Here is a 127,034-nt window from a genome sequence, read left to right as displayed (position 1 = left end):
GAGCTCCTGTATATATTGAGATTTAAATGGTTTTTTAGAGTGAAGTACATCGAAAAAATCAAGAGAAAACTGCAAGACTCAATAGAAGACAAAACAAGGAACAAACCAAAAAAGACAGGCTTTTGAAAAATTAACTATTTTTCATAAAATTGTACAGTTATCTTAGCTAGCTGAATTGCTAGCAGAACTGTTTACTTGTTGCTAAGCAGTTGCTAGGGACTCTCCTGGAAGAAGCTAGCTAGCTTACAAAGAATAACAACAAAAAATATCTAGTTAACAGAAGAAAGGAAGACAAAATAAGGACAAAAGAAGGACAGAAGAAAAAGGAAAAGAAAGAGGACAACAAAGTGAAACAGTCAGCACTTCTATTGCAACTTCGTATTTCGTCGTCCTAACGTAGTCTACACTGCTATCTGCCCAGCAGCTAGCCAGCTAGCAAACGTCCACCGTCTACCGAATAGCAGCACTGTAGAAACTATTACACTCAACTGAACGACTTGATTAGTGTAGTGTTAGATAGCTACATAGTTGTCTTTGCTGTCTTCGTATCCAAGATAATTGTGTAGTTTAGAGCGTGTAGTCTTAGAGTGATTATCTTAATTTACCGAGGTTAGCTAGCCAGCTATTTGTCGTCCTTAACGTAGGAGACACTGCTAGCTAGCCAACAGCTAGCCAACGTCTACTGAATAGAACTTCCGCACTCAACAACCCGGTCGCATTCCGCTTCGCTCCACAGGTAGTATCACATTTTTCATTTAATTTCATTACAGCACAACGATTTGATTTATTTGTTCGTAGCTAGCTACATAGCCGTCTGTGTATCAAAGATAATTGTGTAGTCTAGAGCGATTTTCTAGGTTAGCTAGCCAGCTATTGTCGTTCTTTTAACGCAACGTAACGTAATCAACACTGCTAGCTAGCCAGCTAGCCCCCGAATAGCAGCACTGTAGAAACTATTACACTCAACGGAACAACTTGATTAGTGTAGTGTCAATAACGCAGCCACTGCCAGCTAGCCTACAAAGTCAACAACGCAGCCACTGCCAGCTAGCCTACTTCAGCAGTATTGTATCATTTTAATCATTTTAGTCAATAAGATTCTTGCTACGTAAGCTTAACTTTCTGAACATTCGAGACGTGTAGTCCACTTGTCATTCCAATCTCCTTGCATTAGCGTAGCCTCTTCTGTAGCCTGTCAACTATGTGTCTGTCTATCCCTGTTCTCTCCTCTCTGCACAGACCATACAAACGCTCCACACCGCGTGGCCGCTGCCACCCTAATCTGGTGGTCCCAGCGCGCACGACCCACGTGGAGTTCCAGGTCTCCGGTAGCCTCTGGAACTGCCGATCTGCAGCCAACAAGGCAGAGTTCATCTCAGCCTATGCCTCCCTCCAGTCCCTCGACTTCTTGGCACTAACGGAAACATGGATCTCCTGATTCTGCCTCCTCAACCCTCCTCTCCTCCCTTTCTGCATCCTTTGACTCTCTATGTCCCCTATCTTTCAGGCCGGCTCGGTCCTCCCCTCCCGCTCCGTGGCTTGATGACTCATTGCGAGCTCACAGATCAGGGCTCCGGGCAGCCGAGCGGAAATGGAGGAAAACTCGCCTCCCTGCGGACCTGGCATCCTTTCACTCCCTCCTCTCTACATTTTCCTCCTCTGTCTCTGCTGCTAAAGCCACTTTCTACCACTCTAAATTCCAAGCATCTGCCTCTAACCCTAGGAAGCTCTTTGCCACCTTCTCCTCCCTCCTGAATCCTCCTCCCCCCTCCTCCCTCTCTGCAGATGACTTCGTCAACCATTTTGAAAAGAAGGTCGACGACATCCGATCCTCGTTTGCTAAGTCAAACGACACCGCTGGTTCTGCTCACACTGCCCTACCCTGTGCTCTGACCTCTTTCTCCCCTCTCTCTCCAGATGAAATCTCGCGTCTTGTGACGGCCGGCCGCCCAACAACCTGCCCGCTCGACCCTATCCCCTCCTCTCTTCTCCAGACCATTTCCGGAGACCTTCTCCCTTACCTCACCTCGCTCATCAACTTATCCCTGACCGCTGGCTACGTCCCTTCCGTCTTCAAGAGAGCGAGAGTTGCACCCCTTCTGAAAAAACCTACACTCGATCCCTCCGATGTCAACAACTACAGACCAGTATCCCTTCTTTCTTTTCTCTCCAAAACTCTTGAACATGCCGTCCTTGGTCAGCTCTCCCGCTATCTCTCTCAGAATGACCTTCTTGATCCAAATCAGTCAGGTTTCAAGACTAGTCATTCAACTGAGACTGCTCTTCTCTGTATCACGGAGGCGCTCCGCACTGCTAAAGCTAACTCTCTCTCCTCTGCTCTCATCCTTCTAGACCTATCGGCTGCCTTCGATACTGTGAACCATCAGATCCTCCTCTCCACCCTCTCCGAGTTGGGCATCTCCGGCGCGGCCCATGCTTGGATTGCGTCCTACCTGACAGGTCGCTCCTACCAGGTGGCGTGGCGAGAATCTGTCTCCTCACCACGCGCTCTCACCACTGGTGTCCCCCAGGGCTCTGTTCTAGGCCCTCTCCTATTCTCGCTATACACCAAGTCACTTGGCTCTGTCATAACCTCACATGGTCTCTCCTATCATTGCTATGCAGACGACACACAATTAATCTTCTCCTTTCCCCCTTCTGATGACCAGGTGGCGAATCGCATCTCTGCATGTCTGGCAGACATATCAGTGTGGATGACGGATCACCACCTCAAGCTGAACTTCGGCAAGACGGAGCTGCTCTTCCTCCCGGGGAAGGACTGCCCGTTCCATGATCTCGCCATCACGGTTGACAACTCCATTGTGTCCTCCTCCCAGAGCGCTAAGAACCTTGGCGTGATCCTGGACAACACCCTGTCGTTCTCAACTAACATCAAGGCGGTGGCCCATTCCTGTAGGTTCATGCTCTACAACATCCGCAGAGTACGACCCTGCCTCACACAGGAAGCGGCGCAGGTCCTAATCCAGGCACTTGTCATCTCCCGTCTGGATTACTGCAACTCGCTGTTGGCTGGGCTCCCTGCCTGTGCCATTAAACCCCTACAACTCATCCAGAACGCCGCAGCCTGTCTAGTGTTCAACCTTCCCAAGTTCTCTCACGTCACCCCGCTCCTCCGCTCTCTCCACTGGCTTCCAGTTGAAGCTCGCATCCGCTACAAGACCATGGTGCTTGCCTACGGAGCTGTGAGGGGAACGGCACCTCAGTACCTCCAGGCTCTGTTCAGGCCCTACACCCAAATAAGGGCACTGCGTTCATCCAGCTCTGGCCTGCTCGCCTCCCTACCACTGAGGAAGTACAGTTCCCGCTCAGCCCAGTCAAAACTGTTCGCTGCTCTGGCTCCCCAATGGTGGAACAAACTCCCTCACGACGCCAGGACAGCGGAGTCAATCACCACCTTCCGGAGACACCTGAAACCCCACCTCTTTAAGGAATACCTAGGATAGGATAAAGTAATCCTTCTCACCCCCCCCCCTCCCCCACTTAAAATATTTAGATCCACTATTGTAAAGTGGTTGTTCCACTGGATGTCATAAGGTGAATGCACCAATTTGTAAGTCGCTCTGGATAAGAGCGTCTGCTAAATGACTTAAATGTAAAATGTAAATGTAGCTCCACTCCTACTCCCCAGGTGCTCTCATTTGTTGACTTCTGTAACCATAAAAGCCTTGGTTTCATGCATGTTAACATTAGAAGCCAACTCCCTAAGTTTGCTTTATTCACTGCTTTAGCACATTCTGCCAACCCGGATGTCTTAGCCCTGTCTGAATCCTGGCTTAGGAAAACCACAAAAAAACACTGAAATTTCCATCCCTAACTATAACATATTCTGCCAAGATAGAACTGCCAAAGGGGGCAGTATTGCAATCTACTGCAGAGATAGCCTGCAGAGTTCTGTCTTACTATCTGGGTCTGTACCAAAACAATTCAAGCTTCTACTTCTAAAAATGCACCTTTCCAGAGACAAGTCTCTCACCGTTGCCTCTAGCTATAGACCACCCTCTGCCCCCAGCTATGCTCTGGACAACATATGTGAATTAATTTCCCCCCATCTATATTCTGAGCTCGTGCTGCTAGGTGACCTAAACTGGGACATGCTTAACACCCCGGCCCTCCTACAATCTAAACTTGATGCCCTCAATCTCACACAAATTATCAAGGAACCTAACAGGTACAACCACAAATCCGTAAACACGGGCACCCTCGAAGATATCATCCTAACTAACTCACCCTCCAAATACACCTCTGCTGTTTTCAACCAAGATCTCAGCGATCACTGCCTCATTGCCTGCATCGGGAATGGGTCTGCAGTCAAACTCATCACTGTCAAACGCTCCCTAAAACACTTCAGCGAACAAGCCTTTCTAATTGACCTGGCTGGGGTATCCTGGAATGACATTGACCTCATCCCGTCAGTAGAGGATGCCTGGTTATTCTTTAAAAGTGCCTTCCTCACCATCTTAAATAAGCATGCTCCATTCAGAAAATTTAGAACCAGGAATAGATATAGCCCTTGGTTCACTCCAGACCTATTTGCCCTTGACCAGCACAAAAACATCCTGTGGCGTTCTGCATTTAGCATCGAATAGCCCACGTGATATGCAACTTTCAGGGAAGTTGCGAACCAATATACACAGGCAGATTGGAAAGCTTTTTCAAACACAAATTTGCATCCTGTAGTTCAAACTCAAAAAAGTTCTGGGACACTGTAGAGTCCATGTAGAATAAAATCACCTCCTCCCAGCTGCCCACTGCACTGAGGCTGAGGTAAACACTGTCACTACCGATACATTTCAATAAGCCTTTTTCTATGGTTGGCCATGCTTTCCACCTGGCTACCCCTACACCGGTCATCAGCCCTGCACTCCCCACAGCAACTCACCCAAACCTCCCCCACTTCACCTTCACCCAAATCCAGATAGCTGATGTTCTGAAAGAGCTGAAAAATCTGGACCTCTACAAATCAGCCAGGCTAGACAATCTGGACCCTCTCTTTCTAAAATGATCTGCCAAAATTGTTGCAACCCCTATTACTAGCCTGTTCAACCTCTCTTTCGTAAAGTCTGAGATTCCCATATATTAGAACGCTGCCGCGGTCATCCCCCTCTTCAAAGGGGGAGACACTCTAGACCCAAACTGCTACAAACCTATATCTATTCTACCCTGCCTTCCTAAGTTCTTTGAAAGTCAATTTAACAAACAGATTACCGACCATTTCGAATCTCACCGTACCTTCTCCGCTATGCAATCTTTCTTCAGAGCTGGTCATGGGTGCACCTCAGCCAAGGTCAAGGTCCTAAACGATATCATAACCGCCATCGATAAGAGACATTACTGTGCAGCTGTAATCATGGACCTGGATAAGGGTTGTGACTCTGTCAATCACAACATTCTTAATGGCAGACTGAACAGCCTTAGTTTCTCAAATGATTGCCTCGCTTGGTTCACCAATTACTTCTCCGATAGAGTTCAGTATGTCAAATCGGAGGGCCTGTTGTCCGGACTTTTGGCAGTCTCTATGGGGGTGCCACAGTGTTCAATTCTTGGACTGACTCTCTTCTCTGTATACATCAATGATGTCGCTCTCGCTGCTGGTGATTCTCTGATCCACCTCTACGCAGACGACACCATTCTGTATACCTCTGACACTGTGTTAACTAACCTCCAGATGAGCTTCAATGCCATACTACTCTCCTTCCGTGGCTTCCAACTGCTCTTAAATGCAAATAAAACTAAATGCATGCTCTTCAACCGTGTGCTGCCCGCACCTGCCCGCCCGTCCAGCATCACTACTCTGGACAGATCTGACTTAGAATATGTGGACAACTACAAATACCTAGGTGTCTGGTTAGACTGTAAACTCCTTCCAGACTCACATTAAACATCTCCAATCCAAAATTAAATCTATAATCGGCTTCCTATTTCACAACAAAGTGTAAGGGTTTTCTTCTGGTGAAAGAGAGGCGGACCAAAATGCAGCGTGGTGGTTATTCATGTTTTTAATAAAGACGACTATACATGAACAGACTAAACAAAACAAGAAAAGTGAAAACCTAAACAGTCCTATCTGGTGCAAACACAGAGACAGGAGCAATCACCCACAAAACCCAACACAAAACAGGCTACCTAAATATGATTCCCAATCAGAGACAATGACTAACACCTGCCTCTGATTGAGAACCATATCAGGCCAAACATAGAAATAGACAAACCAGACACACAACATAGAATGCCCACCCAGCTCATGTCCTGACCAACACTAAAACAAGGAAAACACATAGGAACGATGGTCAGAACGTGACACAAAGCATCCTTCACTCATGCTGCCAAACTGACCATCCTACCGATCCTCGACTTCGGCGATATCATTTACAAAATAGCCTCCAACAATCTACGCAACAAATCGGATGCAGTCTATCACAGTGCCATCCGTTTTGTCACCAAAGCCACATATACTAAACACCACTGCAACCTGTATGCTCTCGATGCCTGGCCCAAACTTCATACTCTTCGCCAAACCCACTGGCTCCAGGTCATCTACAAGTCTCTGCTAGGTAAAGCCCAGCCTTATCTCAGCTCACTGGTCACGATAGTAGCACCCACCTGTAGTACGCGCTCCAGCAGGTATATATCACTAGTCACCCCCAAAGCCAATTCTTCCTTTGGCCGCCTCTCCTTCCAGTTCTCTGCTGCCAATGACTGGAACGAAATGCAAAAATCTCAAGAGCTGGAGACGCTTACCTCCCTCACTAGCTTTAAGCATTAGCTGTCAGAGCAGCTCACAGATCACTGCACCTGTACATAGCTCATCTGTAAATAGCCCATCCAATCTACCTCATCCCCATACTGTATTTATTTATCTTGCTCCTTCGAACCCCAGTATATCTCCTTGCACATTCATCTTCTGCACACCCTACCATTCCAGTGTTTAATTGCTATATTGTAATTACTTCACCACCGTGGCCTATTTATTACCTTACCTCTCTTATCCTACCTCATTTGCACAGGCTCTATGTAGATTTTTCTACTGTATTATTGATGGTATGTTTGTTTATTGTGTGTGTAACTCTGTGTTGTTGTATGTGACGAACTGCTTTGCTTTATCTTGGCCAGGTCGCAGTTGCAAATGAGAACTTGTTCTCAACTAACCTACCTGGTTAAATAAAGGTGAAATAAATAAATAAAAAATAAAAAAACACTGCAGCGTTGCAGTGCTTGAAACACTTAAACCAATACGCCCGGCACTTACTACCATACTCCATTCAAAGGCACTTAAATATTGTCATGTCCATTCACCCTCTGAATGGCACACAAACACATTCCATCTCTCAATTGTCTCAAGGCTTCATCATCATCTACACTGATTGAGGTGGATTTAATAGGTGACATCAATAAGGGATTTCAGTCTATGTCATGGAAAGAGTGGGTGTTCCTAATGTTTGTACACTCAGTAATATGTTAGCTAGTATTGTGTGTGTGTGTGTACACATGTAGCCTAGATACAGTATATGCAGAAGTGAGTGTATATATATTTAGGGGATCTTGGAGACAGCGAAAATAGAGAGAGGAAGATAGAGAGAGCACTAGAGCCAGAGAGAGTGAGAGAGAGTGAGCTAGAGAGGAGAGAGAGCTAGAGAAAAGGGGAGAGAGCTAGAGACAGTTAGAACAAGAGATTGAGAGATTGAGAGAGCTAGACAGGAGTGAGAGCTAGAGAGAGAGAGCACTAGAGCCAGAGAACTAGAGAGAAGGAGAGAGAGCTAAAGAGAGATAGTGCTAGAGCCAGAGAACTAGAAAGAAGGAGAGAGACCTAAAGAGAGAGAGAGTGCTAGAGCTGGAGAAAGAGAGCTAAGGAGAGAGAGAGCATGTCAGATTTTAGTTTACCAAGTAGAAAGGAGAGGAGAGTTATTAATAACAGTTTGCAACCTGATCCTCTCCTCCATGTCATATGCTGGCTCATACAGTTTGTGCCTATTTAGATGCCAGGCAGACAGGGGCAGAAGGGTGGTAGGTACAGTATATGGGGAAGTTAAATGAAGGTTGGAATAACTTCTATTTTATTGGTGGTGTGTGAGAGAAAGAGAGCAAGAAAGAGAGAGAGAGAGAGAGAGAGAGAGAGAGAGAGAGAGAGAGAGAGAGAGAGAGAGAGAGAGAGAGAGAGTGAGTGAGTGTGTGTATATATTTGACGGTTGACAACCAAACCTGCATGTGCATGTGTGCATGAATGTTTGTGGTGTGTGTGTGTGTGTTTGTGCGTGTGTGTGTGTGTGTGTGTGTGTGGGGTGTGTGCTAGGACAATCCCCCTAGGCTATGACGACCGTAGTGTACCTCAGTGGAAAACAGCACCCTCCTCTGGCCATAGCAGTAATTGCACCGCACATGTTGAAACATCTCAATCACTATGATTATCAGTCAGTTGCTTTGCATATACAGGCAATTAATATCGTAATCTTAATGCATTCAGTGCATGTTAAAGGTGCAATATGCAGAAATCGCTCCGCCATTCCCCGGTTGCTAAAATTGAAATAATTCGCTTTATTTCAGTTTATGTGACAAAACAAGCAATGTACAGTGTAGAGAATCATTGTACCATCAAAACTGCTGTGAAATACACGACATGACCAAAATCATTTGGACACCTGCTATATGGAATTGGTCCCCCCTTTGCTGATATAACAGCCTCAACTCTTCTGGGAAGGCTTTCCACTAGATGTTGGAACATTGCTGCGGGGACATGCTTCCATTCAGCCACAAGAACATTAGTGAGGTCAGGCACTGATGTTGGGCGAATTAGGCCTGGCTCGCAGTCGGCGTTCCAATTCATCCCAAAGGTGTTCGATGGGGTTGAGGCATGGTCCTAGGGCTCAGGTCCTCTGAGAGAGAGAAAAAAAGAGAGAAAGAGAGAATTAGAGAGAGCATACATAAATTCAGACTGACCCTAGCCCCTCGACACATAAACTACTGCAGCATAAATACTGGAGGCTGAGACAGGAGGGGTCAGGAGACACTGTGGCCCCATATGATGATACCCCCAGACAGGGCCCCCACACCACTAGAGGGATATCTTCAACAACCAACTTACCATCCTGAGACAAGGCCGAGTATAGCCCACAAAGATCTCCGCCACGGCACAACCCAAGGGTGGGGCGCCAACCCAGACAGGAAGATCACGTCAGTGACTCAACCCCCTCAAGTGACGCGCTGGAGGGGACGTACTGGAGTAATATGATCACATTTTTTGGTTCTAGTCAGGATTCTAGCCGCCGTATTTAGCACCAACTGAAGTTTATTTAGTGCTTTATCCGGTAGCTGGAAAGTAGAGCATTGCAGTAGTAAATAAATATATAAATATATGCCATTTAGCAGACGCTTTTATCCAAAGCGACTTACAGTCATGTGTGCATACATTCTACGTATGGGTGGTCCCGGGGATCGAACCCACTACCCTGGCGTTACAAGCGCCATGCTCTACCAACTGAGCTACAGAAGGACAAAATGACATCCCCAAGAGGTAAAATATATAATGAAAAGAATAGTGGTCCTAAAACGGAACCTCGAGGAACACCAAAATGTACAGTTTATTTGTCAGAGGACAAACTATTCACAGAGACGAACAGATATCTTTCCGACAGATAAGATCTAAACCAGACCAGAACTTGTCCGTGTAGACCAATTTGAGTTTCCAATCTCTCCAAAAGAATGTGGTGATCGATGGTATCAAAAGCAGCACTAAGGTCTAGGGTCTGACACCAGTAAAAGGTAATTTACCACTTTCACAAGTGCAGTCTCAGTGCTATGATGGGGTCTAAAACCAGACTGAAGCGTTTCGTATACATAGTTTGTCTTCTGGAAGGCAGTGATTTGCTGCGCAACACCTTTTTTCTTTGTGAGGAATGTAAGATTCGATATAGGCCGATAGATTTTTATATTTTCTGGGTCAAGGTTTGGCTTTTTCGAAGCTTTATTACTGCCACTTTTAGTGAGTTTGGTACACATCCGGTGGATAGAGAGCCATTTATTATAGGAGGGCCAAGCACAGGAAGCAGCTCTTTCAGTAGTTTAGCTGGAATAGGGTCCAGTATGCAGCTTGAAGGTTTAGAGACCATGATTATTTTCATCATTGTGTCAAGAGATATAGTACTAAAACACTTGAGTGTCTCTCTTGATCCTAGGTCCTGGCAGAGTTGTGCAGGCTCAGGACAACTGAGCTTTGGAGGAATACACAGATTTAAAGAGGAGTCCATAATTTGCTTTCTAATGATCATGATCTTTTCCTCAAAGACGTTCATGAATTTATTACTGCTGAAGTGAAAGCCATCCTCTCTTGGGGAATGCTGCCGTTTAGTTAGCTTTGCGACAGTCTCAAAAATACATTTCGGATTGTTCTTATTTTCCTCAAATAAGTTGGAAAAATAGGATGAGCAACAGTGAGGGCTCTTCGAAACTACACAGTACTGTATTTTCAAGCTAGTCGGAAGACTTCCAGTTTGGTGTGGCGCCATTTCCCTTCCAATTTTCTGGAAGCTTGCTTCAGAGGTCGGGAATTTTCTGTATACCAGGGAGCTAGTTTCTTATGACAAATGTTTTTAGTTTTTAGGGGTGCAACTGCATCTAGGGTATTGCACAAGGTTAAATTGAGTTCCTCAGTTAGGTGTTTAACTCTTTTTTTGTCCTCTGATTTTGTAACGGCTTTCTAGGTGTGGTGAAGGAGAGTCGGACCAAACTGCAGCGTGTAGATTGCGATCCATGTTTAATGAAAAAACAAATGTAAAATACGAATAAACACAAAACACTACAAAACAATAAACGTAATGAAAACCGAAACAGCCTATACTTGTCAACTAAATACAGCGACAGGAACAAAGACACTAAGGACAATCACCCACAATACAACCAAAGAATATGGCTGCCTAAATATGGTTCCCAATCAGAGACAACGATAAACACCTGCCTCTGAGAACCACTTCAGACAGCCATAGACTTTCCTAGAACACCCCACTAAGCTACAACCCCACTAAGCTACACACCACATACAAAAACCCATGTCACACCCTGGCCTGACCAAATACATGAAGGAAAACACAAAATACTTCGACCAGGGCGTGACAGAACCACCCCCCTAAGGTGCGGACTCCCGAACGCACCTCAAAACAATAGGGAGGGTCCGGGTGGGCGTCTGTCCATGGTGGCGGCTCCGGCACGGGACGTGGACCCCACTCAGTCAATGTCTCAGTCCCTTCTCCTCGCGTCCCTGGATTGTCCACCCTCGCCGCCGACCATGGCCTAGTAGTCCTCACCCAGAACCCCACTGGACTGAGGAGCAGATCGGGACCGAAGGGCAGCTCGGGACTGAGGCAGCTCAGGACTGAGGGAAAGCTCGGGAGTGAGAGAAAGCTCGGGAGTGAGAGAAAGTTCGGGTGAGAGAAAGCTCGGGAGTGAGAGAAAGCTCGGGAGTGAGAGGAAAGCTCGGGAGTGAGAGGAAAGGAAAGCTTGGGAGTGAGAGGAAAGCTCGGGAGTGAGAGGAAAGCTCGGGAGTGAGAGGAAGCTCAGGAGTGAGAGGAAGCTCAGGCAGGTTGATGGATCTACCAGATCCTGGCTGGCTGGTGGTTCCGGCAGATCCTGGCTGACTGGCAGATCCTGGCCGACTGGCGGATCCTGGCTGACTAGCAGATCCGGCAGATCCTGGCTGACTGGCGGATCCTGGCTGACTGGCAGTTCTGGCGGATCATGGCCGACTGGCAGTTCTGGCGGATCCTGGCAGTTCTGGCGGATCCTGGCAGACTGGCGGATCCTGGCTGACTGGCGGATCCTGGCAGACTGGCAGTTCTGGCGGATCCTGGCTGACTGGCGGATCCTGGCTGACTGGCGGATCCTGGCTGACTGGCGGATCCTGGCCGACTGGCAGTTCTGGCGGATCCTGGCTGACTGGCGGATCCTGGCCGACTGGCAGTTCTGGTGGTGCTGGGCAGACTGGCGGCGCTGGGCAGACTGGCGGCGCTGGGCATACTGGCGGCGCTGGGCATACTGGCAGCGCTGGGCATACTGGCGGCGCTGGGCAGACTGGCGGCGCTGGGCATACTGGCGGCGCTGGGCAGACTGAAAGATCTAGCTACTCCATGCTGACTGTCGGCTCTGGCTGCTCCACGCTGACTGGCGGCTTCGGGCTGCTCCACGCTGACTGGTGGCTCTGGCTGCTCCATGTGGGCTGACAGCTCTGGCGGCTTCTTACAGACTGGCAGCTCTTTGCAGACTGACAGCTCTGGCTGCTCTATGCAGGCTGACAGCTCTGGATGCTCCATGTAGACTGGCAGCTCTGGCTGCTCTATGCAGGCTGACAGCTCCTTGCAGACTGACAAGTCCTTGCAGACTGGCAGCTCCTTGCAGACTGGCAGATCCTTGCAGACTGGCAGCTCCTTGCAGACTGGAAGCTCCTTGCAGACTGGAAGGTCCTTGCAGACTGGAAGCTCCTTGCAGACTGGTAGCTCCTTGCAGACTGACAGCTCCTTGCAGACTGACAGCTCTGGCTGCTTCATGCAGACTGGCAGCTCCTTGCAGACTGACAGCTCTGACTGCTCCATGCAGGCTGACAGCTCTGACTGCTCCGAACAGACAGGAGACTCCGGTAGCGCAGGAGAGGAGAAAGGCTCCGACAGCGCAGGAGACTCCGGCAGCAGCGCCGGACAGGCGGGAGACTCCTGTAACAGCGCCGGACAGTTGGGAGACTCCGGCAGCGCAGGAGAGGAGAAAGGCTCTGATAGCGCTGAACCGGCGGGAGGCTCCAGCAGCGCAGGAGAGGCGAGGCGCACTGTAGGCCTGATGCGTGGTGCTGGCACTGGTGGTACTGGGCCGAGGACACGCACAGGAAGCCTGGTGCCGGGAGCTGCTACCGGAGGGCTGGGGTGTGGAGGTGGTACTGGATAGACCGGACCGTGCAGGCGCACTGGAGCTCTTGAGCACCGAGCCTGCTCAACCTTACCTGGCTCGATGCCCACTCTAGCCCAGCCGATACGAGGAGTAGGGATATACCGCACCGGGCTATGCACCGCACTGGGGACACCGTGCACACCACTGCATAACAGGGTGCCTGCCCGGTCTCTCTAGCCCCCCCCCCCCAAGAAATGTTTGGGTCTGACTCTCGAGCTTCCATCCGCTCTGCCGTGCTAGCTCCTCATAATGCCGCCTCTCTGCTTTTGCTGCCTCCAGCTCGGCTTTGGGGCGACAATAATCTCCAGGCTGTTCCCAGGGTCCTTTCCAGTCTAGAATCTCCTCCCAAGTCCATTTCTCCAGGTAGTGCAGCCTCTCCCACTGCAGCTGCGCTGCTCCTGCTGATGCTGCCTCTGTTGCCTCTCCTGTGGCTCCTGCCTGTTGACACGCTGCTTGGTCCGTTTGTGGTGGGTGATTCTGTAACGGCTTTCTAGGTGTGGTGAAGGAGAGTCGGACCAAACTGCAGCATGTAGATTGCGATCCATGTTTAATGAAAAACAAACGTAAAATACAAATAAACACAAAACACTACAAAACAATAAACGTAATGAAAACCGAAACAGCCTATACTTGTCAACTAAATACAGCGACAGGAACAAAGACACTAAGGACAATCACCCATAATACAACCAAAGAATATGGCTGCCTAAATATGGTTCCCAATCAGAGACAACGATAAACACCTGCCTATGATTGAGAACCACTTCAGACAGCCATAGACTTTCCTAGAACCCCCCACTAAGCTACAACCCCACTAAGCTACACACCACATACAAAAACCCATGTCACACCCTGGCCTGACCAAATACATGAAGGAAAACACAAAATACTTCGACCAGGGCGTGACAGACGTCCTTGGGTAGGCAGAGGGAGTCTGGAAGGGCATCAAGGAATCTTTGGGTTGTCTGAGAATTTATAGCACAAATTTTGATGCTCCTTGGTTGGGGTCTGAGCAGATTATTTGTTGCAATTGCAAACATAATAAAATGGTGGTCCGATAGTACAGGATTATGAGGAAAAACATTAATATCCACAACATTTATTCCATGGGACAAAACTATGTCCAGAGTAGGTCCAGAGACATGTTGGACAAAACCCACTGAGTCGATGAAAGCCTTTAGGAGTTGGTCTGTGGACTTTTCCATGTGAATATTAAAATCACCAACAATTAGAATATTATCTGCTATGACTACAAGGTCTGATAGGAATTCAGGGAACTCAGTGAGGAACGCTGTATATGGGCCAGGAGGCCTGTAAACAGTAGCTATAACAAGTGATTGAGTAGGCTGCATAGATTTCATGACTAGAAGCCCAAAAGACGAAAATGTATTATTTTTTTTGTAAATTGAAATTTGCTATCATAAATGTTAGCAACACCTCCGCCTTTGCAGGATGCAAGGGGGATATGGTCACTAGTGTAACCAGGAGGTGAGGCCTCATTTAACACAGTATATTCATCAGGCTTAAGCCATGTTTCAGTCAGGCCAATCACATCAAGATTATGATCAGTGATTAGTTCATTGACTATAACTGCCTTTGAAGAGAGGGATCTAACATTAAGTAGCCCTATTTTAAGATGTGAGGTATCATGATCTCCTCCAATAATGTCAGGAAGGGAGGAGGTCTTTATCCTAGTGAGATTGCTAAAGCGAACACCGCCATGTTTAGTTTTGCCCAACCTAGGTCGAGGCACAGACACAGTCTCAATGGGGATAGCGGAGCTGACTACACTGACTGTGCTAGTGGCAGACTTCACTAAGCTGGCATTCAGGCTAATAGCCTGCTGCCTGGCTTGCACCCTATTTCATTGTGGAGCTAGAGGAGTTAGAGCCCTGTCTATGTTGGTAGATAAGATGAGAGCACCCCTCCAGCTAGGATGGAGTCCATCACTCCTCAGCAGGCCAGGCTTGGTCCTGTTTGTGGATGATTCCCAGAAAGAGGGCCAGTTGATCTACAAATTCTATCTTTCGGGAGGGGCAGAAAACAGTTTTCAACCAGTGATTAAGGTGTGAGACTGCTGTAGAGCTCATCACTCCCCCTAACTAGGAGGGGGCCAGAGACAATTACTCGATGCCGACACATCTTTCTAGCTGATTTACACGCTGAAGCTATGTTGCGCTTGGTGACCTCTGACTGTCATCCTAACATCGTTGGTGCCGACGTGGATAACAATATCTCTATACACTCTACTCTCGCCAGTTTTAGATTTAGGCAGCACCATCTTCAGATTAGCCTTAACATCGGTAGCCCTGCCCCCTGGTAAAACAGTGTATGATCGCTGGATGATTAGTTTTAAGTCTAATACTGGAGTCGCCAATGACTAGGGTTTTCAATTTATCAGAGCTTATGGTGGGAAGCTTCGGCGTCTCAGACCCGTAACGGGAGGAGTAGAGACACGAGAAGGCTTGGCCTCAGACTCGGGCTAGCTGCTTAATGGGGAAAACCGGTTGAAAGTTTCTGTCGGCTGAATGAGCGACACCGGTTAAGCTTTCCTACAGCATTTCCCTCCAGAAGCCATGCGGGGACCGTGCGAGGGGATTTATACTAACGTTACTATCTGTACTTACTGGTGGCACAGACACTGTTTCATTCTTTCCTACACTTAAATGTCCCTTGCCTAACGCTTGCGTCTGAAGCTGGGCTTGCAGCACAGCTGTCCTCGCCGCAAGGCGATCGTTCTCCTGTATATTATGAGTAGAGCGACTGCAATTAAAGGCATTGTGTTAATGTTACTACTTAGCTTTGGCTGTTGGAAGTCCTGACGAACCATGTCCAGATAAAGCGTCCGGAGTGAAAAAGTTGAATGAAAAAAAAATTGAGTGAGGGAAAAACTAAAAATATAAACGGTAGTTAAAAAGTAAAAAACGTAAAGTTGCCAGGTAGCAAAGTAAGGTTGGCAACAAAACGCACAGCAACAAGTCTGCAAGTTGTGACTGGAAATCCAAGGACCATTCTACTGACAATTTCTGTCTATGGAGATTGCTTGAATGTGTTAATTTGGTCAAGTCACCCAAAATGTTCAACAGTATGCAACTGCAGCCCACAATTCGTGGCGTTCCCTAGAGCATCCCATTAGTGGAGCAACACCGCTTGCTTGTTAGCGACACCATGTGCTAGCTTGCTAGTTAGCTAGCACATAGTGTCACCGCTGCCTGTTGTGTACCTGAGAAAACTGTGCCTGACAGGCGATACCAGGGACACTGGTAGGTGGGAGGCAGGGGCGACAGGTGGGAGGCAGGGGCGACACTGTGTGCTACCGACACAGTGTGCTAGCTTGCTAATTAGCTAATTAGCACACAGTGTCGCCCCATCCTGCTGTGCCCCGGGGTACTCCGTAGGGCTAGCTGTCTAAGCTAGCAGTTTCCTTCGCTCCCACCTAGTCTGGTTCTCCTAGTCTGTCAAATGGTAGGCTGCAGTGGTCATTGTAAATTGTGTTTGCTGTCAAACAAATGAAGACAGAGGAGATGGCACTGTTTACACAAATATGATAGTCATGTCACCAATCTTGGAGGTATACAAGGTAAATAAAGTGGATGATAAAATATAAGCGAAGCAATCAACCTATACTATATTAAAGTTATAATAACCTATGATTGTCATGTTTGTCATTTATTATCATGTCTTGTCCCTGTGCTCCCCATTCTATTCGTTTCCCTCTGCTGGTCTTATTAGGTCCTTTCCCTCTTTCTATCCCTCTCTCTCCCCCTCCCTCTCTCACTCTCTCGCTCTCTCTTCTCTCTATCGTTCCGTTCCTGCTCCCAGCTGTTCCTATTCCCCTAATCATCATTTAGTCTTCCCACACCTGTTCCCGATCCTTTCCCCTGATTGGAGTCCCTATTTATTCCTTTGTGTTCCGTTCCTGTCCCGTCGGTTCCTTGTTTAGTATTCACCATGCTGTGATTGCGTTTCGCCCTGTCCTGTCGTGTTTTTGCTGTGATTGTGTATCGCCCTGTCCTGTCGTGTTTTTGCCTTCATCAGATGCTGCGTGTGAGCAGGTGTCTCTGTCAACTACGGCCTGCGCCTACCCGAAGCGACCTGCAGTCTGTGGCCGCTTCTCCAGTTATTCCCCTCTACAGACTAGAGGATTTTTGTTATTCCCTGTTTGGACTTAAATAAACTCTGTTTCTGTTAAGTCGCTTTGGGTCCTCTTTCACCTGCATGACAGAAGGAACCGACCAAGGAATGGACCCAGCGACTTCAGACGCTCGTTACACTGCCGTCGAGATCCAAGGAGCCATGCTCGGCAGACACGAGCAGGAATTGTCTGCTGCTCGCCATGCCGTGGAGAACCTGGCCGCTCAGGTTTCCGACCTCTCTGGACAGTTCCAGAGTCTCGTCTCGTGCCACCTGTTACTTCCTGGCCTGCCGAGCCTCCAGAACCTAGGGTTAATAACCCACCTTGCTACTCCGGGCAGCCCACTGAGTGCCGCTCCTTTCTCACGCAGTGTGAGATTGTGTTCTCTCTCCAACCCAACACATACTCTAGAGAGAGAGCTCGGGTTGCTTACGTCATTTCACTCCTTACTGGCCGGGCTCGAGAATGGGGCACAGCTATCTGGGAGGCAAGGGCTGATTGCTCTAACAAGTTCCAGAACTTTAAAGAGGAGATGATTCGGGTTTTTGACCGTTCAGTTTTTGGTGGGGAGGCTTCTAGGGCCCTGGCTTCCTTATGCCAAGGTGAACGGTCCATAACGGATTATTCTATTGAGTTTCGCACTCTTGCTGCCTCTAGTGAGTGGAACGAGCCGGCGCTGCTCGCTCGTTTTCTGGAGGGACTCCACGCAGTGGTTAAGGATGAGATTCTCTCCCGGGAGGTTCCTTCAGATGTGGACTCTTTGATTGCTCTCGCCATCCGCATAGAACGACGGGTAGATCTTCGTCACCGGGCTCGTGGAAGAGAGCTCGCATCAACGGTGTTTCCCTGCTCCGCATCGCAACCATCTCCCTCCTCTGGCTTTGAGACTGAGCCCATGCAGCTGGGAGGGATTCGCATCTCGAATAAGGAGAGGGAACGGAGGATCACCAACCGCCTGTGCCTCTATTGCGGAGTTGCTGGACATTTTGTTAATTCATGTCCAGTAAAAGCCAGAGCTCATCTGTAAGCGGAGGGCTACAGGTGAGCGCTACTACTCAAGTCTCTCCATCAAAGTCCTGTACTACTTTGTCGGTCCACCTACGCTGGACCGGTTCGGGTGCTACATGTAGTGCCTTGATAGACTCTGGGGCTGAGGGTTGTTTCATGGACGAAGCATGGGTTCGGAAACATAACATTCCTTTCAGACCGTTAGACAAGCCTACGCCCATGTTTGCCTTAGATGGTAGTCATCTTCCCAGTATCAAATTTGAGACACTACCTTTAACTCTCACAGTATCTGGTAACCACAGTGAGACTATTTCTTTTTTGATTTTCCGTTCACCGTTTACACCTGTTGTTTTGGGTCATCCCTGGCTAGTATGTCATAATCCTTCTATTAATTGGTCTAGTAATTCTATCCTATCCTGGAACGTTTCTTGTCATGTGAAGTGTTTAATGTCTGCCATCCCTCCCGTTTCTTCTGTCCCTACTTCTCAGGAGGAACCTGGCGATTTGACAGGAGTGCCGGAGGAATATCATGATCTGCGCACGGTCTTCAGTCGGTCCCGAGCCAACTCCCTTCCTCCTCACCGGTCGTATGATTGTAGTATTGATCTCCTTCCAGGGACCACTCCTCCTCGAGGTAGACTATACTCTCTGTCGGCTCCCGAACGTAAGGCTCTCGAGGATTATTTGTCTGTGTCTCTTGACGCCGGTACCATAGTGCCTTCTTCCTCTCCGGCCGGGGCGGGGTTCTTTTTGTTAAGAAGAAGGACGGTACTCTGCGCCCCTGCGTGGATTATCGAGGGCTGAATGACATAACGGTTAAGAATCGTTATCCGCTTCCCCTTATGTCATCAGCCTTCGAGATTCTGCAGGGAGCCAGGTGCTTTACTAAGTTGGACCTTCGTAACGCTTACCATCTCGTGCGCATCAGAGAGGGGGACGAGTGGAAAACGGCGTTTAACACTCCGTTAGGGCATTTTGAGTACCGGGTTCTGCCGTTCGGTCTCGCCAATGCGCCAGCTGTTTTTCAGGCATTAGTTAATGATGTTCTGAGAGACATGCTGAACATCTTTGTTTTTGTCTATCTTGACGATATCCTGATTTTTTCTCCGTCACTCGAGATTCATGTTCAGCACGTTCGACGTGTTCTACAGCGCCTTTTAGAGAATTGTCTCTACGTAAAGGCTGAGAAGTGCTCTTTTCATGTCTCCTCCGTTACTTTTCTCGGTTCCGTTATTTCCGCTGAAGGCATTCAGATGGATTCCGCTAAGGTCCAAGCTGTCAGTGATTGGCCCGTTCCAAGGTCACGTGTCGAGTTGCAGCGCTTTTTAGGTTTCGCTAATTTCTATCGGCGTTTCATTCGTAATTTCGGTCAAGTTGCTGCCCCTCTCACAGCTCTTACTTCTGTCAAGACGTGTTTTAAGTGGTCCGGTTCCGCCCAGGGAGCTTTTGATCTTCTAAAAGAACGTTTTACGTCCGCTCCTATCCTCGTTACTCCTGACGTCACTAGACAATTCATTGTCGAGGTTGGCGCTTCAGAGGTAGGCGTGGGAGCCATTCTATCCCAGCGCTTCCAGTCTGACGATAAGGTTCATCCTTGCGCTTATTTTTCTCATCGCCTGTCGCCATCTGAGCGCAACTATGATGTGGGTAACCGTGAACTGCTCGCCATCCGCTTAGCCCTAGGCGAATGGCGACAGTGGTTGGAGGGGGCGACCGTTCCTTTTGTCGTTTGGACAGACCATAAGAACCTTGAGTACATCCGTTCTGCCAAACGACTTAATGCCCGTCAAGCTCGTTGGGCGTTGTTTTTCGCTCGTTTCGAGTTTGTGATTTCTTACCGTCCGGGTAGCAAGAACACCAAGCCTGATGCCTTATCCCGTCTGTTTAGTTCTTCTGTGGCTTCTACTGATCCCGAGGGATTCTTCCTTATGGGCGTGTTGTCGGGTTAACAGTCTGGGAATTGAAAGACAGGTTAAGCAAGCACTCACGCACACTGCGTCGCCGCGCTTGTCCTAGTAACCTCCTTTTCGTTCCTGTTTCCACTCGTCTGGCTGTTCTTCAGTGGGCTCACTCTGCCAAGTTAGCTGGTCATCCCGGTGTTGGAGGCACTCTTGCGTCTATTCGCCAGCGCTTTTGGTGGCCGACTCAGGAGCGTGACACGCGCCGTTTCGTGGCTGCTTGTTCGGACTGCGCGCAGACTAAGTCGGGTAACTCTCCTCCTGCCGGTCGTCTCAGACCGCTCCCCATTCCTTCTCGACCATGGTCTCACATCGCCTTAGACTTCATTACCGGTCTGCCTTTGTCTGCGGGGAAGACTGTGAGAGCCGCCAATAAACGCAGGATTAAGAGTCCAAGGTATTGTTGCGGCCAGAGAGTGTGGCTTTCCACTCGCAACCTTCCTCTTACGACAGCTTCTCGTAAGTTGACTCCGCGGTTCATTGGTCCGTTCCGTGTCTCCCAGGTCGTCAGTCCTGTCGCTGTGCGACTGCTTCTTCCGCGACATCTTCGTCGCGTCCATCCTGTCTTCCATGTCTCCTGTGTTAAGCCCTTTCTTCGCACCCCCGTTCGTCTTCCCTCCCCCCCCTCCCGTCCTTGTCGAGAGCGCACCTATTTACAAGGTACATAAGATCATGGACATGCGTTCTCGGGGACGGGGTCACCAATACCTTGTGGATTGGGAGGGTTACGGTCCTGAGGAGAGGAGTTGGGTTCCGTCTCGGGACGTGCTGGACCGTTCACTCATCGATGATTTCCTCCGTTGCCGCCAGGATTCCTCCTCGAGTGCGCCAGGAGGCGCTCGGTGAGTGGGGGGGGTACTGTCATGTTTGTCATTTATTATCATGTCTTGTCCCTGTGCTCCCCATTCTATTCGTTTCCCTCTGCTGGTCTTATTAGGTCCTTTCCCTCTTTCTATCCCTCTCTCTCCCCCTCCCTCTCTCACTCTCTCGCTCTCTCTTCTCTCTATCGTTCCGTTCCTGCTCCCAGCTGTTCCTATTCCCCTAATCATCATTTAGTCTTCCCACACCTGTTCCCGATCCTTTCCCCTGATTGGAGTCCCTATTTATTCCTTTGTGTTCCGTTCCTGTCCCGTCGGTTCCTTGTTTAGTATTCACCATGCTGTGATTGCGTTTCGCCCTGTCCTGTCGTGTTTTTGCTGTGATTGTGTATCGCCCTGTCCTGTCGTGTTTTTTGCCTTCATCAGATGCTGCGTGTGAGCAGGTGTCTCTGTCAACTACGGCCTGCGCCTACCCGAAGCGACCTGCAGTCTGTGGCCGCTTCTCCAGTTATTCCCCTCTACAGACTAGAGGATTTTTGTTATTCCCCTGTTTGGACTTAAATAAACTCTGTTTCTGTTAAGTCGCTTTTGGGGGTCCTCTTTCACCTGCATGACAATGATACCAAAACAATGCAAGGTGATCTAAAATAATTTTTCCTTAAATAAGTGAATACATGTACCCTGCTCTTCTAAATCAAGCCTTGTGAAATGCACAGTATGATACGCGTACTGTACATCCTGTCACCTCCTTAAGACCAGATGCATGGTGGGAACTGGGAATGTGACACTTCGACTTATAGTGCTAATGAGTGCTAGCGGTGGGAGGGAGGGAGGTGGGGTGAAAATGAGAGAAAAAGAGTGCGAGGCAGGAATACAGAGAGATAGACAAAGAGAGAGGCAGGGAGATTAAGAGGGAAGGAGAGATGGGGAGAAAGAGAACGGGAGAGAGAGAAAGAGGGCAAGGGTAAGAAACAGAAAATTAGGAAAAATCCTAAAATGTGTTTTATACAGACATTGCAGTTTTGAATCTATGAGGGAATCAAAAATGATTATGAAGAAAATATGAATCGTCTCTCTGGCTTGCTATGTATCTCAATAATTACACTCAGTAGAGACACTGAAACACTCGTAGCGACTGTGTATAGTGCACACAAACACATGCGTGCGCATGCTCTGCATTGTCACACACATAGACACAAAATAAGACACAACTTTCAGAAGAGTCCGTATTGATGTCTGCTTGAACCTCAGACCCATCAGATCATTTAACCCGCATACCCTCTGCTTATCACACCACAGCCCCTAATCAGACCTCAATAACTTGCTCTGAAAGCAAACAGGAACACAGAATATAACATACTAAACACGCAAGCGCACACAAACACGCACTCACAAATAAACAACCTGCTGGGACAGTAATGGCCTTAGTGCCTACTCCCCCGCTGTGGCTCGCCCACGGTCCGTATGCTAGCCTAAACGTTGCTAAGTAGTGTGTGTGTGTGTGTGTGTGTGTGTGTGTGTGTGTGTGTGTGTGTGTGTGTGTGTGTGTGTGTGTGTGTGTGTGTGTGTGTGTGTGTGTGTGTGTGTGTGTGTGTGTGTGTGTGTGTGTGTGTGTGTGTGTGTGTGTGTGTGTGTGTGTGTGTGTGTGTGTGTGTGTGTGTGTGTGTGTGTGTGTGTCTCATTCTCTTCTGCTGCGAGCTCACCAAATGGGTTTGGGAAACCTGTGCCAGCCTTTTGCACTGGTGTCCAGGCAACCAGAAAGGGCAGAAAAGTGTGGAAGACAGCCACAGACACACACACACACACACAGCCTGTAGAGCATTACGTTGTCATTCTACAGAGATTTTGAAAAGGGTATTGCGTGTGATGGAATACAGACGATTTTGACTGCCTTGTATTGCTATCAAAATTACTATCCTTGTAGAAGCCTTCTATTAGACCTGGGTTAATACTATCTGAAAGCAATTCAAATACTTTATCTGTGCTTGATTGAGCTTGCCTGGCTTAATGGACCAATAGTCCTCGAAGTAAGGATCCTGCTAATCTGGCACTCCAGGCAGACTAGACCAAACACTCAAAGTATTTGAAAGACTTCAAAAAGTATTTGAACCCAAGTCTGACACATATTTACATTATATTTCATATTTCAGGATGACAATAATATGACAGTGTTAGTCACTGTTTGCATTCTAAATGGCACCCTAGACTGCACTACGTTTGACCAGGGCCCATAGGGAATAGGTTGCCATTTGGAACAAAGCAATGGTAAAAATGGAAAGATTATTTGACAGTTGGGACTCGGGGATAACATGTTGCTTGGTAACTGCAGAACCTGACAGAATGAAAAAAATCAAGGCTCCAATTGAAAAGTTGGTGTTGATGATTGGTGGAGGTGTGTGTGTGTGTGCGTGTGTTTGTGTGAGTGTGTCGTTCTTGAATGAAATACATTTGCATCAGTCAATGTAACTATGTCACACACTAAAGACACACACACACACACACTAAAGAGCCGGATCTGAGGCAGAGGGTTCTTTAACCAAAGAGCAGTTCGGAGGTCTCTTTCTGTGGAAAATATCTTTGTCCAATCAGCCAGTCACTTCAGTTCCTCAAATGTCATTGCTTTCCTCTATTCTAGTCAACCTTGAATGAACTCAAAGCAGCTGTTTCACACTCAAAAGATACTGTAACATGCATTTGTATTGTCAGTTGTTTTGTATATTGTTACAAAGTCAATTAAAACAAATCACAAAGAAACAGAACATTAATTTAACTGGCTCTAGTTTTGCAACCCACCATTACGTTTTTTCTCTGCACCTCACTGAAACTGCAGCCATTTTGGATCTTCTCCCTCTGCCTGTGCCAAACTGAAACTGCAGCTATTTTGTATCTTCTCCCTCCACCAACACTAACACGGCAGCCTTTTTGGCATCTAAATTAATCTTCTTCTTCTTCGATGGAGTTTAACGGCGTTTGGCATCCAATGTTAATGGAGCATTACCGGGGGGAAAAAAAGAAAACGTTTCGGGATACAAAATTAAACACGTCAACTAAGAAAGCCCATCACACTTCAATCGCAATCCACTCCAAAATACATCCCTACTCAGGGGCCTGTGATGAGGGATACATTCACCGACACCGCCTCGGATGTGAAGTCCCGAAGACCCCCAAAAAAACGTTCAGCAGCATTTCACAATGATTCCAATTTTCTTAGACTTGTTCTCCGCTTGTGCTGTACAGCTTATGACCATTACAATAAATAATACAAAGTCCACCTTTTTAAACATGTAGCATTTCACTATCCCGCGCCAAATGCAACAGGTGTAGGTCACCTTACAGTGAAATGCTTATTACAAAACCTTAACTGACAATGCAGTTTTTCGAAAAATAAGTGTTATGTAAAAAATAGATAAGTTCATTTTTTACATATAATTGCAGAGCAGCAGTAAAATAACAGCAGCGAAGGCTTTACACAGGGGATAGTGGTGCGGAGTCAATGTGCGGGGGCACAGGGTTGTCGAGGTAATTGAGGCAATATGTACATGTAGGTAGAGTTAAAGTGACTATGCACAGATAATAAGCACCAACAACTCCATTAATGTCTTCAGTTATAGCCTTTGCCTTTATTTCTTGCGCCACCACAGAAATAAACCCCTCAATTAGGCACCCTGCTACGAAAATCCATGCAGGAAACATTCCACTCCGATATCGTTTTGTCTTAAAAAGCTTCTTCTGCTCCGCAGACACACACACAAAAATCCAAATAAGACCACTTCTTGTGACTCTCACCGACTCCACACTTTCCTTTGACACATTCCAGATTTTCTGGGAGACGTTAAACAGATTTCCTAAGTGGCATTGATCCAAAACCCTGACTCCGACTAAAAACGAGTCTAGGTGCTTCCCTATTTTCCAGCACAGCTTTACTTCTCTTGTTTCCCTTTTTCTTCACCACTGTAACCCACTCATCACTTTCTGTACAATTAGCTTCACCCGTCTCACTAGCAGTTCCAAACAAAACCTCAGTTTCTGCCTGAACCCCATCTAAATGAATGAGGTAAACCCATAGAGATGTAAAGAGAACTCACGTGCCCTAAAAGCCAGTTTTAGCATTGGCAGCTCCACTGAGGACTTTCACCATTTTGAAGTAGTCAACTGGGTGTGACTTCCTATGGGTTAAGGAAGGATCACACAACTCCATACGTGCAGGTGGCAGTAAATCACCAACCTTGGCTTTATACCTGTTCAAAAAACAGACTACAGGTGGCAGTATGCACCCTTTCAGTTTGTTTGCCAACTCATAGAAGTAGTAGAAGAAAATTGACTACCCCGGGGGAGGGGCCTCATTAATGAGCTGCTGTTAATGGATACTAGTTAGTGTCACACTCAGACCTTAGACCTGGGCTTGTCTCCCAAATGGCACCCTATTTCCTATAAAGTGAGAGAGAAAAGAATGTACCGAAGCCCTGCGAGCCCCAGGTCAAAAGTAGTACACTACATGGGGAATAGGGTTCCATTTGAGACAGCGAAGTTAGACCAGGGCCTGTATCCACAAAGCATTTCAGAAAAGGTCTTGGGAATGCTGATTTAATCTGTTTTAAGAAAACAAATCCCAGCTCAGAGTAAGTTTATCTCAGCAGGTAATCATGACAGTTTGAGGTACGGCAAAGGAAAGATATTGATGACGCTCATTGACATGAGGCAAGTTTCCATTGACCCAGGTTTAATCAGCAAAAGCAATGTCACAAAAAAAGTATTTGCGACATGTGTAATGGAAACCGCAGATATAGGATACATTTTCTAAAGATCGACAATATTTTTATCCATTCTTATTGCAACAAATTATGATGACAATGGTGTTTTTTGAATAAATGATGATTGACAAATAATTTTGAAGGTACGTGATGTCTCCGCCTAACTATAAAGCTCCACATTTCATTCTAAATGCCTGTCTTGCAAATTCAATATTTTTCAACGATAATTGTTTGGGTTTTTTTTACAGGAAAAAATGTTTCCTGACTTTCAAGAATGCTTGAATTGCTTCGCCTTTTCTAGTTGAATGGCAAGTTTCACCATCCAATTATTTCAGACCTTCAGGAGTGCAAGTTTCACCATGTCACGGACCCTTGGCGATATGTTGGCACATGAGAAGTATTAGAATATGGCAAATATTAGTCCATTATTGCATTCTATCCATGCTGGCTTTCGTGGGCCACCTGTGACATGGAACAGACAGGTGGGAGGGTATACAGGCTGTCGCCAATTTATTAATGGGCAGTTAGTCTGATTGGGTAATCGAAATACTAGGTTTTTGTGGATTTTTTAATTTTTTATAGGTGTGACATCATTATTTCCAGATGTTTTCATCGACACAAGATGGTTAAATGGAATTGTTGCATCTTTTTTTATGTGAACTTCCCTAAATGTCGACCAAGAAAAGTTCAGGGAAACATACAGTTGAAGTTTGAGGTTGACATACACTTAGGTTTTAGTCATTCAAACTCGTTTTTCAATCACTCCACAAATTTCTTCTTAACAAACTATAGTTTTGGCAAGTCGGTTAGGCACAGGTCATTTTTCCAACAATTGTTTACAGACAGATTATTTCACTTATAATTCAATGTATCACAATTCCAGTGGGTCAGAAGTTTACATAAACTAAGTTGGCTGTGCCTTTCAACAGCTTGGAAAATTCCAGAAAATGACGTCATGGCTTTAGAAGCTTCTGATAGGCTAATTGACATAATTTGAGTCAATTGGAGGTGTACCTATGGATGTACTTCAAGGCCTACCTTCAAACTCGGTGCCTCTTTGCTTGACATCATGAGAAAATCAAAGGAAATCAGCCAAGACTTCAGAAAAAAAAATTGTAGACCTCCACAAGTCTGGTTCGTCCTTGGGAGCAATTTCCAAATGCCTGAAGGTACCAATTTCATCTGTACAAACAATAGTACGCAAGTATAAACACCATGGGACCACGCATCTGTCATACCGCTCAGGAAGGAGACGCGTTCTGTCTCCTAGAGATGAACGTATTTTGGTACGAAATGTACAAATCAATCCCAGAACAGCAAAGGACCTTGTGAAGATCCTGGAGGAAACAGGTACAAAAGTATCTATATCCACAGTAAAATGAGTCCTATATAGACATAATCTTAAAGGCCATTCAGCAAGTAAGAAGCCACTGCTACAAACCACCATAAAAAAAGCCAGATTATGGTTTGCAACTGCACATGGGGACAAAGATCAAACTTTTTGAAGAAATGTCCTCTGCTCTGATGTGGTCTGATGAAACAAAAATAGAACTGAGGAAAAAAGGGGAGGCTTGTGTAGGGTTAAAGTTGATTTTGGGGGTCTTCTAAAGACCCCCACCATTGATTATGTTGTTATTCATTTGCTTACATGCCATTGTACTTATACTCACTGTATAGCTGAATATTGAGGCCTCTGTATGTGTCTAGCTCTCTGCCAAAACCCGCAGCCCCGTGTCTGTGAGAAAAGGTGAGAAGAGGGACTGAGGGTGATAGCGAGATACAGAAAGACAGCGTCTGTTTTTCTCTGAAACAAGGGGAGATTTACATACCGCTGAGACATGTTCTCAGAAAGCTTGTTTTAAGAATAACTTGTTCTTTTAGTTGCACATGCAGGGTTTGATATAGGATAAGGTGTGATCCCGGGGATATAAGATGCTGTCTTTGTTTTGTTCGGAGCAGAACTCAGGAGAGACAAATTGTATGTTGATCTTTTTTTTTTAAATATATATTTTTTTAAATTACACCCTTTTTCTCTCCAATTTCGTGGTATCCAATTGTTAGTAGTTACTATCTGGTCTCATAGCTACAACTCCGTCCTCCGAAACACAACCCAACCAAGCCGCACTGCTTCTTAACACAGCTCGCATCTAACTCGGAAGCCAGCCGCACCAATGTGTCGGAGGAAACAACGTGCACCTGGCAACTTGGTTAGCGTGCACTGCGCCCAGCCCGCCACAGGAGTCGCTAGTGTGCGATGAGACAAGGATATCCCTACCGGCCAAACCCTCCCTAACCCGGACGACGCTAGGCCAATTGTGCATCGCCCCATGGACCTCCCGGTCGTGGCTGGCTGCGATGTATGTTGATCTTTGACTTCTGTCTACGGCTGTATTCTAATTAAAATATCTTAATTTTATATATGCACATTTGAAGTATTCCTTTTTTGTTAAGTAAATAACGGTGCCCAGAAAAGTGGAGCCAACACTTGCAAGCCAAAGAGCACCGTCCCATCCGTGAAGCACAGGGGTGGCAGCATCATGTTGTTGCGGTACTTTGCTGCAAGAGGGACTGGTGCACTTCACAAAATAGATGGCATCATGAGGAAGGAAAAGTAGGTGGATATACTGAAGCAACATCTCAAGACATCATTCAGGAAGTGTCACGCCCTGAGCTTTTTATGTCTCTATTTTGGTTTGGTCAGGGTGTGATTTGGGTGGGCATTCTGTTCTTTTTTCTATGTTTTTGTATTTCTTTGTTTTGGCCGGGTATGGTTCTCAATCAGGGACAGCTGTCTATCATTGTCTTGGATTGGGAACCATACTGAGGTAGCTTTTTCCCACATGGGTTTTGTATGTAGTTGTTTTCTGTTTCGTGTTTTGCACCTGACAGGACTGTTTCGGTTTTGGTTATTCACCTTGTTATTTTTGTTTAGTGTTCAGTTTAAATCAAAAGTAATGAACACTTACCGCTTTGGTCCGATTCCTCTTCATCCAACGATGACACCCATTACAGGAAGTTAAATCTTGGTCGCAAATGGGTCTTCCAAATGGACAATGACCCCAAGCATACTTCCAAAGTTGTGGCAAAATGGCTTAAGGACAACAAAGTCTAGGTATTGGAGTGGCCGTCACAAAGCCCTGACCTAAATCCCATAGAAAATGTGTGGGCAGAACTGAAAAAGCGTGTGCGAGCAAGGAGGACCACAAACCTGACTCAGTTACATCAGCTCTGTCAGGAGGAGTGGGCCAAAATTCACTCCACTTAATGGGGAGAAGCTTGTGCACGGCTATCCGAAAGGTTTGACCCAAGTTAAACAATTTAAAGACAATGCTACCAAATACTAATTGAGTGTATGTAAACTTCTGACCCACTGGGAATGTGATGAAAGAAATAAAAGCTGAAATAAATCATTCTCTCTACTATTATTCTGACATTTCACATTCTTAAAATAAAGTGTTGATCCTAACTGACGGAACAGGGAATTCTTACTAGGATTAAATGTCAGGAATTGTGAAAAACTGAGTTTAAATGTATTTGGCAAGGGTGTATGTGTCACGCCCTGACCTTAGAGAGCCTTTTTATTTCTCTTTTTGGTTTGGTCAGGGTGTGATTTGGGGTGGGCATTCTATGTTTTGTTATCGTTGATTTTTGTATTTCTATGTTTTGGCCGGGTATGGTTCTCAATCAGCGACAGCTGTCTATCGTTGTCTCTGATTAGGAACCATACCTAGGTAGCCCGTTTTCCCTCCTTTCTTTGTGGGAAGTTAACTTTGTTTGATGGCACATAGCCTTAATCTTCACAATTTGTTTTGGTATTGTTTATTGTTTTGTTGGCGACATCTACCATTAAAAGTATGCACGCTCACGACACTGCACCTTGGTCCTCTTCTTTTAACGGCCGTGACAGAACTTCCCACCACCAAGGGACCAAGCAGCGTGGTAAGGAGGAGCAGTAGGTTCAGGACTCCTGGACATGGGAAGAGATTCTAGACGGGAAAGGACCCCGGAGGCAGGCTAGGGGACTATCGCCGTCCACGGGAGGAACTGTAAGCCGCTAAAGCTGAGAGGCGACGTTATGAGGGAACACGGCTGGTAAGGAAGCCCAAGAAATTGAGGGGGGCACACGGGAAGTGTGGAAGAGTCAGGTTGGAGACCTGGGCCAACTCCCCGTGCTTACCATGGCGGGCGTCATACTGGTCAGGCACAGTGTTATGCGGTGGAGCGCACGGTGTCTCCAGTACCCGTTCTTAGCCCGGTGCGCTACATCCCAGCTCCCCGCATCTGCCGGGCTAGGGTGAGCATCCAGCCAGGAAGGATTGTGCCAGCCCTGCTCTCCAGACCTCCAGTATGTCTCTACGGCCCAGGATATCCTGTGCCGGCTCTGTGCACTGTGTCTCCAGCGTGTCTGCACAGCCCAGTGCGTCCTGTGCCTGCGCCCCGCACGTACCGGGCCAAAGTCACCATCCAGCCAGGACGGGTTGTGCAGGCTCTTAGTTCGAGACCTCCAGTGCACCTCCACTGCCCAGTGTATCCGGTGCCTCGGCCAAGGACAAGGCCTCTGGTATGTCTCCCCAGCCTGGTGAGTCCTGTGTCTACTCCCAGAGCCAGGCCTCCTGTGTGTCTCTCCACTCCAGTGATGATCCATGGCACAAAGCCTCCAGTGATCCATGGCACAAAGCCTCCAGTGATGATCCATGGCAAGAAGCCTCCAGTGATGATCCTCCAGTGATGATCCATGGCACGAATCCTCCAGTGATGATCCATGGCACGAATCCTCCAGTGATGATCCATGGCACGAATCCTCCAGTGATGATCCATGGCACGAATCCTCCAGTGATGATCCATGGCAAGAAGCCTCAGTGATAATCCATGGCAAGAAGCCTCCAGTGGTGAGACATGGCACGAAGCCTCCAACGAGGGCCTCCAGTCCGGAGCCTCCAGTGACGCCCTCCAGTCCGGAGCCTCCAGCGACGGCCTCCAGTCCGGAGCCTCCAGAGACGGCCTCCAGTCCAGAGGGTTGGTAATGTCACGCACTGACCTTAGAGAGCCTTAAGCTTCACGGTTTGTTTTGGTATTGTTTATTGTTTTGTTGGTGACATCTACTATTAAAAGTATGTACGCTCAGCACGCTGCACCTTGGTCCTCTTCTTTTAATGGCTGTGACAATATTGTAAATTTCCGACTTCAACTGTAGCTATTGTTGCAAATGATGGGGAATAACCAATTGCAATAAGGGAGTGGTAAAAATGTACACAATTGTTACCCAGAGGAAAATGGAGTAGGGTCATTATTTTCCATTTCAGTCAGGGGGAGGGTTTACTATTTTTTTTTACTTAGTCCAGGGGAGGGTCATGTAATTTGTAATCGATTAACAAACCTAAAATTGGTCTAATTAATTGCATTGCTTTAATGTGGAAATATATACAAAGCATTCACACTGATATTGGGGCTAGGCCTACTGTAAATGTCATTATGGCTGAGCATGGACATGCCAAACATTGTCAATAAGCCAGATAAAATTCAGGCCTAAAAAGAGATCATTGAAAATCAATTTCTAAACCAAACAACAACTAGGCTATGTCTAAATACACTTACAGGCACCATAATTGCTCCCTATGGGCATATAATATTAAAACAACATAGACTATGCAGGGTTTTAAGACATCCAAACTTTTCACAATCGCTGGAATAATATCTAATATAAAGAGAAAGGGAGATTGTCCACTCACAGTTATACTGCTCCCAAAATGAATGTTTTATATACTGTACAGTGGGGCAAAAAAGTATTTAGTCAGCCACCAATTGTGCAAGTTCTCCCACTTAAAAAATGAGATGGGAGGGAGTTGATGTCCGTGTTGCCCAGCAACAGCCCCAAAACATCACTGCTCTAGAGGAGATCTGCATGGAGGAATGGGCCAAAATACCAGCAACAGTGTGTGAAAACCTTGCGAAGACTTAAAGAAAACGTTTGACCTCTGTCATTGCCAACAAAGGGTATATAGAAAAGTATTGAGATAAACTTTTGTTATTGACCAAATACTTATTTTCCACCATAATTTGAAAATAAATTCATAAAAAATCCGCCAATGTGATTTTCTGGATTTTTTTTCTCATTTTGTCTGTCATATTTGAAGTGTACCTATGATGAAAATTGCAGGCCTCTCTCATCTTTTTAAGTGGGAGAACTTGCACAATTGGTGGCTGACTAAATACTTTTTTGCCCCACTGTATATATCAGGTGACAATGCATATGCACCAAGGACGTTCTCACCATAAAACCAGGATAGAGTGAATCATTCTAAGTTTCGTTTGACTGAAATTCCATGAAAAACAAGCAATCTGTTCGTTTATTTCAACAACAACAGTAAATGTACGTAAAATTGTATAATATCATAAAATAGGCAAGAAAAGAAAAAAGACGACGGCTTTTTCACCTTTATTTAACCAGGTAGGCTAGTTGAGAACAAGTTCTCATTTGCAACTGCGACCTGGCCAAGATAAAGCATAGCAGTGTGAACAGACAACACAGAGTTGCACATGGAGTAAACAATTAACAAGTCAATAACACAGTAGAAAAAAATGGGCAGTCTATATACAATGTGTGCAAAAGGCATGAGGAGGTAGGCGAATAATACAATTTTGCAGATAACACTGGAGTGAAATGATCAGATGGTCATGTACAGGTAGAGATATTGGTGTGCAAAAGAGCAGAAAAGTAAATAAATAAAAAACAGTATAAAAACAGTATGGGAATGAGGTAGGTGAAAATGGGTGGGCTATTTACCAATAGACTATGTACAGCTGCAGCGATCGGTTAGCTGCTCGGATAGCTGATGTTTGAAGTTGGTGAGGGAGATAAAAGTCTCCAACTTCAGCGATTTTTGCAGTTCGTTCCAGTCACAGGCAGCAGAGTACTGGAACGAAAGGCGGCCAAATGAGGTGTTGGCTTTAGGGATGATCAGTGAGATACACCTGCTGGAGCGCGTGCTACGGATGGGTGTTGCCATCGTGACCAGTGAACTGAGATAAGGCGGAGCTTTACCTAGCATGGACTTGTAGATGACCTGGAGCCAGTGGGTCTGGCGACGAATATGTAGTGAGGGCCAGCCGACTAGAGCATACAAGTCGCAGTGGTGGGTGGTATAAGGTGCTTTAGTGACAAAATGGATGGCACTGTGATAGACTGCATCCAGTTTGCTGAGTAGAGTGTTGGAAGCCATTTTGTAGATGACATCGCCGAAGTCGAGGATCGGTAGGATAGTCAGTTTTACTAGGGTAAGCTTGGCGGCGTGAGTGAAGGAGGCTTTGTTGCGGAATAGAAAGCCGACTCTTGATTTGATTTTCGATTGGAGATGTTTGATGTGAGTCTGGAAGGAGAGTTTGCAGTTGAGGCTTGCTGTTGAACCAGCCTTCATTATAGTAGGCCGAGGATACGGGTAGCCTAAGGAGGGATTTGGGTTTTAAAAATGTGATACTGGAAACAAGCAATTGTTACAGGACAATAACTATTAAACACGAGGTTTACCGGTATTCACCCATGTTCTCATCTCTCGTTTCGTGATGGGCATGGACACGTGTAGTCTACATCACAGAGAGGGTTTTACACACCTCCAAAGCATGGCTAAAATAATATAGGCTAGCCTACAATAGATACAGTACCTTCGGAAAGTATTCCTGACTTAGTTACAGCCTTATTAAAAAAGGATTCAATTGGGTTTTTTCCTCATCAATCTACACACCAATCCTCAATCCCCATAATGTCAAAGTGGAATTATGTTTTTAGACATTTTTACAAATGAATGAAAAATGAAATGCTGAAATGTCTTGCGTCAATAAGTGTTCAACCCCGTCGTTATGGCAAGCCTCAATAAGTTCAGGAGTGAAATTGTGCTTACCAAGTCACATAATAAGTTGCATGGACTCACTGTGTGCAATAATGGTGTTTAACATGATTTTTGAATGACTACCTCGTCTCTGTACTCCACACACTGTAGATAAAAAGGGAATGTCAGCTCACCGTTTTCTGAATTGAGGGGGTGTGTGAGGATATTGTTGCTGTTGTTAAAGAAAATGGGTAAAAGCATAGGCCTACCACTTGTTAGGTGAATATTTTTATTTATTTTGATGGACCTGATTATATAAAGGGATCTATAGCGACGCTTTAGGCTGCAATGCTAGAAACAAGCTGTAAAATGCAGAGGAAAGACGTGACTCAATGGATATGGGATATATTTGGGTTGACACCATTAACATTCAAATGCTGCGCTACAACCTTCTATAGCCGAGGAGACAAAACAATGCACTTTGCTTGGGAAGTAATGTGTGATTCTGTCACTGTCAATTGACGTTGAATATACAACGTACTGACTCTAAATCAGTCAGGAGCAGGCTATACCCTGCCATTTCAGAAATTAATTGGGAAGCCTTTGTGACACACTACAGGCTGGCAGGAGCGCTCAGCTTTTAAACAACACATCAACACCAGCTCTTCAACAACATGCCTATATACACTTTGCATTTAGGCTGTATAAAATGAAATTGAAATAATAATGAAACAAAAACGTAATTATTAGGCTATACAGTCATTCTACAGTGCCTTAGAATTCAGTTTTAGAAACACGAGTTTGTCCAGTCTTCGGTTTGAAGATCATGTGGTGAGCTATGCATGCCTAGTTTGTTCATTTAGCCTAGGAGATGCGCTTATATTTCCATGCCCTAAACGCAAATCTATTTTCTAACAACAATATCATCGAATAAAATATAATACATTAGAAAAGGATCGTTTCCAGGAATTAAAAATAGTTACAAGTGCATATATGCCTACCTGATGTTATGCAGGTGCTGTGTTAAAAAAAAACAAATGTATTTTTCACTATTTCATTGATGATTAGATACTTCAGTTGTACTGGTTCGGTTGCACTACATGTTTTACCGTTGATAGACAACTTCAGCACTGTTCCAGACTATCCTCTATTTTAACAATAGCCAATATAGAAATCAACATGCACTCATTCGTTGTCATGCTCTGTTGTGGTATTTCAAGATTCTTATTAGGGCCTCCCGAGTGTTGCAGCGGGCTAAGACACTGCATTGCAGTGCTTGAGGCAGCACTACAGACCTGGGTTTGATTCCAGGCTGTCATAGCTGACCATGATCAGTGTTTCCTCCGACACATTGGTGCGACTGGCTTCCGGGTTACATTTACATTTACATTTAAGTCATTTAGCAGACGCTCTTATCCAGAGCGACTTACAAATTGGTGCATTCACCTTATGACATCCAGTGGGACAGTCACTTAACAATAGTGCATCTAAAACTTAGGGGGGGTGGGGTGAGAGGGATTACTTAACCTATCCTAGGTATTCCTTAAAGAGGTGGGGTTTCAGGTGTCTCCGTTAAGCGAGCAGTGTTTCAAGAAGCGGCTTGGCAGAGTTGTGTTTTGGAGGACGTATTGCTCTCGCCTCTCCCGAGTCTCTAGGAGAGTTGCAGCGCTGGGACAAGACTGTAACTACCAATTGGATATCAGGAAAAAGGGGTACAAGTTTTTTAAAAATCATAAAATAAAAACTATTCTGTTCTATCCCTGGACACTGGCTGCGGTGAACGCTTGTTGTAAGAGAAGAGGGAGGGGGAAGAGTAGACAGAAAAGAAAAACAATGAAAATGCAGAGTCATTCTGCCCCTCTCTTTCTCTCCTTTTAAACCCCCTGCCGCTTTCTCTGGCTGACACTGATCTGACAGCACTGAGTAGGACCTGGACAGTAGTGTGTGTGTGTGTGTGTGTGTGTGTGTGTGTGTGTGTGTGTGTGTGTGTGTGTGTGTGTGTGTGTGTGTGTGTGTGTGTGTGTGTGTGTGTGTGTGTGTGTGTGTGTGTGTGTGTGTGTGTGTGTGTGTGTGTGTGTGTGTGTGTGTGTGTGTGTGTGTGTGTGTGTGTGTGTCTTACTGAATAAGTACCTGGGCTGGTCTTCTTTAGTAACACACATCACCAGTACTCATTGTACATCAATAACAAGCATAAAGCAGTGAATGCTTAATATTGACATGACAAATGATGTAAAATTGCATTAAACGCACATTTATAAAAAATATATATATATCAGACCACAAATAAGATGATAGATTACAGCAGTGCTTTTATTATAATGGATATATTTTTACCTCTACCCTTGTCTGCGGTTATAATGGAATGTGAATCCACAACCTCTAGCTTTGTAAGCCTAATGCTTACAAAACAAAGAACAGTTACTAAAACTGCATGTCTAACGGCTCTGGTCTGTCCCTGGACTGAGGGTAAACAGTAGTCATGTTCTCTGCTATCCACTTTATGTTTCAACATAAACACTAGTTTTTTCCCCAAATGTTCAGATAAAAATATATTTTACTGAAAGGAGTGCAATCCATTTTCATTTCAGAGAGGTCCGAATTTCTCCAGGTATCCCTCATAGCTAATTAAATAATAAAAAGAAAAACATGTTTATTTATTAGCCTTTTTGTTATAAGTATTTAGGCATATCATGTGAAATAGTCCTCGTGAAATAATTGTCAAAGGCATAAGAGATACTGTTGGATGTAGGTCTAGATCAGTTATGGATCTAAGTGTAGGAGTCAGAGGTCGACCGATCAAGTTTTTTTCAACGCCGATACCGATTATTAGAGGACCAAACAAAAAAAGCCTATACCGATTAGTCGGCCAATTTTTAAAACATTTTACTTGTAATAATGACAATTACAACAATAGTGAATGAACACTTATTTTAACTTAATATAATACATCAATAAAATCAATTTAGCCTCAAATAAATAACATTCAAATGTTACCCATCCCTACTCCAAGTCTCAGAGCAAGTGATGTCACCAATTGAAACGCTATTAGCGCGCACCCCACTAACTAGCTAGCCATTTCACACCAGTTACACCAGCCTTACCTCGGGAGTTGATAGGCTTGAAGTCATAAACAGCTCAATGCTTGAAGCACAGGGAAGAGCTGCTGGCAAAATGCACGAAAGTGCTGTTTGAATGAATGCGTACGAGCCTGCTGCTGCCTACCATCGCTCAGTCAGACTGCTCTATCAAATATCAAGTCATAGACTTAACTATAACATAATAACACACAGAAATACGAGCCTTTGGTCATTAATATGGGCGAATCGGGAAACTATCATTTCGAAAACAAAACGTTTATTCTTTCAGTGAAATACGGAACCGTTCTGTATCTTATCTAAAGGGTGGCATCCCTAAGTCTAAATATTGCTGTTACATTGTACAACCTTCAATGTTATGTCATAATTATGTACAATTCTGGCAAATAAATTACGGTCTTTGTTAGGAATAAATGGACTTCACCCAGTTCGCAATGAGCCAGGCGGCCCAAACTGCTGCATATACCCTGACTGCTTGCGCGGAACGCAAGAGAAGTCACACAATTTCCCTAATTATAAGAAATTCATGTTAGCAGGCAATATTAAGTAAATATGCAGGTTTAAACATATATACTTGTGTATTTATTTTAAAGAAAGGCATTGATATTTATGGTTAGGTTTGGTGCAACGCCGTTGCGCGAAGTAGGCTGTGATTCGATGAGAAATTAACAGGCACTGCATCAATTATATGCAACGCAGGACACGCTAGATAAACTAGTAATATCATCAACCATGTGTAGTTAACTAGTGATTATGTGAAGATTGATTGTTTTTTATAAGTTTAATGCTAGCTAGCAACTTACCTTGGCTTCTTGCTGCCCTCGCGTAACAGGTAGTCAGCCTGCCACGCAGGCTCCTCGTCTCGTGGAGTGCAATGTAAGGCAGGTGGTTAGAGTGTTGTACTAGTAACCGGAAGGTTGCAAAAACGAATCCCCGAGCTGACAAGGTAAAAATCTGTAGTTCTGCCCCTGAACAAGGCAGTTGACCCACCGTTCCTAGGGCATCATTGAAAATAAGAATGTGTTCTTAACTGACTTGCCTCATTAAATAAAGGTGTAAAAAAAAAAAATGGCCAAATCGGTGTCCAAAAATTCAGATTTCCGATTGTTATGAAAACTTGAAATCGGCCCTAATTAATCGGCCATTCTGAATAATCGGTTGACCTCTAATACGAGTACAACATCTTTATTCTCCACACTTTAATACGACTAATGTTCTACTCTGAGACGCTTCGTGGATAAAGGCCCAGGCCTTATCGACTCTCACACAGCACTAGGGAGGACACAAATGGATGTGGATGGATGGCGGTAACTAAAGAACCACAGCTCAGACCTGCATGGGTTCCGCTCAGTTGGCTAAAACATTTTGCTACGTTTTGCAACGGCACGTTCTGAACAACACATTCTCCCTGAAACAGACAGACTGGATATATTCCACCTACTGGGGTTTACCAGGGTTTAAAGCAAAAAAGGTAAACTCAGAAAAGCTGAAGTACCTCAGAAGGCAATTCAGGAGCAGGGGGTTGCCATGCCTACCACCGGAACACACATCTCTAAGTACTAATTACATGTCAATATTAAGCATGCAGTCCTTACTTCCTTATGTTTGTTATCGATGTCCAATTAGTACTTAGTGATGTGTGTTATCTAAAAAAGAGCAGTCTAGGTACTTAGACAGTAACACACACACACACACAAACTACTGTCCAGGTCCTACTCAGTGCTGTCAGATCAGTGTCAGCCAGAGAAAGCGACAGGGGGTTTAAAAGGAGAGAAAGAGAGGGGCAGAATGACTCTGCATTTTCATTGTTTCTCTTTTCTGTCTACTCTTCCCCCTCCCCCTTCTCTTACAACAAGCGTTCCTTTCAGCGACATCACAGCCAGTGCCCAGGGATAGAACACACACAGAAGCACACACTCAGACACACAGTCTCTCTCTCTATCGTTCTCTGGCGATCAGATGACTAGAAGAAATTTGTTTAGGCTATATTGTACAGTAGCTTTCAGCATCCACAACAACAAAAATACTTTTGTATCTACAACAGCAATCTGTACATATGATTCATAATCTAGTTTACCCTAAAACCATTTAATCTTCCTCTCCGCTATCTCTCTTACATTTTCTTTTCTTTGTATCAAATATATTTATATATTTTTATTTTCTTTCTTTCTCAGCCAGCCTTGATGAGCATGGCCCCTCAGGGAGGGTTGCTTTAAAGAGGTCCTCTGTCTGTCTGTCTGTCTGTCTGTCTGTCTGTCTGTCTGTCTGTCTGTCTGTCTGTCTGTCTGTCTGTCTGTCTGTCTGTCTGTCTGTCTGTCTGTCTGTCTGTCTGTCTGTCTGTCTGTCTGTCTGTCTGTCTGTCTGTCTGTCTGTCTGTCTGTCTGTCTGTCTGTCTGTCTGTCTGTCTGTCTGTCTGTCTGTCTGTGTTTGTCTCTGAGAGCCTTTTTTGTTATTTTTCCTAAATCAAGCAGATCTTGTGATGGGAAACGAGAACTTCCCGATTAGACTCTATCCTGGGGGCGAACAACTACACACACACACACACACACACACACACACACACACACACACACACACACACACACACACACACACACACACACACACACACACACACACACACACACACACACACACACACACACACACGGACACCCATCGCACTATGCAAAAGAAATACATAAAAATACAAACACACAGACAAACACACACACCAAGGTTATAATGGTTTTGTGTTTTATATTAGTTTTTATTTCTATTAATTTTATGATTATTATGTGAAATTCAGTTTGGTCTTAGTTTGTTTTCTGACTTGATTTACTAGTTTTGATTCAGTTTAAGTTTGATGAAAAAATAATTGTTTCGTTTTTATATTATTTTTGTTTCAGTTTTAGTGTTAGGGACAGAAAGTACCCTATGCATGGGAGGCTAGGAGGCATGTATGTGTTGTAGGTTCTATTTCTTCCTGTTAGCTAGTGATAGCTAGCCATCTCAGAAATCCCTGACCTAGAGCAACAGCACTAGGTCTGGGGAGGATGTCAGATTCTCTTGGACATTTTCTGTTCTGGGGATGGTCCTCTTCAGACAGACAACTCTCCCAACAAAACACAAGTTTGGGTAGGTGGGGCCAAGCCTGAAAAATCAAACTCTTCCCGAAGCCTATAGCCAGTCCAGAGGAGAATGACTGCCCCCTCCATGAAGTTCAAGGCTGACCGGGGTACTGCAGGCTGTTGTATCCAGAAAGAAGGATCCCCCATTATAGTCAGTGGGAAAATGGCAATCGTTGTCTTCAATATTGTAAATAATAAACTAATCGAAGACAATCATGGTACCAATCATTTATTCTATTACACCAGATGTATGTCCTTGGGCCGATTATTTTAAAATCGCACACAGAAGAAGTTACAAGGATCATTTAGTTGCTACCGTTATGTCATGTCTTGAGAATCCCCCCCATGAGACGCCATTTTACCAAGCTAAAACCGACTTCCCGAGCTTCAAGTGAACCATTGAGTCTTCACGTAAGAATGAATAGTGTGACGTCATTGATGGCTTGGTCCATTCATATACTGTATGGTCAATGAGGCAGACATCTCCGAATGATTGGAAACCAAAGTTTTCGGGCAAAACCTTTTCCGTGGTTTTAGTGAAGGTAGATTATGCAAACTAGCCACTTGCGGAAATGCACCCATTAAAAATAACCATATCGCTAGCTAGCTACTACTTTATGTCTGGCAGGGATGTTCACACTAGGGCAACAGTCGGATAAGCGGTGACGTCACCGGACAAGGCAGTGACAGTCTTCCCTGTGCTGACTCCTCCTCTCTGTCCAGGTACTTGTAAGGATGTGTATGTTGGAATATAGGTACATTGTGGGAGGCAAACTGTCTGTCTAGAGCAGGGCTGCCCAACCCTCTTCCTGGAGATCTACTGTCCTGTAGCTTTTCAGTCTAACCCTAATTTAGCATATCTGATTAAGCTAGCTAAGATCTTGTTGAGCAGTTAATGAGTAGAATCAGGTGTGTTAAATTAGGGTTGTTCTGAAAACCCACAGGACAGTAGATCTCCAGGAAGAAGGTTGGGCAGCCCTGATCGAGAGTGACTTGATAGCTGGAGATAGTGATGCTAAATAAGGCAGGCCTATTTGAAACATCGCCATCTCCTGGCAGCATGTACTTGCCAGATTCAGAAACTTGAAAATTAAAACCCCATTACAAATAAAGCCCAAGATTTAAAATAGAAAAAACTAAAACTGAACATCATTCATGATGTTTTTTTATTTTATTTTATTTGTTTTGGAGTCAAAGATACTAGTTTCAGTACAATTTTTGTTTTTCAAACAGGTTTGTTAATTATTTTATTTCAGTTGACTAAATTGTTTTTTCAAGACTCGTTTTTGGAATAATGCCACATCCAATATTAATGTAATGGCGATATGTAATTATAAAGTAATGGATCTGCATCCCATCTTGTGGAGTCGATTTAATATGTAGTATTGTCATTTTTATTCATTCAATAATGATTATCAGTGCAATGCAGAGTAATCACCCACACACCACACACACACACACACACACACACACACACACACACACACACACACACACACACACACACACACACACACACACACACACACAAACACAAAGGAGTCCTCTCCTCATCTTGTATGGTATTGCCAAATACACACCCACAACAGGACTATTATTCCCTCAACTTGAGATATATCTTTACGATAAAACATTTGTACTTATTGCCAGTGGCGATTTTAGCATGTAAATCTTGGTGGGGCAAAAAAAAAGTGGGATTCATGCCAGCAAAGCCACTGCACAACACAACACTAAACAATACATTAATCGAACTATAACGGTGACAAACGGTGCCCACAAACTGTTAGGGCCAACAGCACCTTACCACTGCTACACCTGGCTTTCAGCGGAGCCTTTTCTGGCAGCGAAACAGTTCATTCAGCCTCATTTACTGCCTTTAAAAAAAACATAGCTGATATAGCTGACCTGCTTAAACAAATGTGGTTTCTACTGACAATTGAGATGTACAAACTATGGCATAAGGGGACAACAAGCGGATAAGAGGCAATCCGTAATTTCGATTAAGACATTAATGAGTGAGCGACAACGGACGTAGTCAATATACCTATTTGTTCAGCACTTTTGATATGTACAGTGACAGAATTCAAAACATGGGTCGTTCTTACAGTGTACTCCCTGTATAACAAGTCAGAATCGGAGGATAAATAAAGGGGGCTTATAAGCAGACAATGAAAGCTCTTACAATATTTGATGATTGCATTTCTCTAAAACTGGTTATAGGCCACATGTGCACCACCAAGTTAGAACAGTAGGCAAAATTAAGAGGTGAAAATAGACCAAATTATTAGGGTGAGGCACATTGAACGCCGTTTGGGTCTTTGCGTGTCAAAAACGATACACATCATATAACACTATTTGACGTGTTAAATAAGCTTTTAGTTTGACACGTCAAGTAACACAATTCTATTATAGAATGTTGTCTGTGCTGAATTTGCACATGCAAGCCAAGCACTACCATTACTACCAGTAGCACTGTCAAAGCTGTAAAAAAAAAAGTTGGCAAACAAGCAAACACTGTGCCACGAATGATGTGTTTACAATACCGCGTTGGTTAAAATAGACCAAATTATTAGGGTGAGACACATGGGCTACTAGCAGCTTACTACACAACATACACGTATTACTTTATTTTTAATTTTACCCCCTTTTTCTCCCCAATTTCGTGGTATCCAATTGTTAGTAGCTACTATCTTGTCTCATCGCCCGTTCGGGCTCGGGAGAGACGAAGGTCGAAAGTCATGCGTCATGCGTCCTCCGATACACAACCCAACCAAGCCGCACTGCTTCTTAACACAGCGCGCATCCAACCCGGAAGCAAGCTGCACCAATGTGTCAGAGGAAACACCGTGCACCTGGCAACCTTGGTTAGCGTGCACTGCGAACGGCCCACCACAGGAGTCACTGGTGCGCAATGAGACAAGGATATCCCTACCGGCCAAGCCCTCACCTAACCCGGATGACGCTTAGCCAATTGTGCGTCGCCCCACGGACCTCCCGGTCACAAAGGACCGCTGCGCCACCCGGGAGGCCTAGTATTACTTTCTTAGCTACAGTATACATATCTCCCTTGCATATTACATAATTTATGCAGCAGCATACAAGACATTTTTGGACTCACCTTGTGAAGGTGGAGCAGCGGTCCTTTGTGGGCAAATTTTGTCATCAAAGTCTGTCATTCTCTGGATGTATTGTGGAAACTCGAGAAAAAACACACGGCCACTACATTCAATATCAGGATAACATTAGTGGTTGCTTTGCAATGCTTGCAGTTAGCCACTGATTCCTTCCAAATGACTCATTGTTGAAGTTGAGATTTCCAACTTGTTGTGTAATCTTTATGTCCAATGACCGATGAGCATCGATATGTTTTATCTATAATTTTTCTTCATTATTACTCTTCATATAACAAGGATTAAAAAGGATTTGCCAGTAGATTGTCGACTTAATTCATGATGATGACTGCTAGCTAAGACTTTGAAAGTAAGATGTTGACATGATCAGTCCAGTCAAAGCTACTGTACATATAACGTGATTTGATGTAATTTTATCTGTGGCCAATGAAATTGAGCCTTCTTGGAAGAGCACTTGTAATATAACTCTATGGCAGGCCACAAAGTGCTGAAATGTTGGATGTCTACCCTTACTAAGGACTTCAAACTTGGCAATGACATACTGTCCCCATGATTGACAGAACACTGAGCCAATCACAGCACAATGCTCATATTTTCTGCTGGCTCGCCCCACCACCACAGAAGGCACTGAGCTAAGCTGAAATACCTGCATTTTGGAGCTGCCTTACTCAAGAAAACTTTGCTTGACATCATGGGAAAAATCAAAAGAAATCCGCCAAGACTTCAGAAAAACAATTGTAGACCTCCACAAGTCTGGTTCATCCTTGGGAGCAATTTCCAAACGCCCGAAGGTACCACGTTCATCTGTACAAACAATATTACGCAAGTATAAACACCATGTAACCACGCAGCCGTCATACCGCTCAGGATGTAGAAGCGTTCTGTCTCCTACTGATGAACGTACTTTGGTGTGAAAAGTACAAATCAATCCCAGAACAATAGCAAAGGATCTTGTGAAGATTCTGGAGGAAACAGGTACCAAAGTATCTATATCCACAGTAAAACAAGTCCTATATCGACATAACCTGAAAGGCCGCTCAGAAAGGAATAAGCCACTGCTCCAAAACCACCATAAAAAAACAGACTATGGTTTGCAACTGCACATGAGGACAAAGATTGTACTTTTTGGAGAAATGTCCTCTGGTCTGATGAAACAAAAATAGAACTGTTTGGCCATAATGTCCATCGTTATGTTTGGAGGAAAAAGGGGGAGGCTTGGAAGCTGAAGAACAACATCCCAACCGTGAAGCACGGGGTGGCAGTATCATGTTGTGGGAGTGCTTTGCTGCAGGAGGGACTGGTGCAATTCACAAAATAGATGGCTGCATGAGGAACGAAAATTATGTGGATATATTGAAGCAACATCTCAAGACATCAGTCAGGAAGTTAAAGCTTGGTCGCAAATGGGTCTTCCAAATGGACAATGTCCCCAAGCATACTTTCAAAGTTGTGGCAAAATGGCTTAAGGACAACAAAGTCAAGGTATTGGAGTACAAACCCCTGACCTCAATCCTATAGAAAATGTGTGGGCAGAACTGAAAAAGCGTGTGAGAGCAAGGAGGCCTACAAACCTGACTCAGTTACATCAGCTCTGTCAGGAGGAATGGGACAAAATTCACCCAACTTATTGTGGGAAGCTTGTGGAAGGCTATTCGAAACGTTTGACCCAAGTTAAACTATATAAAGGCAATGCTTCCAAATACTAATTGAGTGTATGTAAACTTCTGACCCACTGAGAATATGAAGAAAGAAAGAAAATCTGAAATAAATAATTATCTCTACTATTATTCTGACATTTCACATTCTTAAAATAAAATGGTGATCCTAACTGACCTAAGACAGGGAATTTTTACTCTGATTAAATGTCAGGAATTGTGAGGATATTAAATGTAGTTGGCTAAGGTGTATGTAAACTTCCGACTTCAACTGTACATCCACAGGTACATCTCCAATTGACTCAAATTATGTCAATTAGCCTATCAGAAGCTTCTAAAGCCATGACATCATTTTCTGGAATTTTCCAAGCTGTTTAAAGGCACAGTCAACTTAGTGTATGTAAACTTCTAAGAGAACCTGGCTTGAATGAACTGCTTAAACCCATGAATTTGCATTATAGGCGAATTAATTATCCTTCAATGACCATTTAATTTACCTGATTTATTGATCAATCATTATGATGATATTGTGTAAACTGTCACTTCTGCTTCCACTTTGTCCCCCCACAGTCTGAAATTGCATTTTTGTCCCCACCAGTTTTATCATAGGAATGTGATGCAAAACAAGCAAAGGTGTTCTTTAGGACCATGCAGACACCTCCGAGCGGTCGGGCAGGCTGTTTGGAGTGTTTATCCGACCGGATAAAAAATAAAATAAATAAGCAACAAGGCACGAGGGTGTGTGATAGAGTATATGTCCAATATACCAAGGCTAAAGGCTGTTCTTAGGCGTGACGCCTAAGAACAATAAGGTGCCTCATTGCTATTATAAACTGGTTACCAATGTAATTAGAGCAGTAAAAATAAATGTTTTGTTATACGATATACCACGGCCGTCAGCCAATCAGCGTTCAGGGATAGAACTATCCAGTTTATAATTCATATACATATGCACCCCCCCCCCCCACACACACACACACACACACTTCTTAAACCAAAGTTGCGCCCCTGTGGGCACTATTTTTTATCAGGGCTTCTGGTTTAAAGCGTAGTGCACTATATAGGGAACACCTCGAAACCATAAACACGGCCACGGCCGTGAGTGTGGCATGTCTGGGTTTAAAGTTACACTTATTTTAAATAAAAATAATAATAATAACATTTGCTATCCCTTCTCTCCGTCTCTCTTTACATCCAACCACAACATGTCAATTTAATATAGTAGGTTAACCTAATATAGTAGGCCCATCGTTGAATACACAACTGCATCAGAGTGGAGAGAAAATGATATAAAAATTGGGCTTGTTTTTACTGTGACAAGAAAACCTATTCCCTCAGTTTAGAGAATTCAATGTCATCTACCTCGCGCACCTGGCTAGAGAGATGCCAATGATTGTGATGCTCGCGATTCCGATGCCACACTGGATGTTACATCGGAGGAAACAAGAGAAAAAGAGTTGGAGGACAATAACGTGTCGGGGGGTGTGGCAGTGATGGAGAGCAGCGGGATCAGGACGGACGGACGGAAAAGGAGGTGGGATTTGCAAAACGGATAGCGCGGTGACATCATCTTGGAAAAATGTGTGTGCGCGAGTGTCTGCGAAACAACGGTATCAGACAGCGCGTGTGACCGGGGACGACAACCGAGAGAGAGAGAGAGAGAGAGAGAGAGAGAGAGAGAGAGAGAGAGAGAGAGAGAGAGAGAGAGAGAGAGAGAGAGAGAGAGAGAGAGAGAGAGAGAGAGAGAGAGAGAGAGAGAGAGAGAGAGAGAGAGAGTAAAGAAAAGGCGTTTCCATCAACGAACCGGCAAAACTGTGTATCCAGACAACCGGACGGACGGATAGAACTTGCCTGGAACAAAAACAAAGCACTTATCCACACTAGCCAATAGAATTTCGCCATAACAATTGCTTTTGTAATCGCTTTTATATGTTTATAAAATCAAATCCATCACTAGACGGCGTCCCAGAGCTGACAACGTCCTAAACCAACTAGCCTACATTCTGGATAGAGGAGCTGACTGAAGAAGCCGATTTTGCAGCGAGATTGTGCGTCAATCGAATACAAATCACGTTTTGATAACTGGTAGAGACGTGAACACTATCTCACCCACAGAACAGGGCATCTCTCTTCGCGGACTCATAGCCTACACAAAGCCCGGGGTAAGCCAACACATGTTTTTAATATCCTGGCTTCACTCACTATTTGTATGGGAGGTTATAAGGTTGGCGTGTTATTGTATTGCGAGTGTGTTTTTTCAGTTTTTGCTTTTTGAATTTGTCATTATTCAATGATATAATAATGGTTGTATGCTACTACTTGATTTATCATTATTTTGGCACCATCATCAGAGAATTCCGTTACATGATGAACCATGAACCCTACTTCCATAAACATGTATAGTTTTGTGTTTCAAAACACTTGATATGACTTTCGTTTGGTTGTTGGGTTGTCTTTTGTCTTGGATGATAACCCACTTCCCAACAAGTGAACGATGCCGGCAATGAATGATGGGACGTTGCTCAGGAAGAGAACCCGACTTGAATGAACTGCTTAACCCGTGAATTTGCATTATAGGCGAATGCCTTATCCTCCAAGGACCATTTCATTTACTCGATGTATTGATTCATCGTTATGATGATATTGTGTAAACTGTCACTCCTGCTTTCTCAATGTTGCCGTGTAGCCTAATCCCATTCGTTTCTTTTTTTTTCTTTTTTTACATTGACATCCCTAACCACTTTATCTGGAATGTTCTGTGGCGTTCAATATCGGAGAGTGGTTGAACAATAGCTTAATAATCAATGCTGTTAAACAACCTGTGACCTCGCTAATGTGTCGGTGTTTTTGTCGTGCCTCAATCATGACTGTGAATAATGGACATGAGGGAAATGTTGAGCACATATCATCCTTAATCCCGACCGCTGCGCCGAGCCCAGCATCACCATGCACGAATGTGTGCACGAGTGAGCAATTGGGGGAAAGCGAACTATAGACTTTGCTGAAAACTACTGTTAGGCTGTACTGTAATGAATCAGGCTGATGATTGAGACAACAATGGTGTTATTAGTGACAGTACTATAATGAAATAATAATAATAATAATGGTAATAATTAATATTGCCATTATTGTTGGTTCATTACTAATGCATTACTAATATATTGTCATCAAAATATTGTTTTTAGTCTATTCCCTTGTCATTTTTTGTCAGTGATTTGGTGTACAATAACCCTTGCACTACTAGGCTACAGAGCTGGAGCTGTATCAAGCGTCTCAGAGGAGGATCGGATCTAAAAATCAGTTTAGCCTTTTAAACAGTGTAAACTGTGTTAGGCACCGGGTGACAGCTGCCACTGCGTGCATTTCCTGTCATTGCCTTTTCTCTCACAAGTTACATTCCAAATATACCAAGGACCACTTCCACAAGTCTCCTGATCTGTGTGCAGTGCGCACACAATGGTTGTGTAAACAACCAAACCCATCAAAAAATATTGGTTGTATGTCAGTCGATGTATTAAACGCGTTGTACATCTGTTGTACAAACGGGAGTGTGTACTAGTCCAACAATAGTCAGAGGAGTTGGCTAAAAACACCGATTCGGGGCACCAGACTATATTTACATCGTTTCAAGTCATTCTGTAGGAAGATACAACGACTACAACTGTCACACTAAGAAAGCTACTCTGCTTTGCGCTATTAAAAAAAAGGACCCGTTGTTTTTGTGCTGGAGGTTTTGAAATAGTTTTGTCTTCCCGAAAAGCCCTTTGTGTTGACTCAGAGACTGGCGAAACACTCCACCGCATACATTCCCACAGACACAGACAGGACGTAGCCAAGGGGGAAGCACATTTCTGCTGTGCTGAACAGTTTTGTCCGCCGAGCAAAAAAAACAAAACAAAAATCGATATTGTCATGCAGGTGAAAGAGGACCCAAACGCGACTTAACAGAAACAGAGTTTATTAAAGTCCAAAACGGAATAACAGAAATCCTCTAGATTTGTAGAGGGGAAAACAACTGGAGAAGCGGCCACAGACTGCAGGTCGCAGGCAGGCCGTAGTCGACTGAGACACCTGCTCACACGCAGCATCTGATGAAGGCACAAAACACGACAGGACAGGGTGATACACAATCACGGCAAAAACACGACAGGACAGGGCGAAACGCAATCACAGCATGGTGAATACAATACAAGGAACCGACGGCACAGGAACGGATCACAAAGGAATAAATAGGGACTCTAATCAGGGGAAAGGATCGGGAACAGGTGTGGGAAGACTAAATGATGATTAGGGGAATAGGAACAGCTGGGAGCAGGAACGGAACGACAGAGAGAAGAGAGAGCGAGAGAGTGAGAGAGGGAGGGGGAGAGAGAGGGATAGAACCAAACAAGACCAGCAGAGGGAAACGAATAGCATGGGGAGCACAGGGACAAGACATGACAATAAATGACAAACATGACAGTACCCCCCACTCACCGATGGAGGAATCCTGGCGGCAACGGAGGAAATCATCGATGAGCGAACGGTCCAGCACGTCCCGAGACGGAACCCAACTCCTCTCCTCAGGACCGTAACGAAAAACGATAAAAAGGGAAACTAGGGTACTACTCTAAAAAAAAATGAGAACTAGGGACAGACTGAGACACAGCAAGGGCAGGGACAAGAACAGGAGAGATGCGATGGCAGGGAACAGACTGAGACCCAGCAAGACCAGGAGCAGAAGCAGAAAAAAAATTACCAGACTTCTTCTGCGCGCAGTCTGAACACGCAGCCACGAAACGGCGCGTGTCACGCTCCTGAGTCGGCCACCAAAAAGCGCTGGCGAATAGACGCAAGAGTGCCTCGAACACCGGGATGACCAGCTAACTTGGCAGAGTGAGCCCACTGAAGAACAGCCAGACGAGTGGAAACAGGAACGAAAAGGAGGTTACTAGGACAAGCGCGCGGCGACGCAGTGTGCGTGAGTGCTTGCTTAACCTGTCTTTCAATTCCCCAGACTGTCAACCCGACAACACGCCCATAAGGAAGAATCCCCTCGAGATCAGTAGAAGCCACAGAAGAACTAAACAGACGGGATAAGGCATCAGGCTTGGTGTTCTTGCTACCCGGACGGTAAGAAATCACAAACTCGAAACGAAAGCGAAAAACAACGCCCAACGAGCTTGACGGGCATTAAGTCGTTTGGCAGAACGGATGTACTCAAGGTTCTTATGGTCTGTCCAAACGACAAAAGGAACGGTCGCCCCCTCCAACCACTGTCGCCATTCGCCTAGGGCTAAGCGGATGGCGAGCAGTTCTTACCCACATCATAGTTGCGCTCAGATGGCGACAGGCGATGAAAAAATAAGCGCAAGGATGAACCTTATCGTCAGACTGGAAGCGCTGGGATAGAATGGCTCCCACGCCTACCTCTGAAGCGTCAACCTCGACAATAAATTGTCTAGTGACGTCAGGAGTAACGAGGATAGGAGCGGACGTAAAGTTCTTTTAGAAGATCAAAAGCTCCCTGGGCGGAACCGGACCACTTAAAACACGTCTTGACAGAAGTAAGAGCTGTGAGAGGGGCAGCAACTTGACCGAAATTACGAATGAAACGCCGATAGAAATTAGCGAAACCTAAAAGCGCTGCAACTCGACACGTGACCTTGGAACGGGCCAATCACTGACAGCTTGGACCTTAGCGGAATCCATCTGAATGCCTTCAGCGGAAATAACGGAACCGAGAAAAGTAACGGAGGAGACATGAAAAGAGCACTTCTCAGCCTTTACGTAGAGACAATTCTCTAAAAGGCGCTGTAGAACACGTCGAACGTGCTGAACATGAATCTCGAGTGACGGAGAAAAAAATCAGGATATCGTCAAGATAGACAAAAACAAAAATGTTCAGCATGTCTCTCAGAACATCATTAACTAATGCCTGAAAAACAGCTGGCGCATTGGCGAGACCGAACGGCAGAACCCGGTACTCAAAATGCCCTAACGGAGTGTTAAACGCCGTTTTCCACTCGTCCCCCTCTCTGATGCGCACGAGATGGTAAGCGTTACGAAGGTCCAACTTAGTAAAGCACCTGGCTCCCTGCAGAATCTCGAAGGCTGATGACATAAGGGAAGCGGATAACGATTCTTAACCGTTATGTCATTCAGCCCTCGATAATCCACGCAGGGCGCAGAGTACCGTCCTTCTTCTTAACAAAAGAACCCCGCCCCGGCCGGAGAAGAAGAAGGCACTATGGTACCGGCGTCAAGAGACACAGACAAATAATCCTCGAGAGCCTTACGTTCGGGAGCCGACAGAGAGTATAGTCTACCTCGAGGAGGCGTGGTCCCTGGAAGGAGATCAATACTACAATCATACGACCGGTGAGGAGGAAGGGAGTTGGCTCGGGACCGACTGAAGACCGTGCGCAGATCATGATATTCCTCCGGCACTCCTGTCAAATCGCCAGGTTCCTCCTGAGAAGTAGGGAGAGAAGAAACGGGAGGGATGGCAGACATTAAACACTTCACATGACAAGAAACGTTCCAGGATAGGATAGAATTACTAGACCAATTAATAGAAGGATTATGACATACTAGCCAGGGATGACCCAAAACAACAGGTGTAAACGGTGAACGGAAAATCAAAAAAGAAATAGTCTCACTGTGGTTACCAGATACTGTGAGAGTTAAAGGTAGTGTCTCAAATTTGATACTGGGAAGATGACTACCATCTAAGGCAAACATGGGCGTAGGCTTGTCTAACGGTCTGAAAGGAATGTTATGTTTCCGAACCCATGCTTCGTCCATGAAACAACCCTCAGCCCCAGAGTCAATCAAGGCACTGCATGTAGCACCCGAACCGGTCCAGCGTAGATGGACCGACATAGTAGTACAAGATCTAGATGAAGAGGACTGAGTAGTAGCGCTCACCAGTAGCCCTCCGCTTACTGATGGGCTCTGGCCTCTTACTGGACATGAATTAACAAAATGTCCAGCAACTCCGCAATAGAGGCACAGGCGGTTGGTGATCCTCCGTTCCCTCTCCTTATTCGAGATGCGAATCCCTCCCAGCTGCATGGGCTCAGTCTCAAAGCCAGAGGAGGGAGATGGTTGCGATGCGGAGCAGGGAAACACCGTTGATGCGAGCTCTCTTCCACGAGCCCGGTGACGAAGATCTACCCGTCGTTCTATGCGGATGGCGAGAGCAATCAAAGAGTCCACATCTGAAGGAACCTCCCGGGAGAGAATCTCATCCTTAACCACTGCGTGGAGTCCCTCCAGAAAACGAGCGAGCAGCGCCGGCTCGTTCCACTCACTAGAGGCAGCAAGAGTGCGAAACTCAATGGAATAATCCGTTATGGACCGTTCACCTTGGCATAAGGAAGCCAGGGCCCTAGAAGCCTCCCCACCAAAAACTGAACGGTCAAAAACCCGAATCATCTCCTCTTTAAAGTTCTGGAATTTGATAGAGCAATCAGCCCTTGCCTCCCAGATAGCTGTGCCCCATTCTCGAGCCCGGCCAGTAAGGAGTGAAATGACGTAAGCAACCCGAGCTCTCTCTCTAGAGTATGTGTTGGGTTGGAGAGAGAACACAATCTCACACTGCGTGAGAAAGGAGCGGCACTCAGTGGGCTGCCCGGAGTAGCAAGGTGGGTTATTAACCCTGGGTTCTGGAGGCTCGGCAGGCCAGGGAGTAACAGGTGGCACGAGACGTAGACTCTGGAACTGTCCAGAGAGGTCGGAAACCTGAGCGGCCAGGTTCTCCACGGCATGGCGAGCAGCAGACAATTCCTGCTCGTGTCTGCCGAGCATGGCTCCTTGGATCTCGACGGCAGTGTAACGAGCGTCTGAAGTCGCTGGGTCCATTCCGTGGTCGGTTCCTTCTGTCATGCAGGTGAAAGAGGACCCAAACGCGACTTAACAGAAACAGAGTTTATTAAAGTCCAAAACGGAATAACAGAAATCCTCTAGATTTGTAGAGGGAAAACAACTGGAGAAGCGGCCACAGACTGCAGGTCGCTTCGGGTAGGCGCAGGCCGTAGTCGACTGAGACACCTGCTCACACGCAGCATCTGATGAAGGCACAAAACACGACAGGACAGGGTGATACACAATCACGGCAAAAACACGACAGGACAGGGCGAAACGCAATCACAGCATGGTGAATACAATACAAGGAACCGACGGCACAGGAACGGATCACAAAGGAATAAATAGGGACTCTAATCAGGGAAAGGATCGGGAACAGGTGTGGGAAGACTAAATGATGATTAGGGAATAGGAACAGCTGGGAGCAGGAACGGAACGACAGAGAGAAGAGAGCGAGAGAGTGAGAGAGGGAGGGGGAGAGAGAGGGATAGAACCAAACAAGACCAGCAGAGGGAAACGAATAGCATGGGGAGCACAGGGACAAGACATGACAATAAATGACAAACATGACAGATATATCAAATGGGAGAGCCATTCCGCCCGGCAGAGAGAGAAAGACAGAGAGAGAGAGGGGGGGGGGGGGATCATTAAACCAAAAAGCAAGCTGTCTCAATGTCCTCTACCGCCCACGTCCAAGACACACGCTCCGCTGTTCTCTTGACTCCCTTTATCAGAGCAGAACTTTCTTTACTGTGACCGTTGAGCATTTTCTGACTGAGTCAATTGTGGAGCCAGGAATGTCTCGCTCTGTACCTGAAGCAAAGGAAACTATCACATGAAATGCTTTGTCATGTTACGATGTACGACATGTCATTTAAGCATGTTTCTGTGTTGAGGTCTGCAGTCTCAGCACGTACTTTGGAAACGACAGTAAGGGAGTCGGGATGTGCTTGTGAAAATCTCCAGAATATTTACACGTTCTTCTCACTCAGTTCCAGATGTAGAGGAAACTATGCCTTCGAGGGTGGGTGCTGTGTTGCATCATTGAGCTGTCGGTGGTGTGTTGTGTTGAAGTTGAACCCTGTAGGTAACTTTGGGAGTTTGGAATTGGAACGCCTCCCAAAAATCTTTCAAACCATGGTTCTGGAACATTATGTCACGAATGCACACACACACACACACACACACAAATGCACACACACACACACACACACGAATGCACACACACACACACAAATGCACACACACACGCACACACACACACACAAATCCCCCTCCTCTCTCTCTCTCGCTGTCTCTTTCACAAGGTCAACCATCCACTGTCTGGCAGTCCAGTGGTGTGGTGGAGAGGAGGGCTTAAGCCTCACCCAGCTCTAAGCTGGGTCGGCACAAAAACCTGATTAACCCATCCCAACAGTTGCTATGCTGCAGTGCTTCCATGCAGTCAGTGCCCTGGTAAAAAGTAGTGGACTATACAGTATAGGAAATAGGGTGCCATTTGGGACACAGCCCATATGTAGGCTACACTATTCCTGGTTCGTTATGGATTATGGAATCTTCCTGGAATCGCTTGTGCGCTCACACACACACACACACACACACACACACACACACACACACACACACACACACACACACACACACACACACACACACACACACACACACACACACACACACACACACACACACATCCAGCAGCCCCCCCTAATCCCCCCTCCTATATGTAATCCACTCTCTGCTTCCAAATGAAACGTCTCAATAGCCGTGATTTGATTTGATATGACTTGATTCGATTGGACTGCTGTGTTTGGAGAAGGATGATTGAGTGCACAGATGGAGATATTGTGTGTGTGTGTGTGTGTGTGTGTGTGTGTGTGTGTGTGTGTGTGTGTGTGTGTGTGTGTGTGTGTGTGTGTGTGTGTGTGTGTGTGTGTGTGTGTGTGTGTGTGTGTGTGTGTGTGTGTGTGTGTGTGTGTGTGTGTGTAGTGATATCATTGTGTGCCACAGAAAGAGGCACCTCTAACTCTTCATCTTTGTTTTTCTCTTTCTGTCTCACTCTTTACTGTAGATGCTAGCATGTCCGTCTGCCTGTCTCTCTGTTTGTCTGCCTCTCTTTCTGTCTGCCTGTCTCCCTCTCTCTCTCTCTCTCTCTCGCTCACCATCTCTGTCTATCTCTATCATGTTTGTCCGTCTGTCCTCCCTATTAATTTCTCATTCTACCCACTACATTTTTGGTAGATTCCTCATACAGATGTAAGATCTTCATTTGATCACTCTTTTGTTGCAGAGAATGTTCCTGCACAGCAGCAAACACAAACTTGTAGTGTATTCAAAGGTTAGAAAGGCTTTTAAAGTTTGTAATTTCCACTTTAAAATGTCAGACTTGATTTTCCATAATGCAAAATGTATCAACCCTTACAACATTTTCCATTAATTATAATCCACATAATAATTCACATTTCCTGTTGCTGCAGGATTATTGTCCTGCTGTAGAATACTGGCTCAAATTAAGATCCTACATCTGTACCTTCAGTCTGATCAGTCCAGCTGTGTATGCGTTGGTTTTCGCTGCCTCTCCTCCTGCCCGTATCTGTGGTGGGTATGGTGGCCTGTGTGTGTCATTCAGTACCAGCAGTCAATTGTTCTGTATCTTACGACACACATCCAATCAATCAGAATAAACCAAATTACAAGACAGTCAAAATAAAACAACATTACTTATTGGGAAGCACAAGCATAAAGCAAAATGCAGTGTTATCTGGCCCTAAATTGACAGTACACCGTGGCAAATTATTTGACCATGGTTACTAATCAAAACCTTAGAAAAACCTTGACAAGGTACAGTGAGCACAGCCTTACCATTGAGAAGGGTAGACACAGGAAAAACCTGGCTCCCTATAGAGGAAAGGCTATGCAACCACTGCACCACAGCAGAACCCGAGACAGAGCTGCATTCCCTGACAAAATGTCAAGAATATGAAACAATTAGAGTTTCACTTCCCCAAATTTGAAACTCTTATTCAAGGTTTCAAAGATCTCTCTGATGAGAATATATTTCCCATCCTGTTGGGGGAGGATGCAGAGAGCTGTGGGTTGGCCTCGCATGACATTGCTGCCTGACATAAAATGAGGGGCCGTGTCTGACAGACCGAACAACGTGCACATGTCCTTTATGCCATTGTTAAATTAATGGTTATTTTGACCCTTGATTATCGTTGTTACTGTTGTCCCATTAACAATATTGATTCTTATTTTAATTATGTTAATATTGTAAATCTCCAAAGTAAGCTTTGGCAATATGTACATTGTTACGTCATGCCAATTAAAGCAAATATAATTGAGTTGAAATTTAAAGAGAGAGAGATAAGGTCTGCATCTCCGGCTAGTGAGTCTGGTCTGTGTCTGTTGCTCTGCCTCTTCATCTGCTGTTGAGATGATCAAGTGGGATAGACAGGGTAGAGAGAGGGAGTGAGACAGTGCAACACAGAAACAGAGAGAGGGGGAGAGATAGAGAGAGCGAGTGTGAGAGAGAGCGAGAGAGAGAGAGAGAGAGAGAACGAGAGAGAGCGTGAGTTTGCCCATGCCAACCACTATGTAACCAAGGAGCCAGTGTGTGTGCTGTCAGATGGAAAGAAAGAGAGGTGGATGGATGGATGGATGGATGGATGGATGGATGGATGGATGGATGGATGGATGGATGGATGGATGGATGGAAGTGGGTGAATGTTACCATGGCACTGTGGATATCTCATTTACATTTACATTTAAGTCATTTAGCAGACGCTCTTATCCAGAGCGACTTACAAATTGGTGCATTCACCTTATGACATCCAGTGGAACAGCCACTTTACAATAGTGCATCTAAATATTTTAAGGGGGGGTGAGAAGGATTACTTTATCCTATCCTAAGTATTCCTTAAAGAGATGGGGTTTCAGGTGTCTCCGGAAGGTGGTGATTGACTCCGCTGTCCTGGCGTCGTGAGGGAGTTTGTTCCACCATTGGGGAGCCAGAGCAGCGAACAGTTTTGACTGGGCTGAGCGGGAACTGTACTTCCTCAGTGGTAGGGAGGCGAGCAGGCCAGAGGTGGATGAACGCAGTGCCCTTATTTGGGTGTAGGGCCTGATCAGAGCCTGGAGGTACTGAGGTGCCGTTCCCCTCACAGCTCCGTAGGCAAGCACCATGGTCTTGTAGCGGATGCGAGCTTCAACTGGAAGCCAGTGGAGAGAGCGGAGGAGTGGGGTGACGTGAGAGAATTTGGGAAGGTTGAACACTAGACGGGCTGCGGCGTTCTGGATGAGTTGTAGGGGTTTAATGGCACAGGCAGGGAGCCCAGCCAACAGCGAGTTGCAGTAATCCAGACGGGAGATGACAAGTGCCTGGATTAGGACCTGCGCCGCTTCCTGTGTGAGGCAGCGTCGTACTCTGCGGATGTTGTAGAGCATGAACCTACAGGAATGGGCCACCGCCTTGATGTTAGTTGAGAACGACAGGGTGTTGTCCAGGATCACGCCAAGGTTCTTAGCGCTCTGGGAGGAGGACACAATGGAGTTGTCAACCGTGATGGCGAGATCATGGAACGGGCAGTCCTTCCCCGGGAGGAAGAGCAGCTCCGTCTTGCCGAGGTTCAGCTTGAGGTGGTGATCCGTCATCCACACTGATATGTCTGCCAGACATGCAGAGATGCGATTCGCCACCTGGTCATCAGAAGGGGGAAAGGAGAAGATTAATTGTGTGTCGTCTGCATAGCAATGATAGGAGAGACCATGTGAGGTTATGACAGAGCCAAGTGACTTGGTGTATAGCGAGAATAGGAGAGGGCCTAGAACAGAGCCCTGGGGGACACCAGTGGTGAGAGCGCGTGGTGAGGAGACAGATTCTCGCCACGCCACCTGGTAGGAGCGACCTGTCAGGTAGGACGCAATCCAAGCGTGGGCCGCGCCGGAGATGCCCAACTCGGAGAGGGTAGAGAGGAGGATCTGATGGTTCACAGTATCGAAGGCAGCCGATAGGTCTAGAAGGATGAGAGCAGAGGAGAGAGAGTTAGCTTTAGCGGTGCGGAGCGCCTCCGTGATACAGAGAAGAGCAGTCTCAGTTGAATGACTAGTCTTGAAACCTGACTGATTTGGATCAAGAAGGTCATTCTGAGAGAGATAGCGGGAGAGCTGACCAAGGACGGCATGTTCAAGAGTTTTGGAGAGAAAAGAAAGAAGGGATACTGGTCTGTAGTTGTTAACATCGGAGGGATCGAGTGTAGGTTTTTTCAGAAGGGGTGCAACTCTCGCTCTCTTGAAGACGGAAGGGACGTAGCCAGCGGTCAGGGATAAGTTGATGAGCGAGGTGAGGTAAGGAGAAGGTCTCCGGAAATGGTCTGGAGAAGAGAGGAGGGGATAGGGTCGAGCGGGCAGGTTGTTGGGCGGCCGGCCGTCACAAGACGCGAGATTTCATCTGGAGAGAGAGGGGAGAAAGAGGTCAGAGCACAGGGTAGGGCAGTGTGAGCAGAACCAGCGGTGTCGTTTGACTTAGCAAACGAGGATCGGATGTCGTCGACCTTCTTTTCAAAATGGTTGACGAAGTCATCTGCAGAGAGGGAGGAGGGGGGGAGGGGGAGGAGGATTCAGGAGGGAGGAGAAGGTGGCAAAGAGCTTCCTAGGGTTAGAGGCAGATGCTTGGAATTTAGAGTGGTAGAAAGTGGCTTTAGCAGCAGAGACAGAGGAGGAAAATGTAGAGAGGAGGGAGTGAAAGGATGCCAGGTCCGCAGGGAGGCGAGTTTTCCTCCATTTCCGCTCGGCTGCCCGGAGCCCTGTTCTGTGAGCTCGCAATGAGTCATCGAGCCACGGAGCAGGAGGGGAGGACCGAGCCGGGCTGGAAGATAGGGGACATAGAGAGTCAAAGGATGCAGAAAGGGAGGAGAGGAGGGTTGAGGAGGCAGAATCAGGAGATTGGAGAAGGTTTGAGAAGGTTGGAGAAGGTTTGAGCAGAGGGAAGAGATGATAGTATGGAAGAGGAGAGAGTAGCGGGGGAGAGAGAGGTATCTCCAAACCTGGGTGCTGTTAAGAGATTTGTATTCCCCAAAAGAGCACACACACACACACACACACAAAAACAAAATCTCAAAGTCTTTTGTTTTCAATCCTTTCTATCCCTTGTCTTTCTCGCCGTTATTTTTGCTCAGAAAGACATGAATCTAGCCATCCATCCAGCCATTTGGGTCTTGGCCAGGCAGGGACGCTCCATCAGTTAAGGTTTGCACAGACACACAAGCTTCATATTTCATCAGTTTCCCTTCTATAAAGCTAAGGTGAAAAAAGACTTCCATTACTTTGTGGCTTGTTGTGAAGCTCAGTGCCAGATAACAATGTTAACTTGATTCCCCCAGATATAACACCATGAAAAGACAGGCAGAGACACGCTCGGTCGGTGTGTGTGTGCACGCATGCGTTCGTGCATGTGTCCATACGCACGTCCGTGTGTGTGTGTGTCAGTGTGTGCATGCATATGGGTGTGACCTTGTGCTGTGCTGTTGCTTATGTAATCCACATGAAGATACCTAATCAAACCAAATGTTATTGGTCGCATACACCTATTTTGCAGATGTTATTCCAGGTGTAGCGAAACGCTTATGTTCCTAGCTCCAACCGTGCAGTAATATCTAACGATACACAACTAGGTGCTGTTGCGGTCACGAGATCTCATCGACCGTTGATTGACAAGCAAATAACTGTCGGTCTCACGGTAATTGACCGTTAATTAGCATAAACACATTTAGCATCTCCTGGCTTCCACACATAGCCTACAAGACATGGATGCTGACCTTTGGAACATCTACATTTAAAAAAAAGATTAATAAAATCCATGTAATATAGCCTACACCTTCACAATAAATCCATCATTTATTAATGACAGGTCAAAAGATGCGTGATATGATATGTGTTGAGAAGTTGACAAAGAAATATTCCTAGAGCTATTCATGTACCTTTAGTTGTTCTACAAACGTTGCGCTGTATGTTTCGATTTTTAATACATTGTAAGGCTGCATGATGCGACTCTAATGATGATTTGAAAAAATTGCTTAACCTCTTAGGTCGACCCGACACGCAGGCGTCCCATCTAAACATCTGGAAATGCAAATGCGCTACGCTAAATGCTAATAGCACTTGTTAAAACTCAAACGTTCATTAAAACACACATGCAGGGTACTGAATTAAAGCTACACTCGTTGTGATTCCAGCCAACAAGTCAGATTTTTAAAATGCTTTTTGGCGAAAGCATGAGAAGCTATTATCTGATAGCATGCAACACCCCAAAAGACCCGCAGTGGACGTAAACAAAATAATTAGCAAAGTAGGCACTACACAAAACGCAGAAATAAAATATAAAACTTCATTACCTTTGACAATCTTCTTTGTTGGCACTCCTAGATGTCCCATAAACATCACTATTGGGGTTTTTTTTCGATTAAATCGGTCCATATATAGCCTAGATATCGATCTATGAAGACTGTGTGATCAAGGAAAAAAACTGTGTTTTATAACGCAACGTAATTTTTAAAAATTAAAAAAGTTGACGATAAACTTTCACAAAACACTTCGAAATACTTTTGTAATGCAACTTTAGGTATTAGTAAACGTAAATAATCTATCAAATTGATCACGAGGCGATGTATATTCTATAGCTCTACGTCTTGAAATAATGTCCGGATAAATCTCAACCAAAATATCCGGTCGGAGACCAGAAGAAATGGGCTGTCTCTTCTTCGTTTGACCAAGAAACAAAGCCTAGGCAGTTGACAAGACTGGTGACATCGTGTGGAAGCTGTAGGAATTGCAATCTCGGCTCCAGGTAATGTGGCTTCCATTCAACAATACATTCAAGTGGCGCATTGATATATTTTCCAATTTTCATAGATCAGATTTTCCTGCGCTTTTCGATGAAACGCACGTTCTGTTATAGTCACAGTTAACCAGTTTTAGAAACGTCTGATTGTTTTCTATCCACACATACTAATCATATGCATATACTATATTCCTGGCATGAGTAGCAGGGCGCTGAAATGTTGCGCGATTTTTAACAGAATGTTCGAAAAAGTAGGGGGTAGGATCAACAAGTTAAAAGGCATGAGCTCTGCTTTGTTTTTGTTTTTTTGCACAGGCTGTACACACTACATCAGTCACTCATTCACAATTTGACAAGCACTTGATAATGCCTAGAATTTCACGGCGGCATCCCCTTTGTGTGGCCGTAATGCATCCCCCCAAAAAATCCATGCCTTTTGCAGCCAGGGTCCGTTGTGCTGCGCGCTCCTTCGTGTGATTGGGTCTTTCTCACAGGCTACAAGTGAAGACAGACACATTGGGACGCAGCTGCGTGCACCCTTATCCAATTCCAAGGTACATATTAAAGATATTGTAAGAACTGTTCATCAGCCAACAAGATGAGAAGGCCAAACAAACAGCAAAAGCACTAGTCTATGTCAAGCTACTATCGCCCGTAGTACAAAGGTTGACCTATTCTATTCTGTGCAAGAAATTCAATATTCCAAACATAGTCTGGGACAATTGTGGGATGCGATAGATCCCAAATTAATTGAACCACTAACATCAAAACATTTTTTACGCAATGTGGCTGATGCAACAGATCAGAATATTTAGCTTAAAATGTTGATAAACTATTAAGCTATTTCTTCACATTATAAGCGCAGCAATGCGCACATGGTATAGTAGGTTATAAGAGCAAATGTTCCATTAAAGGAAAACACCAATATCAAAAGTGACTGCAAATGCAATTATACATGAAATGCTTTTATTATGAAGGTGCATTTCTATGGTGAAAATGATCTTCCCCAACTTGAGCCTCAGGCGCTGCTTATATATGCCAGTTAGGCTCTACACCCCTTGTAAAACCGGATTAATGTGCTTAATTTTAAGAAGTTATTTGCCAGTTTAGTTGCGATACAAATCTTATTAAAACATAGAGGACTATGGGCTACGCTACATGAGGTGTGCGAATATGATTTGAAAAAGTTGAAACAAGGCATTGTTTCTTATGCTGGGCATCGTTCACAAGTGGTAATATATAATTCACAAGTGACAGGCTAATATTGCCACCCATCAGACGATTCTTGGTTTAATCTTGCCTTTACATATACTAACTAATATATGTGTGAAATGTGTTTTGATTTAGAATGTACCTTTATCATGCACCTGTATCAAAACAGGGGCAGTGGAAAACATACATGTCATCTATGCACTTAAATAGCAAATGGAGGACGCTTTTCCCTGTGGTTTATTATCATGCCAGCCAGGTAGCTGTTGTAAATATAAGCAATGTGCTTAATATAGAGGCCATCACTCTGTTTTCTCGCCCAGTTGCATAGCCTATTGAAGTGTTGGGCAACATGAGCTCATGGGCTCTCGTGAAGTGTTTGATTAGATTTTCGAATACATTTGCATTGATGCCAGAGTGATTAGAGGGACAATAGATTGCTGAGTACCAGGCAGTTAGCAAGTTTGGTAGGCTACCAATGACCATCAGCAGCTCTGTAATTACCGTGACTAAACGGTCACGTGGAATTTAACTGCCTTCATGACTCGTGACCGCTGGTGTGACGTTAATATGGTCACCGCAACAGCCTTATACACAACAATACACACAAATCTAAAAAGTAATAAAATGGAATGAATAAAATATATATATATATATATAAATATGTGATGGGATTTATAGGCAATAAGTAGCATGGACTTGACTAGAGCACAGTATATACACATGAAGTGGGTAAAACAGTATGTAAACATTATTTAAAGTGACCAGTGTTCCATGACTATGTACATAGGGCAGCAGCCCTATGTAAGTTGCATGGTAGAGTAACCGGGTGGTAGCTGTCTTGTGACAGTGACTTAAGTTCAGGGCAGGGTACTGGGTGGGGGCCGTCTAGTGGAACCTGTAAAAGTTTGTGAGGGCCAAGCCAAATTTGTTCAGCCTCCTGAGGTTGAAGAGGCGCTGTTGCGCCTTCTTCACAACACTGTCTGTGTGGGTGGACCATTTCAGATTGTCAGTGATGTGTACGCCGAGGAACCTGCAGCATTTCACCGTCTCCACTGTGGCCCCGTCGATGTGGATGGGGTCGTGCTCCTTCAGCTGTCTCCTGAAGTCCACGATCAGCTCTTTTGTGTTGTTGACGTTTTGAGGGAGAGGTTACTTTCCTGGCATCACTCCGCCAGGGCCCTCACCTCCTCCCTGCAGGCTGTCTCGTCGTTGTTGGTAATCAGGCCTACCACTGTTGTGTCGTCTCCGTCCTTATCCTATAGGTACTGCATTTTCTGTGCAGGAACATTTGCAGCATCAAATGAGTGATCAATTTAAGATCCTACATCTGAGGCACTTTCTCAGACATGTTACATTGTGTTGACTGTGTGTTATGTCATGCGTTTGGACAAGTGTTTTTATTCTGTAAAGCCAGTTAATAATATTGGTTACTAAAACACATGTGCAGAAGGATTAGTGTATATACCACGAGCTCAGTCCCTGTCAGCTTATCAACAGCTGCCATTTGTCTGTTACACTGGAAATACACACACGCACACACACACGCGCGCGCACACGCACACACACACACAGAGAGAGAGAGAGACATACACACACACACAGTTTACTTCCCATTGAATGTGGGCCAAAGTCCTGATTATAGTCACCCTGCACAGCTCTGCTGTCTGAAAACAACCCAGCGACAGGATGGAAGGAAAATGGCCGACATTTTGTATTGGGGATTTATTTGGCTAATTAAATCAATCAGAGGGCGGACAGGACAGGAAAGGACAGCGGCTTTGACTTTGACATTGTATTATCTCCTGTTTGTTTTGACGAGAATAACAAAAGCCTCCTACTTTCAGTACCGTAGAGATGAAGACAGTGGGAAAAAGAGAGGGAAAGACACTGCAGTAAAAAAAGGGGGAGAAAAGGGGAAGCTGAAGAGTGATGGTGAGGGTTCAAGCACTTTGCGAGATGCCCAAACGGTTCCTGAACGAGGGCTGGGCCAGATGAGTGTGTGTGGGGAGGGGGAAGGCACCTGTTAGTGTCTTTATTTCAGGCTGTTTTCCGTTGATTCTGAGTCAGCCGTAACGTGTTGCGAAACAAGGGATAACGGGCTATTTGCTGCAAGACCTGATCCCAGTTCAGCAGACGTCAAGGTTTCAGGTGTCAGCTGGTGGTTATCTCATGACATCCTGTATGTTCTATACCCAACAAATCCAGGGTCGCTTTTGATTCTCGGCTCCTAATGGGTAACCTGATCCTATAGGTCTGTATGGTTAGGGGCAAGCGGGTGTGGTTCCTTGACAATCATTTATTTCTTAAAACGAGAGGCCGCCTGGATCTTCAATTGAAAGGCTCTTGCTCCCTTCGGTCTCAACGTAGAGTTTGATCTGAAGCCATTCTTGTGATTGTTGTGTTTTTGCTACCCAATGCAAATAATATTTTGTAGGCCTACATAGCCAAATTGTATCTATGATCGTATGTTATCAAATCAAATCAAATGTATTTATATAGCCCTTCGTACATCAGCTGATATCTCAAAGTGCTGTACAGAAACTCAGCCTAAAACCCCAAACAGCAAGCAATGCAGGTGTAGAAGCACGGTGGCTAGGAAAAACTCCCTAGAAAGGCCAAAACCTAGGAAGAAACCTAGAGAGGAACCAGGCTATGTGGGGTGGCCAGTCCTCTTCTGGCTTTGCCGGGTGGAGATTATAACAGAACATGGCCAAGATGTTAAAATGTTCATAAATGACCAGCATGGTCGAATAATAATAAGGCAGAACAGTTGAAACTGGAGCAGCAGCACGTCCAGGTGGACTGGGGACAGCAAGGAGTCATCATGTCAGGTAGTCCTGGGGCATGGTCCTAGGGCTCAGGTCCTCCTCCGAGAGAAAGAAAGAGAGAAGGAGAGAATTAGAGAACGCACACAGGACACCGAATAGGACAGGAGAAGTACTCCAGATATAACAAACTGACCCTAGCACCCCGACACATAAACTACTGCAGCATAAATACTGGAGGCTGAGACAGGAGGGGTCAGGAGACACAGTGGCCCCATCCGAGGACACCCCCAGACAGGGCCAAACAGGAAGGATATAACCCCACCCACTTTGCCAAAGCACAGTCCCCACACCACTGTTATCCATTCATGCTTTTTTATATCTTCTATTTATGTCTGTAAATCAACCAATGAAGTCAAGCCAGGATTGCAGACACCTGTGTGTGTGTGTGTGTGTGTGTGTGTGTGTGTGTGTGTGTGTGTGTGTGTGTGTGTGTGTGTGTGTGTGTGTGTGTGTGTGTGTGTGTGTGTGTGTGTGTGTGTGTGTGTGTGTGTGTGTGTGTGTGTGTGTGTCCTTTCAAACTATATAAACTAGTGACTAGTGTTTGTCGTTATACCTTAATGAAGACAGTTTGGCTGTTGACGCGTTGGTTATAAAATGATTGCGTCTGAGCTCCTAGAGTGTGCTGCTCTCCATTTGTTATGGGACAAGTCGGCCACTACAGCCAGGCGTGTTACACTGCTATACTTTTCTTTCAGAGGGGAAGGAGGGAAGAAAGGTGGGATAGGGGAAGGAGGGAGGGAAAGGAGTGCATCTTTTCAGAAGAGGAAGGAGGGAAGGAGGGAAAAGGAGGAGCACGTCTGAGTCATCTACAGTTACAGACATCCTCGGAAAAGAGAGGGAGAGACCAAACGAGAGTAGAGCAGGAGAGCAGGAGGCTTGGCTATATACCATATACCATATATTGGGGTATTTGGTTTTACAATAAAATAAAATATTTGTCGCTACTTTTTAAGTTTTTACCTGCAGAGAACTTGTGCAATACGTTAGGAATACATTATGAAGCTTACCGTAGTTCCCCAGAACAGTTGAGCCAGTCACATGTTTGTTTGTAAGTAGCACAATGGGAGAGCATTGGGAGAGCAATGGGAGAGCATTTGATATCTATCGGCAAGTCTCTGTTGTGCGGTGCACATAAGGTGATGAGGTTACACTTGTATGCAATTCACTACTAAATGTTTGCCATCAGATATCTTATAATTGCTTTCTGCCTGAAGTCACAGAGTTCTGGATGAGTTATCTGTACAGCTGCCATTTCTTCCCTCTGCTTCCTACTAAACATTTTTCTTCTTCTTCTCACATCGGCTCCGTGTACACATGGTGCTCTTCCTTCGGAAAAGCATGCATCACATCTTTGTTCATTTGCATAATTTATCTCATTCACTTTCGCTTGGCAATGTCCACGATCACCAACAATGGCATTCGTTAGCTACTAGCTATGCTTGTATAACTTTATGGGCTGGATTTTCCTGTCTTTGCAATTAGTTTGTTTATTTTCGCTGGTTAGAATTTAGGTAACGGTGATTTTGCTATTAGTTTGTGCTAAATTTGTTTGTGTTCTGGTAATAGAGGCCCAATGGGCTTTTCTTGAGGTTTTAGCGCCCTCTTGTGTGCTATGCCAGTAATACCGTAAATCCTGGGAAATGGAAAAGTACAGTGTGACGATATGACAATCTAGATACTGCCCAAGCCTAGAGAGGAGGAAGTTATCATTCAAGTCATGGCAGTCACTCTTACCCATTGGCTTAAAGGGGATAGTGTCACTCAGATCTGATGATGTCAATGTGGGGAAAGATAGGTGACCTCACCTTATCTTCCTTTCTTTGTGGTATATACACTGCTCAAAAAAATAAAGAACACTTAAACAACACAATGTAACTCCAAGTCAATCACACTTCTGTGAAATCAAACTGTCTACTTAGGAAGCAACACTGATTGACAATACATGTCACATGATGTTGTGCAAATGGAATAGACAACAGGTGGAAATTATAGGCATTTAGCAAGACACCCCCAATAAAGGAGTGGTTCTGCAGGTGGGACCACAGACATCTTCTCAGTTCCTATGCTTCCTGGCTGATGTTTTGGTCATTTTTGAATGCTGGCGGTGCTTTCACTCTAGTGGTAGCATGAGAAGGAGTCTACAACCCACACAACTGGCTCAGGTAGTGCAGCTCATCCAGGATGGCACATCAATGCAAGATGTGGCAAGAAGGTTTGCTGTGTCTGTCAGCGTAGTGTCCAGAGCATGGAGGCGCTACCAGGAGACAGGCCAGTACATCAGGAGACGTGGAGGAGGCCGTAGGAGGGCAACAACCCAGCAGCAGGACCGCTACCTCCGCCTTTGTGCAAGGAGGAGCAGGAGGAGCACGGCCAGAGCCCTGCAAAATGACCTCCAGCAGGCCACAAATCTGCATGTGTCTGCTCAAACGGTCAGAAACAGACTCCATGAGGGTGGTATGAGGGCCCGATGTCCACAGGTGGGGGTTGTGCTTACAGCCCAACACCGTGCAGGACATTTGGCATTTGCCAGAGAACACCAAGATTGGCAAATTCGCCACTGACGCCCTGTGCTCTTCACAGATGAAAGCAGGTTCACACTGAGCACATGTGACAGATGTGACAGTCTGGAGACGCCGTGGAGAACGTTCTGCTGCCTGCAACATCCTCCAGCAAGACCGGTTTGGCTGGGGGTCAGTCATGGTGTGGGGTGGCATTTCTTTGAGGGGCCGCACAGCCCTCCATGTGCTCGCCAGAGGTAGCCTGACTGCCATTAGGTACCGAGATGAGATCCTCAGACCCCTTGTGAGACCATATGCTGGTGTGGTTGGCCCTGGGTTCCTCCTAATGTAAGACAATGCTAAACCTTGTGTGGCTGGAGTGTGTCAGCAGTTCCTGCAAGAGGAAGGCATTGATGCTATGGACTGGCCCGCCCGTTCCCCAGAACTGAATCCAATTGAGCACATCTGGGACATCATGTCTCGCTCCATCCACCAACGCCACGTTGCACCACAGGAGTTGGCGGATGCTTTAGTCCAGGTCTGGAAGGAGTACCTCAGGAGACCATCCGCCACCTCATCAGGAGCATGCCCAGGCATTGTAGGGAGGTCATACAGGCACGTGGAGGCCACACACACTACTGAGCCTCATTTTGACTTGTTTTAAGGACATTACATCAAAGTTGGATCAGCCTGTAGTGTGGTTTTCCACTTTAATTTTGAGTGTGACTCCAAATCCAGACCTCCATGGGTTGATAAATTTGATTTCCATTGATCATTTTTGTGGGATTTTGTTGTCAGCACATTCAACTATGTAAAGAAAAAAGTATTTAATAAGAATACTTCATTCATTCAGATCTAGGATGTGTTATTTTAGTGTTCCCTTTATTTTTCTGAGCAGTGTATTTATACTATAATAGCTGTATTTGAGCCACTGACCACCCCTCCCATGCCCTTCTAGTTCATCTACATCTATATTGTAATAGCTCAAACCCACACTTAGCGTTTCAGTCTGTGTGTATATAAGCAGTATGTTGCGGAGATAAACAATCAATTAGAGAATGACTTCACTCCCAAGCAGCATCACTGTGTGATTCTACACTTTACAGCATGATTCACATGAGTGTGTGTGTGTGTGTGTGTGTGTGTGTGTGTGTGTGTGTGTGTGTGTGTGTGTGTGTGTGTGTGTGTGTGTGTGTGTGTGTGTGTGTGTGTGTGTGTGTGTGTGTGTGTGTGTGTGTGTGTGTGTGTGTGTACTTGCCTGTGTACACTTTGCTATTTTCCATTAGCGGAACCAGCAGCATTGAGGAGGAGGAGGAAGAAGCAATATGATTCAGAGAAAATTACACTCAGTCAATCATCCAATCCTCATCTTCCTGTGTGTGTGTGTGTGTGTGTGTGTGTGTGTGTGTGTGTGTGTGTGTGTGTGTGTGTGTGTGTGTGTGTGTGTGTGTGTGTGTGTGTGTGTGTGTGTGTGTGTGTGTGTGTGTGTGTGTGTGTGTGTGTGTGTGTGTGTGTGTGTGTGAACTGGATTCCTGGAGCAAGATTGGAGGACATAACCAGAGGCAATTTTGCCTATTAAGGGGCATTTGGTCTAGCGAAGATACAGCGTCCTATGGGGTGTGAATGTAACAGTAATGGCCATGTTGTACACTCTCTAAACCAACCAATGGAGAGAAGTAAAGGGATACTTCAGGATTTTGGCAATGAATCCCTTTATCTACTTCCCCAGAGTCAGGAGTCAGATGAACTTGTGGATAAAATGTTTGTCTCTGCATGCAGTTTGAAGGAAGTTGCTAACTAGCATTAGCGCAACTGCTAAGTAGCGTTAGCACAGTGACTCAAAGTCTATGGTAACTGCAAGCATTGGCTTGCAAAACTAACAATAACTTCCATCATACTGGATGCAGATAGATAAAAATGGCATCCTTGAGTTCGTCCGACTCCGGGGTAGTAGATAAAGGGCTTCAATAACAAAATCCTAAAGTATCCCTTTAATATGTTTTGGCATGGGATACATCTTTTTGACAAAATTGTAGCATGTTACAAACGGTACCTCATATGATGCAAGAGCTAGCACAACCATTCAACCTGGACAGGGTCAACACACACAAACACAGCAGTTTTCCAGTCTACGTGTTCTTCATTTTCTTCATTAAGCATTCGTGCTTAACTGTGTGAGCGGATTTGTGCACCTGTTTGCATATTGCAGTGTGTGTATTTGAATGTGTAGGAGGCTGCAATATTGGTTGTGTGTTAGGCTGTTGACAGCAGTGTGAATGTTATGCTGTTGATTTTCACCCTGTGAGAGGTTGTCAGCCAAGCTATAGCACTCTTTCTTCCTTTCTTCTCACTATCTCTCTCAATCTCTCTCTCTCTATCAATATAACTCTCTCTCAATATCTCTCTCTCTCTCTTTCTCAATCTCTCTCTCTCTCTCTCTCTCTCTCTCTCTCTCTCTCTCTCTCTCTCTCTCTCTCTCTCTCTCTCTCCTTCAATTCAATCTAAGGGCTTTATTGGCATGGGAAACATTATTAACATTGCCAAAGAAAGTGAGGTAGATGATAAACAAAAGTGAAATAAACAATACGAACATTGTTTGTAATGTTTACAAACACAGTAAACATTACAATAAAGAACATGAGCTGGAGACACACCCAGAACAATCCTTTTGTGTGGAGGAGCTGACGAACGGCGACTAAACTGTAAACAACATCAAATAAAGAGAGTCACACGCTCCATATATCAACTCCCAGTCACTTATTGGGTAAATCACCAACGTTTTCGGCATCACTGTGCCTCCCTCAGGGTAACGTCACGAATACTCGAAAGAGGTTATGTAGACACACGGTGCAATTAGTGCAACCAATGACAGTAGTGAGGGGTGTGTCAACATGATTAAGTTAGTTAAAATGAATTGAGTGAAACTGTAAAAAAAAAAAAAAGAGTTTACGGCATATTATAATATATTAGGCTATTGTTATCATGTGGAAACGTAAATTGATGTTGTACATAATATTAGCATCAACATACATTTTTGTTTAATTCAATTTCATATATTTAACTGTTTGTTACATGCCATCTTTTGGTTCAACCCTAATGCATAATACGCATTGTCAATAGGGTGACCATATTAGGTGTACGCCGATAAGCTGTAGAAAGAATATATACATTCATAAGACTTTTTAAAAAAGTTAATAAAACAGAGAATTGTACATAAAAAGGGCCTGTGATCAAAGTCAATATTCAGACCACTCTGGGGTCAATGTTTTTAGATCGGATCTCCAGTAAGCCTCCCTTTGGTAGTATTAGGATCTCGATGTTACCTCCTCTCCTTGGTAGAGCAACATGTTCAATGCCTGTGTATTTGAGGGAGGAGATGGGATGGTCAGTGTCAACATAGTGAGCTGCTACTGGATGGTCAATGTTCTTACACCTGATTGAGCTGCTGTGTTCAGCTATGCGTTGTTTTAATTGTCTTTTCGTTTCTCCTACGTAGGCTTTTCCACATGAACAGGTGATGAGATACATTACTCCCTTGGTTTTGCCTAAGATGACACCCCTAACAGGGATCTTTCCCGACCTGCACGTGGGTGTCTGAAGAAGGATGTTTTTATAGTGCTACTGCACTTTGCGCATGAGCCACATTTGTAGTTCCCATTTGGAAAGGGAAAGGAGGGATACCTAAGTCAATTGTACATCGGAATGCATTCAACTGAGACGTCTCTTCCGGATTTAACCCAATGGGTGTCAAGAGTGTCTGAGTGCAGAAGACGGTTGCGTTATTTTTCTTTGGTTGAGTTTTAAGTAATTCCTCTCTTGATTTTTCTTTAGATATTTACATCAGTGCAGCATCGAGAGTTTTGTAGCCTCTCATTTTTTAAAGCATTGCTGTCAAAATCTGTCTGGAGGACACAGATTCGTTTAACCTTGCATAACTGGCTGTATGGTAGTCCATTCTCGAGGGGAAGGGGATGCATACTATCCGCACATAGCAAGGTATTGCAATCTGTGGGCTTTGTGTATACGTCTGTGTGTAATGCATCACTCTCTTCGATCATCCATCATCCACCAAGTCCAGGTAGTTTATTTTTCTCTCATCAGTTTGCATGGTGAGTTTGAGTTATTCAGAGCTCTCGTTTAGTAGAGTTTGGAATTCATTTAGTTCCTGCTGACTTCCTTCCCAGAGCACAAAGACATAGTCTATGTATCTCTTCCATATGAGGATTTTAGAGAGTAGGGTGTGTGTCTCTGTTTTGTAAAGGATGGCTTCCTAAAATTGTCCCACATACAGGTTTGCATAGTTAGGGGGAAAGTAAACATTGCACCCACAAAAGTTCCAAAAGAATAAAGACATTGCAAATGTCATATTATGTGCAAATAGTTCAAGTACAAAAGGGAAAATAAATCAACATAAATATGGGTTGTATTTACAATGATGTTTGTTCTTCACTGGTTTCCCTTTTCTTGTGGCAACAGGTCACAAATCTTGCTGCTGATATGGGATTGTTTTCGAATTCTTTGTGGGTCTGTGTAATCTGAGGGAAATATGTGTCTCTAATATGGTCATACATTTGGCAGGAGGTTAGGAAGTACAGCTCAGTTTCCACCTCATTTTGTGGGCAGTGTGCACATAGCCTGTCTGCCTATGGTGGCCTTTCTCAATAGCAAGGCTATGCTCACTGAGTCTGTACATAGTCAAAGCTTTCCTTAAGTTTGGGTCAGTCACAGTGGTACGGTATTCTGCCACTGTGTACTCTCTGTTAAGGGCCAAATAGCATTCTAGTTTGCTCTGTTTTTTTGTTAATACTTTCCAATGTGTCAAGTAATTATCTTTTTGTTTTCTCATAATTTGGTTGAGTCTAATTGTGTTGCTGTCCTTGGGCTCTGTGGGGTGTGTTTGTGTTTGTGAACAGAGACCCAGGACCAGCTGTAGTTCATTCAATGTAATTGGAGAATCCAGTGGGTTCTGTTAGTCTTTAATAGTTGATTCTAAGATTTGTATTTGATCATGTATATGTTTTTTCTGTTTGTTCCACACATCTCCGTTTTGGATTAGAAAACTCTTTGTGCTGTTGATTGTTCAGTGTTTTCCAATTTTCCCTGAAGTGGTTAGGGTCAATGGATTCTTCAGTTATATCCAGCTGATTTCTGATGAGCTGTCCCTTCTTTTTCTGTTGTGTATTTCTGTTTTGTTTGAGTTGTTTAAGATTGATGAGGAAAAAAAAATAACAATTTAATCAATTTTAGGATACGGCTGTAAACGGTAAACAAAATGTGCAAAAACTGAACGAGTCTGAATACTTTCCGAATGCACTGTTTGTTTCCAATGCCAACAAAGTCCCTTTGAATTTAACTGAGAGGGTGTAGAGGGAGAAAGAGAGGGAGGAGAGGGAGAAAGAGAGGGAGAAAGAGAGGGAGGAGAGAGGGAGGAGAGGGAGGAGAGGGAGGAGAGAGAGAGGGAGGAGAGGAAGAGAGGGAGGAGAGAGGGAGGAGAGGGAGAAAGAGAGGGAGGAGAGGGAGAAAGAGAGGGAGGAGAGAGGGAGGAGAGGGAGAAAGAGAGGGAGAAAGAGAGGGAGGAGAGAGAGAGGGAGGAGAGGAAGAGAGGGAGGAGAGAGGGAGGAGAGGGAGAAAGAGAGGGAGGAGAGGGAGGAGAGGGAGAGAGAGGGAGAGAGAGGAGAGAGAGAGAGAGAGAGAGAGAGAGAGAGAGAGAGAGAGAGAGAGAGAGAGAGAGAGGGAGGAGAGGGGGAGGAGAGGGGAGAGAGGGAGGGAAGAGAGAGAGAGGGAGGAGAGGGGGAGGAGAGGAAGAGAGGGAGGAGAGAGGGAGGAGAGAGGGAGGAGAGGGGGAGGAGAGGAGAGGGAAACAGAAGAGGTGTTGGAAGAGCGGGAAGGTGATGAAAGGAATGAAAGAATGAACCTCCTTTAACACTTGTCAGAGGTTTGACGTCATCCAAGTGGCGGGTCTTACCTAAGACTAGTGTGTGTGTGTGTGTGTGTGTGTGTGTGTGTGTGTGTGTGTGTGTGTGTGTGTGTGTGTGTGTGTGTGTGTGTGTGTGTGTGTGTGTGTGTGTGTGTGTGTGTGTGTGTGTGTGTGTGTGTGTGTGTGTGTGTGTGTGTGTGTGTGTCCTGTCTAAGACTAAGCTGTGTACCCAGCCCTCAGTAAAGCGAGGAAGAATTGGATTGAAGTCTCCTATAAATTCAGACAAAGCTGAATCATTGTGCTCACATCCATTCACTCATAAACTCAAGTTACGCAGACCGACACACACATCACACACACAATTACACATGCACACCTGCACATGCTGATGAATACTAAGAAATACTCTTGTTGATGCTGAATGATCATTGACCTCCGCTCTGTTGACTTGATGACCTTTTAACCTTAACTCAATGTGGCTCCAGGAAATGAGTGTCTCTCGACATTTGAGAGCTGATTATGTATAGCATGTCACAAGGGCTCACTACTCTCTTTCATTAGGCCACACGCTAAATACCCAATATTCTCTGCTTCTCTGTTCTCTATTGTATCTATCTCTCTCTCTCTCTCTCTCTCTCTCTCTCTCTCTCTCTCTCTCTCTCTCTCTCTCTCTCTCTCTCTCTCTCTCTCTCTCTCTCTCTCTCTCTCTCTCTCTCTTTCTCTCTCTGTGTTCAAAAGCTTGGGGTCACTTAGAAATGTCCTTGTTTTTGAAAGAAAAGCAAATGTATTGTCCATTAAAATAACATAAAATTGATCAAAAAAACAGTGTAGACATTGTTAATGTTGTAAATGACTTTTGTAGCTGGAAACGGCTGATTTTTTATGTAATATCTACATAGCCGTACAGAGGCCAATTATCAGCAACCATCACTCCTGTGTTCCATTGGCACGATGTTTAGCTAATCCAAGTTTATCATTTTAAAAGGCTAATTGATCATTAGAAAACCCTTTTGCAATTATGTTAGCACAGCTGAAAACTGTTGTCCTGATTTAAAGAAGCAATAAAACTGTCCTTCTTTAGATGAATTGAGTATCTGGAGCATCAGCATCTGTGGGTTCGAATACAGGCTCAAAATGGCCAGAAATGGTATGAAACTCATCAGTCTATTCTTGTTCTGAGAAATGAAGGCTATTCCATGCGAGAAATTGCCAAGAAATATAAGATCTCGTACAACGCTGTGTAGTACTCCCTTCACAGAACAGTGCAAAATGTCTCTTACCAGAATAGAAAGAGGAGTGGGAGGCCCCAGTGCACAACTGAACAAGAGGACAAGTACATTAGAGTGTCTAGTTTGAGAACAGATGCCTCACGAGTCCTCAACTGGTAGCTTCATTAAATAGTACTCGCAAAACACCAGTCTCAATGTCAACAGTGAAGAGGCGACTCCGGGATGCTGTCCTTCTAGGCAGAGTTGCAAAGAAAAAGCCATATCTCAGACTGGCCAATAAAAATAAAAGATGAAGATGGACAATAGAACACAGACACTGAACAGAGGAACTCTGCCTAGAAGGCCAGCATCCCGGAGTCGCCTCTTCGCTGTTGACATTCAGACTGGTGTTTTGCGGGTTTAATGAAGCTGCCAGTGGAGGACTTGTGAGGAGTCTGTTTCTTAAACGAAACACTCTAAGTGCTTTTCTGCGCTTTTCTGTAACGGGAGTAGTACACAGCATTGTACGAGATCTTCAGTTTCTTGGCAATTTCTCGCATGGAAACGCCTTCATTTCTCAGAACAAGAATAGACTGACGAGTTTCAGAAGAAAGTTCTTTGTTTCTGGCCATTTTGAGCCTGTAATCGAACCCACAAATGCTGAGGCTCCAGATACTCAACTAATCTAAAGAAGGACAGTTTTATTGCTTCTTTAATCAGGACAACAGTTTTTAGCTGTGCTAACATAATTACAAAAGGGTTTTCTAATGACCATTTAGCCTTTTTAAATGATAAACTTGGATTAGCTAACACAATGTGCCATTGGAACACAGGGGTGATGGTTGCTGTAAATGGGCCTCTGTACGCCTATGTAGATATTCCATTACAAAATCAGTCATTTCCAGCTACAATAGTCATTTACAACATTAACAATGTCTACACTGTATTTCTGATCAATTTGATGTTATTTTAATGGACCAAAAAAATGCATTTCTTTCAAAAACAAGGACATTTCTAAGTGACCCCAAACTTTTGAACAGTAGTGTATATCTCTCTTACCCTCCGGGCATCTCTCCTCTTGTCTCCTTGAATTCCTGTGTTCATCTCCTACTCCCACACCCCATTAGGCGGCATCCCAAATGGCACCCTTTTCCCTACATATTGCACTACCTTTGACTCGATCTCTGGTCAAAAGTAGTGCACTATAAAGGGAATAGGGTGCCATTTGGTATGCAGCCTAGGAGCTACCAGACATAACCCCAGACTTGTCTGGTTTACTTGATTATAAAAGACCTATCAACATGTCTATCTGAGCAGGCTTAAGGGCAAGATGTCCTCAAAATGTCTGTGTCTGTGTGTCTGCCAGTGTGTGTGTCTTTCTTCTCTCTCTCTCTCTCAATCTCTCTCTCTCAATCTCTCTCTCTCAATCTCTCTCTCTCAATCTCCATCTCTCTCTCCATCTAGCTCTCATTAGCAGTAGTAGTCTAAGGTGTCACATTGTCACTTGGGTGGCTCTGGATCTAGCTGTGTCTATCCCTAATTAGTGCAGTAGTTGTCAGTTATTTTATTCTCTTGTTGATAGGAGAAAACGTTGCTGTTATGTGTTGACTCATAGTGGAGACAGAGGGTGAGAGGAGAAAATAAAGGAGGAAAGGAAGCGATAGAAGGAAAGACGGGAGTAAAGATATATTTTTTGACATTTGGTTCACAACAGGATGTCTTGAGAATGACGTCATAAACACATGATTCACACACACACTCACGCGGCAGTGAAAACTCACGAATGATTAAGTGGGGCAAACGCTTACACTTCTCTCTCTCCCACTCACACAGAGAGAGAGAGAGAGAGAGAGAGAGAGAGAGAGAGAGAGAGAGAGAGAGAGAGAGAGAGAGAGAGAGAGAGAGAGAGAGAGAGAGAGAGAGAGAGAGAGACACACACACACCCTTCCTTTTACCAACGCATTTATCCTTCCCCGTTTCTCTCTCCACTTCTACCTCTTTCTCTCTCGTTCTCTTCCACCTCCCTCTCTCTCTGTTAGTCTCTCTCCCTTTCCCTGCACCCAGAGGCAGAAGGATATTTTTATCTAGCGTAACGCAGAGCCACTAATAAGGAATTATAATTCCCGAAATACATTTGGATTAGATTTCATACTACAGCACGATAGTACTCCATTCCATGTATGTCAACCAACATTCACAGTCACTGACACATACACAGACATACTTCACATGAAGTTTATAATGATACAAATGCTAATCTTCCATCACACATATTCTGCCACATCATTACTGTAATATTATCTGGAATTTGTTGAGAGGGAAATGGTTTCGGGTTATCTTTGTGTGCATTTATTTCATTGTTTCTGTACGCCCTCTGAAAAAAAGGACAAAACTACACTTGAACCAAATATAAAAGCATCATGTAGGGTGTTGGTCCGATGTTTCATGAGCTGAAATAAAAGATCCCAGAAATGTTCCATGCGCACAAAAAAAAGCTTGTTTCTCTCAATTTTGTGCACAAATATGTTTTACATCCCTGTTACTGAGCATTTCTCCTTTGCAAAGATAATCCATCCACCTGACAGATGTGGCATATCAAGAAGATTATTAAACAGCATGATCATTACACAGGTGCACCTTGTGCTGGGGGCAATAAAAGGCCACTCTGAAATGTGCAGTTTTGTCACACAACACAATGCCACGGATGTCCTAAATGTTGAGGGAGCGTGCAATTGGCATACTGAATGCAAGAATGTCAACCAGCGCTGTTGCCAGAGAATTTAATGTTAATTTCTCTAACATAACATGCCTTCAATGTCGTTTTAGAGAATTTGGCAGTATGTCCAACCGGCCTCACAACCGCAGACTGGCCGGTCAACATTGTGAACAGAGTGCCTCGTGGTGGCGGTGGGATTATGGTGTGGGCTGGTATAAACTACGGACAACAAACACAATTGCATTTTATCAATGTCAATTTGAATGCACAAAAATACCGTGATGAGATCCTGATGCCCATTTTTTTAAGGTATCTTGTGACCAACAGATACATATCTGTATTTCCAGTCATGTGAAATCCATAGATTAGAGCATCATTTATTTATTTCAATTGACTGATTTCCTCATATGAACAGTAACTCAGTAAAGCAATGAAATTGTTGCATGTTGCGTCCATATTTTTGTTCAGTATAAATAAAAAGTTGGTCACAAAAAAGTTACATTTGTTGCAGTGAATTTTGGAATAGAAGTGATGTGCACAGTGTTTTGTTTTTTTCTTCCTCCAGACAGTGTATGCCTGATGCAATACATTGTCATCTAGGACAGATAAACAGAAAGGGGGTGGGGGGGTAGAGACAGGGAGAGAGGGGGGAGAGGGGGAGAGAGAGAGAGAGAGGGAAGAGGGGGAGAGAGAGAGACAGAGGCAAGAGGGGGAGAGCGAGACAGAGGCAAGAGGGGGAGAGAGAGACAGAGGCAATAGGGGGAGAGGGGAGACAGAGGCAAGAGGGGGAGAGAGAGACAGAGGCAAGAGGGGGAGAGAGAGACAGAGGCAAGAGGGGGAGAGAGAGACAGAGGCAAGAGGGGAGAGAGAGAGACAGAGGCAATAGGGGGATAGAGAGACAGAGGCAAGAGGGGGAGAGCGAGACAGAGGCAAGAGGGGGAGAGCGAGACAGAGGCAAGAGGGGGAGAGAGAGACAGAGGCAAGAGGGGGAGAGCGAGACAGAGGCAAGAGGGGGGAGAGCGAGACAGAGGCAATAGGGGGAGAGCGAGACAGAGGCAAGAGGGGGAGAGCGAGACAGAGGCAAGAGGGGGAGAGCGAGACAGAGGCAAGAGGGGGAGAGCGAGACAGAGGCAAGAGGGGGGAGAGAGACAGAGGCAAGAGGGGGAGAGAGAGACAGAGGCAATAGGGGGAGAGAGAGACAGAGGCAAGAGGGGGAGAGAGAGACAGAGGCAAGAGGGGGAGAGAGAGACAGAGGCAAGAGGGGGAGAGAGAGACAGAGGCAAGAGGGGGAGAGAGAGACAGAGGCAATAGGAGGGAGAGAGAGACAGAGGCAAGAGGGGGAGAGAGAGACAGAGGCAAGAGGGGGAGAGAGAGACAGAGGCAAGAGGGGGGAGAGAGAGACAGAGGCAAGAGGGGGAGAGAGAGACAGAGGCAAGAGGGGGAGAGAGAGACAGAGGCAAGAGGGGGAGAGAGAGACAGAGACATGGGGGAGAGAGAGACAAAGAGAGAGAGAGATAAGGGGGAGAAAGTGAGAGTGAGAGAGGAAGAGAGAGAAAGACCCCACAGAGCCCCAGGACAGCAACACAATTAGACCCAACCAAATCATGAGAAAACAATGATATAATTACTAGATAATTAGCCTATGTGTATTCAATAGGTGCTTTTGATTTGGCAGTGATGCTATAGCTCAATGCTAGTCCCTCACAATGCAAGTGAACGTCAGCATGATTCTTTGTTAGAAGGAGGCTATTGTGAATGCACTACACAAAACACAATCATTTAAACAAATTCCACCGTACAGTATATATGCTATGCCTTCAGTCTAAATGCTAGGAATTCATGCAGTTTATGACGCTAGCTAATACTAACCTGCACTTTTTGCTTCTAATTTGCAACTATTCATAATCCTCCTGATGCTACTCGTGTTAGCCGCTAATGCTACCGTAAACATTAGTGGCTTACAGCTAGTAAGCAGTTCTTAATGACTTCTAATTTGAGTGTTTACCAGGTGCGGAAGACTACTTATGTTGTTGTTTAGCCCTCCAAACACGGAATTATTTAGAGGATTAAAGAATGACTGAAGACCTGGCTATTCGTCTCCTTAAAATGTGTGTGTGTTTGTAATCCCTATATAAGGTACTACTATGGGTTCTGGTCAAAAGTAGTGCACTACATAGGGAATATGATGCAATTTGGGACACATGGAGCCTGTGTGTCTGTGGGTCATTCCGCCGAATCGGTGCCATTTGCATGTTGTAACTTTTCAAAATTAAACTTCATTATTTATATTTTTTTCAGCACTGTATCTAATAGCACACATGTTTAACTATTCTCAGTCCTGTTACCAAAACTCTTACAACTGTTTAAATATAAATTAAAAATCATGCCAACTAGTTCATTTGTTTTTCCCTCAATAAAGTGGTTATTTTAAAGGTAATAATTGGTTACATGTTCAAAAAATATATATCTGTAGCTAAAAAGTCAACATATGCAGGTGAAATATTTCTTTTTAAAACACAAAGCCATTTTTATTAAGGGAGACCCCCAACCTAAATTTGATCAAAAATCTATCATGTGATTTATCAAACAATTGTTTAAATGATGGACCAAACATAATTGAAAAATAAGTGGTTTATCTTTATTTTTTAAGTGAAAAACTATTAAATAACAGGTATGAACATTGGGTCACAGGAATGAGCACTGAGTAACAGGAATGAGCGCTGAGTAACAGCAATGAGCGCTGAGTAACAGGAATGAGCGCTGAGTAACAGGAATGAGCGCTGAGTAACAGGAATGAGTGCTGAGTAACAGGAATGAATGCTGAGTAACAGGAATGAGCGCTGAGTAACAGCAATGAGCACTGAGTAACAGGAATGAGCGCTGAGTAACAGGAATGAGCACTGAGTAACAGGAATGAGCGCTGAGTAACAAGAATGAGTGCTGAGTAACAGGAATGAGCGCTGAGTAACAGGAATGAGCACTGAGTAACAGGAATGAGCACTGAGTAACAGGAATGAGCTCTGAGTAACAGGAATGAATGCTGAGTAACAGGAATGAGTGCTGAGTAACAGGTATGTGCACTGAGTAACAGGAATGAGCACTGAGTAACAGGAATGAGCGCTGAGTAACAGGAATGAGTGCTGAGTAACAGGAATGAGCACTGAGTAACAGGAATGAGTGCTGAGTAACAGGAATGAGCACTGAGTAACAGGAATGAGTGCTGGTGTGTGTGAGAATAACTGGATGTCACAGAATTTCTTTAAATTAAACAAAGATAAAACAGAGGTCATTATATTTGGCAAAAAAAAGATCTTAGTCTAAATAGCAACATCAAAGCAGTAACAATTGTGTGTGTGTGAGTGCTTTCGCATGAGTGTGTGCGTGCTTTTGCATGAGTGTGTGTGAGTGCTTTCGCATGAGTGTGTGTGCGTTCTTTTGCATGAGTGTGTGCGCGTGCTTTTGCATGAGTGTGTGCGTGCTTTTGCATGAGTGTGTGTGTGAGTGCTTTCGCATGAGTGTGTGTGCGTGCTTTTGCATGAGTGTGTGTGAGTGCTTTTGCATGAGTGTGTGTGCATGTATTTGAGTGCGTGCTTGTGTGTGTGTGCGGGGTGGGGTGGGTGGTGGAGAGAGAGAGAGAGAGAGAGAGAGAGAGAGAGAGAGAGAGAGAGAGAGAAAGAGAGAGAAGGTGTGAGTATCTCTCCTCCCCCTGCAGCATGTGTGTCTTGGCTCCTGCCTCTGCACAGTATGGGTTCTCCATCTTCCTCTACAAAAGGCAAGACAGACAACAAATACAAAAAGCTGATCATCTCCACATTGACGACCAGTACCTAACATTAACCTGAAAATACTATTCTTCTGCATATAAAACACAACATTCACTTGCAAGCACGACATACAATTGCATTTCATATAGAATTGCAAAACAAAATGAATGAACAAAAACTTGCCTTTTCTTAGAAAGTCTCTAGTTTGGCACTAGAGCTAACTCTCATCCTGACCCGGAAGTGCTTGGCTCTGAATTATCAGCTCTGTCTGGTGAAAGCCGGGGGCTCTCTGGGGGTGTGGTGAAGTGCTTTAGGGCTACTTTCCTGGACTTGATCCTGTCGTAAGTCTCTCTCCACTTCCTGCCTGATGCCATGTCCTCCCAGTATTTCTGCTGTTCCTTTTTGAAGTATCTCTCTCTCCTCTCTGGGCACGGCATCGCGTCGAACGCGGGAGCGCCGCTGCTTCTCTGCAGCGCCTAGTCGGGTTGGCTCCCTGTAAGTTGTAAAACAGAAAGCACCTTCAGTAATTCCAACTGTAAAACTTCAAATCAAGAGAATAGTATTTATCAATGTATATACCAGACACACATTTCAAATGGCTATTTCATTCAAACCTCTCACTCCTGTTACTCGTATTCAGTCCTGTTACCCTTCATATTTAGCCTGAGTTTTCAGCATAGCATTAGCAAATGCATGAAATGTAGCCACGTGGCATCAATGCTAATAGCATGAGAACATTTAGCACCTTCAAGTGGTTTACCAAAACTATCTTTAAAAAAAAAATCTATGAAATAATTTAGGTTACAGGACTTCTCGGTCATACTTACAATATGCTAAAAACGAATACAGAAGCAGAGTGAGAGAACTTACTTTTGGTCTTCCCATGGCCTTCAGGAGACTCAAATGATGCTACTTCCTGTTGATCATGTGACTAGTGGAATTCCCACATTTTTAGAGGGGGGAATGTGTCAGGTTAACAGGACTGAGTGAAAACCTGGGGACAACGACTAAAATGTGTATTTTAACTAACTATCTTGTGAATTTCTGAAGGATTCTAATCAGTATATTTCATGGTTAAGTGTAGTGAGAGTGGGGGACGGGTTAAAATCCTATTTTATCAGTGTTCTGGGTAGTTTTTATTAAGGTTTTACATGATGCGTCTTCAAATTGCAATTAGGACAAAGTGCAGTACACTTATATAATGTATTATACAGATACTTTTCATGCATATTTATGCATGTAATGTCCTGGAGACCGGAAAAGGCCCCTGTATTGTCAGAGTGAACTGTTCACCCCTTGGCCGTTTTCCACTAACCTATTTACCCCATCCCTCCATCTCTCTGTCATTCTATCCCTCCCTCTCTCTTTCAATCTCAAATGTACGCTCCCCTTCTGCCCTCTGATACTGATATTTGGCAGTGTTCTCTCTCTCTCTCCCCCCCTCTCTGTCTCTCTTTCTCTCCCCCTGTCTATCACTCTTTCTATTTCTCGCTCCAGTTATCTCTCTCTTCTTCCTCTCTCTCTCTCTCTCTCTCTCTCTCTCTCTCTCTCTCTCTCTCTCTCTCTCGAACCCCATTCCCTTTACAGTAAGGCGATTGCCATTTATATTAAACCAGGCGGAGCCCGCAAAAGAGAAGTACACAAATAAAACACAGTACACATTCACAGACAAGCTCACTGATGAATACACACAGAACCAGTAGATTATTGGATACTTTCAGGCACACGTACACATATCAGTAAGACATTATACATATTCATACTTTAACATATACATTGCATTCAGAAAGTATTCAGACCACGTGACTTTTTCCACATTTTGTTAAGTTACAGCCTTATTGTTTTTCCTCATCATCTACACACATTACCCCATAATGACAAAGTAAAAACAGGTTTTTAACATTTTTTAGAAAATGTATTACAAATAAAAACCGGAAATATCACATTTACATAAGTTTTCAGACCCTTTACTCAGTACTTTGTTGAAGCACCTTTGGCAGCGATTACAGCCTTCGTGGGTATGAGGCTGCAAGCTCTTATGCACTGTGCATATGCATATACGTAAATACATGTAAATACAGTTTATTCATATTCAACACATACAAAAGACACACATGCCCACCGAGAGAGGTGAGGAGATAGATGAGAGAGAGGGAGAAAAAAATAGAGAGAGGTATGGAGAGAGAGGGGAGGGGTAGAGGAGAGAGGGAGTTAAAGAGAGAAAGGGAGAGAGAGGGAGAAAGAGGTAGAGAGAGGTTTGGCGAGAGGAGGGGTAGAGGAGAGAGGGCGAGAAAGAGAGAAAGGGAGGCATGTAGAGAGATAGAGACTGGTGAACTGAAAAGATGAGTTGCTTCTTAATACCGATGGTGAATCCAGCTGCTGTTTTTTCCCTCCGCTGCTCCCGACGACCGGCCAGGAAGTGTTGGTCACTCACAGCTGGGTTACCACGACAACCGTGCATGACACCGTAAGCCCAATGAAACCTTTGGAAAGGTAGTAAACATAAGGAAGGGAAGGTGGAGAGAGAGAGAGAAGTGGAGAGAGGGTGAGAGAGAAAGAGAGGGCGGAGGAAGAAGGGAAAGGTGGTGGGAGTTACAAAGAGGTTATAGGAGTAAGGAAAGGAAGGAGGTAGGGGGAGGGGGAGGGGACAGGCGGGCTAAAGGAAGGAAATGAGGAAGGAAAGAGAGGGATGACAAGGATCTCATTGTTGTACTCAGAGGGGGCTGGTGGGAGGAGCTATTGGAGGACGGGCTCATTGTAAAGACTGGAATGGGATGAATGGAATAGTATCAAACACATCACACATATGGAAACCACGTTTGACTCCGTTCCAAATAATCCATTGCAGCCAATACAATGAGCCTGTCCTCCTATAGCTCCTCTCACCAGCCTCCTCTTATTTGTTCTCTCATCCTCTTTCTCTCTCCCTCTTACTCCCTCCCATCTCTGTGTGTGCGTGTGTGAGGAGAAAGCTAGTTGGTCTGTTTGTTGGATTTCTCCCATGGTTTCTGTTTGACCTTTGATCCCTTGTCTTATACAACAGCTACCGCTCTGCTGTGCCAGCCGGCCGTAGGCATCAGTATGCCCGACGCACCCACACACCCACCCACCCACCCACCCACAGACACACACATACAGGGACACTTTGCTCAAAGTCTTACACATCCTGCTGTGGATACCCTGTATGGATTCAGAAATATACAGTACCAGTCAAAAGTTTGGACACACCTACTCATTCAAGGGTTTTTCATTATTTTTACTATTTTCTACATTGTAGAATAATAGTGAAGACATCAAAACTATGAAATAACAGATATGGAATCATGTAGTAACCAAAAAAGTGTTAAACAAATTAAAATCTATTTTAAATTTTTGATTCTTCGAAGTAGCCACCCTTTGCCTTGATGACAGCTTTGCACACTCTTTGCAGTCTCTCAACCAGCTTTAGGAGGTAGTCACCTGGAGTGCTTTTCCAACAGGTTTGAAGGAGTTCCCACATATGCTAAGCACTTGTTGGCTGCTTTTTCTTCACTCTGCGGTCCAACTCATCCCAAACCATCTCAATTGGATTGAGGGCGGATGATTGCTGAGGGCATGTCATCTGATGCAGCACTCCATCACTCTCCTTCTTGGTCAAATAGCCCTTACACAGCCTGGAGGTGTGTTGGGTCATTGTCTTGTTGAAAAACAAATGATAGTCCCACTAAGCGCAAACGAGATGGGATGGCATATCGCTGCAGAATGCTGTGGTAGCCATGCTGGTTAAGTGTGCCTTGAATTCTAAATATATCACCGACAGTGTCAACAGCAAAGCATCCCCACACATCACACCTCCTCCTCCATGCTTCACGGTGGAAATCACACATGCGGAGATCATCAGTTCACCTACTCTGGGTTTCACAAAGACACAGCGGTCTCAAATTTGGACTCATCAGACGAAAGGACCGATTTCCACCGATCTATTGTCCATTGCTCGTGTTTCTTGGTTCAAGCAAGTCTCTTCTTTTTATTGGTGTCCTTAAATGGTGGTTTCTTTGCAGCATTTCGATCATGAAGGCCTGATTCACGCAGTCTCCTCTGAACAGTTGATTTTGAGATGTGTCTGTTACTTATTTGGGCTGCAATCTGAGGTGCAGCTAATTGACGATTTCTGAGGCTGGTAACTCTAATGAACTTACCCTCTGCAGTAGAGGTAACTCTGGGTCTTCCTTTCCTGTGGCGGTCTTCATGAGAGCCAGTTTCATCATAGTGCTTGATGGTTTTTGCGACTGCACTTGAAGAAACTTTCAAAGTTCTTGACATTTTCCAGACTGACTGACTTTCATGTCTTAAAATAATGACAGACTGTCATTAGTCTTTGCTTATTTGACCTGTTCTTGCCATAATATGGACTTTTATGAAATAGGGTCATCTTCTGTATACCACCCCTACCTTGTCACAACACAACTGATTGGTTCAAATGCATTAAGTGTCACGCCTTGGTCATTGTATTTTGTGTTTTCGTTATATGTTTGGTCAGGCCAGGGTGTGACATGGGTTTATGTTGTTGTATTTTCGTATTGGGGTTTTTGTATTATTGGGATTGCGGCTGATTAGGGGTGTTGTATGGGCTTGGCTGCCTGAGGCGCTTCTCAATCAGAGTCAGGTGATTCTCGTTGTCTCTGATTGGGAACCGTATTTAGGTAGCCTGGTTTCGCTTTGTATTTTGTGGGTGATTGTTCCTGTCTCTGTGTAGTGTTCACCAGATAGGCTGTAATAGGTTTCTCGTTCCGTTTGTTGTTTTTGTATATGTTATAGTTATTTCATGTTACGCTCTTCATTCATTAAAGTCATGAGTAACAAACACGCTGCATTTCGGTCCGACTCTCTTTCGACAAACGAAGAACGCCGTTACATTAAGAAGGAAAGAAATTCCACAAATGACATTTTAACAAGGCGCACCTGATAATTGAAATGCATTCCAGGTGTCTACCTCATGAAGCTGGTTGAGAGAATGCCAAGAGTGTGCAAAGCTGTTCTCAAGGCAAAGGGTGGCTACTTTGAAGAATCTCAAATATAAATTAAATGTTGATTTGTTTATCACTTTTTTGGTTACTACATGATTACATATGTGGTATTATGTATTCACTATTATTCTACGATGTAGAAAATAGTACAAATTAAGTAAAACCCTTGAATGAGTAGGTGTGTCCACACTATTGACTGGTGCTGTAGATAGACCATGAATTGAGATTGGCGATTCAGAGATACTGTGCTGACTACTGGGTTGAAGTGTCTGTTAGTAATGAGGTCGATAATGTGTGTGTGCATTTGTGTTTATTTGTGTGTGTGTGTGTGTGTGTGTGTGTGTGTGTGTGTGTGTGTGTGTGTGTGTGTGTGTGTGTGTGTGTGTGTGTGTGTGTGTGTGTGTGTGTGTGTGTGTGTGTGTGTGTGTGTGTGTGTGTGTGTGTGTGTGTGTGACAGAAGGTTGGTGGCACCTTAATTGGGGAGGACGGGCTCACGGTAATGGCTGGAGCAGAATGGGTGGAATGGTATCAAATACAGTCCTGGCCAAAAGTTTTGAGAATGACACAAATTTTAATTTCCACAAAGTTTACTGCTTCAGTGTCTTTAGATATTTTTGTCAGGTGTTACTATGGAATACTGAAGTATAATTACAAGCATTTCATAAGTGTCAAAGGCTTTTATTGACAATTTCATGAGGTTGATGCAGTGGAGTCAATATTTGCAGTGTTGACCCTTCTTTTCAAGACCTCTGCAATCCGCCCTGGCATGCAGTCAATTAACTTCTGGCCAACATCCTGACTGAAGGAAGCCCATTCTTGCATAATCAATGCTTGGAGTTTGTCAGAATTTGTGGGTTTTTGTTTGTCCATCCACCTCTTGCGGATTGACCACAAGTTCTCAATGGGATTAAGGTCTGGAGAGTTTCCTGGATATGGAACCAAAATATCGATGTTTTGTTCCCCAAGCCACTTAGTTATCACTTTGGCCTTATGGCAAGGTGCTCCATCATGCTGGAAAAGGCATTGTTTGCCACCAAACTGTTCCTGGATTGTTGGGAGAAGTTGTTCTCAGAGGAAGTGTTGATAACATTCTTTATTCATGGCTGTGTTCTTAGGCAAAATTGTGAGTGAGCCCACTCCCTTGGATGAGAAGCAACCCCAGACATGAATGGTCTCAGGATGCTTTACTGTTGGCATTTACACAGAACTGATAGTAGCGCTCACCTTGTCTTCTCCCGACAAGCTTTTTTCCGGATTCCCCAAACAATCGGAAAGGGGATTCATCAGCGAAAATGACTTTATCCCAGTCCTCAGCAGTCCAATCCCTGTACCTTTTGCAGAATATCAGTCTGTCCCTGATGTTGTTCCTGTAGAGAAGTGGCTTCTTTGCTGCCCTTCTTGACACCAGGCCATCCTCCAAAAGTCTTCGCCTCACTGTGCGTGCAGATGCACTCACACCTGCCTGCTGCCATTCCTGAGAAAGCTCTGTACTGATGGTTCCCTGATCCCGCAGCTGAATCAACTTTAGGAGACGGTCCTGACGCTTGCTGGACTTTCTTGGGCGCCCTGAAGCCTTCTTCACAACAATTGAACCGCTCTCCTTGAAGTTCTTGTCACGGCTGGCTGAAGGACTGGACCAAGGTGTAGCATGATAAGTATACATTTGAACTTTATTTAAAAATGACGCCGACAAAACGAATAACACATTTTTTTCCCCACCAAACAGGTGGGTACCTAAGTATGGTTCTCATTCAGAGACAATGATAGACAGCTGTCCCTGATTGGCCATACCAGGCCAAGACATAGAAATACAAAACATAGAAAAAAGGACAGAGAATGCCCACCCTAGTCACACCCTGGCCTAACCAAAATAGAGATTAAAAAGCCTCTCTATGGCCAGGGCGTGACAGTTCTTGATGATCCGATAAATGGTTGATTTAGGTGCAATCTTACTGGCAGCAATATCCTTGCCTGTGAAGCCCTTTTGTGCAAAGCAATGATGACGGCACGTGTTTCCTTGCAGGTAACCATAGTTGACAGAGGAAGAACAATGATTCCAAGCACAACCCTCTTGAAGTTTCCAGTCTGTTATTTTAACTCAATCAGCATGACAGAGGGATCTCCAGCCTTGTCCTTGTCAACACTTACACGTGTTAACAAGAGAATCACTGACATGATGTCAGCTGGTCCTTTTGTGGCAGGGCTGAAATGCAGTGGAAATATTTTGAGGGGATTCAGTTAATTTACTGTACATGGCAAAGAGGGACTTTGCAATTAATTGCAATTCACCTGATCACTCTTCATAACATTCTGGAGTATATGCAAATTGCCATCACACAAACTGAGGCAGCAGACTTTGTTCAAATTAATATTTGTGTCATTCTCAAAACTTTTGGCCACGACTGTACATCAAACATGTGGTTTCCATGTGTTTGTTGCCATTCCATTTGGTCTGTTCCAGCCATTATTATAAGTCATCCTCCCCTCAGCAGCCTTTACTGGTGTGTGTGTGTGTGTTTCTCCACTGAGACAGTGGTGTGGAATGCAGCTGCAGTAGCTAATACCAGATGGATAGTTCTCCAGAAACTCACTCTTCAAAGAGCAGCAGTGGAGGCCTCCCAATTTATGTACCTCACCCACGCACACAGACACACACACAAATGGAGCACTGCATACAGACACACACGTTTTTCTCTTCTCCTTCGGGAGAATGGTAGAGAAGCGGTTGATTACAACTTTGTTGCAAAGTGTCTGCGTGTGTGTGTGTGTATGCGTGTACCCTCACTATCATTCTGTTCAGAGAGGAAAGGCACATTTAGATATTGTCAAGGCCCTATGGGAGGTTAGACTATCAGAAGGCCAGCTGTCTTTGTGTGCGTCTCAAGTGGCACCCCATTCCCTACATAGGGCACTACTTTTGATCCTGGTCAACAAAGGGAATAGGGTGCCATTTGGGACACATCCTTTGTGTTTCCTTTTGTTGTGTGTATGATACAAAGATCACATTACCAGACAATGTTATGAAGGGGAGAGGAAGGAAGAAAGAAGAAAGGGTCAAGGAAAGGAAACAGTGAAGAGGACAGAGATGGAGAAAGGGGGGAGAGGAGAAAAGGATACAAAGAAATATAGAGAGAGAAGAGATACCTAGACAGAAGTGGTAGAGAGAGAAAAAGCGGGAACAGCAGGAGGTAGAGAGAGAAAAACAATCGTTATGTGGTGGTTCATTTCCTTACTATCAAATGAGGAGAGACAAACGTATCACACAAGTCAGAGTTATACTTAAACTAAATCTTTATTCACTTATTAATAAGGGAGCAGGTCAATACAACACACACATATAAAGTGAATCGATTGAGTGCTCTAAGTTAATGATGGCTGGTCGACGAATCACACTCAGATGATTCGTTGAGAGCCCAGAGACAAAAGTACAAAGGTCTTTTATAGCCAACATACACCCCCTTCAGGCTACATGACAAACAACAGATGTATGGAATGGGTCCCAAGGTTAAGAATTGTATGAAGGATACTTATAATTCACAGTAGACACTATCTGCTGTAAAAACAGTTCTATTTGTGTAGAGACCAAGGTCTGGCCCTGGGGTCATCTCTCCCTGGTACCGTAGAGAACAGAAACATTATCTCATGCTCTGGAATGCGGTATCCCCAAAGACATTGTAAATCTTCCAAATGCCCATCCTCAGTAGAACACACATAGATGAGGGTTCTAACAACTCCTTATTATGTTGCATAAAACAACCATTTGATGCAATTACAGCATTATAACATAATCTTGTCATTTCTCCACCATAGTTACAATAACGATGTACTGTACATATTAAAAATAGGACAACTATTTATACACACACAGACACAGACACATACAAATATACATACTGTACACAGCCAATTCTTTCCCTTGAATGAGGAAATGGGCCAGTGGCCTACATTCCCGGGCACTTTGCTATGCTTCGTCTCTCTCCAGATAAGTGTTCACTCTCTCTGCTTTCAGCCACTCCCTTTCTCCTCAACTCCCTCTTCCTCTCTTCTACCCATGCCTATGTGCTGGCCAGTATTTACACTCAGGGGGCCAGTCTCTCTCTTTTCTTTATCTGTCTCTTCTCCCTTTTCCTTTTCTCCTCTCTCCCCACGCGCTCTCTCTCTCTCTCTCTCTCTCTCTCTCTCTCTCTCTCTCTCATCCCTCTCTTTTCTCCTCTCTCCCCACGCGCTCTCTGTCTCTCTCTCCGTGCGTCTCTCACTCCTCCCTCTCTCTCTCTCTCTCTCATCCCTCTCTTTTCTCCTCTCTCCCCACGCGCTCTCTGTCTCTCTCTCCGTGCGTCTCTCACTCCTCCCTCTCTCTCTCTCTCTCTCTCTCTCTCTCTCTCTCTCTCTCTCATCCCTCTCTTTTCTCCTCTCTCCCCACGCTCTCTCTGTCTCTCTCTCCGTGCGTCTCTCTCACTCCTTTCTCTCTCTCTCTCTCTCTCTCTCTCTCTCTCTCTCTCTCATCCCTCTCTTTTCTCCTCTCTCCCCACGCGCTCTCTGTCTCTCTCTCCGTGCGTCTCTCTCACTCCTTTCTCTCTCTCTCTCTCTCTCTCTCTCTCTCTCTCTCTCTCTCTCTCTCCCTCTCTTTTCTCTCTCTCCCCACGCGCTCTCTGTCTCTCTCTCCATCCCTCTCTTCTCCTTTCTCTCCCCCCACGCGCTCTCTGTCTCTCTCTCCGTGCGTCTCTCTCACTCCTCCCTTTCTCCTCTCTCCCCACACGCTCTCTGTCTCTCTCTCTCTCCGTGCGTCTCTCTCACTCCTCCCTCTCTCTCTCTCTCATCCCTCTCTTTTCTCCTCTCTCCCCACGCGCTCTCTGTCTCTCTCCGTGCGTCTCTCTCACTCCTCCCTCTCTCTCTCTTTGTCTCTTTCTCTCTCATCCCTCTCTTTTCTCCTCTCTCCCCACGCGCTCTCTGTCTCTCTCTCCGTGCGTCTCTCTCACTCCTCCCTCTCTCTCTCTGTCTCTTTCTCTCTCTCATCCCTCTCTTTTCTCCTCTCTCCCCATGCGCTCTCTGTCTCTCTCTCCGTGCGTCTCTCTCACTCCTCCCTCTCTCTCTCTCTCTCATCCCTCTCTTTTCTCCTCTCTCCCCACGCGCTCTCTGTCTCTCTCTCCGTGCGTCTCTCTCACTCCTCCTCCCTCTCTCTCTCTTTGTCTCTTTCTCTCTCTCATCCCTCTCTTTTCTCCACGCATGACCATCCTACTGCCGACAATCTTTTTACACTGATGCTAGCTGACAGCACACACACTGGCTCAGTGGTTACACAGCAGTTTGCATGGCCAAATACTCTCTCTCTCTCTCTCTCTCTCTCTCCCTAACGCCTTCTTTATCCCCCGAACACAGTCCTACTGTAGGGGAAATGGGTTTGGAGGGAAAGGGAACATATTGTTTTTAAAGACTGGTTGGATGGAGCTTTAAATCCTGTCGCTGAGCAGGAAGGCAGTTGAAAGGCAGGGATGGATGGGAGAGAGGGAGAGATGATCAGAGTAGGAGTGGAGGAAAGGAGGAGAGGAGTAGAGTAGAGGCGGTTGGAAGGCAGGGAGAATGTGAGGGAGGTAGAGAGTGTCAGAGGCTATAGATGTGGGAGAAATTCAAAAATCAAATAAAACGTGTGGAGAAAGAGAGGAAAGGAGGAGAGGAGAGGGGGATGGCGTGCTCTGAAGGGTGGTGTTTCACCTGTGGTGAGATCGCATCTTAATTTGGTGTGCGGGTGGGCGCATGCATGCATTCATATGGCAATGCTATGCTTAATTCAAATCAAATTGTATTTGTCACATGCTTCGTAAACAACAGGTGTAGACTTACAGTGAAATGCTTACTTACGGGCCCTTCCCAACAATATAGAGAAAACAAAGGAGAAATTATATAAAAATAATAACACAGGGAATAAATACACAATGAGTAACAATAATTTAGCTATATAATCGGGGTACCAGTACCGAGTCGATGTGCAAGGGTACGAAGTAATTGAGGTAGATATGTAAGTATAACGTGACTAGGCAACAAGATAGATAATCAACAGCAGCAGCGTATGAGATGAGTCAAAATAGTTCGTGCAAAAATGGTCAATGAAGATCGTTAAATAGTTAACCAATAGCTACCGGAATAACTATTTAGCAGCCTTATGACTTAGGGGTGTTCAGCGTCCTGTTGGTTCCAGACTTGGTGCATCGGTACCGCTTGCCGTGCGGTAGCAGAGAAAACAGTCTATGACTTGGGTGGCTGTAGTCTTTCACAATATTAGGGCCTCCCTCTGACACTGCCTGCTAAAGAAGTCCTGAATGACAGGGAATTCGGCCCCAGAGATGTACTGGGCCGCACGTACTACACTCTGTAGGGCCTTGCAGTCGGATGCCGAGCAGTTGCCATACTAAGCGGTGATGAAGCCAGATTCTCTCAATGGTGCAGCTGTAGAACTTTTTGAGGATCTGAGGGCCCATGCCAAACCTTTTTAAATCGTTTTTATTTTTATTATTTTTATTTTTATCATTTTTAAATCAACCTTTATTTAACTCTCAATGTCATCTGTGATCAGGCCAAGCACGTCATGTCGTCAGCAAACTTAATGATGATGTTGGCGTTGTGCGAGACCACGAAATTGTTAGTTAACAGGGAGTACAGGGGGGTACTAAGCACACACCCCTGAGGGACCCCCGTGTTGAGGGTCAGCATGGCAGATGTGTTGTTGCCTACCCTCACCACCTGGGGGTGGCCTGTCAGGATGTCCAGAATCCAGCTGCAGAGGGAGGTGTTCAGTCCCACGGTCCTGAGCTTAGTGATGAGCTTGGAGGGAGCTATGGTGTTGAACGCTAAGCTATAGTCAATAAACAGCATTCTCACATAGGTGTTTCTCTTGCCCAGGTGGCAGAGGGCTGTATGTAGTGCAATAGATATAGCATCATCTGTGGATCTGTTGGGGCAGTATGTGAATTGGAGCTGCTCCAGTGTGTCTAGGATGATGGTGTTGATGAGAGCCATGACCAGCCTTTCAAAGCATTTCAAGGCTACAGATAGTCATTTAGACAGGATACCTTGGTGTTCTTGGACACAGGGACTATGGTGTTCAGCTTGAAACATGTATGTATTACAGACTGGGTCAGGGAGAGGTTGAAAATGTCAGTGAAGACTCTTGCTAGCTGGTCAGCGCTTGCTCTGAGTACATGTCCTGGTAATCCGTCTGGCCCCGCGGCCGTGTGAATGTTAACCTGTTTAATGGTCTCACTCACATAGGCTATGGAGAGCGAGATCACACAGTCGTCCAGAACAGCTGGTACTCTCATGCATGTTTCAGTGTTGCTTGCCTCAAAGCCAGTATAGAAGGAATTTAGCTTGTGTGGTACAGTGGTTCCTCCTTTAAAAGTTGTGAGCTTAAACCACGGGACTTTGATGTACCCAGCGTCACGGCTTCATTGCTCCAGACCACCACAAGGGGGAGTTAGAGCCCTCACTATGCATTTGGGTCCCAAGGTTTTTATATGACCAATCATATCGAATGGTGTGACTTTCTTCAGCAATGATGGCTGACAAAACATTACGGGGGAAGCTAATGTAAGAAATTGTAGCATCATAACGAGTCAAGCAAAACATTTACAATTGAGAGGAATATGTTAGTTAATGTAGAGACAAACGATTGTGCATATCTTTTGTTATAAAGTTAATTTACGAAAATCGCTATTTAGCAAGGTTTTTCTTCAGTCATATCCAATACCAGGTGTATCAAACTCCATTATTTGAATGATGCTGTGTCTGCATGAATGTATTACAATTATACACTTCAACAGTGTTTACCACTCCTGCTCCTGGGACATCAATGACTACACATTGTAACTATTCAACAGACTAGAAGCATGATTTAAGTAAAGGCTGATTTGTAATTCATATATACAGATTAAAAAACAGTACAGCCTGCCAGTACGCCCACAAGCGTGCTGAATGACACGTGGAAGAGAGAGAGGAACGAGATGGGAGTAACAATCCAGGCTGTTTGCTCTGAGACCGGCATAATAATGTAATGAAACAAGCAGGGAGCAGGTTTCGAACCCTCAACATTCTAGCCCGAAGTCCAGCACGCTATCGACTGTGCCCAAATGTATTAATTGGGGTTGGGGACGATTGTGGCTAAAAACACTTTATCAATTGGAATCTTTAACGTGGAACGGGGGGGGGGGTATTATTATTAGTTTTTCACAAGCTAGCAGGATGGGCTATTAGCTGAACAATAGACGAGTCAACCTTTACTAAATCATTTTCTATTAAAACGAGCTAGGTGTGAACCCCCCTCCCCAACTTGAGCTAGGTGTGAACCCACCCTCTCCTCCCCAACTTGCAACAAATCATTTGTATCTATCTTTCCACATCTACCTACACACGTATCTACCTACACACTGTTAATGTTCTCAACAACAACAACAACAACAACAAAAAATATATATATACTGCATCTCGGTGCAAGAGGCTTTAGTACAGTCCCTTGTTCCAAGTCAGGCTGTATCACATCCGACTGTGAGCCATAGGGCGGCCCAGCGTCATCCGGGTTTGGCCAGGGTAGGCCTTCATTGTAAATAAGAATTTGTTCTTCCCTGCCTAGTTAAATAAAGGTTCAATTTAAAATAAAAAAAGGTGAACAGGGGCTGGTACTGAAAATATAGATAACTTGTTATGCAAGTGTTGCACACCAACAAACCTACACCAATTCATTTCAACAATATTCATTATATAATTATCTTCATTATAATTGGACTTTACAAACAACAAGAGGGCTTAATTGGAGTCTATTTCTTCGGAGTCTAGACCTATATAAAATAACTTAACTGAGTGAGGTAGGCCATGAGGCTTAAGCGCCTAATAGAAGTAGGTTTTTTGTTATTAGGCCTGCTTATAATTGCAACTGGTCCAAAATGTAGCATTCTACATAAAACAATAATTTAAAGGACAATATACTTTTTATAACCTGGCTACTGTTGGGAAAATCCCTCAACTTGAAATGTATTTGATGCTTAAGTACTCTGAAGTGTTACATTTATAACTCAAAACAGCAGTACAGTATTTCTTCATCAATATATTGTTATGGTCTTGTGTGAAGCTGGTGTAGAGAGTCAGGCGCAGGACAGCAGATAAGAGTAATCAACATACTTTACTCAAAAAGACAAATTTACAAAGTAACATCACGAGCCCACAAAGACGGACCGAATTACAATAAACAATCACTCACAAACACAACATGGAGAACAGAGGGTTAAATAATAAACAAGTCATTGGTTGAGTGAAGCCAGGTGTGTAAGACAAAGACAGAACAAATGGAAAATGAAAAGTGGATCGGCGGTGGCTAGAATGCCGGTGACGTCGAACGCCGCCCGAACGAGGAGAGGGACCGACTTTGGCGGACGTCGTGACGAACCTTTATGCTTTTGTTAATAAAATCATGAGAAAAAAGACATTCAAATGCGGATGTTTATATGAACTACATTTTAGCCGCACCTGCAGCCAGCGCCACGGCCACAGGTAAAACCTTGCTGAGATGATCAATGCATTTGTTGTATCGTTCATTTCTCTAGCCAAAACATCTTGATGGCCTTGACCAGTTCACCGGTGCTTGTCGTATTGGCAGAGTTACTGATGAATGTTTTCTGCTGATGCCAAAGAAGTTTGATCTGGTTTAAATCAGGAGACCGACATGTAGAGATGAAAAGAATATGTTTAGATATACTGTAGGCCTCTACCAAAGGTGTTGTAGGTCTTTTAGTTATTTATTTATCTTATTTAACCTTTATTTTACTACATAAGGGTCGACAAACTCCGCTGGCGTCTTGACCCAGTTTATGCCCTCATTTGCAATGTAAACCCGGGGCGGTTAGTGTGATAATGGGTCATTGTCTGCAATTGGAGACGAGAAACATACATTGAGCCTAACAACCAAAATTAGGTCAAATAATATAAATATACATGTAAAATGCCTAAACCTAGTGAAATATTGCTAAAATCCTACCGATATGTACCCAGAAACACCTCTCTGACATAGGGTCCAGCATATCTCTTGTTGATTACAAAGAAATCTCGACCCATGATACCTGAAAAAGGAGGCAAGAGTGAATTGTTGTGGAACACATAACAGTCCGTGAGGTGTAGGCTACAATATTTGATGTACCTTTTGCTTTGTAAATAGCCAAACGTACCATCAAAAATCAAATATGGGCCTGGTCCCTGGCGAGAAATTGCCACCCACACGTTGAGTTTGAGCTGATGCTTGGGACTCGGCTTCCTTGATCTTCCTTTTTTTTCTGTAGCAATTTGGAGCAAATTGCTCAACGGCCACGGTTGATTAGTCTGTGAAGATGACATTATCGAATGTCTCGCCAGCTTTGATCCATGCCCTGGCTTGCAGGACGCAAAGTTCTTTGTTTTGTCAGACAAATCATTGGGTCGAAACTACAGAACAGTACAAACAAAAGCGAACACACATGGTGGTCATAAGGTGAATGCACCAATTTGTAAGTCGCTCTGGATAAGAGCGTCTGCTAAATGACTTAAATGTAAATGTAAATGTAAAATGGTTAATGTTCTGATCATTAAAAAAAACAAAGGGTTAAATATATAAAACATTTCTTACCTTGCCTTTCCATAAGTCCACGCAAGTTTCTTCAACTGTCTTCTGACTGTCATTAGAGTGATGTTTCCTCCTTTCTTCACCCTGCCCAAAACCCTTAAACCAGTTACCATTCAAAAATGAGCTATTATTCTAAAAGAAATGACATTGCGACCAAAGAGACGAAATGGACATCGTTTTCATCAAGCCAGCTTCTTTCTATGGTGCTACCCGTTCCAGGGTTAGGACTGTAACCACCAGAGGACTTGAAAACCATACGTGGAGTTCAGTGGACAAAGGGCTGGACAACGGGCCACACCGAGAGAAAAAAAACTGGATGGTTGCCAAGAAAGCGGTTAGTTAAGCTAAATTCTTTAAATGTATACACAGCATTTGTGTGTTGGAGTCACTTTTAATTCTTAATTGATGTACCGTTTTGGTTTTCGGCGTAGGCCACTGTAATTGAAGAGGGCTCAGGGCGGTACCATTCTGCTCATCTGATGAAGGTGCTCATGGGTGAGATTCAAACTTTGAAGACCGAGATCGAGTCATTGAAGGCAAACCATCAGGAAGAGAAACATTCTCTGAGGGCAAAGATACGGGCGACAGCTGATGCATTGGTCCAGAGCCAGGCGGTTTTGGCGAAGAGTCACTACTCATTAGCGGAGAGTCAGGCGGCATTGGCGGAGAGTCAAGTGTAGAATGACGCATTGAAAAGGGCGAGGAACGAGATGACGCATTGAAAAGGGCGAGGAACGAGATGGAGTCCCAATCCATGCCAGGCACACCTGTGAGCTCTGGAACTCCACCGCCACCTGTTTTACTACAGTATGTATTGTAGACTGCACAGTAGCCTAATAAAACAAATAAACACATTTTGTTAATAAAATAATGATAAAAATACTCAAAATGCAGATGTTGATTTAGTTATGGATCCATAACGAATTACTATGGGAAGAAATATCACTGATTTACAGAAATATTGTAAAAAAGTTGTCTAATGAAGGCAAACAATTTAGAATCCTCCAATCCTGTAGCCTACTCCCAACGTCACGTTGTATAGCGCCATATTTTCCATTCCATCCTAACGGAAACCCAGAGGGTTTAGTTTTTCTCTGAATAGAGACACCATAATATTAATCAAATGAATTAAGCCAAATTTCTTAAAATCACTCCCAAATACTATGTTATTACAAAAAAGGTTTTAAATTCTCTGGTAATGCCAATACGGAATACTATCAAATGCTTCTCAAGGATGCCCTCTGGTGGTCAAACTAGTAATAACTTGAAGTAACCGGAAAAAAATAGCTGACAATTAAATGACGTGCCACAGAATGCTGCGGCAGCACGCAAGGTGTGCCGCAGTATGGCACGACCCTTTAACTCAGTGCGGATATTGCAATCCATGCCTTCTGGTTGGGATATGTACGTACGGTCACTGTGTGGACAACTTCATTGATGCACTTATTAATGATGCCAGTGACTGATGTGGTAAACTCCCCAATGTTATCCAATGAATCCCTGAACATTTCAGTCTGTGCTAGCGAAACAGTCCTGTAGCTTAGCATCACCTTCATCAGAAGCTTTCCAGGTGAAGCTGAGAGAATGCCAATAGTGTGCGAAGCTGTCCTCAAGGCAAAGGGTGGCTACTTTGAAGAATCTGAAATATAAATTAGATTTAGATTTTCTTAACACTTTATTGGTTACTACATGATTCCATGTGTTATTTCATAGTTTTGATGTATTCACTATTATCCTACAAGGTAGAAAATAGTAAAAATAAAGAAAAACCCTGGAATGAGTAGGTGTCCAAACTTTTGACAAGTACTGTATTTAGTGTAATACATAGGATAGAATGATATGTACAGCAATAGTTAAATAGGATAGGCCTTGACTAGAATACATTATATACATATAAAGTGGGTTTAAAGGTATGTAAACATTATTAAAATGACCAGTGTTACATGACTGTGTACAGTGCTTTCGGAAAGTATTCAGACCACATGATATTTTCCACAATTTGTTACGTTACATGCTTATTCTAAAATGGATTAACTTGTTTTTTTCCCCCTACCTCATCAATCTACACACAAACTGATATCAGTTATCAGTATTCAGACCCTTTACTAAGTACTTTGTTGAAGCACCTTTGGCAGCGATTACAGCCTCAAACCTTCTTGGGTATAACACTACCAGTATAACAAAACTGTTTGACATTAAAAAAAACACCGTAAACAAATAAATAATGTTTATTAATGATGAAATGATGAAAAATATGAATAACATTCCACCCATGAGGCCACTAGGTATTTTGACTGCATGAAAGAGCTACACTGTATTGTTGTAGAACAGAGAACAGACAGACTTAGACATTGAAATAATGCATCGCTGTTAGTTTCAGACAAAGTATTGTTACTTTTTAAATTCCAAGTTGGATGCAATGGCCCAATTGATTCCCAAGTCAACTCAAACCGCCGATGAATTTGAATTAGACACCGAGCTTAAGTTAGGAATTGCTCATGAATCAAGAATCATTCATCAGAAACCAACACCAAATATACAGTAGTGTAACCAAATCATAGTCTTATTTTCATTTAAGCTGACCACAAGTCCGGTGCATAGTAGTTTGGACGGAGTAGGTCTGTGTTTAGACGTTAGCCCAGCAGGGATCACCAGGGTGCATCAACACAGAACAGATATGTGCTGTGATACCGTGCAGAGAGGCTTGATGTCCCCTGTCATTTCCTGTGTCCTGTCATTGTTTTGGGGTGGGTGTTTGTTTATTTTTGTTTTGGGTAGCGTCACAAGATGGGACAGTTTACAGTCACCTACAAAATGATTGACACCCTTGATAAAGATCAGCGAACATGACTGTATAAAATAAATCATACAAATACTGAGCTATATTGTATGCTCAGACAATATAGAAAATAATATCATTTTATACAAATATAATTGGCCAGAGAAAGAGATTTTGTTTAACAAGTCATCATTTTGTATCTTAAAAAGATAGGTGTCAAAATGATTGGCACCTCTAAAGATTCTTATCGATAAAATCAAACAAAATCCAATCTGCATTAACGGTTAACTTTTTCACCTCAGCTTAAAGGGGCAATCAGCAGTTGCTACATCGATTTTTGGACGTATAAATTGATTATATGTACCCAATGATTCTTGAAGAATATAACTTATAAATTCCTCATGAGTTTAGTTCAACTGTCGTACCCCATCAGAACCCAAAATACAGCGCATTTGGAAAGTATTCAGCCCTGGACTTTTTCGACATTTTGTTACATTACAACCTTATTCTAAAATTGATTAAATACATGTTTTTCCTCATAAATCTACACACAATACCCGAATAATGGCAAAACTAAAACAGATTTTTAGTATTCAGACCCTTTGCTATTGAGCTCAGGTGCATCCTGTTTCCATTGATCATCCTTGAGCTGTTTCTACAACTTGATTGGAGTCCACCTGTGGTAAATTAAATTGATTGGACATGATTTGGAAAGGCACACACCTGTCTATATAAGGTCCGACAGTTGACAGTGCACGTCAGAGCAAAAACCAAGCCATGAGATTGAAGGAATTGTCCGTAGAGCTCCAAGACAAGATTGTGTCGAGGCACAGATCTGGGGAAGGGTACCAAAACATTTCTTCAGCATTGAAGGTCCCCAAGAACACAGTGGCCTCCATCATTCTTAAATGAAAGACATCTGGAACCACCAAGACTCTTCCTTGAGCTGGCCACCTGGCCAAACTGAGCAATCGAGGGAGAAGGGCCTTGGTCAGGGAGGCGACCAAGAACCTGATGATCACTCTGACAGAGCTCAAGTGTTCCTCTGTGGAGGTGGTAGAACCTTCCAGAAGACAACCATCTCTGCAGGACTCCATCAATTAGGTCTTCATGGTAGATTGGCCAGACGGAAGCCACTCCTCAGTAAAAGGCACCTGTAGTCCGCTTGGCAGCTCGCTTGGAGTTTGCCAAAAGGCAGCTAAAGGATTCTCAGACCACAAGGTCTGGTCTGATGAAACCAAGATTGAACTCTTTGGCCTGAATGCCAAGCGTCACGTCTGGAGGAAACCAGGCACCGCTCATCATCTGGCCAATTACCATCCCTACGGTGAAGCATGGTGGTGGCAGCATCATGCTGTGGGGATGGGAGAGTAGTCAGGATCAAAGTGAAGTTGAATGGAGCAAAGTACAGAGAGAATCTTGATTGAAACCTGCTCCAGAGTGCTTCATCTTCCAACAGGACAACGACCTTAAGCACACATCCTAGACAACGCAGGAGTGGCTTCAGAACAGGTCTCTGAATGTCCTTGTGGGGCCCAGCCAGAGCCCGGACTTGAACATCTCAGGAGAGACCTATATAAAAAGCTATGCAGCGACGATCCCAATCTAACCTGGCAGAGGATCTACAGAGAAGAATTGGAGAAAATCCCCAAATACAGGTGTGCCAAGCTTGTAGCGTCTTTACCCAAGAAGACAGAGTAAAGGATCTGAATACTTATGTAAATGTGATATTTCCGTTTTAAATTTTTTATAAATTTGCAAAAAATGTGTAGAAACATCTCAACATGATCAATAGAAATAGGATGCACCTCAGCTCAATTTCGAGTCTCATAGCAAAGGGTCTGTAAATAAAGTATTTCTGTTTTCTATATTTAATAAATGTGCCAAAATGTCAAAACTGTTTTTGCTTTGTCATTCTGGGATATTGTGTGTAGATTGTTGAGGGGGAAAAAAGGATTTAATCCATTTTAGAATAAGGCTGTAACGTAACAAAATGTGGAAAAAGTCAAGTGGTCTGAATACTTTCCAAATGCACTGTATAAGCTTGTTTTACTAAAATGTCTGTAAACAAAGTAAGTGTATAAAAAATATATATAAATATACATAGCCTGACATGGTTAAACCTACAATTGTAATATCCTGGATGGTCAGTCCTTGCACCCATAACTATGTAAAATGTATTTAAGAGTAGTTACATTTTTCCAGCCCCATCCCTCAGCTTTTTACTGAAACGTGTGGGGAAGGATGCTTAATTATTGTTTCTCTTGCTGATTGCCGCTTTAAGGAACTGTATTGTTGCCTTCCATGGCTTCCTGTTTCACTGGGATATAAAATGAGGTAATACGCATGTAAAAATCCATTTGTCATCCATCACCATTGTGAAAGGCAAGGAAACTAAAAGAGACAAATAGTTGTGGATTTTCATAAATCAGGCAATGGGTAAAAAAATATTTTTAAAAGTCAACAACAACAAAAATACCGCAATTAGGGCAGTAATTAAGATGTTTAAAACCACTTGCCTGGTAAAGGACGCATTTGTATCTTGTCCCACATATACTGAGGAAGATGGTTCGGGAGGCTAGTAAAAATTCAAGGGCCACAGTTGGAGAATAACAGAACTTGGTGGCATCTTGGGGTCACCAAGATTCCAAAACTACAATTAGACGCCACCCCCATGCCAATAGGCTCTTTGGAAGAGTTGCTAGGGGGGAAAAAGCCTGTTAAGCACAACAACAAATGTAAACACCTGGAGTTTGCGAAGCGGCATTGGCACTTGGATTGGAATCGGTGCTATGGTCAGATGAGACAAAAAAAATAGGGCTCTGTGGCCAAGCAAACCAGCGATGTGTTTTGCCATTTAAAGAACAATGCATATGCAGAAAAGGACCTCGTAACTACTATAACATATAGTGATGAATCATTGATGTTATGGGGCTGTTTTGCTTGCATTGGTCCTGGGGCACTTGTTAAGGTCAATGGCATCATGAACTTTACCCATTACCAGGACATTACCAGCCGAAAACCTGGTTGCCTCTGCTTGGAAGGCTGAAACTTGGCCTCAAGTGGATCTTCCAGCAAGACAATGACCCCAAGCACACATCAAAATCCACAAAGAAATGGTGATTTGACAACAAAAACATTTTGAAAATGGCCATGCCAGTCTTCGGACTTGAACCCATTGAAAACCTGTGGTTTGAATTGAAGAGGGCAGTCCGTATGTGTACACTGAAGGATATCAAGGATCTGGAAATATTCTGTATGGCGGAATGGTCTAAGATTCCTCCCAGTGTGTTCTCCAATCTCAAAAACATTATATACTGTCAAAAGTCTAAGTGCCATTATCCTAGCAAAGGGAGGTTGCACAAAGCATTGAAACCAGCGGTGCCAATCATTGTGACACCTATCATTTTGAGATTTAAAAAAAAGATTACTTGTTCCACAAAATTTGATTAGTATAACATAATAGAACTGTCCAGGTTTTTTGAGCATACAATATAGCTCAGAATTTATATTATCTATTTGAGACAGTATTTTTTACTCATCTTTATCAAGGGTGCCAATCATTTTTACGAGGTGACTCACTGTAGTCGAGAGGAAAAGTGGGGCTGGCATGGAGGGATTGAGTTTCGAAAAGTTACCGGAGAAGTGAGGTTTAATAGTGAGTGAGAGATTCAAGAGAACGACTGATAGAGAGACGACAAAGCAGGCATAGAGATCCTGAAAGTGAGAGGGGAGGAGGGAGGGAGGGAGCCATGTCATCATGCACTGTGAAACAAAATAGGGGCAAAATAGTGTAAGGGGGAGAGAGAGGCAGACAGAGAGCAACACATAACAGAGGAAGCAGGGGTAAAGAGAGCGTGAGAGAGAGAGGCAGATTAGACTAAAGGAGATAACACAGGTCGATTGAGAGGGAGAGATAGCGGTAGAGAGAGCGAGAGAGAGGATTTGAGGTATTTTATTCCCTTCCTAAATCCCTGTCACATTTGTGATTTTTGCAGCTCACTGTAACGTGGTTGTCATCGTTACGTGTAAAGATCGCATTTTAGCCTGGTCAAGCTTTGAAGCACATGGTTCAAAGGCCCCCCCACCCACCATACACACACACCATGGTTAAAGCAGAGATAGTTTAATGGATTTGGCCAGGGTTGTTTTGGTCACTAGATGCCCCCATTGTGCTTTTTGACCCTTTTGTTTTCCCTTGATCCAGTTATTATTTGCACCTGTGCCTCATTTCCCTTGATTGTATTTAAACCCTTAGTTTTCCTCAGTTCTTTGCTCTGTGTTTGAATGTCAGCACCCAGCCCCAGTGATGCTGTGAACATTTGTTGCTCCAGTTGGACTCTCTTGTGGTACTCTGTTTTTGTTCTTGTTTATTTATTTTTGATTAGCTTTTGAGGCATTTTTCTGCTGTACCTACCACCTTGTGGATTTACCTTTTTGACTTGGAGGATTACCTTCGTTCTCTTGGAATTACTTTTGACGTTGTGGATTTTTATTTTTGCCTGGACATTCCTTTTACTTTATTAAAACACCGTCTCATGTACTGCTGTGTCTGCCTCATCTTCTGGGTTCTGCCGACTATTCGTGGCTCAGTTTGCTAAGTGACTGTTTCTCACACCGGAGACCCGGGTTCGTAACCGGGTCCTGGCAGGTGCGGTTTAATTAAAAAAATATATTCGTCATGGAGCTGTTAAACAGTGAGCCTGTGTGTTAGTCTGTGTTGACATTAGTCACCATAGTCACATTGGCACCATGTTGTCACATTCAAAAACTCTACTCTTTCTCTGTCTCTCTATCCCGCTAGCCCTTTCTCTCTTTTTCCTTCTCTCGCACCAGGAGCTTCTGGAGTAGAGTGGAACTTTCCCTGGTCGCTAGGTAACAGTCTCCGGGCTGAAAGACAAAGCAGGGCCTGGTCTCCATGGCAACTTCAGCAGTGTGAAGAGTGAATGGAGTTTGGGTAGTGGTGGTAGTAGTAGTGGTGTGTGTGTGTGGGCAATAAAGGGGAGGTTGGTGATTATTCTTACAACAGTGTAGTGTCTGTGTCTGTGTCTGTGTGTATGGTGCCGCCTGTTTTGCCAGACAGTGACGGGCCCCCCACTCAGACACACACACACACACACACACACACACACACACAAATGAACCATACAGGTCCCTTAGTTCTATTTGACGAGCACAACCCTCACTCACCCAGCAATAGAGAATTAGGCATCCAAAGGTCGAGTAGCTATTGGAATAGAGTGATGGCGCTAGAGAGAGAGAGAGAAAGAAAGAAAGGGAAAGCGAGAGAGAGGGGGGAGGGGAGTCAGAGAGAAAGAGAACGGGGGACCGTGAGATGGAGAGAGAGAGAGGAGAATACTCAATCGCTCTCACTTTACCCCCTCTTGCATGGCTCACAGTGAGAAATATGGCTCAACAGGTGTGTGAGGCATGTTTTTACCCTTATAGTTTGGCCGCTGTATCCTTCAGCTCGATGACAATTGTATGTGTGCCTGTGTGTGTGCGTGTGTGTGTATGTGCATGCATGCGTGCGTGCTTGACAGCGTGTGTGTGCGTGCCTGCCTGTGTGTTTACACACATGTACAGTTGAAGTCGGAAGTTTACATACACTTAGGTTGTAGTCATTAAAAATTGTTTTCAACAACTCCACAAATTTCTTGTTAACAAACTATAGTTTTGGCAAGTCGGTTAGGACATCTACTTTGTGCATGACACAAGTAATTTTTCCAACAACTGTTTACAAACAGATTATTTCACTTATAATTCAATGTATCACAATTCCAGGGGATCAGAAGTTTACATACACTAAGTTGATTGTGCCTTTAAACAGCTTGGAAAATTCCAGAAAATGATGTCATGGCTTTAGAAGCTTCTGATAGGCTAATCATTTGAGTCAATTGGAGGTGTACCTGTGGATGTATTTCAAGGCCTACCTTCAAACTCAGTGCCTCTTTGCTTGACATGATGGGAAAATCAAAAGAAATCAGCCAAGACCTCAGAAAAAAAATTCTAGACCTCCACACGTCTGGTTCATCCTTGGGAGCAATTTCCAAACGCCTGAAGGTACCACACACAAACAATAGTACGCAAGTATAAACACCATGAGACCACGCAGCCGTCATACCGCTCAGGAAGGAGACGTGTTCTGTCTCCTAGAGGTGAACCACACTTTGGTGCGAAATGTGCAAATCAATCCCAGAACAACAGCAAAGGACCTTGTGAAGATGCTGGAGGAAACCAGTACAAAAGTATCTATATCCACAGTAAAACGAGTCCTATATCGACATAACCTTATAGGCCGCTCCGCAAGGAAGAAGCCACTGCTCCAAAACCGCCATAAAAAACCCAGACTGCGGTTTGCAACTGCACATGGGGACAAAGATCATACTTTTTGGAGAAATGTCCTCTGGTCTGATGAAACAAAAATAGAACTGTTCGGCCATAATGACCATTGTTATGTTTTGAGGAAAAAGGGGGATGCTTGCAAGCCGAAGAACACCATCCCAACCGTGAAGCACGGGGATGGCAGCATCATGTTGTGGGGGTGCTTTGCTGCAGGAGGGACTGGTGCACTTCACAAAATAGATGCCATCATGAGGAACGAGAATTATGTGGATATATTGAAGCAACATCTCAAGACATCAGTCAGGAAGTTAAAGCTTGGTCGCAAATGGTTCTGCCAAATGGACAATGACCCCAAGCATTCTTCCAAAGTTGTGGCAAAATGGCTTAAGGACAACAAAGTCAAGGTATTGGAGTGGCCGTCACAAAGCCCTGACCTCAATTCTATAGAAAATTTGTGGGCAGAACTGGAAAAAGTGTGTGCGAGCAAGGAGGCCTACAAACCTGACAGTTACACCAGCTCTGTCAGGAGGAATGGGCCAAAATTCACCCAATTTATTGTGGGAAGCTGGTGGAAGGCTACCTGAAACGTTTGACCAAAGTTAAACAATTTAAAGGCAATGCTACCAAATACTAATTGAGTGTATGTAAACATCTGACCCACTGAGAATGTGAATGAAATAAATAAAAGCTGAAATAAATCATTCTCTCTACTATTATTCTGACATTTCACATTCTTAAAATAAAGTGGTGATCCTAACTGACCTAAGACAGGGAATTGTTACTCGGATTAAATGTCAGGGATTGTGAAAAACTGACTTTAAATGTGTATGTAAACATCCGACTTCAACTGTATGTGTGAGAACAGTAGGTCTTGTTGGCGAGGTGGATAATAGCACAGTGGCATTGCTCTCTCGTCAAATGAACAGTCCATATGGTGTGCTCGGCTCTCGAGCAGCCAGAACTGGGTTCAAATACTATTTAGAATATTTTCCAAAACTCCAATAACTTTGCTCTTGCCTGCCTAGTGTCAGATGGGTGGGGATTACAGATGTGAGACTATTCTCTTGGTCCATGAAGCCAGTTAAGCTCAATGAAGCACATATAAAGTATTTGAAATGACTTTGAATACTGTTGGAACCCGCTTTGCTTGGGGCTAGGCCCAGATGGCTGCCAGGGGGTAGATTTAGGAGTTTACTCACGGGGGAGAGGGGCTGCCTGGGCTAGGCTGGCGTTCTTGTCCCCCCTCCTTACACTGGGATAGAGGGGTGGAGGGAGTGAGAGAGAGAGAGGGAGGTGGAGAGACAGAAGATACCAGCAGACGTTCTCTCCCACCTTCACCCTCCACACACTGGGATAGAGGGAGGGAGGGAGGGTGGGAGGGAGGGAGGGAGGGGTGGGGTGGGGGGAGAGAGACAGAGAGCAGCAGACAAAAGCATGTTTGTGTTCATGAGAATGTGAGGGGAGACAGTGGCCCTACTATGTGTGGAAGCAGTGTCAGCCTCGTCCTAGAGAACGAGGGGGGGGGGGGTTAAGAAAGAGGGAGAGGGAGGTAGGAGGCATGGAGAGAAAGAGAGATGGAGAGTAGAGACAGCGAGTGAGATGGGGAGAAAAAGAGAGAGATAAGGGGGAGAGAAATAGACTAGAAAGTAATAGAATAGATAATCTGTCTCGTGTTGTATTTCTGAACACACACAAAAGCAGGGCTGGTTTATTGTGTTGCAATAGAGAGACCCTTTAGGGCAGGGGTGTCAAAGTCAAATGGACGGAGGGCCAAATAAAAAATTTAGCTACAAGCCGAGGGCCGGACTGTTCGAATGTTCATTGAAAAATTTTTAAATGACGCATATAGTCTAGTGAACCTAATTGAACCTACTGAAAACCTAACAAATATATTCCAATATGATCAGATAAATAAAGCAATATTTTCTTATGGCTCTGTCAGTAATCTTTAATTTTCAACAGACACAAAAGACAAATTTCCTTTATATAAAAATCCCCATAACATGAACATTAAATGAAAGAAACCGGTATTCAAGGCACCATCAGTAGCCTATATTTTCTATTTTAGCAAAAGTGGGCTAAATTTACTTCAAAGAAAAAAACAATAATAGCAATTTTCTATCATCCACTCAACTGAAATATTTTAAAAATATAATTGGATTGAAATACAATAAAATAAAGTGCAAAAATCTATTAATCAAAAACAACACTTTGTTTAAGGAGAAGTAACATGCAGTGAAAACAAATATTAAACTTTAACTTTTAAACTTGAACTGAGTAAAAACTCTAAATATGTGATTGCACAGTAATGTTCACTTGTTTGAGGTTGAGGGTGATACTTGGTGGTGTCCCATCTTTTCCACAAGTTCATCAATGTTCGGGGTAAGGCTCTGAGCTGAGGAAATCCTCAGAATTGAGTGGAGGTGTTCAGCAGTAAGTCGACTTCTGTGTGATGTTTTGTTCAAGTTCATCAAAGAAAACAGTTGTTCACACAGGTATGTGCTGCCAAACATAGACAACGTTTGAGCAGCCTGGATGCGCAGCTGGGGCATTGTGTCGGGGAGGAAACGGGCGAACTCCGCAGCACCCACTGCCGCATATTTTGCCCTCAGTGCATCATTGCATTGGAGGTCAATCAACTCCATTTGGAGGTTTGGTGGTGAGCTTTCCACGTCAACAGCAAATGGGTTACCGAGCAGTTCCAACCTGCTTTTTGTGCTTCAAAGTCAGCAAATCAGCGTCGAAAGTCAGCGGCAAGCATACCTATTTTATCAGCCAACTGTGCGCTCGGGAACGCACTGGTAGAGAGCTTCTCTTTCATGGTCTGGCAGCTGGGAAAGTGGCTCAAATTTTCTTTCCGCATCTGCGTCTCCCACAGAGTCAGTTTGGTTTTAAATGCCTTCACTGTACTGTACATATCAGAGATGACCCGATCCCGACCCTGCAGCTGCAAGTTCATTGCATTCAGATGACTCGTAATGTCACACAGAAAAGCCATTTCACACAGAAACATTTCGTCTCGGAGTTGTGTTGTGTCTTTCCCTTTGCTGTCCAAGAACAGACAAATCTCCTCACGAAGCTCGAAACATCTTTGAAGCACCTTTCCCTGGCTTAGCCATCGCACCTCTGTGTGATAAGGCAAATCACCATGCTCCGTTTCTAACTCCGTCAGAAATGCCTTGAACTGGCGGTGATTCAAACCTTTGGCTCTGATAAAGTTAACTGTGCGCGTGATGATGCTCATTACATGCTCCATTTTCAATGCTTTACCGCACAACGCTTCCTGGTGTATGATACAATGATAAGCTTTCAGCTCACCTGTCGCGTTTTCCTCTTGCATCTTTTCCCGTATCTTTGCCACCAGTCCGCTCCTGTGTCCACACATCGCAGGTGCTCCGTCGGTTGTCAAACCCACGAGTTTTTCCCAAGGCAGCTCCATCTCATTTACACATCTTGACACCTCTTCATACAAATCATGCCCCGTAGTTGTGCCATGCATAGGACGTAAAGCCAAAAACTCCTCTGTCACGCTTAGGCTGGAGTCCACTCCGCGGATGAAAATTGACAACTGGGCAATGTCAGAAATGTCGGTGCTCTCATCCACAGCCAAGGAATATGCAATGAAATCTTTTCCCTTTTTCACAAGCTGCTCTTTTAGATTGATGGACAACTGGTCTACTCTCTCGGCAATGGTGTTTCTGCTCAGACTCACATTTAAAAAGAGTTGCCTTTTTCTGGGCAAACTTCGTCACAAACTTTAATCATGCAGTTTTTGATGAAATCCCCCTCCGTAAATGGCCGGGCTGATTTAGCGATCTCTTCTGCCAAAATAAAACTGGCCTTGACAGCAGCCTGGCCTTGTGATTTGGCTTTTTTGAACAGAGCCTGTCGAGATTTGAGGCCTCGTTTTAATTCCTCTGCCTTTTGTAGCCTTTGTTCCATGTCCATATTCTTGTTTTTGTCCGCGTGTTTCGTTTCATAATGTCGTCTCAGATTATACTCTTTCAGTACCGCCACACTTTCTCCACACAGAAGACACACAGGTTTTCCAGCTACCTCCGTGAACAAATACTCCGACTCCCACCTTGTTTGAAACCCCGGTTCTCAGTGTCCACCTTCCGTTTTGCCATTTTTGATGGGTATCTGAAAGTTAATTTTACTGTGATGCTGACAACTGCTGTGCCAATAAATATTGAAATGAAGCAGCCTACTGCTCGGTGCGTCACCGTTGCATTGTGGGAAATGTAGTATTGGTGCGTGTAAAAGATCTGCGGGCTGCCGGCTTGCTGCGGTCTGCGGGCCGGTTCTAATAATAAATCAAGATCATCCCAGGGGCCGTAAAAAACCTTCTCGCAGGCCGGATGTGGCCCGCGGGCCTTGACTCTGACATATGTGCTTTAGGGTTACAGGGAAAGGCAGAGAGGACGGACGGACGGACAGACAGACAGACGGACGGACGGACGGACGGACGGACGGACGGACGGACGGACGGACGGACGGACGGACGGACAGACAGACAGACAGACAGACAGACAGACAGACAGACAGACAGACAGACAGACAGACAGACAGACAGATTGACGCACGCACTCACACTCATCTGAACAAACACACACACACACCTGCACTGCATTCCATTTTCCATTCACCCGGGGCTAGGAGTGTATTCTCCCACGCAACACTCTCTCTTTATTGACTAAAAACTGCTTTGAATTGAGGGGAGATGAAGGTTTAAGGTAATGACTATGTGTGGCTGGAGGGATGAGGTGCGAGGGGGGGGGGGGGGCGGCAGGGCCAGTAAAACACACTGTTGCTATATTGCTCTCCCTTAGTCACAGATCTAGGTTCATTTCACCCACACCCTATCATAACCTTCATCATTTAAGGGAAAATGACACAAACTGACCGCATAACGGTGTCTGTCAGGACGCTGATGCACTCACACACACCATTGGGTCTGTATATGGATCGCTGCCCTCTCCTGGTAGAAGAGAGTTTGGCACTTCTAGTATTTAGGTCATGCCTGAGCCTTGTTAATCATACATACACATCAGTGGAGCTGGTGGGAGGAGCTGTAGGAGGAAGGGCTCATTGTAATGGCTGGAATGGAATTGATGGAACGGAGTCAAACCTCTGGTTTCCATATGTTTGATACCGTTCCATTTATTCCAGTCCAGCCATTACAATGGGCCCGTCCTCCTATAGCTCCGCTCACCAGCCTCCTCTGATACACACATGCACACACAAGTCGTGTTCGGAGAGATCCACCAATAATTCTTCTTCTCCTTTTCAAGGCAAGACAGCTGTATGTGTGTGCAGTGTGCATTCATTTTTATTGTAGGTAGATGCCATTGTACAAGAGCACACACACACACACACACACACACACACACACACACACACACACACACACACACACACACACACACACACACACACACACACACACACACACACACACACACACACACACACACACACACACACACACACACATACAGTACACACACACTCACACACAGGAAACACTTGAAAAACACTCAGTTACTGTCACACTGTTACTCAAAACTCGATCACCCACATCAAATACACTCTTTCACAAAGAGGCTAATCTCATCAGGTACATTGTCACATCGGCACCACAGTGTCACTCAACAGCTAAATATTGTCATATTAACAGTCACGGACGCATACAGTGTATTGATGTTTGTGTGGCTTAGTAGTAAGTATAGACACGTTCCAGCCTCCCATCTACAGAGTTGCCTGACTTTACCGGAGAGATCCAATAGAATAGAAGGACTGCTTCTGTGCTCCCCATTTATCTTACTTATTCTCTATCTCCCATTCTGTCTCATATTTCTATTTCTCTCTCTCTCTCTATCTACATATCTATCTCGCTCTCTCTTTCCCTCTCTCTCTCTCTATCTCTCTCACTCTCTCGCTCCCTCTCTAGAGAGATGTTTCCCCGAACCACAGATGTAGGATCAGATTACACAACCCAAACCTTAACCATTAGGGAGTTGGAAATAGAACTGGCTGTAGGACAGTGGTTAGGGGTAAGGGGGTAATGTCTAGAGAAAAGAAGATTTACACACTAAATAAATGTAGCCACACACTCATACTTTGATGCAAAGTATGTGTTTAAGGTTCACTGTTTCAAAATGAGCTAACAGCTCTCTCTCTTCTCTCTTTCCCTTCCTGCCCTCCCTTCTCCTCCCTCCCTCAGACCATGTCGGAGTACAGCTCTCTGCTCAGTGACCTGTCTGAGAACATCACCAACGAGGACTTGGACCAACTCAAGTCAGCCTGCAAGGAGGACATCACAGAGGACCAGAGCAACACAATCACCTCCTCCAAGGAGTGGTTCAACTACCTGGAGAAAAACGAAAAGCTGGCACAGGGTGAGAGAGGGAGAATTTTCCAGGTTTCCCAGATCAACATTTGGGAAAGGAAGGGAGGAGGAGGGAGGGAGGGAGGGAGGGAGGGAGGGAGGGAGGGAGGGAGGGGAGGGAGGGGGAGGGAGGGAGGGAGGGAGGGAGGGAGGGAGGGAGGGAGGGAGGGAGGGAGGGAGGGAGGGAGGGAGGGAGGGAGGGAGGGAGGGAGGGAGGGAGGGAGGGAGGGAGGGGAGTGTAGGGCCCTATAAAATCTGTTGTATTTTTTGCCTGATTCCATTTAGTTTTTCCCAAAAAAATGTACCTAACTCCACAACAATGCTTAAACCACATCAGGCATTGTTTTCTGGGGGGGGGAAAAAATCGAAGGAATTTAGATTTTGAGGTGTAGTTACCCTTTAATTCATGTGCACACCAGCCAGAGACCGTTGTTTTGTTAGTAAAGCTTCTGTAGTGTTCACATGATTGCAGAGTTTGCTAAACAAATGGCCACAGGTTTGATGCAAATAATCCTGAAATCATTCTGCCAGATAGGCATAAGGCTAAATTGTAGTTTCATTGAGAAGGTTTTTTGGGAAACCTTTTCATCTCTACCAGAGGATGGTATCATTAGCATCATCATCGCTAGCGGCTACACAAAGTATATGAGTGCACCGCACACATGCACACAGACTTCGGCGTTCCTGTGCCCTTTCAGGAAGTTGCAGGAAAGTAGGAACCACTGATGCATTAGGTTCATGTCTTATGATTTACTTGGGTGAATTCATACATTTTCAAACCAGTTCAATACATGTAGTTGATTTCCTACTAAGGTCAATACATTTTGGAACATGGTTGAATTCCGTTTCAATGGGATTCCGTCAACGTTCTCCACAACACCGATTTTCAGAGGGCTCTAGGTGTGGAGAGTGACCAGGAGAAGAATGACAAACTGGCAACAGTGTGAGAGACGCTGAGAGAGAGGAAGGGGACGGAGGAGAGGGAGGGATGGAGGGTTGTTTCATGGCGCAAACGAGCGAAGATCTTGTAACGCTTCAAATTGAATCCCTTTCATATTACAATTAGTATTCTTGCACAGGTCTTTGCTGTTTTGCACCTCAAAAACATCACCCGATGTTGCCCTTCTTATAGATAACCTGTCGTACATCGAGCACATCTTTGAGATCTCCCGACGACCAGACCTGCTGACCCGGGTCATTGAGTATCGCACCACCGTACTCAAGATCTCTGAGGACGACGAGATCGACACCAAGCTCACACGCATCCCCTCTGCCAAGAAATACAAAGGTGTGTGTGTGTGTGTGTGCGCGTGCGTGCGTGTGTGCGTGTGTGTGTGACACCACATTCCCTCTGCCAAAAAACATTCAACTTTTACTGAGACCCTTTTTTCTTTCTCTCTCCTCAGATATCATTCGCCAACCCTCCGAAGACGAGATCATCAAGTTGGCCCCTCCCCCTAAAAAAGTGTGAGGTCATCACCCCTGACCTTTGCACTTTGGCCCCTGGCACTCCAACCATCTCGACCCCCCCCCCTCACCCCCGTTCCACTAACAGACACCACATGACACAGACTAGCAGCCCCTCTCCAATTAACCAATCAGATCGCCACGATGCTTCGCTGCCACGTCTGCCGCGATCACCTCTTCCCTGACTGAAGGAGGAGGAGAAGACGAGCTCAAGATGAGAGAAAGATGGAGAACAAAAAAGAGAATGAAAGATAGACAGAGCCAAAGCTAAAATCCTATCCCTCTTTGTTAAAAGAAGTGTGGTTTAGTTTGTGTTCCTGTAACACTGTTTTGAGAAAACGTGTGTGTGTGTGTGTGTGTGTGTGTGTGTGTGTGTGTGTGTGTGTGTGTGTGTGTGTGTGTGTGTGTGTGTGTGTGTGTGTGTGTGTGTGTGTGTGTGTGTGTGTGTGTGTGTGTGTGTGTGTGTGTGTGTGTGTGTGTGTGTACGTGTGTGTGTGTGTGTACGTGAGTGAGTGAGTGAGTGAGTGAGTGAGTGAGTGAGTGAGTGAGTGAGTGAGTGAGTGAGTGAGTGAGTGAGTGAGTGAGTGAGTGAGTGAGTGAGTGAGTGAGTGAGTGAGAGAACCGTTCCAGTTCGACCTAGATGTTGCCGGAAAAGCACCATTATATCAGATCCAGTAGTTACATCTCCTGTGTTGGGTCATTAGGATGAACCTGTTGTCATTAGTTACATACTGTAGACGTGCAACCATATTATTCAGTCAATCTTGCAGTGCACTTGAATTGCTATATCACTAAGGGGCAAATCCTAACTTCAGTCCAATGTTCACTTAGTCATGCATTGGGATACTAAGTGAAAATGTGACTTAAGTGGAAGTTAGAATTCCACTTAACTTAGCATTATGCATTGCTTTATCAGAGTTGAGCAAGAAGACACCTATAATACAGGTGTCATATTCCCTTTATTCAAAACGGATGACATCAGATCATTGGATTTTTAAAAGTATTTTGTTAGATAGTCTTAAAAAAAAAAAGCCAATATTTGCCTTTAGACCAGCCATAGCATGGAATTATCGAAGAAGAAAATGTTATGATATTAAGTTTATGTATTCGGTAATTCAACGTTAATCAAATGTTATCGCTTAAACAGTCACACTTATTTACCCTCATTGTGATTTTACACAGAGATGCAATGCTCCTTTGCTGCGAAATCTTATTATAAAAAGACACCTTGTTGTAAAAACGTATACAAAATTATTATATTGATCAGCTTAAAACACTTTATGAAGCAGTATATGAACTATATGATGTGAAAAAAACTCAACAATATATTTTATATCCTTATAAAATATATTTAAATGTTTTTTTTATATAGCTAATATAGTGCTTCATGTGGTGTTGATCAATATAATATTTTTTGTGAATGTTTTATCATACGCTTTTACAATAAGGTTTACCTATAAATGTAACTATTCTACTCGACAACAACAGCAACAAAAATGTTTATTGGACAGTTACTTTACTTTAGTGGCAGGGCCTCTAGACAACTTTCTCCAGTACCAAGTCAGACACCTGAGATGGTAGCCTATGATTAAAAAAGCAAGCTATTTCATCTAACATATCAAGGGAATGCAGGATGGATATTTTGATGTGCAACCTGTCAAAATAGGATCCAGAATTATCCTATAGATTATTGGCTCTTCAGAGAATTTGCCGATATCTATGTGCATATTGGCGTATAAACTATTATTCACCACCTGAGGAAGTGGGAACTCAAAACACTTAACCATGGAGTCTAATTGATTAATCTATCAATAAATGCAGGCTAATGTTCTACAAAAACCTTTCTAGCGCTAGACTAGGCTACTTGATGTAAAGCCTATTCACTGCAAATGGCGCACCCGGCTCCGCTACGCGGGTGCATCAAAACCACACTTACTACAGCCTACTGCGGTTGTAAAGTAGGGCCCGTGAACTCAATATTAAGAGGTACATGATATACTCACAGAAAGCTGTGACTCTCCTCTCTGTAACTAAAATAACAGTAGTTGCTTGTTTTTTCTCGCAATAGCCTTTTGAGCAACAGTCATATGCTTGTGCTTCTCCGAATGCATTTCTTCCTCCTCTGTGCGCAAACAGTGGGGAGATGGAGTGAGAGTAAGCAGCCGACAACGAAACAGGGACAGGGCAAATACTTTCCTAAGTAGGAATCAACATAATGTATAGGCTATTACAGTTGACACAATAATGGTTTTAGAACAATCTACATGAACGTTCTGTATCAAAATCACAGAAAAGGACCGACGTAAGTCAAAATGTTTCGGTAAGAGGAAAGCAATGTCGGTGTGGGCAACTTTCGGTTTGTCGTCCCAATCTTCAAAATATATAACCATTTGTCTTTCTGCTCAGACCCTAATCCCTAAGGCATTTTGAGCTGTCTCAGCCATTGTACATCAATAAAATACAAAAAAACAAGACTGTTGATTCAAATGAAATAATTACTCATTTACGTATATTTACACTGTGTTTCAATCCCTACGAAGAAGCCTTAGCAGAATTGGTGTATGGGACAACTAATGTGTCAAATGTGAAAATGTATGTGTTGAAGTGTGGTTGCACCCGCACACCAGTGGAGATTTGCTGAGCGGAGGACGACTCATAAAAATGTCCAGATTGGAGTAAATGGAATGGCATCAAAGATGTTGACTCCATTATTACTCCGTTCCAGACATCATCATGAGCCGTCCTCCCCTCAGCAACCTCCACTGGCGCACACATCAAGTTCAGTCTCACGCGTAAAGAAGGGGACTATATTGTACGTTTGCTGAGCAGTTCGCGAGTGGTCCGTGTAGATGTCTGCTAAACTAAAGGGTCTAGGCAGGGACAGTGATCACCTGTGTGTGAGCTTAAGGATCCCGGGGTTTCCTGAGCCGAATGGAACCTTTTCTGATGTCCTAAGAGCTCAGAAAGACTTACACACAGACCTTTCTATAATTGTATAGTCACAGCACAATGGCCACCACTTTCTCTGAAAAACAACAACAAAAACACTTTTCTCTCCTATAACCCCTACCCTCACCTCTCCCCCCATTCCCTCTTTCCCTCCCCCTATAACCCCTACCCTCACCTCTCCCCCATTCCCTCTTTCCCTCCCCCTATAACCCCTACCCTCACCTCTCCCCCATTCCCTCTTTCCCTCCCCCTATAACCCCTACCCTCACCTCTCCCCCATTCCCTCTTTCCCTCCCCCTATAACCCCTACCCTCACCTCTCCCCCATTCCCTCTTTCCCTCCCCCCATAACCCCTACCCTCACCTCTCCCCCATTCCCTCTTTCCCTCCCCCTATAACCCCTACCCTCACCTCTCCCCCATTCCCTCTTTACCTCCCCCTATAACCCCTACCCTCACCTCTCCCCCCATTCCCTCTTTCCCTCCCCCTATAACCCCTACCCTCACCTCTCCCCCATTCCCTCTTTCCCTCCCCCTATAACCCCTACCCTCACCTCTCCCCCCATTCCCTCTTTCCCTCCCCCCATAACCCCTACCCTCACCTCTCCCCCATTCCCTCTTTCCCTCCCCCTATAACCCCTACCCTCACCTCTCCCCCATTCCCTCTTTCCCTCCCCCTATAACCCCTACCCTCACCTCTCCCCCATTTCCTCTTTCCCTCCCCCTATAACCCCTACCCTCACCTCTCCCCCCATTCCCTCTTTCCCTCCCCCTATAACCCCTCACCCTCACCTCTCCCCCATTCCCTCTTTCCCTCCCCCAGTGCCAATGACCAAGCCTTTTATTTAGATCGCAGATTTTGTGATCTGTCTTCGTATTGCTCGCTGTTTACCGTAGTGTTGGAACTGATTTCTATCCTATGCATTTAACTTTATTGTTATATACGCCTCCGCATTATGTAGACCAGGGCCTGTATTCACAAAGCGTCTCAGAAAAGGAGCCCTGATCTAAGATCAGGTCGTCGTCACCCCCCCCTGTTTATATAATTGTATTCATTATGATCTAAAAGGCAAAACTGATCCTAGATCAGCACTCCGAGTCAAAGACTCTTCATGCATACCGAACTAAGTCAAAAAGAGTATTGTAAGTATGTTCAGAGCATTTGTATTAAGGTGAACAGCCAAGCAAGTCACCCTTTCAAAGCCAGCAACCCTTTATAGTGAAGCGGTGGCTGCTGCTAACAAACCCTGTGCTGAAATGTGTTATTTGATCCGAGATATGTTGCTAGGGGCAGCATTAAAGTATGGTTAACCTGATCCTGGATCTGTTGCTAGGGAGAAGGAGTACAGTATTGCAGGCAACGGCACTCAGTTGTACTTAACCGCTATGATCTGTGGGTGCTGGTCGACAGGGTAGGTAGGTAGGTGCTCGTCTTGCTGGGGAGTTTGCGTCAGACGACCATTGTAGACCCTCTTAGGCCTACTATCGCACTAACCACTTACAGAGTTCTGGAGATAAACATAGGAATTGTACTTACTGTAAAACTTTGGGGGGACGAAATGTTTTTGTTTTTTAAATCAATTCTTTGGTGTAGATTCTTATGAGGATCACAAGGGAGGTGTTTTCTTGTTTGTTTTGTCTTGTTTTTGTTTTGAGTGTTGTTGTTGTTGTTGTTTTTTCATGCTTACAGTATGTAGGGAATTGTGAATCTCGGTGTTTGTGTACAAGTGACAATTTTTTCAAGTCAGAATTCCATTATAGGTCATGGACTGTGTCATGTTAGCATTTGTGTGGTAGAATATCAGTAGAGAAATGGATAAACCTTACACACATACACACACAAACACTCATAATACAAGTCAATGGCCAGATACCAATAAGGATCAACCTTCACTTTACAACATTCAAATTGTTCTCATGTCTAAACACATGTATTTGGTTATCCATGTTTGTTTGGTTGCAGCTACTATATATACATATTTCTATATTCCAACTCACACCCAGAAAAATCATTCAAGCGACGAGGAAGTTGCCATATTCGTTACTAAGAATGCAAACCCCTTTTCCTGTGAAAAGGTGGGATGAAAACCCCTTTTCATTCCACCATACCCTTTTTCTCTCTTCCCTCAGACCCCCCCCCATGAATCAGCCTATCTATCAAGTGTTCTATATCTATGGTAAAACTCTCAATAGGGTCCAACCCATGGCGCTCGGTGTGGATTTGATATATTTCTTATTGGTTAGAAGTCACGTGTATGACATCGCTGTGCTTTTTATGTGGCCATTGGCACAAATAATAACAACATATCACTCACAAATGATGTCAATTTGGAATTCCGTGTACCAATTACATATCAAGTTACAAAAGAATACTGAAAAAAAAAATGTGTATTAGAAAAATAATACAATTTAAGTAAAAAATAAACATAGCCTATATGACAAATATATATGTAACAATATAACCAAGAAATACAATAGACCTCAAATTAATGATCATTTTAAGACGTAAAACAAAGCTAACCGTTATAGAGAGCTCATCAAACTACAATTCAAACTATTCAAGCTACAGGAGTTTGACTTTTCCCTTTATCCCTTCGTTTACATTCAATATACTGAAGTTATGATTGAAGGGATTTTACAGTAGTTAATTTTCCTATGTTTACTTTTCAATTTTGGGGGGGGATTAGGTTGTACATATATATGATGAATTTATATCAATATGTTGGTTTCGTAATGGATTAATTTATTTTATGCCAATGTATTGTTTGTTTTTGTATTTTTTAAGTATTCTGATATGTTCACTAAATGGGGTAAAAACGTGTCACTTATCTGATATTAAGTAAGGATTGATCAGAGACCACACTTCAATTTAGATTTTAATCTCTGTATCTCTATCCATGTTTTTATCTTTAAATATGGAGTTAGGGGTTTCGTTGTTTTTATTAAGTTAGGAGATATAACCATCCTTCCTTAAAAAAAAACAGATTGTATTCTATTATTGTATTTAATTTGTCTTCTTATCGTCGGATGTATTTTACAACACACACGCCAACTACACAAACTGTTATCCAGACAGTTGCTAAATTGCAACAGGATTATCTCTTCACGTCATTTGTTGTTGTTTTTCATTGTGGTTGTTTTTATTGTATTATTGTCTTTGTTTTTGATAGAGATGCTTTTGTTTGTTGTGCCGTGAAATGTAACTATCTGAAAGCAGGCCGCTGGGTAGAAAAGTCTCACTCAGAAGAGTTTGTTCCATTTCTGTTCATTTTCTTTTCTTTCTTTTTTTCGAGCTGTGGAAAAAAAAAGTGTTGATTTTCAGTTGTGACCCCATGGATAGAGAGGTAGAGGAGGGATGAATTTGGAGTCAGTGCAGTGTAGCAGTAGATGAAAACCCAGGCCCAAATTTCACTAATTGCAAATCAAATCATTTCCCTGAGACTAACAACTTGCTAAATTTATCGGTTTTAACAGGTTAACTGGTTAGCCGCTCACAATTCCAACAGTGTTAACATAGTATGTGAACCTGCATTGTGATTTCCTTTATCTAAGGTAGATTGAATTTGGGGCCTGAGTTGGATTTGAAGTGGCTGGTGAACTAAACATTACAAAGGTCTTAAAGAATAAGTTCATTATTTTACAACTTAATGTTTGATGGTTCCTTATCCATGACAGTTTATCCTGGCTCATAGACTACGTTCGGCGTAAGGAACCATTCGACATTAAGTAGCAAAATGAGAAACGTATCCTTTAAGGTGTTGAATGTTGTCAGGACTCACACGTGATGCTGTATAGGAGGCTAGAGAGGTTGTGTTGACTATTTTCACGTGGAGTTTTGTGTGCTTGGCAAGAAGTTAGTGAGGTTGGGGATTTTGAATGTCTGAAGTTGGAAGATATTTGTACAGCAGGAACAACATTGACAAAACATCTATTTTCACGTTCATTGCGTGACAGAAAGAGTGAAAGAGCAAAAATCAATTGAAATTGTGACCCTGCATTTTTAAAGCATGACGATTCAACCTTCTAGCACTAAATAGCAAAATGTGACGTGACAATTTTCAAATAAACATTGACATTAATATGCACAAGAAGCAAGCTTTCACACCATATAGTAAAAGTGCCAACTTTATAGTTTAGTTGCAAAACCGCTAGGGAGGCGGATGGGAGACTTGACAAATCCTGATGCTTGTATGTGCTGTTAACATGACAGAATAAATCAAAAAAAGTGTACAGTATGTGTACTGAACAATCTCTCAGAGGCTACGTCCCGGAATCCACACTGGCGTACTATTTAGAATGCAGCAGTATGTATGCTAGTGTGGATATCGGGATGGAGACTCTTTATTTCAGACGGAAGTTGAAGGCCGTTTTAAGGCGGCTGTAAGAAGCCATTTTTAAGTGTGTGTTTTTGCAGTAGAGACTAGCTAGCAACATTTGTTGTGCCGTGTTTTAAGGTGCTCTGCGAGAGGTGAGTTCAACAAGGCGAACCGTATGCGAATGTTTGCTAACAGAAGCTAACACGTTCCATTTGGTTTGTGCCAGCTGCAAACGTTTGCTAACATTTTAACAGTCTAAAAAAGGTAGTGTGCAGCAAACATAATAAGAGTCTGTTTTGGGTCTAAACTTTTTTTAAAGTGGCTATTTGCGGCTTCACTGTTACAGTTTTGAATGTTTATTGTTCAACTGAGATTATTACTAGGTATTCTAACATTGTTGAACTCCCCTCAGGTCGGTGTCGGGGCCATATATTTAGAGAGTTTGGACATTGTGTTTCTATAATGCACTTATATTCCATATGGCAGTCATGTTAGCTCCCCATTATTACATTGGAAATATTGAGTTCATTGAATTTCTGACATTTTAAACAATGCTATATCTAACTGAACATCTAGAATTACAATTACAATCCAAACGCTCATAATGAATGGATAAATGGAATTACTTGAAAGCACTATGCGTTGTAACGGTTGGCCGAACTCTAAATATATGGCGCTGGTCAGTGTTAATCGTCGTAACTGCAGTGGTGTGGTCCCGTCAACGTGAGTAGAGGTCATCATCGTAAGGTCACGAGTCATGACGTTCCTGTGCTTGGTTAAGGATAGACTAGGGTCTATGTCCTAATAATATCGCCTTTCTTCTGAAGTGTACACTGGTCACTACTTCCCACACATACGTAAATGCATTCTATGTAGCTAGGTATGGGCTAGCTAGAGGGAGTTTCCACCATATTTCGTATATCAGCTATTTCCTTTCAAAGCAGCGAAGGGAAGTGTACAAGTGCACACTTTGGGTGGAAGGATAGGTAATTGGGATGTAGCCTAGATATAGGCATCTAACCGTTTGATTTGAACATGAAGGAACTTTAGATTTCCGGTGGAATTCCACCAGGGGTTTAAAGCAGGCAAGAAGTAGCCTATCTAAATACATGATCATGATCATGTTCCCCTATTCATAATTTTGACCCTCAGAAGTGAAGAAAAGTAAGAGAAGGGATTTCTTAATGGATCACTGCATATCATATCTGGGTGTTGGAAAGTGTTGTATTTATGAACCTGTTTAAATATGACATCACAGACTGAGACTGATTTCACTGAGCCACAACACAATAGGCCACTATGTTCTTAGTGAGTAAGTTCAAAAGTATTCGTCAACCTGCGGTATCTTGCATACTGTAGTACTCATAAGCATAACGGAACCACAACATCTCCGTGGTAACAAAACATTTGATAAATGCAGGTCAAAGGTCAGGTTTCCTCTAATTAGCCAATGAAATGGTCTCAATCTTACCAAAATGACAGGATGTTGCATCAGTCTGAAGGAGTTGCTTGTCTTGAAGCTCTGTTCTCACCATGTGGTAAAGAGGATGGCCGCATTCCAAACCGACTAGATAGCAGACATCTTCCAGAGCTCACGACTGGATAGGTGTTTAACAATTAACTAACCACATCATAATGATAGCAATTTTAATGCCCTACTGCGTACTCGATGACGTAGCACAGAACCATTGGTTGATACAATTCAATGCCTGCAATGTACTCGGCCTGGAAAGCAAACTATTACAACTACATCCACACCTTGCATTGTTATCATATCTCCCACTGGATGCCATAGGCTATATGCTGTTAGATTTTATTACAATTCTTATTTTACAGGACCAAGAAAAAAAAAGGGATTTATGACAGCAACAAATCAATCAATCAAATATAAGGTATTACAATATGTATTCAAATAAATACCGACCTACAGATGTGGCTTTTGTCCTGATTTACATGAGACTATACTGAAATGATGCCATTTTGTCATTGTGCTAAAATTATTATAAATATTATATTATATATTAAAATATATTTGCTAACCTACTGATTTGTCTTGAGTGATCTTTTCTTTCCTAGTCAATTGGCTAGAGTTTCAAGCAATTCAATACAGTTTAATACGTTGATCATCCTTGAGATGTTTATACAAATTGATTGGAGTCCACTTGTGGTGAATGTAATTGATTGGACATGATTTGGAAAGGATACGCACCTGTCTACATAAGGTCCCACAGTTGACAGTGCATGTCAGAGCAAAAACAAAGCCTTGAGGTCGAAGGAATTGTCCGTAGAGCTCCGAAACAGGATTGTGTCGAGGCACAGATCTGGGGAAAGGTAACAAAACATTTCTGCAGCATTTAAGGTCCCCTTGAACACAGTTGCCTCCATCATTCTTAAATTGAAGAAGATTGGAACCACCAAGACTCTTCCTAGAGCTGGCCCACCGGCCAAACTGAGTCATTGGGGGTGAGCCTTGGTCAGGGAGGTGACCAAGAACCTGATGATCACGCTAACAGAGCTCTAGATTTCCTCTGTGGAGATGGGAGGGCCTTCCATAAGGACAACCATCTCTGCAGCACTCCACCAATCAGGCCTTTATGGTAGAGTGGCCAGACGGAAGCCACTTCTCAGTAAAAGGCACATGACAGCCCACTTGGAGTTTGCCAAAAGGCAACTAAAGACTCTTAGAACATGAGAAACAAGATTCTCTGCTCTGATAAAAACCCAGATTTAACTCTTTGGTCTGAATGACAAGCGTCACGTCTGGAGGAAACCTGGCACCATCTCTATGGTGAAGCATGGTGGTGGCAGCCATCATGCTGTGTGGATGTTTTTCAGCTGCAGAGACTAGGGAATTTGACAATAACCCACGTAACTAGTAAGTAAAAAATCATGATGTACAAGACACCTGTCTGATTCGTGCCTGTCTGAGTGGACTAATCCATTGTGGAGGCCATGGGGATGGTACAGTCCATCAGTCTAAGGGTGATTTCACATATAGTCCTCTTTAAAATAAGTGATCTCAGTCCTCAAGAAAGTGAACTGGGTTAAAAACAAAAAAAGAATAGCAAAATAACTCCATTTCTCTTTTGTAGTCACACTGCCCTTGCATTTGAATGAGGACTCTTCTGCATTTCACTTCACCTAGTCCTCTTTGCAGTCACATTGCCATGTTTAGCAAGGAACCAAAATGTCTTTGTAACATGCATTCTGGGTTTTTACAAAGTGTAGGACAAGCCATTCAATCAGAGTGTGTTATCGGACAGCCTGCTTAGATGTACCAGCTTACCTTTTGGATTGCATTTCATTCAAATATGAGACATAATAATTGTAATCAGAAGACACTATTAACATCTACATAGCAATAGAATAACTGCAGAATAAATAATGCTGTAATTTAAACTTGTACGCCCAAGGTAGGCTACTGCCCTTTTAAGAGCTAGAATAGATGTTGTACCCTTTCTGTGCATCCTTGACAATCGCTATTCAATATCCAAAAACAGTACACATTGTTTCCCGCGAACCTGAACATCATAATCTTCTCTCTTTTGTGTCACCAATGTGAGGGTTTATGGGAGGGGAAATGGTGTTGCAGTAGTCTAATGTGTTGCGGGAATAATGACAAGTGAACCTCGGGAGCTTTGCTTTCACATTGCCCTAAAAAAGGTCACCCGGACTGCGAATTTCAAGCGAAGCGAACTCAGACCCACTCTCGAAATAGTCTTTGTTCGGTTCGCTTCAGGGGCTCTTTTGAGGGGCCTGAGTTCCTTCAGCATATTGGTGTTGAGAAGAATGTGGCAGAGGCAGCAGCGGATTTAGGAGACAAGAAAACAGCAATTGACTTAATTGTAAAAGAAAATCGAGGAGAGAGGAAACCCCAACTTAACTGTTAAATATGCCTGGCTGTCACGCCCTGGCCTAAGTTATCTTTGTTTTCTTTATTATTTTGGTTAGGTCAGGGTGTGACATGGGGGATTTATGTGTTTTGCCTGGTCTAGGGGGTTTTGTATGTTTATGGGGCTGTGTCCTTTCTAGGTAGTTTGTAGGTCTATGGTTGCCTAGATTGGATCTCAGTTAGAGGCAGCTGTCTATCATTGTCTCTGACTGGGAACCATATTTAGGCAGCCATATTCTGTGGGCACTTTGTGGGTGGTTGTTTCCTGTCTTTGTGTTCTCTGCACCAGATAGGACTGTTTCGGTTTTGCAACGTTTGTTATTTTGTAATTGTGTTCATGTTTAGTTTCTCTTATTAAACACCATGAACTCTAACTACACTCCATTTTGGTCCTCCTCTCCTTCGACGGAAGAAAGCCGTTACACAGGCTTTATAAAGCATCCATATATGTCTGTCTACAGAAATAAGACAGATCCTGCTTCTGTTGCATGTTTTGAGTGTTTGTTTAATAGACTATTGGTTACGTGAGCACCAAGCCTCAGGCAAGACAACATGTCAGAAACAATTTCACAAACTCGTTAGACCAGCCTGTCTTCTTCTGACTTAAAAAAAAATAATAATAATAATAACCCTGCTTTTTCCTTGATATCCTTATTTTTAGTATTACTATTTGTCACGAGTCCGACCGAGGGTGGCTTCCCTTCCCGGTCAGGTGGCGCTCGGTGGTCGTCGTCACCGGCCTATTAGCTGCCACTGATTGTCTTTCCTCCCCTCCTTGTATGTTTATTGGTAGCACCTGTTTGTGAATGATTAGTTGGGCTTTATTAGACAGCCTGTTTGTTGTGCGGGATTAATTATTGTGACCTTCGGTTCTGTATGTAGAGGAACGTGTTTGTTTTTACTGGTGCATCTAAATATTTTAAGTGAGAAGGATATTTCAGTTTCCTTAAAGTGGGGTTTCACATTTTGACTCGTCCCCGTGTTTGGGGCCGTTTTGACTGGGCTGTTGTGGTAGGGAGACGAGCAGGAGCACCCTGTGGGGCCTGATCAGTTTGTGCATTAAAGAGCACAGCATTGCACTCCAGTGGAGAGAGCTGTCTCCTGCGTCTGACTCCACACCCACGACACCCAGAGCGTTACACTATTATTATTATATTCATTATGATCATCATTATAATAATAAGTAATAGGTAATTATCATTAGTAGGCTTAGTTTAGCAGGCTTGTTTAACCACCATCCAGCTGTAGGCCTAAGAGCACATCCTGTTTAGTCTTATTAATACCATAACTTAGTTAGGCCTATTTTTCAATACTTATGTAGGCTAATGTATCAATCAATAATGTATTTGTTCTTGACATCACACAGCATAGGAGTCATGCATGATTTGAAATTCAATCAAGCATTTTAGTTTAAAAAACAACAACAAAGCAACCATTTATTAACTGGAGTAAACAATACATAGGCCTAAACTGTTCCATTTCTGAAATTGCATTCATGAATGTGCCAAATCCTTTCAGTCAATTTGTATATTTAATATATGTCAGGCAAACAAGTTCCCTACCTTCACCCTTTTCCACTTGCCTCCTCCATTTTTGTAGTCATGGTGCTATCAGTTTGGTTGTAAGTTTGGATTGAGCAGACATTCCCATATATTTTCAATATATGTGCATATGTGACATAACTCTGTTTCTATTCATAATAACATTCATAAATCTTATTTTTAAAATGATATTTTTCCCATAGAGAATGTTTTATATTAATCAGCATATTTGAGTTAAACCATAACATTTGTTATAACATTTTTTGTATCTTTTCTGGACGATAAAACTGAAATTGTAACCACCTTTGTATGGCTTGTTTAAGAAAGAGTGATGCTTAAAAAAAAACATTGTCAATTAGTTGGAAATGAAAAGTAATAAAAGGCGAAAAGGCCATTTTATAAAGGATCTGTATAAAGGCAAAAGGGCCATTTTGAACAAAGGATGAGGCTTTTTTAATAATCTACTGGATAACCATTTTGGGTTTAAGAATAACTTATGTAAGAGTGAAGCTTTTAGTGAGAGGCTTAAAGCTTTAATATATAATAATTCTAGCCACCCAAACTCATATTCATTTTATAAATAGGCACTTTTAATTTTGTCTGGCTTAGCATTCCAAATAAAATGACATCTTCTTTTGCTCAAGTGATTTAAAAATGGAGTTGTCTGGAGTAGGTAGTGCCATTAGTAAGTAAGTAAACTGATAGGACCAAAGAGTTTATCAATGTGATTTTCCCATAAATAGACAAGTATTTACCTCTCCATGGTTGTAGAATAGAATCTACAGTATTTTTTGCAAACCTTCCATTGAAATTGATTGTGGTAAGTTCATTTAAAAAAAATTGAAATGTGAATACCAAGTATGTCTAATTTACCCATTTTATTGGTCAACTACAAGGTAGTATAAACACTGTCTTTTAAAGATCCGATACGTAATATGGTACACTTGTCATTATTAGGTTTTAGTCCAGAGGCTAGAAAAGTGATCAAGATCTTGAATGAGACTGTGCAGGGATCTAGATTGCAGACTTGAGAAAACACTTGAATCATCGTCATCCATTGACACTTGTTTTTATCCCCTGGATTTCTAACCCCTTGATATTTTTGTTGAATCTAATTTTAATAGCTATCATTTCAATGGCCATAATAAATAGATATGGAGACAACGGACAGCCTTGTTTAACTGCTCTTAAAAGCTCAATACTTTTTGAGAAGTAACCAATATATACTATTTTACATATGGTGTCATGTTTGTCATTTATTATCATGTCTGCTCTTAAAAGCTCAATACTTTCTGAGAAGTAACCAATATATACTATTTTACATATGGGGTTGCTGTACATAACTTTAACCCATTGTATAAGAGATTCACTGAAATTATAGTAATCCAGGCATTTATAGATAAATTCTAGTCCTACTTCATCAAACAACTTTTCAAAATCTGCTATGAAGACCAGGCCCTGTA

The 127,034-nt window shown here is 44.0% G+C and overlaps 1 protein-coding gene across 1 annotated transcript; it reads left to right on the top strand.

Annotated features, from left to right (window-relative positions):
• The first annotated feature begins 46,131 nt into the window (after nucleotides 1-46,131).
• Nucleotides 46,132-113,335, top strand: LOC124014612 (astrocytic phosphoprotein PEA-15-like). The gene is made up of 4 exons (XM_046329822.1): nucleotides 46,132-46,585; nucleotides 111,244-111,418; nucleotides 112,541-112,696; nucleotides 112,815-113,335. The coding sequence occupies exons 2-4, from the start codon at nucleotides 111,247-111,249 to the stop codon at nucleotides 112,877-112,879; spliced, it is 393 nt and encodes a 130-aa protein (XP_046185778.1). The 5' UTR covers nucleotides 46,132-46,585; nucleotides 111,244-111,246; the 3' UTR covers nucleotides 112,880-113,335.
• The last annotated feature ends 13,699 nt before the right edge of the window (nucleotides 113,336-127,034 follow it).

Source organism: Oncorhynchus gorbuscha, linkage group LG25 (assembly GCF_021184085.1).
Source record: "Oncorhynchus gorbuscha isolate QuinsamMale2020 ecotype Even-year linkage group LG25, OgorEven_v1.0, whole genome shotgun sequence".
NCBI lineage: Eukaryota > Metazoa > Chordata > Actinopteri > Salmoniformes > Salmonidae > Oncorhynchus > Oncorhynchus gorbuscha.
Note: the sequence above shows the minus strand (reverse complement) of the source record. Positions and strands in the feature narration are given on the sequence as shown.

What these genes read in the sequence shown, in the direction of transcription:
- LOC124014612 (XM_046329822.1), top strand. Translation starts at nt 111,247, where the DNA reads ATGTCGGAGTACAGCTCTCTGCTCAGTGACCTGTCTGAGAACATCACC. An exon ending in AAACGAAAAGCTGGCACAGG is followed by an intron (nt 111,419 to 112,540) that starts GTGAGAGAGGGA and finishes CCCTTCTTATAG; the next exon opens with ATAACCTGTCGTACATCGAG. An exon ending in CTCTGCCAAGAAATACAAAG is followed by an intron (nt 112,697 to 112,814) that starts GTGTGTGTGTGT and finishes CTCTCTCCTCAG; the next exon opens with ATATCATTCGCCAACCCTCC.